General features: G+C 45.0%; 1 protein-coding gene across 1 annotated transcript; it reads left to right on the top strand.

Annotated features, from left to right (window-relative positions):
* The first annotated feature begins 41,753 nt into the window (after positions 1 to 41,753).
* On the top strand, positions 41,754 to 90,555 carry LOC138302011 (parathyroid hormone-related protein-like). Its single transcript, XM_069242433.1, has 3 exons — positions 41,754 to 41,838; positions 42,263 to 42,367; positions 89,992 to 90,555. The coding sequence occupies exons 2-3, from the start codon at positions 42,279 to 42,281 to the stop codon at positions 90,383 to 90,385; spliced, it is 483 nt and encodes a 160-aa protein (XP_069098534.1). The 5' UTR covers positions 41,754 to 41,838; positions 42,263 to 42,278; the 3' UTR covers positions 90,386 to 90,555.
* Positions 90,556 to 144,179: the final 53,624 nt, after the last annotated feature.

Genomic DNA, 144,179 nt, shown 5'->3' with positions numbered 1-144,179 from the left:
TATCTATTGTTTTGGAACACACCTAACTCAGGGGACCTTGTAGATCTGTATAAATACATCACACTTTAGACAGATAATCAGAGGGATTCTGACCAGAGGGCATCGCCACCATCGCTGTTACCGATGCTGCAGTCATCTTGACGCTGACCCAGTCTTCGTGTCCCTGCGGAGTCTGAGATAGAAACCTCATTCCAAAGTAACAAGGGTTGGGGGCTCCTCTCATGGACACGGCTTTGGCAGATTAGGTTTAGCAAACCCAGCTCTCCTTTAGGTAGGAGGTTAGGCCTATTCTCATTAGGGTATTAGGACATATTCCATCTTATATATATATATATCTCTTTCATGTATTGAAAAATGGTGGTGGTCTTCATAATAATGACTCTCTTCTTCACAATACTGTTACTTGCTATATTCATTATCCTAATCATTGCAGTTCATGCAACTTATCGCAAATTGCAGTTATGTTAAATAAAAACTATTATAACTTCACTGCATCTGTGTTATTGCCTTTGTTTGTATGAGACATAATATATCTGTGAGAAAAGGGTGATCTCCGTTTAACCACGATATTCCCTGAGATATCTTATTTTTGAGTCCATGCATAAACGACTGCCATAAATCACCTTTTACTATAGTGTTTCTGGTGAGGTACTGCTAGTGAGCCGATAAGGTTGGGATAAAAGTTGCGACTTGTTGTAGGAAAGACTCAGTTACCTACAAACAAAAGTACTGTCATCCTTAGACCAGCAGTCTTGCTCAGAGCAAGAGTCCAAACTACGACAATAATGTTTTTAATTAGTTTAATAAAAATAGATAAATATTCGTATTTTAATAATATACATTTTTAGTATTAGAATAGTGTAATAGTATAGTATGGAGCCCCTTGAATACAGATTTTGATTGTTGAGTTGTTGAGTCTCTGCTGAAAAAGAGCGCTTATAATGCACTTTTCTACTTGTGAGAAAGCTTGTTCAACAAAGCAGGACGGAGTTGGTTATGGTGACAAGCCATTGATCAGGGCTATACATATGATCTATTAATAATATTATGAAAAGTTATGAAAAACTACAGTAGGTTTTTCTTATCTGGAAAAGCATGTATTAAAGCCAATAAGCCTTAAAGGATATATTATCATTATACCATTACACTATGTTAAAGGTTCTGCACAGGAATTTTGTTACAGCGGATCTCACAAATTACCATAATAGGAACGACTTTTGGTGTTTGTTACCCCCTATGGTAAACCCTTGAGTTAGAAGATTTGCACTTTGAAAATCCATGTTATTGTGTTTTAGGAAGGGTTGCACATTGTTTTTTTGGCAACTGTAATATTGTGCAAATTTATGACTAAGAACGTAAGGGCTTTGGCTTCGTCCAAATGTTGGTTTTCATGAGGAAAGATTTTGATTGGTCAGAAGCTGTGTTTCGGTTGTATGACAAAACCATACATGTCGGAACCACACATTCCCTAACAACGCGGTCAGAACCACAACCACGTCTTTTCCACGCATGCCTTTACCATGCCTGCTTTTACAACAAATTTCATTGTAAAAGCATGCTTTGTAAAGGCATATGTGGAAATGACATGCATGGTTGTGTCATAACCCCCCTTAACCTGAAAAAGTACCCCAACCTCCCCCACCCGCCTTGAGGCTCAAAACCACTCCCACCTCTAATAAGTAAACTACCTAGACACCCCCATCCACCCTGTGCCCTAAAACCTTCCCTACTCCTAATAACTAAACTATCCTGACCCCCCACCCACCCCAAGCCCTAGAATAAACTATCCCAAACCCCCCACCCCGTCCCCAAAAATTAAACTACCCTGACATGAGCACTAAACCTTTCACCACACCTAATAACTAAACTTCAGCAACCCCACACCCACCTAAGCCCTAAAAAATGACTCCAACCCACCACCGCTGCCCCTAAAAACTAAACTACCACTCACCCGGAGCTCTAAAACTTCCCCCTGCCCCTCATAACTAAACTACTCCGACCCACTCTGAATCCTTAAGAAAAGTACCCCAACCCCCCTCCACCACCCATAAACACTAAACTACCCTGACTTCCCCCCACCTGGCCTGAGCCCTAAAACCTTCCCCCACCCCTAATAAGTTAACTACCCTGACTCCTTCACCCACCCTAAGCCCTAAACAATATACTACCCCAACACCCCCACTCCTGCCCCCAACAAATAAACTACTCTGAATGAGCCCTAAATCCACCCCACTGCTAAAAACGACCCCAAATCCTGCCCAACCCCACTCACCACGTCCTCTCCCGCTCCTTCCTCCTCTTCTCTCTCCCTCCTCCTGCCCTTCCTTAATCTTTCCCACACCCCTAAAAAAGAAACTACCCTGCCTCCCCACCCCGCCCCTAAAAAATATACTACCCAACACCCCACCCACCCTAAGCCCTAAAAAAAATATCCCAACCCTCACCCCGTCCCTAAAAAAGAAACTACCCTGACCCCCACCCACCGAAGCACTAAATCCAGTCCCACTTACCTCATCGAATCCTCTCCTGATCCTTCCTCCTCTCCTCCCGCTCTTCCTTAAACCTTCCCGACCCCTAAAAAATAATCTACCTATACCCCCTACCCACCCAAAGCCCTAAAAAATACATTTCCCCTAACCCCCACCCTGCCACAAAAAAAAACCGACCCCAAACCATCCACCCACCCTAAGCCCTTAATCGACCCTCCACCCCTAAAAACTACCCTCCGACCCTGCCCCAGCCCCACTTACCTCACCTCATCCGCTCCCGATGCACTAGGCTGCTCTCTGCCTTTTTTTCAGCCTTAACCACGCATATGCATAGTTTGGCACATGCGTGGTTAAGGCAGAGAAAAAGGCAGTTGTTGTTCTGGCAAGCAGTTTTCCACTTGCGTGTGAAACGTCTGCGTTGTTTACGACGGGTTGCTTAGGACGTTTCCCGTGTGCTTCTGCTTAAAAAAAAAAGTGCATGTTTACATAATTTTTCCTTGGAGAAATGCTTATGCTCAACACATCAGAATTAATTGGTTATGGGGACAAGCCATTGATCAAGGCTGTAAGCCTGATATCTTTATTTTGAAAAGTTATGACAAAGGCAGCAAACCTCACTTATTTAATGGGACAAGCACAAGTTAAAACCAACAGTTCCTTTGAGGGGAATTTTCATTACACTTTGCTAAAGCTTATAGAAAAGTATTTTGTGACAGGCAAACTCATAAGTTTAGCAACACAAAAGGATGACGGACGGAATGCTGAACAATGCAAACACTCGCCCCAGTCACAGATCTGGTTTAATCAATCATTCTTTTGCTCACCATGCCACCCCAGTTTGGACCCAGCCATATGCAAATCAGTCTTGATCTTGTTCCTCATGGGAACAGTCCAGCCCGAACTGCCAAGCCGGGTCCTCCCTGGACCGGAAACAAGAATCCTGGGACCGGTTTCAGGGTATCACAAGTTACCACAGTAGGCAAAGGTTTTGGTGTTGCTTACTTCCTTGACTACTCCAGCGACTAGAAGATTGGTACTGAAATACTTTTTACTAGACTCTTTTAGGAGAGCCTGGCAGGCGTTGTTGTCTTTCAACCCGTTTTAATAAAAAATAAAAAAATTAAAACCTCTATATACATAGGGGGAGTTTGGGTGAGCCTTCTTCTCTTTGTTTGGCTGTCATTTACATACTCCCTGGGCATTGGGTTAGACCATTTCTGCCATTGACTCCATTGCCCAGAAAGTAATGGCAGTTTTCCTGATTAAATGTGCACAATTGCCTGAAAATGAGCTCAAATCAGTGTTAGTGTCTGGCCCGGTGGCCTATTATAGGAAGCTGACTCTGTATCTACTATATCAAAATGAGGTATAGAGTCCAGGGGTTCCCCAAGAGGCTTGACAGAGGCAATAATGGATAATACTAATGCTCTATTTGTGGTAGTGTGGTCGAGCAGTTAGGCTTGTCAGAGGGTTGTTTTAAGCATTTGTTGTACACACTCAAGCAATAAATGAGAACACACACTCAATGACTTCACTCCAGGCCATTAAGTTTTTATATAGAAAAATATTATTTTCTTCGTTTAATTTAGAACCTCAAGATTCAAATTGCAGGTAAGTACATTAAATTTATGGTACTTGGCATGGGCATAGTTAGGACTTTGAACCAAAACAGTAATGTACACAGTTTTTCATAAAATGGCAATAAGCTATTTTAAAAGTGGACACGTCAAACTTCAACAGTTCTGGGGGAGGTAAGTACAGTTTGGTTAAAGTGGTAAGTAAAGCACTTACAAGTTCAGTCTCTGGGGCATAGGTAGCCCACCGTTGGGAGTTCAAGTCAACCCCAAACACCCAGCACCAGCAACACAGGGCCGGTCAGGTGCAGAGGTCAAAGAGGAGCCAAAATAACATGGGCACCTACGGAGACAGGGGGTACTCCGGTTCCAGTCTGCTGGCAGGTAAGTACCCGCGTCCTCAGAGAACAGACCAGGTGTGTTTAGTAGAGCACTGGGGGGTCCCAAGTAGGCACACAAAACACCCTCAGTGGCACAGGGGCGGCCAGGTGCAGTGGGCAAACAGGGCGTCGGGTTTGCAACAGATTTCAATGGAGGGCCCCGGGGGTCACTCAGATGTTGCAGGCAGGGCACAGGGGAGCTTTTCAGGCCAACCACCGACTGGGCAAGGGTGAGGGCCACCTGTTGGTCACTGCTGCACTGGTGGTTGGTTTCTCACAGGCCTGGGGGCTGCGTGTACAGTGCTCCTTCAGGCATCGGATATCTTCATCCCGGGCAGTCGCGGTCAGGGGCGTCCTTGGGATTCCCTCTTCCCTCTGCAGGCGTCATTGTGGGGGTGTAGAGAGGTTAGCCCAGGGTGGACACATCATCAAAGTCGCCTGGGGATCCTCTCTAGGTCATTGGTTTCTCCGGACACCAGCCAAGGGCATCGGGTGCAGAGTGGTGGGGACTCACGCTTCTGGAGTGAGGTGAGAGTCCCTTTAAAGATGGTCTTTTCTTTCTTTGGTTGGACTGGTCTGCTGTCCACGGGAGTTCTTGATCCTTTGTAGTTTCAGGGCAGTCCTCTGAGTCGGCAGAGGTTGCTGGCCCCTCAGGATGCGTCGCTGGTGCAGGTTTCCTGAAGTTGGAGACAGGCCGGTAGGGCTGGAGCCAACGCAGTTGTCGTCTTCCTTCCTCTCTGCGGGGTTTTTCAGCTAGGCATTCCTTCTTCTTTGTAGGTCATCAGGAATCTGATTTCCGGGGTTCAGGGTGACCCCTAAATACTGAATTTAGGGGTGTGTTAGAATCGCAGGGCAGTAGCCAATGGCTACTGTCCTTGAGGGTGGCTACACCCTCCTTGTACACCCTCCCTTGTGGGAGGGGAGCACATCCTTATCACTAATGGGCTAAATCCTCCAAACCAAGATGTAGGATTTTTCAAGGAGGGGGGTCACTTCAGCTCTGGCCACCTTAGAGGTGGACCTGGCTGAGGGGGTTACTCCTCCTTGTTTTTCTCATTATCTCCCAGACTTGCCACCAAAAGTGGGGGCTGTGTCCAGGGGGCAGGCATCTCCACTAGCTGGAGTGCCCTGGGGCGCTGTAACACCAGGCTTGTTACAGGTGTTACAGTTCCTGCAGGGGGAGGTATGAAGCACCTCCACCCAGGACAGGCTTTGTTCCTGGTCACAGAGTGCACAAAGGCATTCACCCCATGTGGCCAGAAACTTGTCTGGGAGTCGCAGGCTGGCATAGACCGGTCAGCCTAGCATTAGTATGTGGGCTGGTATGCAAGGGGCATCTTTACGATGCCCTCTGTGTGTATTTTTCAATAAATCCCACACTGGTATCAGTGTTGCTTTATTGTGCTGAGAGGTTTGATACCAAACGTCTCAGTATTCAGTGTAGCCATTATGGAACTTTGGAGTTTGTTTTTGTCAGACTCCCAGACCACATACTCAGTATGGCTACTCTGCACTTACAATGTCTAAGAATTGGCATTACATATACCTGTGGTTTAGTGCACCCTGCCTTAGGGCTGTAAGGCCTGCTAGAGATATGACTTACCTATGCCACAGGGGAGTGCCATGTCGACTTAGTCTTTTTTCTCCCCATCAGCACACACAAGTTGTGAGGCAGTGTGCATGTGCTGAGTGAGGGGTCTGCATGGTGGCATAATACATCTGCACTGGTAGTACAGCTTCTCCATGCACAACCCAAATATGTTAATCCTGGACTGTCTTGTGGCCTGGTATAAAATACCCATAAACAATGGACCACTCATTACCTTGTGTATCGGTGCTTCCTAGCCCTCTTGACCAGTCACAGCCACAAGCATGCATGCCATTATTTGGTCCGTGGTAAGAGCAACATAAAGCTTGTCTAACTGAGGTGTTCATTTTATTATAATGCAGTTCCCCAAAATTATTTGCATTACTGCCGGCGGTGTGCATTTTACCACAAATGGTATGCGTTTTATTGCTAAAGTTAGATCGCTGAGCAGTATTTACTTGAAACATATTTATGGCACTAGCTGTGTAAGAATCTACCAACTTACTCTGCGGGGGGCCTGAGCCACCACCTTTAGTAACTCTGGTGTACAGTAGGTGGCAAGGGCGTAGCTGTCAATGGTGCAGCAGGTACAGTGGAAGTGTAGGAAAGCACCCTCTTTCTTGGCATGCTACTCCCATTTTTATCTGTATGTCAGTATGTTTTTGCCTGTCTCACTGGGATACTGCTGGTCAGGACCCCAGTGCTCATAGTTTATGGCCTAATGTTTGTGTGTGTATAGTGCTTAACTGTGTCACTGAGACTCTGCTAATCAGAACCTCAGTGCTTACGCTCTCTCTGCTTTTAAATTTGTCACTATAGGCTAGTGAATTCATTTACCAATTTCAATTGGCACACTGGACCCCCTCTTTAAGTCCCTAATATATGGTACCTAGGTACCTAGGGCATTGGGGTTCCAGGAGATTCTTATGGGCTGCAACATTTCTTTTGCCACCCTTCAGATTCTACTTGCAAGTTTCCAGCAGGACTCCTCTGCAACTACTACTTCATCCTCTGACCTCGGATCAACCGCAGACTGCTCTAGGAACCGCTGTAACAACAAAAAAGTATCCAGAAGGGCTACTCTTCCTCTGCAACTTGAGCTCCAGCCAGCAACTGCAACAGTTTCCATGGTGTACACGCTCTGAGGACTCCCTGTCTTCACCCTGCACCAGAAGGACTGAATAAATCTCCTGTGGAGTGATGGAGTCACTCCCCTGCTAAAGCAGGCACCTTCTAAGTCGACAACCAGTTCTCTTGGACTCCTCTCCTGGTGACGAGCGTGCTCCTTGGAACACAGAAAGTGGACCCCATCGATACAGACTGTCCTGAGGTCCTGCTGTCCCAATTTAGAAGAAGTAAGACCTTGCCTTCCCCAAGAACGACAGTACCGCTGTGCACCACGTCTTCTTCTCCTCCTGAGGCCTCTGTGCACTGTTTGCAAAATTCCTTTGTGCACACCCTGGCCCAGGTCCCCAGCATTCTATCCTGTGATGCTCAACTTGCTGAGTTGTTCTCCGGCGGCATGGGGCCTTCCTTTGTAGTGCTGCACCAATTGCATTTTGCAACTCTTTTGTCCCCGTGTCCTGGGACTCCCGTGGGTGCTATCTGTATCCTGAGGGGTCTGTAAAGTGCCGAGGGCCCCCTCTTCCTCTTCACTCAGAGTTGAGGCCCCCAGGTCCCTCCTGGGTCCAGATAGGGCCAACTTCACGCAAAACGCGACTTTGCCGGAACCAAGGCTTCTTGGAGGAATCCAGCGCCAAAACTCACCTGCATCCAACTTCTCTTTGTGGGACATCCAGTTCATCATGCAGGAACCCGCTGACATCTTCCTTGGGTGCATTTCTGCAGTCTCGTCCAACTGGGGACTCTTCTTTTGCACCCTCTTCTAGGTTGGCAGGGGCTCCTGTCCTTCCTGGAACTTCTTTCAACTTCTGGACTTTGTCTCCTCCTTTTGCAGGTCTTCAGGTCCAGGAATTCACCATTTGTTGTTTGCAGTCTTGCTTGGTTCTTGCAATTACTAATCACAAATTGTAGTGTGTCCTAAGGAAACTTGCAGTACCTTACTCCTGCTTTTCTGGGCTCTGGGGAGGGGTAATTTACTTACCTTTACTGAATTCTTTCTCTCCAGCGATTCTCTACACACTACACTTGTCTGGGGGAACTTGTGGTTCGCATTCCACCTTCTTAGTATGTGGTTTGTGTTGCCCCAGACCTATTTTCTCCCATTGCATTCTATAGCATTTCCTATTGTTTGAACTATCCTATGTAAATTACTTACCTTATTTTGGTGTCTAGTGTATATAATGTGTATAATACTTACCTCCAGAAGGAGTATTGCCTCTAAGATATTTTTGGCCTCGTGTCACCCAAATAAACTACCTTTATTTTTGGTAACACTGAGTATTGTCTTTACTTGTGTGTAAGTACTGTGTAACTATAAGTGGCATTGCAGGAGCTTTGCATGTCTCCTAGTTCAGCCTAAGCTGCTCTGCTATAGCTACAGTCATAAAATAGTGAAAATAGTGAAAATCACCATAGGCTATAATGGGCCTAGGGGCAACACAAACCACATACTAAAATAGTGGAATGCGAAAGATGGCTTCAGCCCTAGGCAAGAGTAGTGTGTAGAGGGGCGCTGGGAGTGTAAGAAACCACCAAAGGTAAGTAAAGTACCAGGAAAACAGGAGCAAAGTACAGCAAGTTTCCTCAGAACACACTAGAAGACGTCATAGAGAATTATGCAAAAACCAAGCAAGACTGCAAGACACCAACAATGGATTCCTGGACCTGAAGACATGTAGAGCGAGGAGACTAAGCGGGGCCAGGGTTGGCGGGAGCACCGCCAACAGGCTGGCGGTGCCCCGCAGGACATTCTGACCGCGGCGGTTTGCCCGTGGTCAGAAAAGGAAAACCGACGGTCTCCCGCCGGTTTTCCGCTGCCCTGGGAATCCCCCGCGCCGCCATGGGGGATTCCGACCCCCTCACCGCCATCCTGTTCCTGGCGGTTCCGCCCGCCAGGAACAGGATGGCGGTGAGGGGTGTCGTGTGGCCCCTGGGGGCCCCTGCAGTGCCCATGCCAATGGCATGGGCACTGCAGGGGCCCCCGTAAGAGGGCCCCACTTTGTATTTCAGTGTCTGCTTTGCAGACACTGAAATATGCGACGGGTGCCACTGCACCCGTCGCACATCCTCCACTCCGCTGGCTCCATTCGGAGCCGGCATCCTCATGGAGGGGTGTTTCCCACTGGGCTGGCGGGCGGCCTTTTGGCGGTCGCCCGCCAGCCCAGTGGGAAACCCAGAATACTCGCGGCGGTCTTTTGACCGCGCAGCGGTATTCTGGCGGTTCCCTCCAGGCGGGCGGCTCCCGCCGCCCGCCGGGGTCAGAATGACCCCCTAAGGCCCTCATTACAACATTGGCGGTATTGACCGCCTACCGCCATGGCGACGGCAGCCAACAACCGTCACCATGGCTACCAGCTGCCCACTAGCATTATGACCATAGATGGAATTCCACCAGAAGGCTGGTGGAATACCGTTGACGGTCATGGCAGTGGATGGCAGTAAGGTGGTGCTGCTGTCAGCAACAGCACCACACCAGACCCCTATCAGTGCCAGGGAAGGAATTCCCTGGCATTGATAGTCCCTACCGCCATGGTTTTCGTGGCAGTACGTTAGCCACGAAAACCATGGCGGTAGGTGGGGTCATAATCCCGAAGGTGAGATTGTGACGCCTGCTGGGCTGGAGACCGAAGTCTCCAGCCTGGCGGCTGTTATTACCCTGGCGGATGGAGTGGTACATTGGCGGTTTGACTTGAGCCAAACCGCCAATGTCATAATTTGGGAAAAGGTACCGCCAGCCTGTTGGCAGTACCTTTATCCAAATTACCGCAGACCGCCAGGGTCGTAATGAGGGCTTAAGTCTAAGAACAGCTGAAGAGTCCAGGAGTAACAGGAGCCCCTTCTAACACGGATAAAGGTGCAAAAATGGATTCTCCGGTTAGAAGAAAAAGTTAGAAATGCACCAAAGATGACAGCTGCGGGTTCCTGCTTGGTGCAAGAGATATCCCACATTGAGTAGAAGAATGCAGGCTGGTTTTCGTCGTTGGATTCTGCCAACAAGCCTTGGCTCACGCAAAAGACGCGTTTGGTGGGAAAAGGCACTGCCTGGACCCAGGAGGGCCCTGGGGGTCTCAACTTGGACTGAGGAGACAGAGGGGGCTCTCAGCACTTCAGAGAGCCCTCAGAAGACCAGGCAGCACCCACAGCAGTCCCAGGACACGGGGACAAAGGAGTTGCAAATTTTAGTCATCGCAGCACTACACAAAGAGATCTCAATGCCGCCGGAGAACAACTCAGGGAGCTGAGCATCACAGGATAGAGTGCTGGGGACCTGGGCTACACTGTGCATGAAGGATTCCTGGGAGGAGCGCACAGAAGCTCCAGGAGCTGCAAAACACACTGTGCACAGGGGAACTGTCTAGTTCGGGGAGGCAAGCTCTTACCTCCACCAAATTTGGACAGTTGGACCTGTGGACAGTCTGGGTCACTTCGGTCCACCACCTGTGTTCCAGGATCCACGCTCGTCGTCAAGAGAGGGGACCCAGAGTACCGATCATCACTGCAGAGAGGTGCCTGCTGAAGCAGGGAAGTGACTCTGTCACTCCACAGGAGATTCCTTCGGTCCTTCTGGTGCAGGATGAAGACAGGCAGTCCTCAGAGTGTGCACAACCTGGAAACTGTTGCAGTTGCTGGAAGGAGCAGAGGTTGCAGAGGATTACTGCTGGAGTCTTGCAAAACCGAATCTGAGGAAACATCCCGAGGAGAGACCCTAAATAGCCCTGAGAAGGGGATTGGTCACCTAACCAGGTAAGCACCTATCAGTAGGGGTCTCTGACGTCACCTGCTGGCACTGGCTACTCAGATGCTCCCAGAGTTCCCTGACCATCCTGAAACAAGATGGCAGAACCCAGGAACACTCTGGAGGAGCTCTGGGCACCACCACTGTGGTGGTGATGGACAGGGGAGTGGTCACTCCTCTTTCCTTTGTCCAGTTTTGCACCAGAGCAGGGACTGGGGGTGTTCCTGAACCGGTGTAGACTGGATTATGCAAGTAGGGCACCGTTTGTGCCCTTCAAAGCATTTCCAGAGGCTCTGAGAGGATACCCCTCCTATGCCTAAAACACCTATTTCCAAAGGGAGAGGGTGTAACACCACTGCCCCAGAGGAAATGCTTTGTTCTGCCTTTCTGGGTTTGGGCTGCACATGCCCCAGGAGGGCAGGAGCCTGTCTGTGAAGTGGCAGCAACTGGGGCTGCAGTGAAAACCTCAGAGAGCTGGTTTGGCAGTACTAGGGGTCCATGGTGGAACCCACAGGGTGCATGGAATTGTCCCCATACAAGAATCAGATTGGGGGTACAATTCCTCAATCTTAGACAACCTTACATGGCCATATTCGGGGTTACCATTGTGAAGCTACATACTGCATTCTGCAATGGCAGTCCTGAAGAAGTGTTTTTATAAGCTCCTTATAGGTGGCAAAAGAAATGCTGCAGCCCATGAGGATCTCCTGGAACCCCAATGCCCCAGGTACTTAGGTACCATATTTTAGGGACTTATAAAGGGAGTCCAGTATGCCAATCTGGAGTGGAATAAGGGGTCACTAGACTATAGTGACAAATTTAGAAACAGAGAGAGCATGAGCACTGGAGTTCTGGTTAGCAGGACTCCAGTGACACAGCCACGCATATTGACAACACAGTAAAAGATACTGACATATTGGCCACACTCTATGAGCATGGGGTCCTGAATAGCAGGATCCCAGTGAGGCAGTAAAAACAGACTGACAAACAGGCAGAAATTGGGAACAACATGTCAAGAAAGATGGTACTTTCCTACACATTGCATCTGATATTTAACGTGTTTGATATAAAACAGAAGAAATGCTGCACATAGAAGAACCGACGGGAGTTGCTACGGAGCCACATTTGTATTCTTTTATCCATTATATTGTCAGTATAATCTACGGATTGGACCGAGAAGAAGTACACATAAGTATCATTTGTTATATGCTATTTTTATATGCTGTTTACTTTACAGTTCTGCAGCATATATTTGTGGACTCCAGTGCCACCTTTATGTCTTTCTTACAGCGTTGATAGTTTTGAGAATAGACTATTCTCTGTGTTAACACTGAAGGACCATGGTCCTACTACATTTGTGTTCACTATTTAATTTAATTTAATGTGACCATTAAAAATACGTCTGTACACAGTTATTTGTTCTTGATTTTTGGTTTGCGATCAAGATTATGCACCTAAATAGTGCATAATAATTTTATGCAATATACACGCTAGGACTGAGTCGAAAAATTAACCACATTAGATACAAGCAAGTAATGGAACAGAATGTACCTCCAACCTTCCCCCTGTGAAGACTTATAAATATGCTGATGCTGCATCTGATTGCAAGAACAATGAGGCTTTCGGGACAATTTCGACCCTGGTTGCAGGCAGCGGTCATCTCATCTCCTGCCGTGGCCCGACTGCCACCCACCAAATTAAGAAATAACCAACATAATGCCCCACCAGTGACGCAACTGGTGGGATGTTCGGGACACACCCATTGAATGAGGGGTGTGAACCCATATCCCCTGTAGTTTATTGTGGTGCAGTTCCGCACCATGTAAGTAGGGTGACCACCCGTCCGTAAATTTCACGGACTGTCTGTAATTTCGCTCTGCTGTCCGTTGTCCGTGATGAAAGTCTTCACGGACAGCATTTGTCTGTAATTTTAGCCTTTCACCTAAAGGACAAAGGAGGCAGGGCGAAATTACGGGCAGATCAGTCTCCCCAGCTGGGCTGAAAGGCTGGGAGTCTCCTGGGCTCTGAGGGAGGGGCAGACAGATAAGAATCAGACCTTCTTGACAGGGGGTCTCCTTCCCTAAAGCAATGCAAATGTGCCCAACTGGTAAATCTGCAAATACAAAGGGGCTTGAAAACCTGCACTGACTTTACTAAAAAGAGTCACTTGAAGTTTTCTGGTGGCAAAGATATTTCTTTTAGAGAGGTATTGTAATGGTGTTCCAAAGTGAGCTGTGGGGTGTGTGGTTTTAATGGAGTGTTATAAAAATTTTTAGTACTAGGCATAAACTGTATATTATTCAAATCTGTATTTGAGAAGCACTTTTTTTTTATTTAACCGAAATGTATTTGCGCATTTTGTAGCAGCCTTTATTATGATGTAATTGTATTTTTCACAGTTCTTTCAGGTACCTCGGTACCTCATAGTACTAACAAACATTGGCAAAGCCAATAGGTATCATCTACGAAAGAGTTATTGGCTTTGCTAATGTGTTTTAGCCATTAGCAATGTTGTACACCAGAGTAGCTGCTGTTCAGCATGGCTTAAAGTTAGTGGCATAGTTGTGTGGAGTGGAGTAGAGTGGCATAGGAGCAGTGGTGTAGAGCCTAGTGGTGCAAAGTACAGTGCAGTGGGGTACAGTGCAGTTGTTTAGAGTGTGTTAGCGTAGAGTGCAGTGGTTTAAAGTGCAGTGGCATGGAGTGGCGTGGGACAGACTGAAGTGGCATAGAGTGCAGTGGAGTAGAGTGGCATACAATGGAGTAGCAGAGAGAGCAGTAGTGTAGAGTGGTGCAGTGGCATAGATTGCAGAGTAGACTGACTTTGCAGGGAGGGCAGTGGCGTAGTGTAGAGTGGTGCAGAGTAGAGCAAAGGGCTGTAGAGTGGAGTGATGCAGAGTAGAGTGGCATAGAGTGCAGTGGCATAGAATGCAGTAGTACATAGTACATTGGTGTATAGTACAGTGGTGGAGAGTGGAACGCTGCAGAGTAGAGTGTCAGTGCAGTGATGTAGAGTGGAGTAGAGTGGCACAGAGAGCAGTGGCGTAGAGTACAGTGGTACAGAGTAGAGGGCAGTGGTGTACAGTGCAGTTGTTTAGAGTGCATTGGCGCAGAGTGCAGTGGCATAGAGTGGCATGGGGCAGAGTTACATAGAGTGCAGTGGAGTAGTGTGGCATACAAGAGAGTAGCAGAGAGTGCAGTAATGCAGAGTGGTGCAGTGTCAGAGTGCAGAGTAGACTCATGTGGCATAGAGTGCAGTGGTGTAGAGTGGTGCAGAGTGGAGTATTGTAGAGTGGTGTAGAGTAGAGTATAGTGCCTAGAGTGCAGTGGCATAGAGTAGAGTGGTGTAGAGTGCAGAGTTGCAAAGTAGAGTGTCAGTGCAGTGGTGTACAGGTTCTGGCAAGGCAAGAGAAAGCTGTGCATGACAACCCTGAATGGTGATCCGTAGAATGGTCAGTAGGAAACAATGAGCAGTGCATTAAGCCTTTCTTAAAAGTCTTTACTGGTAAACCCCATCTCATGCAGGGAGGTGGGCAGAAAGCCAGTGAGCCACCCATTGGACCTGTGCAGCTGACTATAGCATTCTAAGTCCAGAAGACCTAATCCACCCGCAGTCACAGTTAGCTTTAGAGTGGAAAGAGCTCCTGAAGGCGCCGCAGTGACCAAATCAGATGTGTGGCATGTCTGAAGAAGGAATGAAGAACAAGCAGGGGAAGGTTTGCAAAATAATACTATCACTGGGGTAGCACACCATCTTCACTAGTGCCACGTGGTCCACTACAGAAAGCAGAAGAGAAGACCAAAAAGCAAACTGGGCTTGGAGGGACAGTTCGCTCTGCCGAGATTTTCTTCCTGAAATCAGTGTAAGAATGGTAGATATTAATCATTAGGTATCAAAAGGTAACTGGTTCCCAGTTCAATCTGAGATCTAAATGTATATAAAGGCAAAAACAGTGCCATATGTCAAAGAAACACTAATTAACTTTTAAAATTTGTAAATTGTGTTTGTGTAATTTACATCCCAAATATTTTGAAGATTCTATGTGTACTTGACACTTAGGGATAAACCAGATCTCTAGTTTGGATTTTGCTCAATTTCAAAACCATATAAAGACATGGACAAAGCGGGCAATTGACTTGCACAACCTTGCAAGGGGTCTGGCCCCTGCTCACCCTTCAAAAGCACTAACAGAGGACCACTGCACCAGAAGAGTTTGCCAAGGTGGATGGGTGTTGCTTGTTCAACCACTTGACAGTGCCCCTTCTGTTTCGCTCCTGTGTGCAGATACAACTCCACAGGTTCCCAATACCTTTGAATAGTCTTGGTGGACCCATCTTGTCTGATTTTAGGAATTGTCCCACCTTGTACTTCTCTTCCTTATTTACCCAGTTCTTGGCAACAACCCTTTGAATTACTTGCCGTGGATCTCCCATTTGCTCTCGATTTCATCCTCCTCTTTTATTATCTTTGATTGGTAGTCCGGGCTCCCATTTCTGAGATAAATGTAGAGTCCCGAACATACACTCTAGTGCTGTGAGACCACAGACAAGTTATGGGTACATCACATCCTGACATTAGGTGTGAGACTGTCGCCCACACCATCTGCCCTGCCTCGTTAAGTTGAAAGTCCGTGAGCGGTTGGGGTAAGCCAGATGTTTTTGTTCAATTTGTTTAAACTAGCATAAGGTTAATTACCTTAATGTTTCCCAAACTGTTTGCCAGGGGTTTTAAAATGTTCAGAAACATAATCAAAATTTTGCTGTTACTTTCTCTTCAGGAAAGATCGGGTAGATTTCGGTAGGGGTGATGGCCTTGCCGCAGTACTGAAGGGCATTAATTTACTACTGAACAAGGACGTAACGTGACACCTGAATGTAGCATACCAGGAGGCAATCACAAAAAGGCCACAGTGAATAAATAGTGCTATGTTAAAAAAGAGTAAATAAATGCACTGACAACATAGTGAGGCATGGCCTCTCTTGCGTGTGTCTGTAAAACTGATGTTTGTTCTTGAATTTTTGTCCTGAATTTTGACCCTTTGTCCTGAATTGTTGTCCTGAATTTTGACCCTTTGTCCTGAATTTTTTACAGTCCTGTCCAGAATTTGCCTCAATGCCAGGTGGTCACCCTACATGTAAGCAAGTAGCAATAAACGTTCCTGGGCAGTCGAGTGTGGTCAGAGACGGCCCACCTGTACTGCTACAGATTATACACCCACTGCGACTCCCTAGTGTTCATTATTGCCGCCTATAAACACGAGTGTCCGATTTCCCTCGTGTCGGCCATGGCGATGTGCTTCTGGCGTGACCGACATCACAACTGCCAGCCATGGCGGCGACTCCTGTGAAAGCACAGATGCTGATGCATGACAGCTCGGGTCGGAGTGTCCCTATGATGGTGAAAGTCATTCCTGATTTGCGTTAGGCAGGACTTTGTCTAGAGTGCCATGGTTGGTGAAAACTATGGACTGGAAATCGGCCCACGCGATTGTCAGGGCTAAGATGAAATCAAGCATGACCAGCAAATTCCTCACGCTGAACACTATGATGATCTTCTTCTCGGCCCTCTTCACAACTTGACATCAGGGAAAAACATGCTTTGTCAAAGTCATAGGTCCCGGGTTTAATGTGCTAATCAGTGGCATAAGGAAACTTGAGGGGGCTCACTCTGCACAGTACATGGATACCCCCCTCTGGACTTCACTCTCAGGCCAGAGTACTGTGCTGAGGGCGGCCCCCTTGGAGCTCACCCCTTCCTGCGAGGGATGAAAGGCCTTTGTTACGCCATTGGTGCTAATGCATAAATCATTAGGATATTAGGACTTGATAAGGGAGGGGGCTAGCAGGAGTGGACTGGGAGAGTTGCAGTTGAAAAGCAGTCTATCATATAGTTCAATATAAGCACCCACGTGAAGGCGAAAGGATACACCCAGACAGTCATTAGCATTAGGTGAAAGATGAATACTCCATTGTGATGAGTTAAGACATGATTTAAGTCCCAAGCTAATATCAGAAAGACGCTAGGTGAAGAAAGCCAATGGTTGAGAGTACTGAACCCAAACCTCACTATATGTATATGCAATAAGTCTTTTGTGACAGCTGTGCAGAGAAAACCCAGACCTCCAACACCATTTCATAATGTTCCTTGTGCAAAGTTATTAGCACCAAACTGGTTAATTTTTCAGCATCATTTTTCGATTCTTAAGCAATCATATAATCCTCTTTGGTGGGATGTAGCAATGTTCGCTTTCCAGATCCATCATTTTCTTTAAGATAGCAGCAATTAAATCATTTCCATTTCTGGAGTTTTACAAGCCAATTAATCTAGTCTGGTGTCTCTGATATTGCATTTAAGCTCAAATTGCAGCAAAGTGATGGTGGTTAGGGCACAGTTAAAAAAATTCGTTGTATGCTCATTCACTCCTGGTCAAGTCACCTGTTTGAGGGACTGGACAGCAGTGTTGACACCTTTGATCTTTATCGACGTGTTATCTTGTCTGCCTCTAGTGCTGTAAACCTAGTTTAGACAACATACCTTTTTAGATGCAGTTTGTCCTTGGAGGCCATCCAGTATCATTTCTCTCCTAGACAGGTCCAACCCCAGTTCGTTGAAAACAGCATCACCATCCACAATCTCTCCCATGGTTGAGAGTAGGCTCAGAAGATATTTAAATTGTGCCCATACAATTTGCATAATTTTAGGAATTTTACATTACGCTTGTTATGTAAAAGTCCCAAAATTGCACCACCTTTGCATAATTCTGTGCTGTTTGTAACAAAAGATCAGTGCAAATGTTCAAATAATGTGAACGGCCAGAATGCGAGTGGCTGTTGCTCACTCTATGTATGTTTTTTGCACTACTTCTTTTTACTGTGTAATGCATCCTAGTGTCAATTTTTTATGCAAATATAAATTTCAAGCTAAAATAAAGCACTAAGGGCCATATGTACAAACACATTTTCCCATTGACACAGAATGGGAAAAACCCTTTGCTACATCTGGCCCTAAATGATAGATTTGCATTTTGCATAATTATGTGTTATTTTATGTATTTTACCTGATATTTCACATGCTTACGCGAGAGCAAAGTTCACGAACATTGCAAGGGCAAAAATAATTATTCAAAGGGCCAGTGTTTTTAAACTTTTTCACAGGATTAACTATAGTTTATGTAGCATGGCTTGTCTAGAATGTTCCTACTTGTGCTCCATCAAGTTATATAGTAATACAAATTGGGGCCTAGATTTATCAAAGGAATGCATTGACCTTCCATCACGCAGGGTGATGCAAGGGCAACACAATCCTTAAGTCAGATTTACCAAGCAATGCAAAGCCACCTTGCTTGGCCCTGCGTAGCTTAGTAAATCTGGAGTAACACAAGGTGGTGCAAGTCGCTGCTTGTGTTACTCTGAGCTCGGAAGCCATTACATGGATGGAGAGTGGGTGTTGTCATGCAACCACCCAGGTATTTTGACTCATCCCTAAATTACCAAGTCAGGTAAGCCTGGGAATGTGTCAAAATTATATGCCTACCCGATAGAGGTGAAACAAGGAGAAATATTGTTGGAGAGTGCAGAACACTTAGAAAGAGGAAAATGCCTCTAAGGTTTGTTTTTGTGCAGGAAGGTGTAGCTGCCTGCACAATAAAGATCTTGCCTGCAATGCAGGCACCCTCACACCATGGCACCATGGTGCCTGCATCGGCACTAGGCACTACATATTGCGTCAACACAGTGAGAAAGGAATGCACCATCTGTTAGTAAATATGGCACATTCCTGCCTTCTCCATTTGATGCAGCACAGTGCAGAGCAGAGAAGAAATTTGTGTTGCTAAGTTGTACTTTGTCAAAATCTTGATAAATCTGGCCTTGGGAGTTTAAACCACCACTGAACAGCCCCACGCAATGAGTACCTTGTAGCTTTCTGGCTCGTTTAGTCCCCACCAGATATTTAAGCTGCACAGTGGAACACTCCCTTCCCTGTCATTGTCATAGAGGCTTAAAAGGCTGCACCAGTTAATCACAGCATCTACTGCAAATAGTATACCTGTTTCACATGTATGAGGAAGCATACACCACTGCCAGTAATCTTGTAACTGACTTTGTGTTTGATGAAGCTTGTGCTCTGGAGGCCCATGCTGTAGATGTGTTATATGTAATCAAAGTTTGGTGAAATCTTTTTTACTTTACAAAATTCAAAATGATTGTCCCTATGAAGGAATGAGTGCAGGGTGTAAAGAGGAAAGAGATCAAGGTGCAAGAGGGAGTGTAGGTTGAATGTAGGCAATGCAGATTACACGATTCTTTTGCACACACCAAACATATGTAAACAAGAAGCAGCAGGGCAAGCAAACATACACTCAAAGGCAGAACAACTTGGATGTGAACATCAAGAATACCAGCTTCCCTTGCACACGCAGGAGGTTTACTGCTTGGACACCAGCAGTGAAGCTTCCCACATGTTCATGCACACACACACGAACACACACACACACACACACACAAACACACACACATACACACATGCATGCACAAAAACAAGGAATGCATAGGCAATGTATTAGAAGTGCAAGATTCCTTGAACATATATAGAACAGGGGTAACATTATTTGTGCCTCAGACTGTATTTAAGCAGGTTGTTCTGACTCATTCCAACATTTAGGGGTGCCAACAGCTGGATCGTTGACTAACTCTGCCTCAGATTTTTCTGAACTCTCAGATGTAGATGTACCTGTTATGTGAATGACTTTGGCTTCCCCACACGTCCTTTCAAAGGCAGTCAACTATTTATATGATTGACCTTTCACCAGACCAAGTGGCCTTTAAGAAGACTAGCTCCCACAATCTTCCTTTCAAAAGACATATTGCCAGGAAATGTGTAGCCTCGGTTTTATCTTTAATGGCATTTCTGTAGCTCCTCCTTGCTGAGTAACCTATCCAATTGTACTATAGGCCAAGCACAACTCTTTGGTGAGTCTCAACTTGTGAATAATAATACTTAATATCACTCATTGGTTGAGCAGTATGGTGTAGTGTAAACTAGCCTCTGGCTCAACTTATCAAGATTTGTTTTCACACACATATGGGTCACACAAATGTACTGAGTTCAGTGCACCAAGGCCTAAATGAAAAAGACAGTTTTTGTAGTCCCGCAGAATCCCACTCGTTACATAATTGAAAAGGCGTCAATGCTTTTGGTTTACTAACAGGGAGCAGTGGTAATCCAAACAATCGTTCATTAATGATTTACACACTCAAGAGCACTAGAAATGCATTTTGCATTTCTACATATTTATATTTTAAAACACCAGTGTCTAGTGTAGGTAATATTGGTAAAATCACAGACGATAAAAAGGAGCTAAGCTTTGCAATAACAGTGAAAACAATGACAAACCATAACATCACAGTTTATAGCCCTTAACACCCTCACTGTGCTATCTTTAAGTGATACGCCTGTTCTAGCAGATAAATGAATAATAAGCCTGCGTTTCAGATGTGATGCTCATACCTGACAATATGATGTGTTGTCTCTTTGTAATAGCTTGCCAGCTATTTCGAAGACAAGGACAATTAGATTGCGTCTGTGTGAGAACACCATCTTGGCACCAGTTTGCGAAGGCAGAATGGAATGCTTCACAGAGCCTTGGGGAATCTTGCTGGAGGCTTCTTCAGTCAAGATGAAATCTGGTGCTGTGCTCAACTGAGTCTCCATCTGTGACCTGAGTGAAGTTTCTCTCCTGACAAGTGGTCAAGTGGCAGTACTTTTATACTGCATCTTATCTAAGATGGAATCTCCATTATCAACTTTGGAATGTCTGGTATAATCTTCTAAACAAATAAGGTTGAATATGGTTATTTAGACTACATTATTTTGGCTATTATTCTTATTCGACCTAGAAATTGAGATAACAAAGCATTTATAAGAGACTGATGTTGCATCAGGTGTCTTGTTAATTTCTACATCTAAATGGCTTGACACTTTCACAGTTCTTGGAATGATAAGGACAGACAACATCTGTGTGAAAGACAGAAATAGAGAAAATGAAGCTTCGGCCTACTTAAGATGGAGTCAGGCCTTATAGTCTTTATGTCATAATGGCATGCAGTATCTGGGACAAAGGTAAACACGTTGGACAGGCTAACTGAAATGGTGACCTTATCTAAAATGGAACCTGTCCTGCATATGTTTAAGAACCTAAAACTAAAAGAAGAAGCCTAAAAGCAAGTGATTAAAACAGATAAAATAATAGAATTATGGAGCGAAACAGTGATAAGATTTATAACATTCCTGGAATAATTTCCGAACTAAGTAATCACTAAATGACCACTGAATGTGTTTTTGATTGATCTTGCTAATCAAAACTAAATTGCATACTCATTGCACATTTACAGAAAAAAGCACATGCCAGAAACATGCGTTTAATGAAATAGTAATTCATTGCTTGCTACATGTTCAATAATAGATCTTCAAACTTAAAAGAAAAAGGGGTCTCTTCACTGGAAGACATGATCTTTACAACATTGGAATACTTAAGAATACTCCATTTCACACTGGGAAATTATGCTCTCACAAGAGACCATCATGCCATCAGGGACACCTTCCAATCCATGACATTTAATTGATGCCCCAATGCATTCTCAGTTGTGGATCACTTCCAATGAATTCGTTGGACTGAAAACTCAGTTGGACCTTCTTTCGAACAAGCACATATTTTTTCTCAACAAGCTTTTGAACCAGAGGAAGACAAAAAAGTCACATAAAATAAAATGAAGGGGGAAGAAAAAGATGGAAACACAGTTACAAAGTGAGAAAGCAGAAATGAAAAGTACCCGGAAGAGTGGGAAAAAGAGACTTGGAGTATCTCGTGAATGACTAAAGAGGCATAACGTGGAATGAAGTCTATGCAGCATTGGTATTGGGAACCCCAACTTTCTATAGTGCTAGCCGTAAGCTGAACAGAACGTTGGGCACTTGCACTTATTCTTTTACAAATTAAGCACTGGTTGGACCCAAATGTTTAATGGTGTGTAGAAGAAAACCTGACTTGGAATATAGTATCCTTGATGACATGGAGTCATCTGGTAAGTATAATTAATTAATGTTTCTGTAGCTCTTAAACACTGTCAAGCATTTCTACGAGGATTAGACAAATAGCAAAAAGGAAACCTAGAGCCTGTTTGACATGATCTGGGTCTGCTTGACCAATTTTGAGCTAGGTTAAATATGTGATAACAAATTACAAATCCAAGGAACTTTGAGTCTCTTTAGCATTAGTAGGTGAAGACAAATCAAACATAGCTGAAATCTTCTATGGATCCATGGAGAGGCCAGAAAAATTCAGTACAAACCATGATACTTAAGTCGTGCTAAATCTAAGCTCACATATTCTTGATTCTGCAAGAGACTTTGAAAGTACTAGAATATAATCCAGATAAAACAACACAAACACATTGAATGCATTAGAAAATATTGCATCAATACAATATGGAAAAAAACAGCAAGAGAATTGCACAACTTAATGGCATTACGCAGTATTCAAGATACCCATATGGGCCGTGGAAAGCTAGTTTCCACTTATCTTCCTTTACACAGATAATATGTACCTCAAACATTAAGTTAAGTAAAGTCTCATGCTCCATGGATGCAGTCCAAGGTGTCCCTTAAAAGAGGTAAAAGATATTTATAATTGATCGTAATCGAATTTAACCCTCTATAATTTAGAAAAAGTTAAAGTGGTCAATGAACATTTCCCAGGAGTGACTATCCAACAGTGCAGAGTAATTAATATTTTCTTCTTCTGTTCTCACAGCAAATGGTAAAAGGAACAAATGATTATCACTTTGATTCACAAGCGATCCAATAAAAGGAAGCCAATGCACTCCTTTTATTAGTCTTTTTCAGGGGACAATTGGATTGTGCATACATTTTTCTGAGGCCGTATAGAACAGTCTTGAGGCATGTGTCCAGCATCATGACAATACAGTCACAGCTCAGCCATCGCTCCTTTTCATTTTCTGGCAAATTCCCTTAACTGCCACTTCTTGCATAGGCTGTTCTTGAGGCAACAGGACCTTTAAAATCTTTGTGTGACTAGACGAAAAAACTCAGGAAATGTTACAATAGTTTTTTTTTGGACGTTCTTCATTCCTCTCGCCTTCCTTGTAATCTGTGTTCAATCAAGAGCCCCGAATTGACACTGTACTGCAAATGAAGTAGGATGTTGCAAAAGTTTGAACGCAGCGTTAATTTATTCCTAGAAATCACAATGACAAACAGTCATCTGAATTCGTTCAACACCGATAGTTTTAGCTACCAATTGACAAAAATGAACCATCCATTCATTTTTGCTGCATAATCCTTCCTCAACATAATACTCCAGATTAGTATATTCAGCCATCTTCTTACAAGTATCATATCTTCAACAAGCAACTGAATTAGTCATTGAAGAAATTGCATAGCCCAATGCAGATTGAGTAAGTCAAACAGTCACCCTTACACTATCTTGGGTAAACTGTGCAGGGTGAAAGTTAAATTGAGGGGTAAGGAAATCAGACATCTATATTTCACTGAACCCACAGAAAGATGTTGGCCACTTGAAGGGACTACTGGGCTATCTGTAGACCTTAATACCAAGGTCTGCTCTAGCGCCAAATATTCTAGGTGTAACTGTTATAAATCATGTGTTATGTCCTGGGAAGGATCACTGACATATTCAAATGTAAGGAGTCATTGACTTGGCAATCTGTCAAGTGTTGGACGCTGAGAAATTCTGTTGTGTCTTGTTCTTGATTGCCCAAGGAAAGAAGTCCTCTTCTCAGGAGCCCTGCTGAACCTTGCTCTTGCTAGTAAATGTGAAAGGTGTCAAGTATCTGCTTAAGAGGGGCCTAATTACGAGGAAAAACACATCCTGACAATCATGTAGCTCTTGATTGAAGGCGAATATTAATGAAGAAGGTATTGTAAAGCATCAAACTCCCTCTGACATCAGGGCAGAGGAAAGAGCGAAAAAAGAATAGTAGACGTGGTAGATGATACACCAGCAAGAAGCAAAAGTCAGATACAAAAATAGCAGCAAAGGGAGAAAGAACCCGATGAAAAATATATTTGTATTATTATTATTATTATTATTATTATTATATAAGTATATCTGATTCAAACTCGAACTGGCATCCCAGGAAAAAACTTTACTTCACCTTGGATTGTGAACATTTGGCCAGACCACCTTCTCAGGAGGGGCAGTTTCCAGGTTTGAAGCTCGTGTCAGTTTGGCACACAAAGAAGAAGCCCCAGTTTAATATTGTTCACTCTGCTGCCTGCCTTCGCACTCAATGCTGCTCATGGAATGCTCTTTTGGGGGCCACAGGCACTGAAACACCAATGCAATCTAGGCACTCTAGGCACTTAACCAGATACTGAGCACATGGTTCAGCAACTTCCTAACAGATTGTGTGAGAAGCACACCATGTTCTTTTGAATGCTTGCAAATATCTGGTAATCTCTTGGCACAGATAAAACACAGCATCAGAAATAGAACAGGATCAATGAAACTTGAGTGTCTACCAGGAGGAGTACATGCCCTGAACATGAGCAAGAAAATAAATGCAATTGGGGTGGTGAGACCATCCTCGGAACTGCAAACATATTGTTATATATTGTTGAATGTTCATCTTACTACTTGTATCTGTACTTCATCAGTACCGTAGGTGGCAGCCTTAAGGATGTGATCTATCTATCTATCTATCTATCTATCTATCTATCTATCTATCTATCTATCTATATATATATATATATGTTTTCACTGAAAAAAACAAGATTAGAGGGACGTTATAGTTAGGCTCACATTTCAGACATACAAAACCATGAAAATTCAACAGTTATAGTTACCTCAAGTAACTATAACTCGTGCCCGAAGGTAACTATAACTCGCGCCCCAGCCATGCACAGTTTTTTCATCAAATTTGTGGGTTAATTAGCAGTGCATGGGGAGGGCACAATTTAAAGTTACCCTAGGGCACGAGTGTGTACATCAGTGTTTGAGTGAGTGTGTCAGTGGGTGCGCCGGTCTTAGAGTGGGTGCATGAGGGTGTCAGTGAGTCTGTGAGTTGGTGCGTGAGTGAGTGGGTGTGTGAGTGTCTGACTGGGGCTGTGAGTGGGTGCAAGGGGGTCTCAGTGGGTCTGCGAGTGGGTGCGTGGGTGTCTGAGTGGGTGTCTGAGTGGGTGCATAAGTGTCTCTGTGGTGTATGAGTGGCAGAAGGAGATTGAAAGAGAGAGAGAAAGAGAGTGAGAGGGAGACAGAAAGAGACTTTTTTAAGGCATTGAATGTATGATATATTTAGAATGACATATTTTTGTTTGATATAAAAATGAAAATGTCTTTTTTTTTTTTTTTTTAATGAAATCACCTTTAAGATTTTATTTAAACATTTGTAATAAAAAAAAAGAGGGAAACGAGTCCTGCTGGACTCAGACCCTCAGCGCTCAGTGTGAAAGTTCTTGACATTCATGCTAAGCTAACTATTTTTTTATTTATCAGGCTTCTTTCTTTTTTGCCCTTTAAGGGCTATCTGGGACCATGGAGGAGCCCTCAAGGGAAAACAATTTCAAAACAAGCCCTTTACAGGCTATCTGGGACCACAGGGGAAGCTCAAGGCCTCCCCCACATTCCCATTGCTTAAGCAAGCATGGAGCTGCTTTAAGTGGCAGCTCCCTGCTTGCTGAATCATTTTATCTCTGTCCCCTGCACGCGTGCAGGGAACAGAGATGAAACTTCTGATTTTGACAGCGGGACCTTGCTTTAAAGGTCTCGTTGTCAAAACGCAAAGTGTTTGCTGTGGCTTAGCTGCAGAACTGCAGCCAAGTCACAGCAAACAGCAATATCCCGGGGTGGGCACCCTGGGACATAGCAGGAGCCCACCCTGGGGGGTGGCAGTCCCCAGGGCCATCTGTGGCTTCATAAGGGGACCCCCCCTCTAACGTTAAGATAGCACCAGGGAGGTGGGGGTCCCCAGGGCTAGTGGAGGTCCGAAAGGGACCATCTTTCCATTGATTCCTATTCTCCCCGGAGGTGGTGGTCCCCGGGGTTTGGTGGGCCAGGGTCCCCCCATATATCTATCTAGAAGCCCCAGGGAGATGGTGGTCACCAGGACAGCCAGAGGGGGCCAGACACCCCCGTATCATTACAGGCCTGGGGAGGTGGCGGTCCCCAGGGCAGCGGGGGGCAAGCGCCCCACCCCATATGTAAAGTATAAGCCCCGGGGAGGTGGTTGTCCCCAGGGCAGAGGGAGGGGCCCACGAGACCCTCTGCATTTCAAAATAAATGCCCCGAGACTTGGGCCACCGATGAGCCTTAAGATAACGAAGCGTGAAAGGCCACTATTAATTTTCTTTTTTTTCCTTTAACGACAGATCCGACCGTAAAATTTAAAAAATGCTTTTTAGCACTTTGTGGGGGGGAGGGGGTCACTTTGGGACCCCGCCACCAGGGCTAAGGGGTCAGGGTGTTTGTACCTTGGACCTTTTTGTATTTTTATTTTTATTTTTTTCTGGGACTCGGTGTCAGCCAAGTCCCAAGATTTGCTGACAACACTTCTGTTTTGAAGTGTTATCAACCAATCAGATCTCAGAACGAGATCAGAAGGGGTTGCAAATCTCTCACCTCCCTATATATACAAATTTGGATTTTCTTAAATTTCTCAAAAACTTCTGAAGGGATTTACACCAAATAACAAAATAGGGCTCTTTTTGGACCAAGAGCTACCTTCCTGCCAAATATGGTGTAATTCCATCCAGTGATTTTTTGCGTTATCACTTCAATTTTTCCTATGTGAATTACCATTGGAAACACTCTAAATTTCATCCCCCATTTATCTTGGCCCCTGCTTGACAGATCACTCTGAAATTTTCCAGACAGCAGCCGATGTCACAGTTGAATTTTTTGGGATAATTTTGTGAAGAATCGTCAAGCGGCGCCAAAGACAAAGGCAAGCAAAAAATAGATTTTTCTATGGAAACTAGGTCCTAACTATGTCACAATCTACTCTTCGCTTACTGCCTTTGTCAGCTGGGGCTGAAGTGCGACCTCTATTCTTGCAGGTCTTGCTCTGGCCGAGGTAGGGGCGACCCTTTCCGGTAGCCACGGTGCTGCTGATAACGGTAAGTCACAACAGTCCGTGCCCTCCAGAAGGAGTCCCAGAGGTAAAACTGCTAAGGGAAAAAACCTCTTTGACAGGAACTCCCTGGAACAGAAGAAAAAAGGACAAGTAAAAAATCCGAATTCTAACACCAAGAAAAAGAATAACTGTAAAAGCTGGAAGAAACAGGAACAAAAACTGGAATCAGAGAAAAAACAGCCAGAGCGTGATCACCACCAAAAGAAGTGTTGCAACGCAAGGAGAACCTTATATATCCCTTAGCAGGAAGCGACATGCAGGAAGAAGCAAGAACGCCATTTTGGATTGGGAAGAAGACTATAGAACAAGGTAGAAGAAGGCACCATATTAGAAAGAGAACCAGATGCATGCAGGGAAAAGACAAGAAGAAAGGGCATGCTGGGAAGAAGAGAATATGGCCCCACTAGGAACAAGAAAAGAAGAAAAAAGGGAAGAAAGAAATAGCCCTAGAACAGGGCACCAGGTAAGTGAAGGGCCGGGGTGGGGACGCAGATACCCCGTGGCGAAAACTCACACCGCGAATTGAACGTGGTGAGGCCTGACGCCCAACCGCGGGCCTCCGACCTCGCCACAGGCAACAACGCGAGTCGCAGCCGAGTAAAAAGGCCACGCAAGCCCCACGGCCGGGAAAACGGACCGTGGCTCCCACCGCGGCCCGAACAGAGGACGCCGCGGAAGCCCGCAGCATGAAAAACTATAACTAGCTACTGGCGACCGCCAGTAGGTAATATATGTAAATATATATTCACTGAAAAAAACAAAGGTTACTGGGACATTATAATTAGGTTCTGAATTTACTTTTACAAAACCATAGAAATTCAGCAGTTGTACTTAGAGTTCTTTCAAGTAACTATAACTTGCGTCCTTCCCATGCACAGTTTTCTTAGCAGTAATGTTATTGCAAAAATTGCAGTGATATCAAAGATGCCATACAAGACCTCATCAATGACATAATATGTGGAGTAATTAGCTGTGCACGGCAAAGGCGCGAGTTCTAATTACCTTAGGGTGCGAGTTATCATTATTTAAAAGAACTCTAAGTATAATTGATGAATTTCTATGGGTTTTTGTCGAGTGAATTCTGAACCTAACTATAACGTCCCTGTAATCTTTGTTTTTTTCTGTGAATTTCGATGTTTTTTTAATGTAAAGTAATTTTAAGTACTATACTTTATTCCAACCCTCGCTGCGCATGGCCTTTGGCTGTGCATGGCGGGGGTTGGTTACAAGGCCTGGCCTTGCAGCCAGACCTTTCAGCCAAGCCCTTTTAACCTCACAGCCAGCATGGCCTTTGGCAATGCGCCAAGCAGGTTGGCCACAGGGTCTGTCACTGTCAGTGGATGTGTTTGTGGGTATGTGAGTCTATGAGTGGATCTGAGTGCATGCGTGAGTGTCTGAGTGGGTGTCTGGCTGGGCGCCTGAACCTCTAAGTGTGTGTATGAGTGAATGAATTAGTGTATGAATGAGTCTGTGGGTTTTCTTTCAAATTTTCCATAATCGCGAATATTTTGCAAATAATTTGTGAAAATTATATTTACTTGTAATTTATCTCTAAAACACACCTGTATCAAACTCCTGGGTTGAGGGTACCTTCAACCTGAGCCCTTATGCCACTTTCAATTTGAATTTCCACCCCCTGGGACAGTGTCCCATGAAATCAAATGGTGGTAGCAACTATCTAGTCAGGTTGCGGTCAGCCAATTGCAATGCTTCTTTTCGCATGCGTATTTCGCGAATTATCTGTGGCTAGAGATATACAAATTTATTTGCCCTTAAATATCTCCTCAACTACTGCATGGATTTGCGTACCGGCAGCTAGCTTTCTGCCATTTTTGGTGTAATTCCATCCAGTGGTTCGGGCTATATATGTGTTGACAGGTCCTATGGGAATTAACATGGAAAATGTTACTTTTTTTAGCTCCTTTTTTCTCGGCCCACGCTTGACGAATCACCCTGAAACTTCCCCTGCACAACAAGAATCACTAGGTCACTTTTTTTCAGAAAATTTCATGAAGATTCATCAAACGGTGCCAAATACATAGGCATGTCAAAAAATGCTTTTTCTATGGAAACATGGTCCCTATATATACAAGGGTTACAGGGATATTACAGTTGAGTCTGAATTTACTCGCACAAAACCATAGATATTCAGCAATTATAGTTAGAGTTATTTCAAGTAACTATAGCTCGTGGCCTAAGGTAACTATAACTCCTACCCCAGCCATGCAAATTTGTTTTCTTCAATAATTTGGCTGTGAATGTGTCATTGATATTTTTATTGATGTAATAAAAGTTGTCATGAGTGCTGTAATATCTGGGGTAATTAGCAGTGCATGGTGAGGGCAGAAGTTATATTTGCCTTAGGCCGTGAGTTATGGTTATTTTAAATGACTCTAACTATAATTGCTGAATTTCTATGTTTTTGTGCGAGTAAATTCAGAACCTAACTATAACGTCCCTGTAACCTTTGTTTTTTAAGTGAATTTCTAAGTTTTTTTTAATTCTATTTCCTAACTACAACGTGCCAGTAACCTTTGTTTTCTTCTGTGAATTTTGATGTATTTTTAACGTAAAGTAATTTTCATTACTATAAGTTAATCCAACCAACGCCGTGCTCTGCCTTTTGCCAGGCCATGAGACGGGAGGCAGGCCGTGTGGCCATCCTCCTATAACACCCCAACCCAGTGTCCCATATGGCCTGTGACCAGTCCCTGCTTCCATCCCCCCTATATCCACCCAATCCAGTGCCGCGCACGGGCTGCGGCCAGCCTCTCTGGCCAACCTGTCTAACCACCCAACCCCAGCTGTCGAGCCTGTCTCTCTGGGTGTGAGAATAGGTGTGAGGGTGTGTCTTTTGATGTGACAGTGGCTGTCAGAGTGTCTCTCTGGGTATGAGAGGATCTACGTGGGTGTGACAGTGTCTGATTGTGCTCCAATAGATGAAGGATGCATTCACCTCCACAAAGGATTTCAGATCATTTTACAAAATGGAATAGGTAAGTAAACACACTTGCTTTCCTTTGCCAAGCCCAGGAGTTAGGATAATTTGTCCTTTCGCAACTGACCCCCTTCATTCTTTCATTGCAGCCTAAGGGAAGTGGAACTTCAGCTGGGGCACCTGCTACCTTTATATTTGTAAGTGCTTCCTGTTGATGTTTAATTTCTATGAAATGAGCAGCATAGCCACACTGGCCCAGTCTTCTAATATTTTTTGAGGGTGAGAGGGGTCAAGTGTTCCCCCACCCCAGGTGGACTTTGGCCCCGGGGACCCCAACCCCTGAGGTCCCAGTCGGCTCCCCACCTCCTTCAGGAGCCGACATTGCTGTCATAGACAAACATGCAGCTCCCTCTCTGTGAGAGCAGTTGCTTCCTCTGTTTCCCTGTCCACAGGTAGGGAAACAGAGGAAACCTTCGCTTGCAGCAAGTGAGAGCTGTCAAACAGCTCTCACTTGCTGCAAGTGGAATGTTTGCTGTAACTTTGCAGGAACTGTCAAAGTTCCCACCAAGTCACAGCAAACAGCTGTGTCCCGGGGGAGGGTGTAGTGTGGTTAGTTTTACGTATACTTTGCGCATTAGCTTCAGGCTTTAGGCCTTTGTGCACTTTGCACTGAATGTATTTTATTCATTTGCTGACAGCTTAGAGCCTCTGTGCACTTTGCTCTAAATGCTTTTTATTAGGCTTCGTACTGTTATTTTTCAAATAGCCAGTTCTACGGTGTTGTTTTTTATTCATATCACACTGTTTTGCCTACTTCAGCACTGGAGTTCTTCATAACATATTCACTCTGTGCTTCAGTTAAGGATACAGTCTGGTACATTGCTGATAGACGTGGTAGGAGTTTAGATTTGGCATTCCTGCGTAGGGACATTTTGTGATCACGATGACATGTTAGTTATAAAATCACTTCCTTGTCCCAATACATGCAAGAGGGAGATTCCGACCAGAGACCCACAGCTAGACGCTGACTGCCTCGTTGCAGATGCTGAACCAGATCACAGGCCTTTGCTCAGGTATGAGGGCTTATGTCTCCCCAGTGATTCAGAAAGGCAAGCTAGAAGCTTAACATGCTGTGCTCTAATATAGAACAAGCAGAGGGAGAGTAGAAACTGTTAGGCAATATGATAGCTTTGTTCTTATGTTTTACTCTCCTGGTAACTATTTCAATCCTACTATGTTATATTGTTCTGGTTATTGCGGCTCACGCCTTATTATCTAAAATACAGTTGTTTTATTAAAACATTATATAAAACTTATACAGTCTTTGTCATTTGTAAATGAGACCATATTGTAAATGAGAGAGTTGGTTTGGATCTGAGTGACCACGACTTCCCTGAGAAGTTCCAAAGATGTCATGCGCTCGGCTGCCTAATCATTTCTTCCCCCTGGGAGAAATGAGGCACTGCTAGTTAGCCGGAGCAAACACCGGATTTAGGGTGACAGAGTTCTTTACAAGTGGGTCAGACTCAGTCCCCCACACCGCTATCGATCCTGCTGCCTAGAAATCCAGTAGTCTCATTTAGGATAATGAGAGCCCACGCGACATGGTGCCGCCAACGATTGGTCTGGCTCTAATGTTTAGGTCCGACTGACTCTCTCGGTCTCATATATATTTTGACTCCTCGGTTCCGTACGCGGAGACGTCCGTGGGGCTGAGGGTTTCCGCCACCACGGGATAGGTACGTCCTATTGCTTAGTGGTTGGTTGTTCAAGCTTGAACTTTGAAAGGAAAAACCCAGATATTAGTGTGCCTTCTCTGACCTAGTGCTATTTTTTACAAATGGCGAATCCTAATGTAGTGAATATAGCAATCAATATGCGTCACCCGCTCATAGGACATCTGATAGCACATGGACTGACAGTCCAGGGGGGTCCAGTCACTTTTGTGGTGGATGCCCATGCAGCCTATAGGACAGAACTTTTTTATTCTTGGGTCGCATTTCCAGCAGTTGGTGGGGGTACAAATACTTTTCACGAATACACTGTTGCGAATGTCCCTGGACAATACAGGGCTTACGCTTACTTAGAGATACCTCTATATTATCAAGAACACCATAATTGGCTTGATGGCTCCCTCCCACATACAGTAGCACAAGTGAGGTTAGGTCCGTTGAGTAATGATGGTCCGACCTGGCCTTTATTGGCTACTTACACACCATATCCTGCGGTTGCAAATTTGGCAGTGGCTGATGTGCGTCGTTTATATATAGACTTAGCAACAACATACAGAAGACTGGTTCAGTTTGTAATGCAGACATTAAATACTAATGCGCGCGTGCTGCTCCGGCGCACCCACAAGCAGTGGTTCCAGGAATCAATCCGGCCACTGTACACTCAGTTATGGGTAAGGTACCGGCTAAACGTGAGGAGACTCCATTTTGGCTGGCGCAAAAAATTAATACGCTGGAAGCAATATTTCCCCATACGGGACCTCAGGATAAACATAGAATTTTGACGATGTGTTTGCCATATGGGATGGCTCCTCCGGTGGACCTTTGTAATACCTGGGGCACGGTGCTTGCCGCGCTCTACACTACAGAACACGGTACGCCGACTTTAGCTAATTTACCGAAAGTGCTTAAACAAATTCAAGATGAATATGGGGCTGCCCCTGCCTTAGATTTGGGCATGCAGTTAATGGGCAATTTTGCTGCGGTTTCTTCTATTATTTTGAGTAATTTCAAGGGAGAGGCAGTAGCACTAGCAGTGCGAATGCGTCTTCGGGATGTTCCGCAGATTGATCAAGAGCAGGAACTTCCGAGAATAATAACTGAGACATATTCAAGTATTGGTCGCGATAGCCTAGGGGCTAGACCGCAGAAACCCCAATTGCAGGGTAAAAATAATAAAGATAATGCTAAGCAACAGCTACCTGAGGGTACAAAAAAGCGCTGGGAAAAGAAACAGCAAACACCTAAAAAAGATGGGGGACAGTCTCCGCAAATGGAGACCCCCCCAGAATAGGTATAATCTCAGGAATAGGGATAATTTGAAGACGCCTGATAGATATCAATATACTGATACACGCCAATCTCGTTCCTTTCAGGACTCCTCAGAGAAGATAAGTGAGAGAGGTGGGCGGTCAGAGCGGAGGACGGAGTACGTGAAACCGAGACAGGATTCACAACGCTCAGCGGAGGTTTCTGTTAAACAAGAAGAGAAACCGCTGCAACAAAAACAGCAATTTAAAAAGAAGAAAGTGGCAGCAGTCTCAGTTAGACATGCTGCTCAAGAAGAGAGTTCTCTTGACGAACAAGACATGGGCGTTAGCACTGTTAGACAGCGCGGCAGAGGTCACAATAGTTCGCCGGAGTCTTCTAGAGCATCTGGAGGTGAAAGCAACTGATGACTTCATACAAGTCGAAACGGCGGATATGCGAGTCTCTGATCCTGATAGAGTATATCAAGTGACTCTACGATTAGAAGGGGACATTGACCGCATTGTACACGCCATCTTTTGGGACCATGTGGTAAAATCATATGATGTTCTGTTGGCCGAACAGGATTGGCCACCTGACTTTGTTCGCGACTGTCCGGTTGGGGAGGATGTTATAGTACCTTCCTTCTCACCACTTGTTCCGAGAGAGCTAGCGGAGTCCTATGGTAAAACATGGGCTCTAGCACAGGCTCCCGCCCTATAAAGAAATAATGTGGGGTGGGATAGACAATCACCTTATCATGTAATTCCAATAAAGGGCACACCTCAGCCACAGCCGCAGTATCCTATTAAATTTGAGGCAAGGGCATCGGTTCGGAAAATTCTTACACAATTGGAGTACCAGGGTGTAATTGAGCCCTGTGTCTCGCCGATGAATAATCCCTTATTTCCGGTTGCTAAACCGGACCATTCATATAGGATACTGGTGGATTACAGACATTTGAATAGTCACACACGCACATATGCAATACAGAATTCACATAGCGCAGTGCTTATGAACAATATAGTGCGTAAGAAATACAAAACAACGTTGGATATCTCTAATGGATTTTTCTGCCAAAATATAGCGCCCGAAAGTCGGGACTATACCAGTTTCAGTGCGTTTGGCTCTCAGAAAAAATTTTGTTGTTTGCCTCTGGGGTATAAGAACAGCCCAGGACTGTTTTCGGCTCGTGTGACTGAAATGCTGCACGAGTTGGACCCTGAAGCGTTATCATATGTTGATGACATATATCTGACAGACGATGAGATTCTGCAACATATAAGGCACGTATCGCGCATTGTTGTGGGATTTGCTGATATTGGCTATAAGTTTAATTTTAAGAAATCAAAGATTGCCTTCCTCAGCGTCATTTTACTGGGATATGAGTTATCGAGTGAGGGCAAGAGCCTAGCACCACATTTTTTGGAGAAATGTGCTTTATTGCAGCCTCCTAATACGGTTCGGAAGCTCCAGTCATTGTTGGGGTATCTGAATTTTGGCAGAACTTACATTCCTGACTATGCTACGCGTATAAAACCCTTATACGAACTGATTCGCCCGAATTTTTCGAGTAGATTTTGGAGGATTGAGCATACACACATACTGCGAGAGTTACAGACTGATCTCTTAGCAGTTAAACATTTACACACACGGGACAATAAGACACATTTAGTCATCAGGGTGATACCTGGGGCTGTTGGGTTTACGTATGTCACCTTTAATGAGGGTGAGACAGTCCCGATTGCATACAAGTCCCACTTGTATTCTGCTGCAGAACAGCGATTTGCACAGACTGAGAAAATACTCACTGCAGTACAGATGGCTGTGATTAAAGAGAGACCGCTTGCCCAGGGCCAACGCATCATTGTCGTTTCCCCGATTCCGGCCTTAGAGGCTGTTACAAAAGCGAGTGTTCCTAATTCGAAAGCTTTACACCCGCGATGGATACAAAGGGCTACGTCTTTGACAGCCACTGATGTAGATTACATATTTGACCCTACACTGCAGACTCAAGAATTTCTTCAATATGAAATAGAGTACCCAGTTCCTGCTGGCACATTGCCTATTGACCAATATCAAGTGGTCATGTATACCGATGGCTCTGCGCAACCAGCGGTTGGGACTAAACAACAGTATTCTGCTGCATGTGTGGTGGTGAGCGGCACTATGGAGGAACATAGCGGGAGCTGGCCCCCGGGGTGGCGGTCCCCAGGGCAATCTGTGGCTCGACAAGGGGGGACAGCGCAGCCCCCTCCAACGTTCAGTTTGCCCCAGGGAGGTGGTGGTCCCCAGGGGTTGTAACTGACCCCCTTCATTCTTTTATTGCAGCCTCAGGAAAGTGGCTGTCCCTGGGGTTAGGGGGGTGCGAGCCCCCCTCAATTTAAATAAATTTCCCTGGGGAGATGCCGGTCCCTAGGGCTGCGGTGGGCTGTGGTGCCTCCCTGCACAAACTTCTTAGTTAGGTGGGTGCCGGTCCCTGGGGCTCTGATAGAGGCCATAGGCCCTCCCCCATATTAAAACATAATTTTGCCCTGGGGAAGTGGGTGTCCCCAGGGCTTTGGGGGGTCCTGCAACCCCCCTTCTATTTTCTTTCTGATCAGCCCAGGGAGGTGACAGTCCCCAGGCTAGTAGGAGCCCTAAATGGGAGGACCTGGCCCACTTGGGGTCTAATTATAGATTCCTGCCCTTTTTTTAAAAAAAAGGTTAGAAAAATCATCAGTTTGTATCGCCTTTGGCTGCGGAGTGGGTGGAGCACCTCAGCAAAAACACCGGAGTCGACGGGCAAGAAGCTGTTTTTTGTTCTGGTTGTTCTGAGTCAGCTGCATCCTGCTGTTGCGTCTCCTACCTTGTTCTGGGTCCTTCTTGTGTGTTCGGTGGTCTCTGAAGACTTTTCGTGTCAGGCTCCTTGTGTTGTGCTTCGTTGCTTCTGGACTGCCTTTCTTTATTCTGTGGAAGCTCCTTCACAATGCACCTGCAAAGAAAAGAAGGTAAAAGAAAGAACTTTAAAGAACCATGTAAATGGGAACTTAATTGGGTAACACACTTTCCGTGCAAGGCATTCTACGTTTAAACACTGTTCATACTTATCTGATTGTGGACTCCTCTGTTATTTCGGTACTGGAAGGTGGTGCCCAATATTTTTCTCTGCAAGAGAAAATAAAACATATTAACTGTATCAATGAGATTTGTTAACCAGTAACCACATTAATATTTCTGCACACTTACATATTTCAGGCAAATTTTCATTTTCAAATATTTTTTTATTTTCTTAATTGACTGTTTTATAAGTGCATGAAGCAATGCACTGAGTATGTTTATGATGGTCTTGTCACGTTGTTTGCAGCCATATGAGTCTAACATAGGAGGAATGGACTAGCATTCAAGGTATGCTGTGCATATTGTTAACCCATAGCTTAGGAGGGATAGAGATATTGTATCATAACTACTTTAGATATTTTCTTTTCTTTTTTCATAGTTCTAGAAATTTGGTTTTCCAGTTGTTCATGTTGCCTGTACCCTAGTCGGAAGAGGGAAACACTGCAGGTATTAGAACATACATTGTTTAGCAGATGTTTTTCAAAAAAGAAACTGTCTGAGCATCATTGTTTAACAACTGTTTTGGTTATTTGCACAGGAAGAATCTAGACGGGTTCCGAAAGGCACATGTCCCTCAGAATCGACATCGGTGGCCATATTCTTTTTTTTACCTCCTGTCTCCTCTTTCCCTTTGGTCAAGGTAGACTTTGACCTTTGTTAGGTCATCTCAATTGATAGGGACGTTGGGTTCTAACATTGTTACCTCCTCTACCTCCTGCAGAAAATCCAGGTGAGATTTCCGACAGATTCCCCCAAACATTTTGCCAATTTCCTTTCACTTCTTGCGGAATTCATTTTTTGGGCTTTAGAAACTCTGGGCACTTTACTGCTGCTAAAGAGTTCTAAAGTGCATGTGCTCTCTCATTAAACATGGTTGCGATTGGCATATACCCAATTGGCATAAATAATTTACTTATACATCCCTAGTAAAGTACACTACAGGCACTCAGAGGCTGTAAATGAAATGCTAGTAGTGGGCCTGCAGCACTAATTGTGCCACCCTCTTAAGTAGCCCTTTAAACATATTCCAGGCCTGCCACTGCAGCCTAATTGAAGTGTCACATTGCTGTGTCTACTTGGCATTTAAAACCCCTTGCCAAGCCTTAAACTCCCTTTTCATTTCATTGAAGTCACCCATAAGGTATGTCCTAGACAGCCCTTAGGGCAGGGTGCTATGTAATGAAAAGGACTGACATGCTTTTAAGTAGTACATGTCCTGATACAGAAAAACTCCCAAATTCATTTTTTACTACTGTGTGGCCTACCTCTCTCATAGTATTACATTGGGCATTCCTTATTACATTTAATAAACTATAATTCCTGATTGAGAGGGGACAGATCAGTCATGTTTGAAACCTATGGAATTGTAATGATAAATCCTCTGAATGTCAAAGTCGAACTTATCATTACAATTTTGAAAATGCCACTTTTAGAAAGTTAGCATTTTCCTGCCTGTAGTCCTGTGTGCCTGCAGCCTGCCTCTGATTACTGGTCTTTGTGTATTCCCTCTAGACAGCCACACACATTGGGATCTTAGGTGTGACTTGATGGGCCTCAATGGGCCATTACCTGGCTTGATGGGGGGGTGGAGCTGAGCACTTTCTCACTTATACCTGAATAGGCTGTGCCCTGACCCCAAACAAATGGGTGCATACCCCCCTATAGTGAGTCTGGGACCAGGGCAAGAAGGAAGGACCTCTTTGCACTTCAAAGACTTCTTTGAAGTCTCTCCCACTTCAGAGGCACCACTGGATGTAAGAAATGGACCTCAAAACTCACCAACTCAGTAAACTAATGGACCTGTGAAGAACTCAGCCAGGAGGAAAGACTAATGTGCTGTAACAAGGACTGCCACTCTGGACTGCTGCTCTGAAAGAACTGATTTTCTCCTGTTCTGCCCTGCTGCCTGCTACCCTTTGCCCTGCTATGGTAGGACTGGGCCATCCCACTTAAAACCAGAGTGACACCAAGGGCATTTTGGTTTGCCTGCTTTTGTAAGTATTAGGGACATCAAAGACTTCTCATCCTCATGCAACAGCACCTGGACTTTCCTTGCTGAAAGTCTTGCCTTGTCAAGTGGTGTCACTCCAGTCCTGGGCCCTTGGAAGTTGGTATGAAGTGCTGTAAGTACCAGAGCCTGTGCATCAAAACCATTGCGCCAATCAGAACCGGTCCATCTCCCTCAAAAGCGATGCATCAGCTCTCACCTGAGGATCGCAGACACTACGAGGATCACGGACACCGCATCACCGTTTGCACGACATATCATCTCCAGTTTCCGACACATGTCCGACTTTGTGCGGCTCAGAACCGATGAAGCACCTACATCAAAAGGATCAATGATGATGCATTGCGTCCTCTGCTCCCCACATCTCAGCTTCGAAGTTGATACATTTAAGATCAAAGGCACATTTTTTCAGCCAGCCAAGGTTGGTCTGTGTTTCTGACCCACGCTCCATGGTGGTCAGCCTGACTGTTTGGATTTTCCCTGATCTAGTGTGATCAGCTAGCCCCGGGTGGCGCTTTAAGCTTGTGAGCATTCCAATTTCATTTAGTGCTTAAAAATTAATATCACCTTTCCTACTAATTGGATTTTTGTCATTTTGGTCTTGTTTATTAAATTAAGCTCTATTTTTCTAACCAGGTGTGGTATCGTTTTGTGTGGTGTTTTCACTGTTTTACTGTTTGAAGTGTTACATAAATTTGTTACATATTTCCCCTTAGGTTAGGCCTGCTTGCTCTGTGCAAGCTACCAGGGGGTGAGCACAGGTTAATTTAGGGTTTGTTGGTGGCTTACCCTTACTAGGATTGTGTTTCCTGCTTGAATAGGGTGCATACCTCTGTCAACCAGAAACCCAATTTCTAACAAAAGTTCTACGGAGAGTTAACAGTGAACACGTGTTTCCCCCCTTCCTGGTGCACAGGCCTTGGGCTTTCTCAAGGCAGTGAGTATGTGGGCCTATTCAAAGTCGGAATTCTAGAAGGTCGAATCTGTGTATTAGTCGTGAAAAGTTCAATGCGTTCTTAAATGGCTACAAGTCCCTTGTTGTCAAGTTGACTTCGCCAATCAGAACCACAGTGAACTTGTAGCCATTTGAGACTGCATTGAACTTTCCATGGCCTATACACACAATTGCTGCCTTGAGAATGCCCCTAGTCTGCATGCCAGGATGGGGCGAAACACATTTTAGCTCTTAGCTCTCTGTACAACTTTGTTCACTGTTTGGAACCAGAGGCTAAACTGTCATGCTGGTGTCCACAGCATACTGGAAGGTAATACACACCTTCCTATGTAACTTGGGATGTAGCAGGGCGTATATATTAGGCGTATATATTAGGGTTGTTGGCATGTGCTGTTTTAACACATTGTCTCATTCACCCACTGGAAAAAGATGCTTGTGAAGATTTCGGTTTTATTTAGTTCTAGATCCCAAGGCACTCCAAATTTCATCAAAAGCAAGTCCTTCGTCAGTTTGAAACAATTACATTGACTGAGGTCGCTATGATGATCCCTTGATGATATTGCACACAGCATATCAGAGTTTACCCTCTCAAACATGACACCGCATTCATATCATGTGTTCACTTAGACACAGGTGTTTAAATACATACAGATACATACGTGTAACGCCATCATTTACACTATCACTTGGATTTATAATTTGCGAAAAAGTGCATTTGGTACGCGGACACACGAAAATGAAGGAAGAGCACTTTTATTTTGTATTTCTTCTAAAAGTACAATTCACGAATGGAATAGGTGTACATATTACTGCATTAATAGATCTGAATGTGGTGATACCGCAGGTGTTGAGCATATAGCTATCATACTATACACACATATAACGGATTGAGACAAGCATGATGTTGTGATCACTTATCACTAACACATTAATTACATGGTTTTTAAGTTATTGCAGTGTATTTCACTTATTTCATGGACTCAGGCTGCACTTGTAACCAGACACACGTTGAAAAAGGCGTTTATTTTGTTGGTGAACAAACAATATTGTGAACCCACTTGGATAAAGGAACAAGGGAACATTCATCACATTGTCATGATTCTTTTGTTCCACTTTACTCGGTTAAGGGACATGTATTTTCACTGCTAACATATATCAAGCTTCCTCACGTTAAAATCAGTTATATTTTGCATTGCAGCATTGAGAGAAAAATGTCCCTTGACGAAGGACAGTTTATTTGAAATACATCTGGTGATCAACAATAATAGAAGATTTTAAGTTGCCAGGTTTTAGTTGAGAAAAAGAAACATGTCTTGACAGCGGATTGTTTAAATGAATTGTTGAACTAACGAAATGTAAATAAATGAAGCATTGAACAAGCTAACATCGACTCAGTGAAGAATAATTGAAGATAACGTCCAACTCACTGTGCGGCCTTTGATTACAATTGCTCGTCTTTTGTATCTCTTTGTGCAGATTGCATAATACTCAGACAATAAGGAAGTAATTAGCAATGAGTCATCGGATGGAAGTGGACAACATGATGCATGCATGCAGCATATGCAGTGACGTGCAGCACATACATTGGTATGAGTTACAAGCAACACTCAGTTCTGAGCAGACATCGGGCCTTAGTAGACTTCATAAACTCCAGGAGATTAATGGTAATCCTAGCAGATATGTAACTACAAGTGGTGCATTTTATTAAGTTATCTTTAATCAATAATTATTCCACAAACTATCACAATCCTGGTTTCTTAGATGTGGTCGTAACCTCCTTCGAGTAAACATGTTGCTGATGATCTGGAAAACAGAGTTTCTTCTGTCTTGTGACCGAAAGCCCCACACCATCCACCATCATCCATCCACTGCCACGGCTAAGATGGCCTCTGAACTAGAACATTTCGAAATGCTCAATATCTGGGACCATAACAATCCTGGGCAAATTAATACTTATTCATCTTACAGCACAGTACAGCACCTTCAGAATTGACTATAACCTTGCCTGCAACACTGAGCATGCAGTTTTTAAGAATGCATGCTAGCCCACATACTCCTACAGACCCATCACCCATATTGCTCAACATTAAATGGACGGTGAGTTGCAAATCAAACTTATCAACAGATTTAAGAGAAGTGCGATCATGGACATAACACTCCTCTACCTTCAGGGTGAGATCCCGGACACCTTTAAGCATGACGCTGGATTTCAGAGCCTCAGAATGGGAGGCCTTCAACGTACACATCTGAGGTGAGTCTATATCCAAGAAGACCGTGCCACTGTGCTGCTTGAGAAATGATGTGATTAAAGGCAAGGTACAACCTGAGTTTCATCTGTGAGTTGGTTAGCAATAGCACTTATTATGTATTTACAATCCACCTAATTGTGTACTATGCATGTGATCAATAGTATTGGAATTTCCGTCAGTATAAAAAGAGTGCTGGCTAATATCCACGGTGGCGGCAGTGTAAATCACATTTAGCAACTAACCCAGTCATTTCCTTTTTAATTGCTCCCGATTGACTTTAAATAGACGTCTGCTGTACAGTACGTGCAAGCCTTTTTATACAGAGTACCAACCCTATTTTAAGAGACTTCTTGCTGCCAGGCTTGCCATCAGACGTAGGAATCCTATAGAATACGCGGGCCCTGGCTGGTCACTAAGTGCCTTAGTCACAGCAGTCATTGTCTTCTGATTTCCTGGCAGGTATAAAAGATGCTGAGGCTTCATTAGATCGCTCTTGTCAACCGCAGCATCACCGGGGGACAGACTACTCTGTTGTCAGTTGCTCTAGGTTCATCTGTGAGTATTTGATACTTTTATGCCTATTTCTTTTGTCATTTTTCTTGAATTAAATACATTTTAAAATACATTGATACATATTCTTTTAACTTCGAATCTATGTGTGTATTTGTATGTCTGTTTCATTGTGCACTGATTTACTAATCCCATTTCACTGTAACGTTTGGGAAAAGGTTTCTTGTCGTGTTAAACTCTCTGCCTGAATTCATAGGGAGCTGCCTAGTTTTAAGCCGGCTGTTGAGCAGAATTGACAAGCACGCAGAACAAAATGATCATAGCTCTTGGGAAATGAGTCGGACAACACGGCTTCCACTTTTTAATTTATTTATTTTGAAATACTGAAAATGAAATGCACCTTAATCCAAGTCCGCGGTGAAACGGTCATTCAGTTATAAAAGACGGGCTCTCTTTCCCTTCGCATCAGAGTTTGACAGCAGAAGATGCCTGTATCCCACACAGCGCTGCAGATTGTGACATTCCTGTGGGTCGTCGTCCTTGCCTGTTACTCGACTTCACAAGAAACTGAAAAGTGAGTAGAACATCCAATTTACATCAAACGTCGAGCAATGCAGACGGTTCTAAATTCGCTTTAGACTGTGTTATGATTTATGAAGCCTGTGAGAGCAGCAGGCACGTGTGGTAGGTACCACTACTGTTCTTCATGCTGTTACTGGTAAAGCTGAGCGCGGTGATGCCTGACACACACCACGGCCCTGCATGAAGGGCAATTCACCAACCTGCCAGGGGTAGTACAGGTGGCATCACACGCCATGTCACCTTTACTTTTACTTACACATGCATGCTTGCACTTACACATTTACACGTACAAACACTCACACTCAATTAATCACATTCTCCCCACTAAGCAGGCACACAACATATATTTAAAATCTTTTCCTACTTACCTCAGCTGCCAGTGAGAGTCATATTCCAGCAAATTGTAATTAATTCTGTATTACACTAATAGTGAATAATGAAATATTATTCACTATTAGTGTGGCATAACATTGACAAAAAAACAAAGAAAGTGGAGCTGCCATTTTGTTCCTGGCACTGATTTTGCCCCTCTGAGGCCAGGAGTCGCAAAAGCAGTACCAGGGGTCACAAGGGGCAAGCCAGGGGTCGCAACTGAGCCCCTGGGTCGGTGCAGCGTTTCCTTTGTAGTGGAACTGATCCACATTATTGCTTGTTCCTGTTATTACCAGGACATTACATAATTTGTGCGCGCGTGTGTGTGTGTTTATACAGATATCACTTTAAGTTATATCTTATTTTTCTCATACATGTGCAGTATATATATATGTAGATGAGTTTATACTTACCGATTAGTTGAGATTTGTTTTTCCAAATGGTTTTTGATTCTATAATGAACACATGTAAGTGCTTAACTACTTATCTACATAGAGAATTCTTTAAAAAAATATATTTCAACTAAAATGTGAATGCCTCAGTTTGTAAAAAAAACAATTCATGCATGTACATATTGGTATTTATAATGGACAACTATCTTCAATAGTGCATGAAATTAAATAAGTAAATGTTTGTTTTAAGGTGACTAATTATATATAAATTTTGCCATATATCTTATAATGTGGTCTTGTAACTATATTTTTAAACTTACTGCAGGAAAAAAGAAAAAAACATTAAAATAGGATATATTTTATGTATATATTTAAAACAGTATCCTTATATCCATTATTAATTGAACAATATATCAATAAAATATAAGGTGATGAGCATATACATATGGAATTAGTTTTGTATAATAACACGTTAAACACAATGCGTAAATATGATAATAGGAAATGTGTCTATAAGTGATTCTCTAGTAAAAATTGGGTGCAACAATAATAAAAAATGTAAACTTTATTCATCAACCGCAAAACATGGAATGCCTGTGTTTGTGAATATTTATCCATGCATGTACATATGGGTCTTTATGTAGTCTGCATGTGTGGAATATGTTAACATCTTAAAGTTTGTATCATTTTAATGTGTAAGTATTTATTTATTTATACATTTTTCACCTAATGTGGAGGTTAAAAAACTTTTACAACTCTTTCCAAGCCACTACTCTGTAACTCATTCTAAACCTCCTTTAAACTCTCCCTCTACCTCCGCACTCCGATTTAACCCAAACCTCTCATACTAGTATGGACCCCAGGTATCCCTTTCAAAACTCTTCTCTCCATTATCCCTCTTTCACCCTACTAACAGACGCACATGTCCATAACTCTCAATAACAATGTATACTTCCCTTTGTTAATCCACCTTGGGCTCCAGAGTAGCGTGCTCCTGTAATCTCATCAAAAGCACTGCAGTGTTTTGTCAGGGTTAGTAAGCAGTATATAAATACAATTTACAATTATAATTACAATCACTGTACACTGACAGATCCAGGGCATTGATTTGTAACCCTAAACTGTGGTTTATCTACGGTGTTACTGAAAGGCCACAGTGCATTGACATGTACCTGAATGATCTGATGTTTTTATGCAGTTACCAGCACATCCCATTATATGCATTTCTTCTTACTTCTTTGACACCTAATGAGGATTTTTCAACAGGTATCATCCATCTCAGCTCAAGGGCGATCCCCGGAATTTAGGGGCTTCTGTGACGATGGGGAGATACACACAAATGATAACTTGAGGTAGAAGTTCTCCTTATCCAGTGGGGATACATACAAGGTTGGACAGGCACTGCATTGGGTTGACATCCTGCCTCTCGCTGGACTATGCAACAGGAGGAGACACCCATAGAAACCCTGTACCTTTCTAATGTCAGATGTAAGGGCACAGCCCTGCCGTATCGTTATGTGCCTAATCTAGCGGCCCAAGAAAAATCCCTATATGAAGCAATGGGAAAGTGAACTAAATATTTACAATACAAATGCCACCTGGGGAGTCATCTGGCAAGGGGCTTCCATATTCTCTAGATGTATGGGTTATAAGGAAAACCCCCTCACTCTGTGGTATTTGACATCTGTGCGCCTTCACAAAATGCATGGAAGCCAGATCTATGCTGGAAGGGGAGCGGGGAAAGTAGAACCTTCTTACACACATGGTGGATTTGCCCGCATATGCAGACATTTTGGGATAGGTCCTGTTCATGAGTCACACTATCACCGTTGTTACTTTGCCCGGTGACCCCCTGAAGATCCTTCTGGGTGACCTACGGGAACATAGAACCCTCCCCTCATCCACTTCCCAATAGTGATTCTTTTCCCACCTGTTACCAGCACCAAAGCCTTGTATAGTGCAGGTGTGGAAGCAGGCTCAGGCCCCAGTGTTAAATTTGTGGTGGGGAAAAGTGTAGAACCTTTCCGCCCTTCTCCGATATTACTGAAAACAAAGCAAAGTGTGTCTTGTTTCTCTTTCAATAAAATGCTAAATAAAGGTATTAGAAAAAGAGTAGGGCAGGCGATGTATAGACTGAATAGAAACTGGATGGCTTTACCTGCCATCAAATTCTATTTTTTCCAGCTTTCTGCAATATTGTTACATATAGTCCCCAGCAATGCTCCAGAGAGTCGTGTTGCACTGCCCCATTTTGGTTCCCTGGAGTTTCTCTCTCCCTGTCCCCCGCCCATATGCTGAAAATCATACAAGCTATCTGAGGATTATCCCTGTTTACTGACGTGAGACCTCAGAGCTGTGTTCTGGGAAAAGGGGACAACCAAAATGCACCCATCTTTCATAGAGTGGCTATTGCCTTCTCCGAACTGACTCTGTGACACTGGTGGATGTTGGCAGCACCACAAACAGTGAAGCAACAGGTCTTTTTACCTGTACTCTTCCGGGCAAAAATGTACTGGCCTTCTCCTTAACCAGGGTCCTTTACTTCGATATCATGTGAAACCTGTGAAAATCTGTGTATTTTGGTTTCTGAGTGTGAGTGCTTACCTGCAGGGTCAGGCTGGCCTATAGGGCAATCAGGCAGTGCTTGACGGACTAGTCTTACACGTTAGTGAGTGGGACAGTTTTTATAGCTGTTTGTGGGCCAGTTTTATGGTCTGCTGGGCTGATTTTTAGGTCGAGCACGCAAGCACTTTGACTTGTAAGAATTGTGCGCTTTTAACCACGCCCACCTCTCACCCAGCACTTTCACTAGATCGTTGGCTTGGCTTTCAAAAATCACTTGTTATCATTGGTAAATGCTTTACGCTTGTCCCACCTTGTGGAAGTTTTGTTACCACCTTGCAGACAAACCCTGTTACATGGATAATTGCACGATTGCTGATACGTTTGACTGTGAGTGAACTTTTTTTTCCTTTCGTGTCTTTCCTTTGTGCTCTTGGCAGCCATGGCCCTTTAAATTGGTTCGCTAGTGTCAACTAATGTTTTACACTTCATTTTCAATTTATGTGGCAAGAAGAGTCCAGTTAGGAATTTACAGTGCCAATAGCTCTAACTCGAGCAAATGCAAGACTCATTGCATTGTAAATGCTTGTTACTCCTGAGTTCCCTGATGGGACACTTTATTAGCTATATAATTAATTAATATGAGCCAGTTTTATTTTGATGCCCAGGTCTATTTTCTGTCCCTGTTTATCTGACCGAATGCCCTGTGGAGCCTATTGGATTCCACATGTTTGCGGCAACCAAACATGGTAGCCGGCTTTCTGCAAGTTTGCATAGGTCTCAGCTGACCTGAGAGCTTGGATGTTTACATTTCTTTCCCTCCGACCCCTTGTAAGTTATTTATTTGAGTGGGAGTAAAAGGACACTCCTTTTGAGTTACTGCAGTGTCTATAACAGAAACCTCGCTTCTCCTTCCCCTCTTATTGCCTCATTCTGTATCCCTGTGATGTGTGGCCTACTTCCTGGGGCTAAGAAACACTTAACATTTTTTAGTTGAGCTGGTTAGAGATAGAAGAGGATGTGTGGCTGCTGTTAACCATGCAGTCGTCACGCCCCCGGTGGTTGAAGGTGCCCTTCAGAATTCAAAGATATTAGGGTAGCTGGTTGTATAGCTCTGACCTTATGTACCTGCCATTTTGACCAGGACTGTGTTCCAGGATATAAATCAACTTTCCATTCGGAGCTGCACACAAGTACTTCTGAGGAAACTGTGATCCAGAGGTAGCATTCTGCTGATGACTACCTTCTTTCATGCTGGGGTCAAGCTTGTGTGCCAAAATCATGTTAAAGAGCTCATTCGCTCATCCTGTGCAAGGAAACACTGGTGACTGAGGATAAAACGTTGAACTATGCATTTTAGAAAAAGTGTCTGCTTGCCAGGTGTTCTAGAACCATGCAGCTACACAGGAGCTACACAGGAGGTGGGACTGCGACAGCCGCCTGGCATGAGGTCTCTTCCATCTGGCTCTTTGATTTTTTCTTTGTATAACAATCTGCATCGGCTGGGTTCTAGAAAGAAGTGGTCACCTTCTGCACCTGTTGGTCAGCCTCCTCTCACCTTGCCTACGTTTTAGTAAAGCTAAGTGTTTGCATTCCGGTTGCTTCCAAAGGCCTCAAGGATTTCCTCGGCTTCACCCCATGGCCTGGGGACTTTGGAGAGTTAGCTGGCAGAGGTCACCCGGAGGCTAGATCACTTCTCAACATCGTTCTAGCCTCCGCAGAAACTCACTTTATGACCGCCCAGTCATTGTCTTTAGCATCCGGGCACAGTCCATGCCATCAGACCAATGGGCATGACTGGCACCGGATTTTCTCAGCTACGACAGTGGTTTCCAACATAAAGGGCCTTGAACTACGTTGAACGTTAGTGCGGGGATTCTGGTGTACCGGTATCAGAGCTAATTAGCATACACAATGGATATCCCGTGCGCTAGTGGAACCCAGTTGATGGTACTCGGGGAGTGGGCCTAGCCATTGCCCTAACATCCTTAACAGTGGCATACATGGGTGGGGACTTCATTTATTTTTCACAGGTTTCATAGCCATCGCCTTGGGCCTGTGAATCTCATGACAGGTATATTGCAACCTAATAAGGATATCAGAAGCTGCAACTGAAAAAACATATTTTTAAAACGCTACTAGAGAGATACATTCCGAATCTGAGGTGTAGCAACCTGAACTTCTAAAACCCGAATGGTAGCTGACGAAGAATTGCATTGCTGTTTTTTTTTAGCTGTTACTGTTCCGAATTTGACACCTAATGAGGACCACAACAAAATGAATTTCTTTATTAAATATACATTAAAAGTGACTAATACCATCTGCCCGATCCAGTCTTACAGCTTTTGGGGCAAGGCATAGTCTGCATTGTTACACTTGTACAAGTGTAATGGTCCGTAGTTGTGGTGGTTTGACACCGGCAGTGCTGGCAGGGACAACGGGTGGTGCACGCTGCAGTGGCATCCTGATGAGAGCCGTGAAATTTACTGTTTTTTTTAACAAATTAAGCACTGTCATCAAGTTAAATCATACAGCACTTGCCACTAAAATACCATAATAGCGTTTTGGGTCCTGTCTTTGGCCAGCAGAAAAATAGGGAATTCTTTTTTTCTTTTTCTACCATTATTTCATGTACAGTATTTTCTTGAATGTGTATTAAAGTAGTTTCTATTTTATAAAGTAAAGCAGTGACTGAAGGATTGCCTTATTTATTATTACTGTTAACTGTGTTTCACTTTCTTGGATACGGTTTTGACTGCTCTGCCTCGTTACTCATGAGAGTTAAGCGCTAAAGAGGGGAGTGTTTCTGCACTTCAATAGTACAGAACACCAAAGTTAAATAACTACAGTTGTTACAGTTGAACCCCAGAAATCAGGTCTCACATGCTAAAATGTAAAAACATTTGAAATATAGTTTGAAATTATAAATGCCTCTCAAAAATATCTTCTAATAAAAATGTCAACTGTTAGAAATACCCACATTTAAACATCAGTACTAGCCTATTCGGTTGCACTGTAAAACTATACTATTCCTGCTCGATTCACGTAATATCTGGGAGAAAATTCTTGATGGAGGTAATTTTTTTCAAGCAGGAGACATTTGTGTACAGTCTTTGCAGTCAACATTTCGGATAATTTATGTTTGCAGGCTATATCCCACGAAAAAGGGCAAAAACACAATCTTTTTCTGGCTTGTTGGCGAGTGTGAAAATAGAAATGATGCAAGTCTCCAAAGGGATTTCATGTTCACTAGAGTCCTTGTTTCTCCTATGATCAGATGTTAGACAGAAGCCAGAGACTGAGTAAAACCTCCTTCTCACAGGTTGGTTGAGTCCCTTGAGCTGCCTCTGCACAGCAACAGCTGTCATCAAAATACCCGCCTGCTCCATCCTCACACATTATACATGTGTTAGCATTTAGACTGCTCCCTGCGAACAAGCAGCACAGTCATGTACGCAAGACTGGGGTGGTGGGCGAAATAAAAACTGAAAATAAAAACAAGCACGCAGTGATAGCAGTGATCTCTGTGACCTGGCGAAGAGATGGGAATAGAGCATCACACCGAGGAGCTATTTGTAAATACAGATGTGTTCCCATACCACATTAGTTCACATCAATATTTTATTATAACTTCATTGTGCAGCAGAACATCGAGAGCTAAGTAGGAGTGACCTAAGCACAAAGTTTTTACACTTCATCTCTCTTCGTCAATTCACAATGAAAATGTTAAACCACATTTTCTCCTCTTGTTTGACAATTTATTTAAAGAGCTACATTTGTACCTTGCTTATTTTACACTTTGACTTTTTTTGGCTGTCCTGCTAACACTGGAGAAGATGCTGCTGTCTCTCGCTGTCCCGGTTTGGAGGTATGGGGTTACAGCCAGGGAAGATGGGTGTCCCTAATGGTTAGGTACTCCAGCTGCTGAAAATAGCAACGGGGTCTCGGTTTACCTGCTGATCTGAGGAGTGGCGGAACGCAAACTGATGGGAGATCCCTGCAGAATGTGATGAGGGGCCCCTGAGTCTTGCATATCTTAGCAATATACATTGGCATTGGGCTGAATGTGGGCCCCTTAAAGGTTTCAGGCACTTTGAAGGTGTGCCCCCCCCAGCGCAAGGACTGCGGCCTGCGTTATGTCCCTTGGTCTGAGGATAGTTGTCCCAGATACTTAATGGAATTTTGAACGTTTTGAGGTCTCGATGATGAGTGTGAGTTGCATGGGGACACGTGGTAAAGGCTGCAAGACACATTTTACCATTCCTTTTCGCTATGGCAATGAAATGCATTTTAGCTTTAAGGGCGTTTCGGCAAACCCTGTGTGTTTGCATAGCCATTACAAAAAAACAATAGTGTGAGTGGCTTTAAAGGTGACGCAGTGAGTTGGTGATAGCTCTGATATTCACAGCAAGGGTGCTCCAAACTTGGCGTGCTGATAACCCGATTAACCAGTTTCTAGGTTAAATATACTTGTGCTTTTAGACTGTGAACATCAAAGTTTTGCAGGCCCTGTACGGTCGTCCCAATTTATGAGGGAATGTGTGCCTGCAAGATAAGTGGATTTGTGTTTTTTTTAACTGTTTTATGTGTGATACAAGATTCCTAAATTAGATCCATGAGGAGTCAGAAATGCGGTTAACATATGGTACACTGGCCTTAATTTAGGAGACCAGAGTCGTGGACTAGCTTCAAGACATAAGGGTGTAATTTCTCTGGTCTAAGATCAGGGAATTTCTGTGAACAATCTCTACATGATTAGTACTGGGTGGCCAATTTTGAAATAGCTAATGGAGTGGATTCAACTGTTTGTCTGTTTTGTAATTTCCTATGTGAATAATAGTTTGAAGCAACATACGGCTTCAAAGAGATATCTTGTAAACTCATGAAGCCTGTTTCTGGCTGGACTAAGCTCCTCTTGGACTCGAGCTAAAACCAGACCAGTGTCTTGTGGTGTCTGCCCTGCACTCTTACCTCAGACTCCAACTCCCATCGTTGCTGGAACAATTTTCAAACTGGGGGTGCGGCCATCAAGTTTACATCACTGAACTCATAGGGATTGTGAAAAATCCAAGCATTACACAAAGAGCAATTTTAGCAAATGAGCCATGTCCTTTTGGCAAGAGAGCTATAAAAGTGCTGTGTAGTTTATAACTGGTGATGCATTTTGGAGCACATTGTCACAAATACATTTCTACAGCATGATGCGGGTGCACACTGTCATTTACAGCCAGCATATTCTCACAACTAAATCTGCAAAGACATACAGTTTTACTGATAAAGCTATATAGTGCACGAACATTAATGTGTGGCATTTGGGTGTTGGTCAATATCTGTCATTTGACGATTACCAATGTCTCTTGATTTGGTTTGTTCCTATTAAAAGCTTTGTTTCTATCACACTTCAGAATTACAAAAAAGTGATTCATTTCTGCTTTCTTAACTGATGATATATTTTGACATATTTGTACCGTCCCTTTATAGATATTAACATTTTATTGTGTATTAGAAAAACAGGACATCCTGCAGCCTTTCCTTTCACAGCACCAAGATTGCACCAAGATTATCATATAGTTCATTTTACAAAATCCTGTCACTTTGCAATCAGAGAAAGAAAAGTAAACACACATTTCAACAGAATAAGCAGCAATTTGTCACAAAACATAATTTGAACTCTGTCTTTCGATGCACAGCAAATGTAACAAGATAAAAACTAAATTTAAAGACATCTTTATTGCTCATTCACCTTTGGAACTCCAGCATGGTGATTTCGGAGTGATGTAGCAACCCCCACACCGCCACTTCTGGTACCAATGCCAGGGCTCACTATGCCCATCCCCACTGTAGTAGAGGAGGTGCTGATCAGTTCTGTGAGATGGTTTATTTGCATTTTTTATTACCCCTGTGGTTGGAGAGGTTTCAGACGGGTTGAAAGTGAAGATGCAGTAGATGCTATGAAAGTTCTCAGACAAGAATGCTATGATAGTGATTTTTCAAACAGTATGTTGTGTGAGCGGATGATTTAAAAAAATCCCTACCAGCATGTCCCTCTCTGACTACTTTCACAGCACAGCAATCACAAAAATGATGATGGACAGAGTGCTTAAACTTTTCAAACACTCACCCCCAGTCAAGTGATCTGGGTTAAATCCATCGTTCTTTTGCTCACCATGCCAGCCCAGTTTGGATATGCAAATCAGCATTGACCCTGCTCTCCATGGGAACAGTCTAGCCCAAATTGCCAGGCCAGGTCCTTCCTGGACCAGAAACAAGCATCCTGGGACTGGTGTGGGGTATCAACCCTCATCAGCCAGGTAGCTTGTATTCAGTGGCAAAGAGAGGAAGGGACCCATGTCTGGGATGCCCTTGGCCACCTAGAGTAAACATAGCAAATACAACAAGATGAGGGATGGAGTGCTGAATCGTTTCAAACATTCACCCTCATTCCGTAGATCTGGGTTAAATCCATCTTTCTTTTGCTCACCATGCCACTCCAGTTTGAACCCAGCCACATTCAGATCAGTCTTGACCCTGATCCCCATGGGAATAGTCCAGCCTGAACTGCCAGGCAAGGTCCTCCCTGGACCGGAAACAAGCATCCTGGGACCGGTTTCGGGTATAACCCCTCATCAGCCAGGCTAGGTTGAATCCAGTGGGACAGCAAGCAAGGAACCCACATCTGGGCATAACCTTGGCCATTTAGAGCGACCATAGCAAACACAACAAGATGATGGATGGAGTGCTGAAACGTTTCAAACACTCACCCCTAGTCAAGGGATCTGGATTAAATCCCCTGTCCTTTTCTCACCATGCGATCCCAGTTTGAACCCAGTCATATGCCAATCAGTCTTGACCCTGCTCTTCTTGGGAGCTGTCCAGCCCAAACTGCCAGGCCAGGCACTCCCTGGACCGGAAACAAGCAGGGTCAAGACTGATTTGTATATAGCTGAGTCCAAACTGCGGTGGCGTGGTGGGCAAAACAACAGATTAAACCCAGATCTTTGTGATTTAGGGTGAATGTTTGCATTGTTCAGCATTCAGTCCATCAGGTCTTTTTACTTTCACAGCACTCCACATCAGTGCTGGAAATGGAAAAAGTGTACACCGGGAACCTATAAATTGGGGGTCAAGTTGGGGAAGGGGAAAGAGGGTGGAGTCACAAGGGGCAGTCATGGAAAGCAGAGTCTGGCAGCCAACATCTACATTTATTTTTTAAAATATGCCACAAAAAATTGGCAACAAGGACAAATGTGAGAGTAAATGTGTTTTAGGCTACTTAACTGGTTACAAAGAGGATGCATTTAAAATATCTTACGGGGTTCATACACCTGCTGGACAAAGGTTGTAATGGAAATATAGAAGTGCAGGTATTCCTTGTCCCAGATTATCTGTTTGCTGCTGAGAAGAACTGGTACTCCCCCACAAAATACATTGGAGCACTGCTAAAATGTCCCGTTAATATCTCTTTAAAAATTAATAACTGCTGTTTCTGAGTGCCTGATAGTGCCAGCCCATTTAGAGCACTACTGCTGCAGAGATCTTTGTGTGTCCAGATTTTTCATGTTAAGATAACTCGGGTGGTTAATGCATCTGCACGAGAGTTCATTGTTTTGTCCAGTCACAGCTTTATCTCATAAAATAGTGTAAGGGTTACTGTGCCTACTGTAAAGCACATCGTATAACATGCAGATTACAGATATGTATTTTATGTAGAAAGGTAAGAAGGTTACTGTTTTTGACAGAGATCCATTTGTTACTTACAGTATATAATTTACAGTCCTAACATTCGCAAAGATGTAATTGACATAGTAGTTCACGATTCCTGTGGCCATGAAGAAGTTTCTGGTGCACCTGAATCATCACTTTCTAAGGGTAGATGGCATAGGTCTCCTTTCTGGTCCTCGTGTGCTTCTTCTTGCCCTTCTTGTGCGGCTTCTACAGTGCTTTCTTGGAGCCCTTCTTGGGAGATGGGCAGACTTAGTTGGTTCAAGTATGATCGATCCACGGGGTGAGAGAAAGATTCCATTCCAGTGGTGGAATAACACGTGCATCCTATAAACCCAGCTTCCACAGGCAATTGTACTTCACTGTGCATTCTTTTCCTTGATCTTCACATTTGAAACACCTTGGAATACATCAGTTCAGGATGTGACCTGTATAAACGCCCCTCTTTTAAATGGCTTAATACAGCCCCCTACAGTGGACAGATGACAAATCACGCCTCGGATCACTAATTACATCGTTGTCAGGGTGGGATGGGTACTAAAGAGAAATCTACATTGAAGAAGTACACTTTTTGGAATTTTGGAGAGACTTCATCATGTTTTTATAGGGCATTTGTTGCAGCATCTACGTGCCAAATATTTGATGGGTTATATCATGGTCTGGCTCTTCGGGCCAAGCCAGACCCTTGGCCCGACTGTGGCTTGGCTCTCCCCCACTGCTGTCTTGCCTACCTCTAGGGCTAAATAGGTCTATCAGAGTAAGTACCTGGTAGATATGATTGCTGATTTATTATAAAATGCATCAATTATCAAATGTTTTTTTGTTTTTGTTTTTAACGAGCGTTTTCTCAAAAAAGGAAATTCAAATACCTTTGCATGACAATGGAAAAAATGATTGGTCATGTCTAGGCACAGACATGGTGGGCCACGGTGACAAGTGTCACAGATGTGCTTTGGTATTTCCTGTGCAACAAATTGCTAATGATTATGCTGTAATTAGAGCCTAGAGATGCCATCAGTCCCTCATGCCCTGCTACTTAGGAAACAGAGGTATGGTTGCTAAGAAGCCTTCCCATTTCTGCTGCTTCCCTCGCTATTCCACCTCGTTTATCAGTGCAGCATTTTGGGGCCTTACAAATGAAAACAAAGGAGATCACGGAAATGATGAAACATCCTGGTGTACAAGTCTCGCGGTGAGCAACTTTCTTATAGCAATTGAATGCGAATAGTACAGAATACTAGTTATAAAACCAAAACAAGCATTGACAAACCCAATAATTTTGGTATTTGGGCAGGCAAGAGTCTGAGGTGTTTTATTGGGAACACCTGGTGTCAGAGACTAGCAGGCAGTATGCTGTGTGGTTACTTTTGTTTAGCATGGATGTATCCTGGACACCAATATTATTACATTACAATTTGAAAATAAAGTGCGTGATGTAGGGTTTGGCAGGTGGCCTTTCATCTGTGAAGGTGGTGCAGGGGAGTTTGTCTCTCACCTGATGGTCTGCTGCTCATCAAAGCTCCTTGAGTGGCCGTATGCTTTTGAAAAACAAATAACTAATGACCCACACACCCAGAGATTTTTTTCTGGGTGTAGGGGTCATTATTTGAATTTTTCTGTTCATCACCGTTAAGTTTTCTGGAGGTGATGGGCCGAAAAAAGGACATCAGACCATCAGCCCTAAATTGTGCAAGTGGTATAATACTTTTAGTCTGGTGGCCAGCAGTCCGCCAGGCCATCGGAATATCCTTTCCACTGACAGAGCCAAAGGGGGCACTGCAGATGGAAAGTTGATGGCCCATCCAACTCTGAATAGGGCGGGCAGACTGAGAGTTTGACAGGCAGGGTACTCCATCACGTTTGTGATGGAGTACCTTGTTTCCATAACATTATATCAGGCCCTATGCTGCTCCCTAAGGCTCTTGGATATCTTGGGGGAGCAAAGTTGGGCAGTCAAGGCTTATACAAGGATGTAGGAGAGATTAAAAACACATAAACAACAGGACACAGTAAGTAACCCTTAACTGCTTCAATGTCCAACCTGAACTATAATTCCAAATGCGCTGTTGAAATATATATGGAAAAAAACATAAGGTTGGCCAAGTTACAACATCAAATCTTTTTCCACCACTTACATGGTGGGCACCAGAGTTTCTATAACAGTTGCTGATAAGTCGACTTGGAGAACTTCTAGTCTCAGCAAATCTTTTTCTGCAATGTTCACAATGTTTTCATGATTCCCATTCTCCATTCAGTGGTGCTGAGTTGCCGGACAAAAATATACAATGTAGCAGAGCAGCCTTACTGGAATATGTCTAGTTCTCTGTCTCTGGATGCAAGTTTCACAACTCAGTATTATGAAGTTCCAGCTACTCATTTCCAGGCAAAAAAAGGTACAAGCATTGGCAAATCTAATAGGTCTCACCTATGGGTGACCTATTGGCTCTGGCACTCAGGTGGGGAAGGTAACAGGCGAAGAGGGGACTGAGCGGTTAACAGGATGACTAAAACAAAGTGCTATGAAGCAGCCAGTGTTGGCCACTGCATAGTGTTTTTTAGGATCAAGCCTGTAATAGCATGCTCAAGCGTATGCTTCTCGCTTGCAGGACACTCTTGTAAACAGTAAAGAGCTTGGAGCCCGCCCGTTGCTTACCATTTGTTGGCTTGCGTGGCACTTTCTTTACAGGCTCACAATTGATCACTGCAGGCATTATTTCCGTTCATGTCTGTGGAGCAGGTACCAAACAATGACTGACTCAATTTAATCAGTGCCTGTCCACTGCTCCCAACGTAATTGAGGTACTATTTTGTTCTTTTTAACTTCTAGAGTCCTGCAAACAGAAGGCGTGTGACTGGCAAAAACATGCCTAGCAGGATAAAACAAAATTGTAGAGTTTTATTTTCTATAGTTAACTATTTTCTTATAGTTTATTTTCTATAGTTAACTCTTTTCTTATAGTTTCCCAAGTCTTTTGCCACTTTGCACTCATGTTTTCTTTTGTATTTGATTGTGGGCGCTGTTCTCAAAAGATGATGATTATCTTATTCTAAATTTTGCAAAGAGACACTGTTTCTTATGTATACCAGAATTATGCTTTAACACATAATCGTGGAAAACCACCCCACTCCAATCCAAACCACTCACCCCAATCAAGTCCACCACACTCCAATCCTCCCAACCCACCCAACTCTGGTTGGGCCCACTCCAACCCAAAACAATCCGACCCACTCCAACCCAAAACAAAAACAGTCCACCCCACTCCATTCTCCACTCCAATCCAAAGAAATCTACCCCACTCCAATCCAAATCAATCTGTCCCACGCCTATCCAAACCAATCTGCATCATTCCAATCCAAAACAGTCTGCACTACTTAAATCTTTCCCACTCCAATCAAAAACAATCTGTCCCACTCCTATCTGTTCCTCTCCAATCCAAACCAATCTGCCCCACTCCAAACCAGAACAATCTGCCACACTTCCATCTGCCCTACTCTAATCCAAAACACTCTGCACCACTCTAATCAGCCCCATTCCAGTCTTCCCCACTCCTATCCAAAATATTCTGCCCCACTTCAATCTGCTCCACTCGAATCCAAAACTGTCCGTTTCACTCCAATCCGCTTTACTCTAATACAATCCACCTCTCCTCAATCTAATCCACCCCAGTCCGTCCCAATTCACCTCACTCCAGTAAACTACAATCCACCCCACTCCAATCCAAACCACTCACCCCAATCCAGTCCACCACATTCCAATGCTCCCAACCCAGCCCACTCCAATTAGGCCCACTCCAGTTCAAATCAATCTGCCCCCCCTCCAATCCATAGAACCTGCCCAACTTCACAACAATTTGCCCCACTTCAATCCAAAGCAATCTGCCCCACTCCAATCCAAATCAATCTGTCCCACTCTAATCCAAACCAATATGCCACACTCCAATCCAAAACAGTGTGCCCCACTCCAGTCTGTTTCACTCCAATCCCAAACAATCTGCCCCACTCCAATCTGCCCCCTCCAGTCTAAAACAAATTGCCCCACTCCAACCCAACCCACCCTACCCCAATCCAACACAATCTGCCCCACTCTAATTAACCCTACTCCAATCCAAAGCAATCTGCACTACTCTAAGCAGCCCCACTCCAGTGTGCCCCACTCTTATCCAAAACTTTCTGCCCCACTCAAATCCAAAACTGTCTGTTTCACTCCAATCCGCTTTACTCCAATACAATCTGCCTCACCCCAATCCAATCCATCCAACTCCTTTCCAATTCACCTCACTACAATCCACCACAATCCACCCCACTCCAATCCAGCCCACACCAATTCAATCCACCCCAATCCAATCTACCCTACTCCAATCCAATCCACCTCACCCCAATCCAGTCCACGACACTCAAATCTAATCCACTCCCATTCCAATCAAAAACAATCTGTCATTCTCAAGTCTGCCCCATATCAGTCGGCCCACTCTATCTGCCCAACTCCAATCCAGAACAAACTACCCCACTCCAATCCAAAACAATCTGCCCTATTCCAATACACAACAATTTGCCCCACTCCAATACACAAACATCTACCCCACGACAATCCAAAACAATCTTCCCCACTCCAATCCAAAGCAATCTTCCCCACTCCAATACACAACAATCTGCACCAGTCCACTCCAAAACAATCTGTCCCACTCCAATCCAAAACAATATGTCCCACCCCGATCTAATCCACCCCATTCCATCCGAAGTTCACCCCATGACAGTCCAACACAATCCACTCCATTCCAATCCACTTCACCCCAATCCAATCCACCCTACGAACCCAATCCCCCCACTCCAATGCAATCCACTCCCATTCCAATTAAAAACAATCTGCCATGCTCCAATCTGCACCACACCAATTGGCCCACTCCAATCTGCCCCACTCCAATCCAAAACAATCAGCACCACTACAATCCACAACAATCTGCCCCACTCCAATACATAACAATCTGCCCTCTCATTCCACCACAATGTGCCCCACTCCAATCCACAACAATCTGCCCTACTTAATTCTAAAACAATCTGTCCCACTCCAATCCATGCCCCACTCCAATCTGCCCCATTCCAATCCAAAGCAATCTGCCCCACTTGAATCAGCCCCATTCCAATCTAAAGAAATCTGCCCCACTCCAATCTTCCTCACTCTAATCCATTCCAATCTGCCCCCACTCCAATCTGCCCCACTCCAATCCCAAACAAACTTTGCCACTCCAAACCGCCCCACTTCAGTCCAAAACAATCTGCCCCACTCCAGTCTGCCCCACTCCAATCCAAAATAACCTGTCCCACTCCAATCCAAAACAGTCTACCCTACTCCAATCTGCCCCTCTGCAATCCAAACCAATCTGCCCCAATCCAATCCAAAACAATCTGCCCCAATCCAAAACAATATGCCCACTCCAATCAGCCCCACTCCAGTCTGCCCCACTCTTATCTAAATTGTTCTGCTCCACTTCAGTCTGCCCCACTTGAATCCAAAACTGTCTGCTCCGCTCCATTCCGCCCTACTCCAATACAATCCACCTCACCCCAAATCTAATCCACCCTTCTCCATCCCAATTCACCCCACTACATTCCACAACAATCTGCCCATCTCTAATTCACCCCAATCTGACCCACTCCAATACAAACAATCTGCCTTACTTCAATCCAAAGCAATCTGTCCCACTCCAATCCAAAGCAACCTGCCCCACTCCTATCCACAACAATCTGCCCCACTTCAATCCAAAAAGACCTGCCCCATTCCAATCCAAAGTAATCTGCCCCACTCCAATCTGCCCCTTTCCAATCCAAAGCGATCTGCCCCACTCCAATCTCCATCACTACAATCCATTCCAATCTGCCCCACGCAAATCTGCCCCACTCCAATCCAAAACAAACTTTCCTACTCCAAACTGCCCCACTTCAATCCAAAACATTCTACCCCACTCCGATCCAAAATAACATGTCCCTCTTCAATCCAAAACAATCTATCACACTCCTATCTGCCCCTCTGCAATCCAAACCAATCTGCCCTACTCCAATCCAAAACAATCTGATCCAGTCCAAAACAATCTGCCCACTCCAATCAGCCCACTTCAGTCTACCCCACTCCTAACCAAAACTGTCTACCCCACTTCAGTCTGCCCCATTCGAATCCAAAACTGTCTGCTCCACTCTAATCCGCCCTACTTCAATACAATCCACCTCACCCCAATCTAATCCACCCTACTCCATCCCAATCCACCACAATCCACCCCACTCCAATCCAGCCCTATTCAATCTACCCCACCCCAACCCGCCAAATCTAATCCAATCCAGTCCACATCACCTAATCCAATCCATCCTAGACACCCCAAACCACCACACACCAATCCAATCTACCCCCATTTCAATTCAGAACAATCTGCATCACTATAATCTGTCCCACACCAATTGGCCCACTCCAATTTGCCCACTCCAATCCAAAACAATCTGCCCACTCCAATTCACAACAATCTGCCCCATTCCAATCTAAAAACAATCTGCCCCTCTCCAATCCATGCCCCACTCCAATCTGCCCCATTCCAATCGAAATAAATCTGTTGCATTTAAATCCAAAGCAATTTGCCCCACTCCAATCTTCCTCACTCCAGTCCATCCCCATCTGTCACAACCCAATCCAAAACAAACTGTCCCACTCCAATCTGCCCTACTCCAATCCAAAACAATCTGATCCAGTCCAAAACAATCTGCCCACTCCAATTAGCCCACTTTAGTCTACCCCATTCCTAACCAAAACTGTCTACCCCACTTCAGTCTGCCCCACTCGAATCCAAAACTGTCTGCTCCACTCTAATCTGCCCTACTTCAATACAATCCACCTCACCCCAATCTAATCCACCCTACTCCATCCCAATCCACCACAATCCATTCCACTCCAATCCAGCCCTATTCAATCTACCCCACCCCAACCCCGCCAATCTAATCCAATCCAGTCCACATCACCTAATCCAATCCATCCTACACACCCCAAGCCACCCCACACCAATCCAATCTACCCCCATTTCATTTCAGAACAATCTGCATCACTATAATCTGTCCCACACCAATTGGCCCACTCCAATTTGCCCACTCCAATCCAAAACAATCTGCCCACTCCAATTCACGACAATCTGCCTCATTCCAATCTAAAAACAATCTGCCCCTCTCCAATCCATGCCCCACTCCAATCTGCCCCATTCCAATTGAAAGAAATCTGTTGCATTTAAATCCAAAGCAATTTGCCCCACTCCAATCTTCCTCACTCCAGTCCATTCCCATCTGTCACAACCCAATCCAAAACAAACTGTCCCACTCCAATCTGCCCCACTTCAATCCAAAACAATCTACCCCACTCAAATATGTCCATCTGCAATCCAAACCACTCTGCCCACTCCAATCCAAAACAATCTGCTCAAATCCCAAACTATTTTCCCACTCCAATCTGCTTCACTCCAATCTGTCTCACTCCAATCCGTCCCACTCCAATCCAAAACAGTATGCCCCACTCCAATCCAATCCACCTCACCGAAATCCACTCCACTTCAATCCGTCACCATCCATCCCACTGCAATTCAGTGCACCCAATTACAGTCCATTCCACCCCACTCCAGTCCAATCCAACCCACTCTAGTCTAATCCACCACATTCCAGTCCAATCCACCCCAGACCAGTCAAATCCACCCCACTTCAATCTAACCCAGCCCACTCCAATCCAACCCATTCCAATCCAACCCAGAAAACTCCAATCCAATTCACCCACCCCACTCCAATCCATCCCACGCCTAAAATTAATCCACCCTGATCTAGTCCAATCCATTCCACCTTAATCCACCCCACTCAAATCAAATCTATTCCAATAATCTCCAGTCCAATTCACCCCACTCCGATCCAATCCACATCACACCACACCACTCCAATCCAATCTACCCCACCCCAGTCCAATCCAGTCCACCCACATCACTCCAATTCACCTACTACAGTGCAATCCACCCCACTCCAATCCACCCCACACAATCCACCCACTCAAATCCAGTCCACTCAAAACCAATCCAATTCCACCCCAATCCCATTCCACTCCAATTCAATCCCACCCCAATCCAATCCACCCCACTCCACCTCACCCCACCCCACTCCACAAAATCCACCACACTCCAAGAAAACCACCCCATTTCAATCGAACCCACCCAACTCCAAACCACCCCATCTCAATCCAATCCATCTCACCCCGAAACAGTCCACTTCAATTGAACCCACCTCAATCCAATCAAATCCACCTCAATCCAATCCACCCCACTCCACTCCACCCCAGTCTAATCCACCCCACTCCACTCCAGCCCATCCCACCCCAATCAATCCACTCCACTCAAATCAATCCACCTAACTCCATTCCAATCCACCCGACTGCACTCCAGTCCACCCCACTCCTGTCCACTCCACCCCCTCCCACCCCCACTCCAATTCAATCCACCCCACTCCATTCCATCCCAATCCATTCCACCCCACTCCAGTCACCCACCTTGCCTCAGTCAACTCTACTCCTGTCCACCCCACTCCACTCAATTCAAATCACTCCACTCAATCCAATCCACCCCAGTCAATCCACCCCACCCACCCCAATCCAATCTACCCCACCCCAAACAAATCCAATCCACTCCACCTCAGTCCAATAAAATCCACCTCACTCCAGTCCATCTCATCCTATTTTAATCCAACCCGCTCCAATCCACCCCACTCCACTCTAATCCAATCTACTCCGATCAATCCAACTCTTTCCCTTCTGTTGGGAGAATAAATAGATATGAGGGTGGGTGGGAGTTGCAGGTGAAACAGGGATGAGAGGGTGGTCGAAGAAACCGGGATGGGACAGTGGGTTGCAGAAGAAACAGGGATGGGATGGCAGGTGGTACAGAAAGAAGAAACAGAGTCAGAAAGGCGGGTGGGATGGGAAGAAGGAACAGGGACTGGTGAGAAGGTTAAAAAAAACGCTATAACACGGCCAGCATTGGCCACGTCATTTTTTTCCTGATGAAACAGTACCTGAATCACAGCTCGGGCAGCTGATGGCCAGCGGAAGGACAGTAATCAAACATAATTAATCTATGCTTGGTCTGTGCAGCATGGAAAGAAAAGGAAGTGATGCATTGCAAGCTCTGCCCGGCTTCAATGTAGCAAAGAAGCGCAACAATTATTCCAACGAATGGTAAGCAATGGGCGGATCCCAAAAGTCCATCACCACTTCAGCAACAGTCCCACCGGTTGTAGTCAATGGTGCAGTTCAGATTTCCTTCAGGGTCCTAGTGTGTAATGGTGCTGTTTGGGCAGGACACAGTTTCAAATTTTCAAACATAAACTAAAACCAAAACTAGCTTTCTGCTTTCAAGTGGGGTAGGTGTAATAGTGGATTACCATCAGCTGTAAAGCCACTAGAGGTACCTAGCTGTAGATGCTACTTTAATAAAGCATTCAGTTCATGAAGGCAGTGTTTTACAGATTATGCATGCTTCCATTTCACTGAATAAACATCATGTTATTGTGAATAATAAAAACTGTACTTTCAGAGGACAGTATTGCATTGTGTGTGCATCTCTCCCTCAGTACCAGTTCATCTTGCTTCAGAAAATCTCTTTCTCATCTTTCAATGAATAGATCAATGAGTATCTGGGTCATGGTTAATCACAGCTACTCTGCTTGTACAGAACAATGGACTGAAATTGGATTTGAACATTTTTGGCATGAAGAAGGGATGAATATGTGTAAGGCGGTGGGTACCTAGGCAGATTTGGAGATACATTGGTCTGGTTGGATAGATAAGCCATTTATCCATCCAGCCATAAAGTCAATCCGCTACCTAGGTCCTCTCTCGCTCATTCATTCATGCCTACAATCTCATCCATTTATCATACCATTGACTCATTCGCATAGTAACCCACTCATCCATCCACACAACCACAGACTCAAACTCACCAATTAAGAAGCATGTTCTCTCATACAAAACCCAAATCTGTTGGCTTTACCAGTGAACGTTTCACGTGTTGTTTCGCTTCAGAGTTTTGTTTTTTAATTGTGTAGACTGTGCTTCATCTACTGCAGCCGAATTTGGAGTATTTGCTGTTGAGAGAAGAGGTGCATTTAACAATTGCTTAAGTCGGGTCTAAGACACATTTGGGGGAAAGCTCAAGGAAGGAACAAGTATGGCATGGACAGGCTTAGCTGGAGTCTGAAGAGTATGAATGCTGTTATAAAGAGACAGAGAATTTGGTTGTACATCCAGGGTAGAGGAATCAATGAGGCCATGGCGCAGGAAATACAACTAATCATTGAAGAGCTTGCTAAGTTGGCATGGAAATGGGGTGAGTATACTCATTGTTCTCCTCGTCTGCAAGAATGTTTAGGCTCAACTTTTCGGGTGCAGACCATTAAGGGCCTGAGGAAACAAATTACAGACATCTTCCAGAAATTGGCATATGTCCAATCGGCCTTCATCGTAGTATGCCACCTTCATTTACAGGGTCGGGGAATGTAGTTTCCTGGTGGCTCAGCTACCACTGACTCTGAAATTTGCGTTGGCCTGGAGCAAGTTGAGAAGCTCATGGAGGGAAGAAGGGTACTGCATATCGGTGCTGACATGGCGGAGACATAGGAGGCCTAGGTGCCTGAGGTGGCAGGGGTTTGTTTAGCTATAGGATAATTTGAGTAGGGAGCAATATACCACAAGGGTAAGGGTTGAGCAGAGAGTTCTACATTATTTAGAGACAGACATAAGCTAAATAGTGGGTTACAATAAGATATTGGCAGTAGATGAGCTCCCCCAATCTACTTGTTTACTACTCAAGGTGTTAAAGAACCGAGTGTGGCGCATACCAACTCATACCAACTCAGATGATAAATGCTAACAACTTAATGCTCGAGAATATACTGATGTGAAGAGTAGCAGACGGGTTTATTTCGATCCTGGGGGAGAAAGTGATGGATAGGTTAACAGAGGTATTTACTGCAGTTATCAATAATGACTACTTGAGGTTTATCAGGCGCAGATAGGCTTTCAGTGGTCATTACAGGTTAATTATATTGTTGGGGCAATCAAACATATGCTGTGGCAATTCTGTATGTGGTTCTCAATGTGAGACACCCTTTGGGAACTTGATGTAGGTGGCACTCTTCTGCAGTAGATATCCTTGCTGTGAACACCTGTTTAGTGCAAGATCAAGATAAAGTATGTGATTTGTAAACATTGACCTGTATGGATACAGAGCTGACAGGTTTTCCTTATGTCCCCTCTGATATTTGCTTTAGCGGTGGCACTTCTGTTTTGTCTGTTCAGAAAATGATTCAGTGGGAAAGGGACCATGTAGCACGTATCTAAAAACTTACACTGATGATATATATTTTTGTATCTAACTGATAATTTGCAGAGTTGAATGCTGCAGCACTCTGTTCACAGGCCTCCCTAAGATCCAGCATGCACTTTGAAAGCAGTCCTCCACTCTGCTGCATATTTCGTTTACAAAACAAGACAGTTTGACTACTATGGTATCCACTTAATTTCAGTTTCCATTTTGTGACACTCAATAGGACCATCCTGCAGAAGGTGCACAGGCTGCAGACCTATGTAGGTTCAACAGCTCCTTAATGTTACTGGTCATACGCATATCTCTAACAGCATTGTCCCTCAAATGTAACACTTCCCATTCCGCCGGGCGATCCTTCAACAACAGTGTCTGTTTAAGATTACTTAACTGCAATAATTCAAAGATACCACTCATAGGAAGTGCTAACTCACCCTTTTTTGTGACCGGATGCTATTTTGGCATCCATAAGCAAGTATTTATGTTTATATGGCCAACACTCTAGTATTTACATCTTTGAAATGGTTGTAACTAGAGGCTCGTTGTACATACAAGACAGTAGATGTGGTGTGCATCACATAAAAAAACACTCCTAACTACTTTGCTAAAAACCTTACCTTATTTGAATAAAGCAAAACCTTAAGAGTAAACATTTCACCATGTCTTACCTCACCCAAATCTAAAAAAAATCACCATCATAAAATACACCAGGTCAGGCAATGCCCTTGAGCTCTGGCACTCACTTCCAACTAAGGGTCTGATTTAGATTTCGGTGGACAGATTACTCCATCATAAGTGTGATGGGTATCCCCTCCGCCGCAATATGAATCACATTTTTTCCTATGGGATTTATATTTCAGTGGACGGGATATCTGTCACAGTTGTGATGGAGTTACCCTTCAGCCGAAATCTAAATAGCATTCATATGGTCCCCTCCTATCAAATGTTTAAAACCAGCCTGAAAAAACAAATAATGTATAAAAGTTTACATTACACTCAGGCTTTATGTGTGTAACACCCTATAGAGTAATCAAAGCTAGATCACAATCACTATCTATGGATTTCTCTATTATGTACAATTTGTCCAAAAGGAGGAAACACTGTATGCTTTCCCCATTTTAAAAAATTGAATGAGGCTTGACTGGTACAGCCAAAGGCTCATGTGATTTTTCCAGGCTTTTTTACCAGTCAAAAAAAATCTAGTTATATGGTCCACATCCATAAAAACCAGGTGTGGAGAAACCTAATAACTAATAATCAGTTCGAACGAAGCTTACACATTAAATAATGCCTCATACTTGGGCCCCTAGTCTTTACACGCATACTCCATTTTGTTTCTAGTTATACTTAACCTTTTCTGCATTAGAGCTCTCTTTTGTTCTTTCTCAGTAAACATCACCTATCCTTCCACCTTTTAGCACTATTGTTCCCATGGCTGTCTCAGTTACACAACCATCCCCCTTGCTCTTGCAGTGATACTGTCCCATTGTGTCTATCTCCGGTAAGCACCCATTTCCTCTTGATGTTTCAGTAATATTCTCCCTGTGCCTGTCTCAGTTGCACACTCCATACCATTTTCCTTTTCAGTACTGTTGTTCCCAGGGGTCTTTGGGGTGTTACACCCCCCTAGTAAATATATTATCCAGTAAGCAGTTGGGTACAGGTGCTTTTAGTCAGGTATGGTGAGGTACCTGTCAGATTTCACCTGGGATTTTTACAAACAAACACAGACAAAAACACACACAGATTTCTGTTTTAAAGGTCTTAAAAAATATTGATAATTTTGCAAAGTATTGTGTTTTGAATACCCCTAACAATCTACACTCATCCCCCTGCCTCTTAAGTCCCCCTCATTCCATGCATCTACTATAATATATTTTAATTTGATATGCCAACATAATAGTTGGAAAATCTGATGCTCACATCCCCCCAATCTCACTGACTAAGCTACACCTGTGATTAGTCCCCTATCTGCAGGGGGGGTTCCTCACTTAGGACAGAGGAGCGTAGCCGCCCTGCTGACAATGGAGCAAGCATAAAAAATGAAATGGTCATTGTTAGACCTGACAGCCTTAGGGTGGTCACCCCTAACTTTTTGCCTGCCTCCCTCCACTTTTTAGATACTGTTTTTGCTAGTTTTTTGACTCTGCGCACTTTACCACTGCTAACCAGTGCTAAAGTGCATATGCTCTCTCCGTTTAAACATGGTAACATTGGATCATACCCAATTGGACTATTTAATTTACTTATAAGTCCCTAGTCGAATGCACTATATGTGCCAAGGGCCTGTGGATTAAATGCTACTAGTGGGCCTGCAGCACTGATTGTGCCACTCACTTAAGTAGCCCCTTACCTTGTCTCAGGCTTGCCATTGCAAGGCCTGTGTGTGCAGTTTCACTGACAATTCGACTTGGCATTTAAAAGTACTTGCCAAGCCTAAAACTCCCCTTTTTCTACATATAAGACACCCCTAAGGTATGCCCTAGGTAACCCATAGGGGAGGGTGCTGTGTAGCCAAAAGGCAGGACATGTACCTGTGTAGTTTACATGTCTTGGTAGTGTAAAACTCCTACATTCGTTTTTACACTGCTGTGAGGCCTGCTCCCTTCATAGGCTAACATTAGGACTGCCCTCATACATTGTTTGAGGGGTAGCTGCTGATCTGAAAGGAGTAGGAAGGTCATATTTAGTATGGCCAGAATGGTGACCACTTCAAAGACACATTTGGGTATTTAAACAGGGCCTCTGCCCCTACCAACTCAGACACTTCCTGGAGAAGAAACCTGAACCAGAACCTGCATCCTGCCAAGAAGACGTGCCTGGCTGCTCAAAGGACTCTCCTGTCTGCTTTCTGTGAAGGACTGCTGCCTTGCTGTTGCCCTGCTGCCTTGCTGCTCTCTGGCTGTGGTGAAGAAGTGCTCTCCAAGGGCTTGGATAGAGCTTGCCTCGTGTTCCCTGAAGTCTCAGGACCAAAAAGACTTCATCTCTACAAGAAGGACTCCTTGTGCGTGAAATTCGACGCACAGCCTGCACTGCAGTGAAAATTTCACCCCATCCCGAACCGGAACGTCGCAGCCCAACTTCGCAATGAGAAGATCGATGCAGCACCAGTGTAGCAACCGGAAATTCGACGCATGGCCCACCGAATCAACACACAGCCGAGACGGAACAACGCAGCCTGGCTTCCAGAGAGGAATCGATACAGCGCCTGCCGTGCATTAGAAACTTCTAGGCAACGCCCACCAAAGCGACGCAGCTCTTGTGACTTCGTCCTGCCAGTGCAGAAAATCCACGCATAGTGCCTGGGGTGTCTGAAAACCCAGCAACAGAAAGAGGACCCATGACCGAGCGCCAGAAATCGACGCACAGCCGTCCCTTCATAAAAACTAAATGACACATCGCCGTGTACGGCCCAAGAAATCGAAGCACACTCCTTTGTTTCCACGCATCCCCTCCTCTGCGGTTCTTTGCAGAGATTTTGCACGCGAACCAAGTACTTTGTGCTTGAAAGAGACTTTGTTTGCTTTTAAAAGACTTAACACACTTTATATCACTTGTGATATCTCAACACATACTTATTGCATTTTTATCATTTTGACCTACATCTTATCAGATAAATATTCTATATTTTTCTAAACACTGTGTGGTATATTTTTGTGGTTCTATATTGTGTTATTGTATGATTTATTGCACAAATACTTTACACATTGCCTTCTAAGTTAAGCCTAACTGCTCAGTGCTAAGCTACCTGAGGGTGGGCACCGGATAATTTGGATTGTGTGTGACTTACCCAGACTAGAGTGAGGGTCCTTGCTTGGACAGGGGGTAACCTGACTGACAACCAAAGACCTCATTTCTAACAGTCATGAAAAGATTTAATTACCATTTTATTTTTATTTTCAGCCGAGCTGAGTGACAGCGCCGGGCAGGCCACAGCTGCTGATTGACAGCAGGGAGCAATGTTGCTGACTGCTCCAATTTAAAGTGTGCAAGTCACTTTTGCCATCTGTCTTGCGATGGCCAGCCTGACATGCTCATTTTAAACCTCTCCACTCAGCTGTCTCAGACAGCTTTGTGGAGAGCAGGCATAGGCCACCAGTGCCTGATGAAGCATCAAGGCAGCCCGCTCCAACCTATCTTGGTGCTTCTCTCATGCTGCTAACATTAGCAGCAGATGAGAGCAGCGTTGGCATTCGTGGAGGGGAGTTGGCTGAGACTCCAGGAGGACTTGCGCTGACTGCATTCTAGAAGAAACACGAAGCGCAGGACGAGGAGTGTTTTTATTTATTTTTATTATTTCAGAGCGGGCACTGTAACAAATATTGTACTACTCTGTGATGAGTTCAAAGGGTTAGGATAGGTGTTTCGGTCTCCCTTTTTCTGTATAACAGGGACATGCAGAGAGGTAGAAGTCTGATTATCCTGGAGGATTGAGGGGCAAGAGGCCTGTGGCTGGATGTAGCCCTATATAAATGATTCATGACATCACACCTGGACAGTAGGATACAGCTGGTGAACTGACTGCAGTCTATAGCACAGTGTGAGCAAGTCAAAGAGCAAGTAAAAAGAAAAGTGAATTCTGAATGCTATGGTGTTTAAGAGGGCATATGACAATGGCAGCAGTCCAGATACGATATAAGCCTGGCAATACAATACATAATTCACTCAAAATGCCTTCTAGTATTATTTATTCTGGAGTTGACCATGTGCGTTCTTATTCTGATGAGTTAAAAAGTGTCAATAATTTCATAAAGAAGAGTAGGGCATGTTTTAGATTTTCTGCTAATGGAAACAATGGCACACATGCTAATCAGACAGGAGAACTTGCTAGCTGCTTGGCAACCTTTAAACTATATTGTCTTTATGTTTGTTTTATTCCTTGTAGGGTATACAAAGCTCGTACAACACTAATAAGTTAGTTCTTGCTTTTAATATAGAACTCATGGGCTTGTTTTTAATTTTAAGTAACATTTGTTTCTCTGTTTTGCACATATTTTACTTAGCTATTTTTACCAAGTAGTTTTGATGAGCTTGGAAACTGGGGCTCTGATTTTGCTTACTTCTTCTCTCTACTACAACGTGGATGAAACAGAGCGTTATCTGTTGCTCAGCTTCACCAGAACCTCATGCGCATCATGCATCCCACGCAGCAGTCTGTGGCCTCCTGCGAGTGGCGTCACTTCATTTGGTATGGGAGGGGAACCTGCTAGTTGTTCAACAGCTTTATATCTTTACTTCGGACATATTTATATTGAATCTCTCATTGGACAGCCTGGCCTACCACAACTCTACTTACAGTATTATCTACGTTTATTAAACGAGGAGCACTAATTGCACTTATTTTCATTTTAATTAATTCTTACTTCTCTGATTTCTGTCATATTTCAGTTAGCTATTTCTTGCTTTCCAATAGCTTTGACGAGTGCAGAGGTTCTGTTTTTTTTTTATTATTATTTCTTTCATCTGTCGCCATAAAAAGTACTTCTGCTGCACAGAGCCTTAGCCATGTGCACATCACCCAGATCGGGGCTTCTTAAGGCCTCCTATATAGAACACAAATGGTCCTGAAGAGGGAATTACAACCCTAAACTTCCACTGTAGTGTTTACATATAGAGCCACATAGGATAGGTTACATTTTAACACATTTATGAACACCAATCATCTTCAAAACAAATGCTCAGTTTGGTTTTAAAATAATATATTAAACAATAGGTTCTTGGCCTTTGCAGCACACAGGCCAACGCATCTGGTTTAACAAGGGTGACGTAAGGCTCTGCCACAACATGACTTTGCGTTGTTGGGCATTACTGTCATACTTTATAGCCACGGAGCCTTATGGGCGTACTCTACGTGGTAACAGACGGTTGGCGTCCTGTTGGCTGGTAGAGATAAGGTGTAAATGATTACTACATCACTCAGGGAATGTTTTCACGCCATTTTGTAAGGGCCACATGGATATTTGGCCACTGTGAGCTACTCTCCTTGCCTGGTGGCTCCTGCGAAGTCTTTTGTTCTGATGACGACCCTGATCTAAGTCATTTTGAGGGTCAAAACGTCGACCGTTTCATAGTGCAATTGTTGTTGTTCAAAACTAAGGATTCCAGTATTCATTTTCCTGGATGTTGGTGGTTCTTTTTATATGCTGTTAACTGTCATGTAGATATTTCACATAGAACTTGAGCAATATTTCACTTGATCACTTGCACTGCGCCATTGCACCTTTTGAAACTCCTATTGTTTAATATATTGTTTTAAAACCAAACAGCATTTGTTTTGAAGATGATTGGTGTTAATAATTCTGTTTAAAATGTAACCTATGTTATGTGGCTCTATATATAAACACTACAGTGGAAGTCTAGGGTTATACTTTCCCCTTCAGGACCGTTTGTGTTTTATATAGTATTTATCTTACCCAGGTCCTAGGATTACTGGGTTGCCAATGTATTCCTTGCAATTCTTAAGGCTGCCACCAGCACCGCATGTTTGAACTATCAGCAGGCGAATCTGGCAGCTGCTTGAGCGTCTTTTAACTTCACTTTTCCGCGCTTATTTTGTTCTTTGTACAGTCTAGAAGCCTAGCCAAGCACAACACTATTTATTGTGATAGCTCCATGTTTTATTAGTCACCCATTTTTTATTTATGTTTTTCGCCAGCTCTGATGAGTACTGTAGACACGTGGCGCCGCGCTGCATGTAAAGACCACGCACAGACCTCGTCGTGTTGCAGCCACACTCGGAACTGCGTCACCGCAGTTCCGTCCTTTATTTATACACTCGTGCTCCGTGCCCCTCCCGGACACGTTGAGCACGTTAACATAATGCAGAGAGCCCGTATGGCTCTCTGCTCCTCTTTACATCTCCCCCATGTTTCACTCCACATGGAGAGGGCTTAATCAAAGGAACCTAAACGAACACTAACCTTTGTAGTACTACACACTTTTAACTGAAAAGATTAAACTAACTCGTTCTCGTTAATAACACATTTTTGACAATACCCCCATTATGTTTCTAGGCACCCAGATCGTTAATGTCACTCACAGAGTCCTTTTTACATGGCCGGGGTTGTGGTACACTGTTCCCAACATTTATTTTCTTCATGCAGGGCATTTACGCTTGAGCAAAATGTTCACCAAACAAAATCTTTTAGATGACTACTCGGCACTGGATTAGGGCGTAAGTTATATCTTCCCCTTCTGGTGTTACCGCTTCCATGTTCCCGAGCCGAACCAGGTTCCACCTGGTCAGTCCCGTTAGGCTCCGGGTCATTCTTCCTCTCTTCACCCAGACTAGGTGACTCCTCAAAGATGTCCTCCATCTCCTCACTTCCACTGGTCAACTCTCGTAGACCAGCCCTTTTGAAGTGTGACACATTTCTCGTGACTCTTTGTCTCCCTCGGGCGGCTGTTATCATGGATCCCTTAATGCCGATCACTTCCCACACCTCAGGCTCAAAAGGCGTTCGGAACTTCCCTCCTCCGCGCCTACATCTCACCACCACTCGATCTCCTTCTTGGAAACCCCTATACCTGGATCGTCGTTGGCTACTCGCCCTTTGGTTGGTAGCTCTTCGCTTGTTTTGAGTAGCTTTTATATCGAATGCTGGAGGTTTCCATTTAGGGTAGGCAGGAATGCAGTCGCGTGGAGACACTTTGAACATTAATGATGAGGGAGCACAACCAGTCGTACTATGTGGAGTTTGACGGTAAGCACTTAGAAATTGATAAAGACACTGTCCACTGTTCTCATGTTTCTCGACTCCAATCCTAAGAGCCCTATTCAGAGTTCGCATGAACCTTTCTACATCTCCATTGGCTTGAGGCCAATAAGGCATTATCTTACGATGACGAACCGCCAGTCCCTTGAGATAGGACTGAAACTCTTGTCCATGAAAAGGGGGACCATTATCCGTTCGGATTTCATCAGGCAGACCAAACAAAGCAAAAGTCTTTTGTAGAACGGGCCTTATATTTTCAAACGACGTCGACGCCACCACATCCACCACTGGGAATTTGGTATAAGAGTCAATTAACACTACCGTCAGTCTTCCATCTGGGAAACTCCCAAAGTCCATGCTTACTTTAGCCCACGGTTTCAGAGTAGCCGGTTCGGTTATTACTGGGCAAGTCGGAGGTTCTATAGACGTGATGACACACGAATGGCATTTTCCTACCATCTCATCCACCTGCGTATCCATTCCTGGAAACCAGACTTTAGCTCATAACCTCGCTTTTGTTTTGGCAGCCCCTTGATGCCCTTGATGAGCCAACTCGATGACCCTTGACCAGAGACACTGTGGAAGCACAATTCGCCGTCCTCTTAGAATTAACCCATCACCATCCATAGACAGCTCCTCCCGCACCCTCCAGATGCTCTGCATAGCCACCTTTTGCACAGGGCATGACACCTGGGTCTTCTCTAGAAAGTTCTTCCATTGCTTGCGACCTAAAGCCTCTTTGACGGCATTCAACAGCACATCGTCCTGTGTGGCACTCACAATATCAGTCACGAGAAGAGCATTTGGACATGCCGACTGCACCACCATGCTCACAAAAACTTCCGTATTTTCTTCTTTTTGTGTCTGGCGGCCATCAACACTATCGGGAGACGGATGTCGAGACAGATAATCCGCCGGATTATTAGCACCCGGCCGATACACTACTGTGAATCGATACGGCTGAAGCAAAACTGTCCACCGCTCTATTCTCGGAGGTGCAAGACGCGGACTACCCATAAACAACGGGACAAGAGGCTTGTGATCGGTTACTACTGTAAACTCGTGTCCATACAAATACAGATGAAAATGGCGGCATGCCCAACGAATTGCTAGCGCCTCCCTCTCAATCTGAGCATATCGGGTTTCCACCGCCGACAACGCCCGGCTGGCGTATGCAACGGGAATCCACTCCTGATGTCGCTGTTCCTGTAAGAGCACAGCTCCCAGCCCAACGGGACTCGCGTCAACTACCACTTCCGTTTTCCTACTCGGGTCAAAATATGCCATTGTTGCTTTATCTAGTAAGGCATTTTTAATCTCTATAAAGGCCTGCTGAGCACTGGAAGTCCATTCCCACCGGTGTTGCCCTTTCGTGAGCTGTCTCAGCGGTTCAGACATGGTGGCAAGTTGGGGTATGAACCTTCCACAATAAGTAGCCATTCCCAGAAAGCTACGAACTTCTGTTGGGTTCAGCGGAACAGGGGCTTGACGGATAGCTTCAGCCTTCCTGGGATCCACTTGCAAACCATCTTTAGAAAACACGTACCCAAAGAACTCTACTGAGTTTTGAAAGAACGCACATTTCTTCCTATGAAGTGTTAGTCCTGCCCCAGCCAATCTTTTCAATGTCGCTCTCAGATGACGATGGTGTTCTTCCCTAGTTTTAGAGTATATCAGAATGTCATCACTCAAGTTAATCACTCCTGGTAGTCCGGACAGCGTTTCTCGAATTGCATTCTGAAACACTTCAGCGGCTGACGACACTCCAAAACTTAATCGTTTGTACCTTCGCAACCCTACATGCGTCGAGAAAGTAGTAATGTTCCGACTTTCCGGCTCTAGCTCTAGCTGATGGTAACCGGCATTCAGATCTAGTTTGGAGAACCATTGGGCTCCGTTCAAATCGGCAATAATATCGTCCATAGTAGGGGTTATATGTCGCTCTCTCTTGATAGCCTTATTAGGCAAGCGCATGTCTACACACAGACGGATCGCCCCCGGCTGTTTGGGTTTCGGCGCTATCACCAACGGTGACACCCATGGTGTCGGCCCGTCCACCTTTTCAATGACTCCTTGTTCCTCCAAGGACAACAGCTCTTTCTCAACACTCGGGCGAAGATGAAACGGCACTCGACGATGTCGCAGAGCCACAGGGACTACATTGGGATCTATGTGCAACTTGATGCACCTTCCTTTCAAACGACCCAGACCTTCAAACAACTGCGGAAACTCCTGGAGAAGGCACTCCACTTGATTATCATATACCTGACGCGCAAAGAACACCAACTCCAAAACTTCGGCCGTGTGACATCCAAGCAACGTGCCACGATCTCCAGCTACCACATAAAATTTCGCCTCAGTCGATTTGTTTCCACTACTCACAGCCACTTCTACCGTGCCTTTAAGGGGGAGCGGATCTTTACCCCCATAATTGTATATTTTAGTTGCTGTCATGGTAAGTGGCGGGGCAGGTACCAGCTTTTTGAAGAGGGTTTCATCCATGACATTGACGGACGCTCCCGTATCAATGAGTACCGACACCAGCGTGCCATTGACATGTACCTCACTCATGGGTGGGGGTCTCCTTTTCCCCGGCTTTCCCCCCGTAAAAGATATTACAAAAATGTCTTCTTCGTCGTCCTCTTCACCAACTGGACCACTCGCCATCGTTAGATCCCTTGCATCCTCCACACTTTTCGATACAGCCCGGACATTCGTGTCCCTTCCTTTTGGTTCTCCGGGCTTGTTCCTCCTGGATCTGCACACCTTCGCAAAATGATTAGCTTTCCCGCAGCGATTACACGACTGACCTTTGGCTGGACACCCCGCATTCTGTCGATGTTCATAGCCACAACTCTCACAAACTCTCTCACCGGGTCTGTTGGGGTTCAACTTGCGAGGTGTGGCCGGACGTGTCTGGATAGCCTCTACTTGTTCCTCCTTGACTTGAACAGCACGAGTCGAAGAAGCAGCAGCCAACGACTGGCCTCTCACCGCCGCCATCGCATCAGCTCGCACTGCCGACAACTCATGTGACCTCGCTAAAATCAGAATATCGTCAAGGGACATGCCCTGTTGCCGAAGGATAAGCTTCCTTAACGCATTGGACCGACATCCTTGAATCATCTGCGCTCGGATTTCTTCTTGCTGGTTCAGTCCTGTGCACGAACTCGCTAGTTTCCTCAATCGAGCGTAAAACATATCCATAGACTCTACTTCAGTCTGTTGCGCCTGTCTCAGTTTGAACCTTTCATAATCCGAGTTAAGTTGAGGATCAAAATATCTATTCAACGCCGTCACTGCTGCAGGAAAATCCGACCTGTCACCTGTATCCGGCAACGAATCAAACAACTCTTGTAACTCGTCTCCCCCCATCAACAGCATCACCGACCTGCGTACTTCACCATCCGTTTCTCGGGTAGCAGAAAAATAGTTTTCTAGGCGATTAATCCACAGACGCCACCTTGGCGCAGCAGTGGCGGGGTCAATCAGTTGGCTAAACGGTGGTAAAGAAGTAATTGAGGAGTGAACGCTATTGTGTAGTGGAGCTGGCAGACGGGGATTCCCTGGTGGTGGAGGGGGATTGGCATTATTTGCATTGTCTGGCGGTGGCGCACTCATTTTTACACCCCTTCAATGTAGGGTTTTACACGAGTCACTAATGTTCCTTACTTATTTTTCTGTTGTACAAGTCCTTTGTTTATTTGTTGCCTTTTTTTTTCAAAACACACAAAAAAACCTTCTCTCTCTTTTTTTTTTTTTTTTTTTTTTTTTTATATTCTTTTTTTTTTTTTTGCAGCCACACTCGGAACTGCGTCACCACAGTTCCGTCCTTTATTTATACACTCGTGCTCCGTGCCCCTCCCGGACACGTTGAGCACGTTAACATAATGCAGAGAGCCCGTATGGCTCTCTGCTCCTCTTTACAAGTACAAGGATCAAGCCTCTGGCACTATTTATTTCTTCTCTCTCTATCACTATAAGGAAGAGGCGTTGCCCTGTTATCCAGCAACGCCCCTGCTTCTGGCGCATTATGCCCGTGAAGCCTCTTTCAGACTTCATGTAGCATATCTGCGCATAGGCAGCAGGGGTTCCTCTTTTGTATCATCCATGCCCGGAAGGGGTCAATATTTGAGCTCTGCCCACTTTAGAATGCAACTTTCGTCCTATAAAATGTACTACAAAAGATTTAAGCGATTCATCCTCTGCCCGGTTAAGCATGTCAGTACTAAATACATTTTAGGGAGAGGTTTAGGTCATTTCACATGCTGCTTCTACCAATAATAATTTCAGTAAACATTGTGTAACGATATTCCTATAAAAGTCCAGTCTTTACTGAAAAACTAATGACCAATTGGTGATCCCATGACAGATGCAGAACGAAAAGCATGCTGCTGTAGACTGTCACTGAAAGCGTATTATTTAGGCTGGACTTCGTGCCAGTGAAACTCGAGACTGCATTTAGTTACGTTTCGCAAGGGAAAGAAGGCCTAATAAACGCATCTGTAAGGCCGCATGCTAGCATCACTCATGGTTCCCTTCACAAACACCGACCTTTGGTTGCGCCGTGATTCCTATGCTTTGAGCTGGTTCTTCCATCCTGCTCCTCGGGGAAAGCTCACATTTATTTGTTGTGAATGTGAGTTTGGCTCACGTTTTAACTTGTTTTAAAATATGTTTAAATAACTTGTGCTATGATCGGTGAGGTGTTTGGTGCCATATACTTGTGTTTGTTTGGGTACTTGCTAAATAAACTACTTCTGAAAAATATCAAGACCAGGAAAGAAAACACCAGCGAGATATATTGTTTTCCACAACACTGCATTTTGTGAGCTGCCTGAAATTTTATACTGTTGCATGGCCTACAAAATCAAAAGGAATGTGGTAACCAGGCTTTTAAATGCGCAGAACAGGCTAGACCAGCTTCTGTGTAGATAGAACAAGGCCAGCTGAGTATGCGCCCTGCCTTCATAGTCTCATTTCACCATGAAAAAGATTAACTCCTTGACCCCTCCCTTAAAGTTATAACCATGTCAATGGCACGAGCAGAAGTTGTCAGCAAGAATGTGGGAGTCATAAATCGGACCCAGCTCAGCAGCCTCAAGCCTCCATAGTCTAGGGTGCACGTTTTAGGAGAAAAGTTGTTGACTGCGGAACAATTGTTTCAACAATGTTTAACTTTTCAAGGGTAAAGAACACAACATTTCTTTTCATGTGAATATTTAGATACCGAGCTGTTTTTGTAAGCGGAAGTATAGCACCTCCTGTACTAGAACTAATTAGGTGCAGGGCTAATTGTGCTCCGCGAGAGTGAAGGGGCAAGTGAACAGTGGCTAATTAGGGTGGAGCCTGCCATAGCATGCGCTTGCGCATGTGTAATGCTTGCGAGATACTGTTGTAGTTAGAATAGGGCTTGGAGCCCGCCTGTTGCTCACCATTTGTTGACCTTCATATCACTCTTCTTTACAGCCTCCTAATTTGTCCACTTTAGGCTGTCATCATTTCCAGTCCTGTCCATGGAGCAGGGATCAAGCACAGATTGATTTAACTCAAGTACTATTTCTTGCCCCCTCCTGCTGCGGCACCACTACCATCATTTACAGGCTCCTTTTACTTTCAAATTTCACCCTGTCGAACCACACCCTGGTGTCGCTCATAGGGCCAGATGTACCAAAGGATTTTACCTATTCTGTGTCTATGGGAAAAAGCTTTCGTATATATGGCCCATAGTCCGGTATTTAAAGCAACCACTTTCCTCAATATTTGCTTATACCCGTTTTCTATGGCAGGCGTGAATTTCCCACTATTCGGGTGGTGACTGAAAAGTACAAGGGACAGTTTAGTGCGTGGGTTCGGATTAATACGCATAATGTCTAAATTTACATTGGTTGATCCTATACCTTTACCTCTGCTGGATCCTTGAGTTTTCAGTCCCATTGCGTCAGTTTCAAGCCTTCTCTTCAGGCTTCGGTCACAAGCCACTCATCCCTGGTTTCTGTGTGTGAGCAAAGAATATTCTTATCCCCTTGTGTCTTGTTTCTTTTGTGTTCACAACCTGTAATTCTGAATTTATGAAATGATAAACAGTACCAGAATACAAAGACTAAGGCCTGGAATGATTGAGGTGCCCGCGCATGGATTTAAGTTAATCTGTGAGAACCGCTTGCTCATTGCAATGTACTTTGCATTTTTGTGGTTCCTTCTGCTAACCTTGTATATGATGCCTCCTTTCCAGGCGCTTGCTTTCATTCTTTTTACTATACTATCTCGTTTAAACATTACATCATGTGTTTTAACTATGTTTTATTTGTACCCTTCACTAAGGGGCTTCGCGCTGCTCATCAAACCCTACCAAGAAGGTGCACACTTTCTGTGCCGCTTACAAGGCAGCTGAAATAAATCGGTGTCTGACCAAGGTGGTGGGCTTGCTATGCTGTTCTTCTCTCTCCAAACAGCAGTTTCCACATCACTTCCCTGGATAGAAAGTTTTGGCATAAGAAAGGAGTGTGGTATTGTGCAGCTGGGTTGGTGGTTGTGCAGCTGCAGTGCAGCGGTCCGGCCTTGTTTTGTGTGAAAGTTATTCAAGATCAGGCAATTTCTTAAAGAACTCAGCAGTCCTGGTTTGATCTCAACCCCTTCATTTCTCTCTCTTATTCAGAGAAATAACACCCTATCCCGCTCAGACTTTTCTACTGGGCTTCAAATCCTTGCCACCTCAAACAATATCAATGGCATGATGAGTTTAAATGCAAAAGGCGAAAGCCTGTTTCTGTGGATTAGCGGCTAATTCTCTTTGAGTGTGTTTTTTTTTCTTTGGAGGGTGATTGTGACATCAGCAGTAGTCCAGTGCTGTCTAGGAGGGCCTTTCCGTATCTATTATTTCAGGATATTTTCCTAAGGCAATTTTACATACTATTATTCCAGTACTTGCTACTGTCTTGACCCTTACTGAATTATTTGTCACAGGATCGATGTGTCAATAAATGTAAGATTTGGTTTTCCCTTATACCTTTATTTGGGGGGTTTCTTCAACAGGGCAATTGCCACTGAACAGACAGCTCCTCTTTCCTACATATGACGTACACCAGCAGTCCGCACTAGACGCAAATTTGGCACCATGGAACACTTAAAACATCTTCAAACTTTTGCCACCTTAGCGCCATAACCATATGTCAATGTCAAACGTCCGGAAGAAGTTAACTTAAAATTACCACAGCCACATCATGCACACAGCACCACAAGGAAACCATAAAATGGCCAAAGATGCCTCAGAACCAAAGCTGAGCAATGGGCATCCGTCCACCGTGGCAGAATACAGCAAACATCAACATCCCTTTGTATACATTCTCTGAACATAACACTCCGCACAGATCCATAATGCGATGTAGGTGGCCTTTAGCCAACACAATCCATTGCTAAACAGTACACTAGTCTGTCGTAGCTGTGCAAGTCACCATCTGTCAACCACTGAACAGTATAAAACACAGTGAAATCTAGTGTGCATTACAACCATAAAGCGTGCCCAGAAGATGAAAGCACTAGGAATGCATACATACTGTAGAAGAGCATTATGCAACTGCACATAGCCTAACATTAATCTAAATCTGCTCATTTACGTGGACTATGGTTGTCCCGAGACCGCCCCCATCCAAATGAGAATTTGCATACTCGGTTCTACTTCAAAATCTCGTTGATGATCTCTGTAGGATGGCTCTATCATATGTACACTGTCATGAGAGATGCATGTTTTCTACCACCTACAGCTATGTAAATGGAATCCATGTTTGTGTGTTCTAATACTATTATAGAAATGTCTGCACTATTATCTACTTGTGCTGCACATTCAATCTTCCAGATGACCAGAGAGCAGAGCATAAGCCCTGTATTAGGACATGGAGGCGGAGAATGAAGGTACTGTCTTGGTCCTAATACCTTGACACATCATACATGTGTTCATTCTCTGTGAACACGCAGCTGGACATATTTATCTGTGCAGTGGAAAATGTTGTTTTTAGAGTTCAAGGAGAACTTAAGCCATTGCATGTGGCCATGGCAACGTGCACCCCCGGCTTCTTGGGCCCTTGACAGTGACTGAAAAAAACAAAGCTGGTACAGTAATATTAAACTAATGAGAGCAAGACATTGCAGTGCATAGGTGGCTGGCCTTAAGTGTAATCGAATTAATCAGATAAACTCTTGCACAATACTCCAAGCCTCATTTGTGTGTTAAAACAGTGTGAGCAGTTTGTCCTGCAACTTCCCTTCCTCATAGGTACAAAATACCTTTTCATTGGGGCTCATTTATGGACCTGCTTTGTGTATGAAGAAGCTTATATGACAGTTGCACATTCTGTACCTCTTCTCTACGTTTAACTGAGTTCATGTGAATATAAATATGAGGAAGTGTCTGCTATGATGTCGTTTTTAGGTCGAGCGTGCAAACGCTTTGACCTGTTGTAAGTATTGTGGGATTTTAACCACGTCCAACTCACGGCCATCACTTTCACTTGTTCGTGGCCTTGCATTTAAAAAATCCTTTGATATCATTGTTAAATGCTTTAAGTTTGTCCCGCCTTGGGGAGGTTTTGTTACCGCCTCGCAGACTCACCCTGTTACATGAATAATTGCACGATTGCTGTTATGTTTGACTGTGAGCGAACTTCTTTTTCCTTTTCTGTCTCTCCTTCACGCTCATGCTCCTGGCAGCCATGGCGCATTGAGTCCACTTGCTTATGTCAACTAATGTTTTACTTTTCATTTTCTGGTTGAGAAAGCTATGCAAGCGTTATTTCCAAAATATGCCTCACCAGTGCAGTACTCGGCAGAAAGCACACTTGCCATGTCTTCTACTGATTCTTACAACAAAAAAAGCTCATATTGCTATTTTTGGGTGTGTTGCTTACTGGTAACATTCCCTCCTTTCTTATGTGTTTTTCATCTGCCTAGACACTGCTGTGTTCAATTTATGTGGCAAGAAAAGTAAAGTTAGGAATTTACAACGTCAATAGCTCTAACTCGAGCAAATGCCAGACCCATTGCATTGCAAATATTTGTTTTTGTGATGTCATTAGCTATGACATCCACATATGGGATAGTCTAGAGGAAGCTGGCACGGATTTAAAAAATCTGCTGAAAGACAGCATGGATCCAAAAGCATGGTTTTAATATTTGTTTATGTATTTACTAATTTGTCTGCACGTTTGTTTTGGACTTTTGTAAAGCAATAGTGCCTCTTTAAAATTACTTAACAGAAATCAGTCATGTACTAAAGAGCATTTTGTGTTCAAGTGCATGACTTGCTTAGCTTTTCCTCTCAGGGAACTCAGCAGAAATGACACTTGCAAAGTTCAGATTTTCAATTCTAGTGAAACTTCACTCACTTTAATTATTTTTTAGGGGGAATACCAGAACTTTGCTAGCAAAAGGTTTGCCACATTTCACACCCCTCCTATACACTGCCTCCCCTCTCTCCCGCCTCCCCGGCTTTCACATCTTAATTAACCTTCACTCTGGAAAAGTTTCCTAGCTCGCCTCTCTTGAGCACCCTTCCTTCAGGGGATCAAGAGATGATTACCAAGTGAACAAGCACAGACACTGATGCGGCACAGCACACCCCTCTCTTGTTCCTCGCCATGGCAGCAGTGCCACATAATTTAAATGTTATTCACCTGTACTTATCCCTGTGTGCTTCCTCCAAAGGAACATGGTGTGAAACAGCTCTTCAGTGTGCTGCGAGGATAGAGACAGGCTTTCAAAGCCAGCGCAGCAGGTGTGAACATGTGCTGTTCTGCACTTATGCCCATTCTCTCTCTAAGCAAGAGGGAGTGTGAGGCAGAGACTGTGCCTTTTAAATAGCCGCTGAAGGTGCTCTTCTTGTTTGATTCACTGGATTCTGGCTGTATTTCCAATAACTCAGAAACACTAGTGAAGATCTTAAATTGCCTCATCTCATTGGCTTTGTATCTTCTCGACAGTAAACCATTTGTTTCAGAGTCAGTCATTTCCCCTGTTAAATATGAGTTTTAGTAATATTTTCCTGTGTGAAGTGATTTATGCTCAACATTGGGTGGCACTCTTTTGCGAACTCTGGTGGACTGTGCAGTGCACGCTGTGAATCAGACTAAATACAGCAGGATCATCAGTAACACAGTACTGGCAGGAGGAACAATAAAAACATATCTCTCAAAATTGCAAACCTTCAACAGCAATCAGATAATCAGATCCATGTGCAAAGCTCCTGCTGTATCGGAGATGCTTAAGGAACTGTGAAATCACGAGGAAGTTGCAAGCAGACGCTCCCAGCGCAATGATATGATGATTTCCTGCGAAGCCCAAGCACTGTGTGCTCTTTTGTATATTAATGTTACTTCCCACTGAGTTAGTCTCCGCTGTGTGGGGGAGTACTCACTTTATCCTGACAGCAGAGGGCTGTTTGTGCACTAATTTAGCATAGTTATCTCAAAGTATGTTATGAAGTTCTATGGTTATACTAAATAAGCAGCTACCTACGTCTTTATCATATGAAATCTCTTTATTGATGACATGACTACACTTTCACAATTGCTTTATTAACCTTGGTGCTTTCTCAAATTTGCTTGAAAATGCACCATTTGCATACTCTTTTTTCAAAATGTTGTCGGAAAAACCGCCCAAACCCCTCTTATGACAGGCGGGCTACCTTGCTACGCTCACTCCACACCAGGCTCTAATCCCAAACCTTTACACCCACCACTTTCAAATGTCACCAGCCCCACTGCCTATCTGTGTCAGTTACACACTCATTCCTTCTTTCTTCGGAAGTACACATTCCTGAGCCTTTTCTCGTTGGCTTGTGGTTTAAATAATTTACAATTCAGTAGTCTATCAGTAGAAAATCTCTAATCTGTCTCCATACTTCTGGAGATCGGGCTTCTAGAACAGGACACAGTTCTCCGGATTAGGCCTTACTATAGATAGGTGCAATGGAAATACAACATTATTATTTTTCATTTTCACTGTCGTGCAAGAATATACTTGCAGAGGTGCATTACCTTTTCTTTCTCATTCCATATTTACATGCCTTTGCCTTCTGGTTTTTATAACAAAACTGTAACATTTCTCTCCTGGCTCTAAATTTCAAAACTACATTACTTATATTTTTGTAGTACTTGTCGACATTCAGTGATAGGAGCCTTGTATACAACAGAATGGTCTGGTTTCTTGTGTTTGCGATGACTTCTCCAGACAACGCAGCTCCCATTTACCAGGTGTTGATTGCAACTGTTAACGTAATCCCCCCAGTTTCCACCACTATTAGATATGTTTAATCACAAAGTTGCAAGGCCTTAAGTGTCGGTGGTGTGAAGCATCTGTTTTTTTAATGTGGTCGAGTATTGCACCAGGGTCCTACTGCTTGGAGAATTTCCGTCCTGTTTGATTGATAATGCTCATAATTACTCCTTCGTTAGTACATGTCGGAGTCTGACAAACTAGTGTGCTTTGTGCGTGGCTTTACTCTTCTTACAATATAAAGCTAGTGATCGCCAGGCTGCCCCTAAAGTGAGAAACTCATGCCCATTGGGGAGCGGTATTTCTCCAATAGTATTAGCTCTCAGCCCCAGTATAGTCACAGATGCCCTGACTGACTAGGGTATCCTACTGCTCGTTCGATGTACCTAAGTATTTCTTTCCAGAAAGTTTGTACTTGAGCATTCGTTCACCAGATGTGCAGGAAGGTGCCAAACCTCCCTGCACCTCCAGCGGATATCACAGGTTGTGGCAAACATATAATGCAGTCATTTCAGGGTCATGTGACATTTGTACATTATTTTATTAACTGTTTTCTCTATGAAATATCATTTTATGTCTTGGGCATGTACAACCAAAAAGTCACTTGTCATCAAATAACTCTCTTTTCACATCCCTGTCCCACCCCTCCTGATGCGCCAACGTTTGATTTATTTGACTCATTGGCTTTGTAAGTATTTGAGACAAAATTTTTAGTACCTGCATTTCCCTCTTTTTTCTAATTGCTTGAGCTCTCAGGTAGCTGCAGCTACATGTGTTAGATAAAGAGCCCGGTGCCTAATGCAGTAGGATTGGTGCTGCTCTTTTTTCGAGATCCGGTGTCATAACTTGCAGTTTTGGAGGGACCTAATCTTACCCTGAATCTGCATGAGTTCTGTACTCTCATTCCTCCCATCTTTAAAATGCAGTGTCTCATTGCTATGGTAGGGTACAGGTTTCAGAAATTGGCCCCTGTTTAACGGCTACTTGTTGCCACACATCAAGGGTGGATTTGACGGGGTAGGCCACATTACTGTACCTGGGGTGAAGTGATCATCTAACCAGAAGGCCCTGCTATGACCTTATACATGACTATCCATTTCTTTTTGCATTTTTCGGCGGCCCCCCCACTATATTACTTGTAAATTGGATACCCTTTAATATTTTACAGGGTCAGGACAAGTCAAGCTCACCCATCCCTGTTGTGATACCAGTATTTTCTTTGGATGTTGAGCTTTGCTTCTGGCTCACACAAATACTAGAAAACAGCTTTGAAAAGCACAGATGTGTGCCATTAGGATAGTTACTGGCAGGGATTGGAATAGGTACAGCACCCATGGCGGGCTATTAATTTTAAGCACATTTATGTGCCCCAGTCAAAATATATGCAGAGGACTTCAGCTATGAGGATCATCTTGGATTTGTTTATTAAGTTTTGGCCAGTGAGTTCTTCTCTACCTCTCCCCCTTCTGGTTCTATGGAAGCCCAGGTGTTGGATAGAGGGGGTTTCCCAACTAAGAGATGCCACCAGCTGCAGCTTTGCTACTTCACTCTGCAGCAGTATGATTTTTGCATATTGACCTTGAAACCTAAAACCTTTTCGAACCCCATAAGTTGCTAGGAGCTAGCATGATGATTTGTATGGGTAAGTAACGAGTCATTTGTGACCAGGTAGAGCTTATGCTTTTCTTCTGTGAATGGCATTCTTTTGATAGCGGCCTGGCCTCTGAATATTATGGCCAATTGTTCTGCCTGGTCCCTCTGTGGATGTGGAATTTCCAGGACTTCTCTCCATTGACTTTGATGGTAAATGTAAAAAATGTAAATGTAAATCAGCACTTGTATAGCGCACTACTCACCCGTTAGGGTCTCAAGGCGCTGTACTCATACCGCTATGGAACCCCTCCTGGCTTTTCCCTGTGAGGCACCCACTCCTGAGCACCCCCAGGGTGAAGCCAGGCATCCAAGCACTGTTGGGGCTGTTGTGGAGATTAAGCAAGCTATTGCCCAGAGTTGCAGAGTGGGACCCATGAATTAGATTAGGCACCGAGGCGAGAATTATCTGGTCAAGGGGAATTGAGCCCAAGACCTGCCGAAGCAGGACTTGAACCCTGGTCTTGAGCCAGATCTCTGCTTCAGGGTCTGCCGCTTTAACCATTGAGCCACACTTCTCCACTGTCATGGTCATTATTGGAGCTGTATAACTAGATAGGGTCCAGTGCTTCATTTTGTTTCTAAGCCCAGTTTTTATCCAGGCCAGCATATGGGAACCCTAGCATACCCAGTCAAAGACTCATTCCTCATCTAGCCATGCCAGGATCACAGGGAGGTTTCTTCTTAGGGCAGTCTCAACCAGGTGGAACATCCACTTGATATTATCTTTTCCTTGTTTAGTTTAGCAAAAAACCCACCTAATCAAGGTCCTCATACTCTGCAGTATAGCTTTAAATCTCTGATGGCTTTCACGAGTAACTGGATATCTCTGTTTAGTAACACATTGGTTTCCTAATTTAGGGACGATGGGTATATCTGATTCTGGCATGATGGGGTTTGCCTCTTTGTCTATGCAAAGGAGTTATATATTTAAGTCAGATATTTGTCAACTTATGAGAAAAATATGTTATAGAAAGTTAGAGGAATTCCATCCAGGCCAGCAGCCTTCTTTGTGTACATGTTTTTCAAAGCACTTTCTATTTCCAAGGTATCAGAGGGTGTCACCAGATGATTCTCTAAATTCCTCTGGGGTAGTTGCATTTTTGCAGTCTTGAATATACGCCTCAATGTCTTTTGGGTCTACTTGGCTACTATCTTATTAGGCAAAATAGTGATTCTAGAACATCCCTTACTTCACTCCTAGATTTTCCAGGTTCCCTCTGGGCTCCTCCCTTATTATGTATGATTTGGCTTGTTGGAGTCTGAGTTCCCTAGCCAGCAGTGCACCTAACTTATTGCCCCATCACAAAATGTGTGGCCCGTGTGCAATATAGTATTTTTTGCCTTATTTGCCCTGTTGAGCCACAATTAACTGCTGACAATGGTCGATTGTCTTTTAGTTTTTTTCTGTGTGTTTCATTTTATGTTGTGCTTCCAGCTCTTTCACTTCAGTTGTGTTTTTTCCTCGAAAAGTTTTAATTTGTTATTCTTCCAGCCATCATTCCCATTGCCACCCCCTCATTACTGACTTGAATGTATCTTATTCTGTGACATAGCATCTCAATGTGTGTGTGTTCTGATATGGAGATATGAAAGATTATCACTTATGTAATTAAATCTAGAATTGGCAGGTATGAAAACCAGCAATTAATTTGGGAGTATGTGGCATTTACATGCACGAAAAAGGAGAATGCCCCATCCCCCACCCCCACCACCAACTGGGTGGTAATGTCTTCACACAGGCAATCCAAGATGTCTTTTTTAAAGGGATTTAGATATTGCTACTCACCAGGGGTCCCCTTTTGTGTTCTGTCTATGTTTGGGGCCCACACCAGATCACAATGACTGCCAAACAATACCCTTCTGTGTTGTTGAGAAGGTCCCCTATTAGGTCTAGCAACAATGAATCCTGATCGGGCTGAGTGTGTACAGGGTGATAAGACCAATTAGAACATTGGAATGGTGGGGGCTCCATTGCAGACAATGGAGTGCTCCAGGCTTTTACTCGCTGATAAAAGCCCGGAGTGTCAACATTCTAATGTTCTCTTTGTTCACAGCACAAGCTGTGAACAAAGCCTCACCGAGCCTGAGGGGATTTTAATCCCCTTGGGCTCTGTGAGGAATATGTTTTATTTGATCGAACATTCTGCAGTCTAGTGGCAGAATGTTCTAATAGCCTTAGAACCTGCTGTAGTGGGCTCTACCGGCCATTAAAGGCCCCTTCCCTTGTTAAAGGCCCTCGCCGAATGTGGGAGCAGGCCTTTCATGGCTGGTAGAGCCCGCTACGGTGGTTTCTTAGGCTATAATGGTTGATTGTGCCATATGATTTGTAGTTTAATCACCACTCCTTATCTCTTTTAACCTTAAATGTATATGTGCTCTTTCGTGAGGTTTACTATATCAACGACCATCCGTTCACATGAAGCTCATTTACAATGTAGATATAATTAAACAGAAAGTCCTGCATAGAATCAATCAGTACTAAAAAATGGCCATTAAGACAGTATGCATGCTGTCAGACATAAATCCATATTAGAACATTAGAATGTTGGGAGCTCCATTGGAGACAATGGAGTGCTCTGGGCTTTTACTGGCTGGTAAAAGCCCAGAGCGTCAACATTCCAACGTTCTTTGTTCACAGCATAAGCTGTGAACAAAGCCTCTCATGGAGCCTGATGGGATTTTAATCCCCTAGGGCTTTGTGAGGAATTTGTTTTGTTTGATAGAACATTCTGCCCTATAGTGGCAGAATGTTCTAATAGCCTTAGAACCCACCGTAGCGGGCTCTACCAGCCAATAAAGGCCCTTTCCCTTTAAAGGCCCTCGCCTTGGGCTCAGGGCTTTAATGTGAGAGCGGGCTTTTAATGGCCGGTAGAGCCCGCCACGGCGGGTTCTAAGGCTATATTAGAGTATTAGAATGTTGGGAGCTCCATTGGAGACAATGGAGTGCTCTGGGCTTTTACTGGCTGGTAAAAGCCTGAGCTTCAACATTCCAATGTTCTTTGTTCACAGCAAGAGCTGTGAACAAAGGCCTCGTAGAGCCCAAGGGGATTTTAATCCCCTCGGGCTCCATGAAGACTTTGTTTTCTTTATTAGAACATTCTGCCCTTTAGTGGCAGAATGTTCTAAAAGCCTTATAGTCCTTCGTAGGTGGGTTATACTGGCAATTAAAGTCCTGCTCCCTTGTTAAAGTCTCTCGCCTTTGGTGGAGCTTTAATGGCAGGTATAGCATGCTACGGCAGGCTCTAAGGCTATAATAAACAAAGCAACCAGTATATATAGTCAGTAAAAACTGTAAAAAAATGTACCCAAAAAAAAGTGTTGAATATTGTGAAACATATTGGTGTATTGGTACGGAAAATTCAGACAGCCATGAGTGTTTGAATACAAATAGTCACACAGGGTAATTTTCCAGTGCAGAATGATCAACGCAAATATTGAGGATACCATGGTCTCATCAGGACATATAATAACCTGGGGCGGGCTAATACAGAAGTAAATTAATATAAAAATCCAATACAATAAAAGTCAAAAGGAGAATGGAGTAAATTACTGGAGTATGTACCGGTTGCCATAAGAATTGGGCTAGGGGTCATGTTGACTCAGCCTAGAATTGAAAGTCGCTTAAAGGGGTCTCAGGAGGTGACCTTCTAGGGAGGGGGGCGGCATAATGAGAAGGGAGGCACTCTCATTGTTAATGTGGTACTGACAAACGTATATGAATATATGCTGCTTACCCAAGAGTAATAAGGAACACCCAAACCACCGTTGTGTGTGATAGTGGTGAAGATAAAAAGGATACTCACAGAGTAACTGTGGCAATTGGGAGGCCAAAATGTTTAAAAAATAACAAAAGGTAGAGGTCAGGCGAAAGAGGGACAATGCCAAGGTACTAAAAAACATTTTTGCAAGAGAGCGTTAGAAAACGCTGTGACTTACCCGTGAATATAATTGAATAGTGGCTGCAAGCCTCCAAAGGGGCCTGTAAGCTGACAATGCAGCATATATAATGATGGACTCATCCGATGGGAGAGACACTGAGACAGAGCAAGAGGATTTCGCTTGCTCATCTCCCTAATAAGGGAAGTTAATTGAGGATTTATGCCTGACAGATTGCGTACTGTCTTAATGGACATTTTCTATAGTGATTGAGTCTACGCAAGACTTTCTGCATTACTATATCTACACTGTACATTTTTCATGTGAACAGATGTTCGCTAGTATCGTTTTATTACCCGGGTTCACGTGGACATTTGGACTGCTCTTGTTTCTCAGAAGCTTTAGTGAGGTTTGTCACCCCTGCCATCTTTGCATTGGTTGATGCGCAGAATTGTTGGGGGTGGAGTTTATGACGTGACGTTATGGGTAGAACAGCTTTAAAGTGATGGTGCAGTAGAGCATATAAAAGGTGGTGGGAACCATTCTCCCAAAACAGATTAAAAAACACGGCTGCTGTTATGTGCAGTATAAGAACAAAATGTGCCAATGTTGAAATAAACCAGCAAAGCAGATGAGGTATTAAAAATGTTCTGCATTTTCTCTATTTTTTTTCAGCAGAAGAGCGGTGACAGAACATCAGTTCATGCATGACAAAGGGAAAGCCATTCAGGGACTGAAGCGGCTCATATGGCTGCACAGTGCCATGGGTGGCGTGCATACAGCTAGTGGACGAGACCTCTCGGGTGCCAGCAGGTGGGACGTCAATATGGTCAAGGACATCCCATCACTTGACTCGAATGGCGGTGCCAATCCCGAGCAGACCGAATATTTGATGACACATCCGATGGCCAGACAGGCCCAGGAAGAACTTCGTCAGAGGCTGGAGAGTAACAAATCACCGCTGCAGTATGAGTACCCACAGTCTCGGTGGAGCCTGCAGGAGTTCTCCGACAAGCTTCAGGGCAAAGAGAACAACAGGAAAAATCCCATCATAAGCCAGGCACTCTAGGGGCCTCCTCCAGACTGTACATACATGGGTGTTTATTTGGCGGCTTGATGTTCTCGTGACGAAACTCAGGATCATGTTATGATTTTGCTGACAACACACATCTGTTTTAATAAGACGGTGAAGTAATCATGGACAGTGAGCCACTCTGCAACAGCATTAGTGACATCAACAAATAAAGATGCATACCTTTAATTCTGACACGTAGGTGCCTGCATCCTAGGAAATATGTCATTAGCTTACGCCTCATAATCACATTTTATTGAGTTACTGTAATATCAAATGCGGAGGGAAAATAGAGGTGAACGTAGACTTTGATAGAACATATAATTGAAGTGAGGTTAATCAGTTTTGATACTAAAGAGTTCACTACATGGCGTAATGCTAGCACTTACTCGGGGGGCTGAGGCGAGAGTGGGGCCTAACCCTTCAGGGGGCACCAATTCAACGCAAGACCAATTAATATCAGTGCGAAATGGGGGACACAGGGGCCCCTCTTCACATTCTGCAGAGGATCACATAATTTTACGTTACTTGTTCAACCACGGTTAAGTTGTTTACCTAAAGTGTGCACTTTTGTAGTCTCTTGGTGGACTTCTAAAAAGGTCCGACTGTTTATGTCATTATTTTCTTTTGGTAAATGGTATCAAAACACTGCTTTTTAAGGAATTGACTTCAATGGTAACTGTATTAAGTACTAGATTTGACTTAAATATCTCTTAAGCAGAGCACTGTTACACAGACATAAAAGGGAAATACTGAGGAAACAAAAAGTAACTTCTGACCTGTCACTCAGTTTAGAAAGGAAGGCAAACTAGGACTTGACTAAATTCCTAGGAGGCCCTAGAGAAGAACTGCTGCTAGATGGCACAGTGCATGATGCTCTGTTAAACCGTGCTTTAGCCCTCTGTTAGAAATGGGGTCTCTAGTTGTCAGAGGTATTCACCTTTGTCCAAATAGGGATCACAATCCTAGTCAGGGTAAGTCACACACAACCCAAATTATCCTGTGCCCACCCTCTGGTAGCTTGGCACTGAGCAGTCAGGCTTAACTTAGAAGGCAATGTGTAAAGTATTTGTGCAACAAATCATTCAGTAACACAGTGACAACCCCACAAAAATACACCACACAGGTTTAGAAAAATATAGGATATCTATCTGGTTAAATTAAGGTCAAAACAATAAAAATTCAATAAGCACAAGTTGAGATATCACTTTTGCGAGCTTAAGATGAGTGCTAATTCTTAGAAATCAACAGTTGTCTCTTGGTTTCACAAAGTACTTGGTTTGTGTCAAAAATTACATGCACGGAGACCGCAAAGGAGGAGATCCGTGGAAAAATAGGGAGGGCATCGGAATTTCCGGCGTGGCACAGGCAATGCGTTGTTTCTTTCCACGCTACAAGGGGCTTTGCATCGATTTTCAACACACAGTCGTAGTTCCTCACTGCGATGCAGGTTTCTCTTTGACGCCCAGGGATGATGTGTGGAAATGTCGGGCATGTGGGGCGAAGTCACAGGCGTTGCGTCAATCCGGTAGGCAATGAGTCAAATTTTCTGTCGCATGGCAGGTGCTGCGTCGATTCTTTACTCAGGAACTCAGGCTGCGTCATTCCGGTTCGGCTGTGCATCGTTCTAGTAGGGTGGTACGTAGAAGTTCCGGTCGCAAGGCAGGCACTGCATCGATTCTTCACTCGGAAGTCGGGTTGGTCGTTCCAGTTCGGCTGTGTGGCAATTGTTTAATCGCAGGGCAGGCTGTGTGTGTCATTTTCGGTAGCCTGTGCATTGGTTTTCAACACACAAGGAATTCCTTGAAGAGATTAAGTATTTTTGGCCCTGAGACTTAAGAAAACAGGAGGCAAGCTCAATCCAAATCCTTGGAGAGCACTTCTCAGCAAAGTCAGAGGACAGCAGGGCAACAGCAGGGCAGCAGTACTTTTCAGCAAAGTAGTCCAGATAAGTCCTTTGGGAGGCCAGGCAGCTCCTCTTGGCAGGTTGCAGGTTCAGGTCCTGAAGGGTCCGAGTTGGTGGGGTCAGAGACCCAGTTTACATACCCAAAAATGCCTTTGAATTGGGGGATAATTCAAAGAGTGGTTTTGGAGTGCACAAGGACCACTTTTAGTATAGGTCTGTCTGCCAGGGTCCCAGTAGGGGGTTAGGCAGTCCATTGTGTGAGGGGAGGCCACTAGCCTTTGAAATCTAAGTGTCAGGCCCTCCACCCTCCCAGCCCAGAAAGACCCACTCAATATGCAGATGAGTGCAGTTGTGACTGAGTATCCTGTGTTTGTGGTTGTCTGGGTGAAATGCACAAGGAAGCTGTCAACTAGCACAGTCCAGACATTGGTTGGAAACAGACGGGAAGACACAGATGGATTTTAAGTGCATAGAATTGCTCACGTTCTAAAAGTGGCATTTCTAAAATAGTAATATAAAATCCAACCTCACCAATAGGCAGGATTTTGTAGTACCATTCTGGCCATACTAAATATGACCTGGTTACCCCTTTCTGATCAGAATCTATGACTCAAACAGTATATGAGGGTAGCCCTAATGTTATCCTATGAAAGGAGCAGGCCTCACAGTAGTGGAAAACCAATTTGGGAGTTTTCCATTACCAGGACATATAAACCACACACGTACATGTCCTGCTTTTTTACTACATAGCACTCTGCCCTATGGGTTACCCGGGGCCTAACTTAGGGGTTGACTGTTTTGTAGAAATAGGAGAGTTTGGGGCTTGGCAAGTACTTTTAAATGCCAAGTCGAAGTGGCAGTGAAACTATATGCACAGGCCTTGCAATGGCACACCTTAGACATGGCTTAGGGGCTACTTATGTGGGTGGAACAACCAGAGCTACAGTCCCACTAGCAGCATTCAACTTACAGGCCCTGAGCACATGAGGTGCACTTTCTTAGGGACTTACAAGTAAATCAAATATGCCAATTGGGAATGAACCAATGTTACCATGTTTAAGGGAGGGAGCATATGCACTTGAGCACTGGTTAGCAGTGGTAAAGTACGTAGAGTCCTAACACCAGGAAAAACAGTGCCAGAAAAGTGGAGGGAGGCAAGCAAAAAGTTGGGGGATGACCACACTAAGGCTGTCAGGTCTAACATGTGCTCCCCCAGCTGAAAGTGGGGAGAGCTACATAACCCTTTGGGAGCTCTTATTGCTAAGGCAGAAGTATCTGGAGAGACCATCAGCATTGGCGTGGTCAGTCCCTGGGTGATGCTCCACCGTAAAGTCCATCCCCTGTAGTGAAATGGACCACCTCAAGAGGTTAGGATTTTCACTCCTCATCTGCATGAGCCATTTTAGGGGCCTGTGGTCTGCTGAGCCCAGAAGTGAGTTCCAAACAGGTAGGGTCTCAGCTTCTTCATTGCCCAGACCACAGCAAATGCTTCTCTTTCCATGGCACTCCACCTCTGTTCCCGTGTTAATAGTCTTCTGCTAATTAAGACTACTGGTTGGTCTAGGCCCTCATCATTCAGCTGTGCTAGAACCGCCGCTATGCCATGCTCTGAAGTGTCTGTCTGCACAATGAACTCTTTGGAGTAGTCAGGGGCCATGAACACGGGTGCTGTGCACATGGCTTCCTTCAGGGAGTCAAAGGCTTTCCAACAAGCCTCTGTCCAGTTCACCAACCTAGGTTGTCTCTTAGATATGAGTTCTGTTAAGGGGGCTACTATTATGCCATAGCCCTGAAAAAATCTGCGGTAGTACCCGGTGAGACCCAGGAAGGCCCTCACCTCAGTTTGGGTTCTAAGTTGTTGCCAGGCCTTGATTATCTCAGTCTTGGTCTGGAGGGGCTGCACTTTGCCACCACCTACTAGGTGTCCCACGTACACCATGGAACCCTGCTGAATCTGGCACTTTCCGGCCTTGATGGTCAGGCCTGCCTGTTGCAGAGCCGGAAGCACCTCCTTGAGGTAGAGCAGGTGTTCCTCCCAGCTGGAACTGGAGACTGTGATGGTGGCTAGGTAGGCTGCACAGAACACATCCTTCCCAGCTAGGACTCCATTAACCAACCATTTGAAGGTAGCGGGGGCATTCTGTAACCCAAGGGGCATCACTTTGAGCTGGTAATGTCCCTCAGGAGTCAAAAAAGCAGATCTCTCTTTAGTCCCCTCGGTCAAGGTGATCTTCCAGTACCCAGATTTGAGATCAAAGGTACTGAGGAATTTGGCAGTGCCTAACCGGTCTATGAGGTCATAAGCTAAGGGGATGGGGTGAGCTTCTGTCTTCATGACAGAGTTGAGACCCCAGTAGTCCACGCAGAACCTAAGTTCTGGCTTGGCACCAGTTGCGGCAGCCTTGGGAACCAGCACCACAGTGCTGTCCCCGGCACTGCTGGAGCTCTCAATCACCCCAAGAGCCAGCATCTTGGCAACTTCCTCCTTGATGCTGGCCTTCACCCTGTCTGACAACCTGTAAATGTTGTTCTTTACAGGGGGATTGTCTCCTGTGTCAGTGTCATGGACACATAAGTGTGTGAGTCCAGGTATGAGGGAAAACAGAGAGTAGCACTGTTCCAGTAACTGGTAGCAGTCCCTTCTCTGATCCAGAGTCAGGGAGTCAGAGAGATTGACGCCCTCCACTGACCCATCACCTTCCTTGGGAGAGAGGAGGTCGGCGGGAGAGGTTCATTCTTCTCTTCCATACCCTCATTTGTCACCAGAAGCATGTTGACCTCAGACCATTCAAAATGAGGCTTCAGTCGGTTCTGATGGGGCACCCTTAGGGGGTTTCTAGGGGATTTGAGGTCCACTAAGTAAGTGGCCTGCGCTTTACACTCCTTGATTTCAAATGGGCCAGTCCAGCAGTCCTGAAGGGCTCTAGGCCCGACTGGCTCCATCTCCTATACCTTGTCACCAGGTTGAAACTCTTCCAGGGTGGCCTTCTGGTCATACCTTTGTTTCATAACCTCTTGACTGGCCTCAAGGTTGATCTTGGCCTTTTTCCAGAAGCATTGCTCTTTGACTATGCTTTGGAGTCCCCTGACAGGGTACCCATAGATAAGTTCAAAGGGGATAAACCCCACCCCTTTCTGGGGCACCTGTCTATAAGCAAAGAGAAGGCATGGCAAGAGGAAATCCCACTTATGCCTAATGGAGGTCTGTGATCATGCCTTTCAAGGGCTTGTTGAACCTCTCTACAAGACCATTGGATTGAGGATGGTAAGGGGTGGTGAACCGGTAGGTCACCCCACATGCATCCCACATAGAATTCATGTATGCAGACATGAAGTTTGTGCCTCTGTCAGACACAATCTCTTTGGGGAATCCCACATGGGTAAATATCCTGTCAGAGCTCTGGTCACCACCAGTGCAGTCACTGTCCTCAGAGGGATTGCCTCTGGGTAACGGATGGCATGGTCCACCAAAACCAGGATAAGCCTGTTGCCTAGAGCAGTCTTGAGGTCCAATGGACCAATGGCGTTGATGCCCACCCTTTCAAAGGGGGTGCCAATCACAGGGCGTGGGATCAGGGGGGCCTCAAGTTTTTTCCCTCTCTTCCCACTAGCCTGGCAGGTTGGGCATGACCTACAGAATGCATCTGAGGCCACCCATATTTGGGGCCAATAAAAAGTGGGTGACAAGCAGGGTGAAGGTCTTGTCTTGCCCAAAATGTCCCGCTAGGGGGATGTCGTGAGCCAGACCCAGTAGGAAGGCCCGGTAGCACTGGGGGACCACCAGCACACGTTCTGCCCCAGCCTCTGGCATCTTAGGCTCACTGTAGAGGAGATTATTCTCCCAATATATATGGTGACCACCAGAGGCTTCACCTGCTGCTTGAGCTGAGGCCTGTTGCCTCAGACCCTCAAGAGTGGGGCATTCCTCCTGCACTTGGTAGAATTCCTCCCTGGTTGGCCCACCCTGAACTTGCCAGCCAGCAAGCTCAGGCAGGTTACCCAGGGCAGCAATGTCCTCCCCAGTTGGCTCAGGGGCCTCCTCCTCAGGGACCCTGGCAACCACTGTGGGAACCTCTGGGATTGGTTTCCCACGCCCCTTGCCCCTCTTCTTGGCAGATGTCAGGGCCATTGATCCAGGCTCCAGATGCCCTTGACTCCCTTTCCGGGCAGCCATGGATGTTATGGTCATGCAGACCCACTCAGGCAAACCTTACATCTCCAGGTAAGACCTTAGCTCTGCCTCCTTCCCGCTAGTATACTCAAGATCATTGCCTAACAGACAATCTACAGGTATGGCAGAACTCACAGCTACTTTCAGAATACCAGAGACTGCCCCCCCACTGAATGGGAACCAGAGCTACCAGTAGGTGGCTCTTGCGATTGTCAGCGACTATGACCTGGTGGAATGTATTAGGGATGACCTGCTCTGCTGACAACAGCTAACCCCTGTCAGTAGTCGTACTGGCTTCTGTGTCACACAGAGCCTCCACCTTTTGCCCATTAATGGTGACCCACTGCCTATACTGGGATGCATTAGCAGGCATGTGGGCCTTTGGCACCATTTCATCCTCTCTCAGGGACACTAGGGTCACTTCTAATTGTTCCTCAAAGCTAACTGGGAATACCTCCTTCCCGAGTGCTACACTAGCCAACCCAGGTGTCTGCCCTCAAGTGGTGGGCTGTGCCCTCTTGGGACACTTGGAGTCCTCCTTAGAGTGACCATACCTAGTGCACTCTATACATTGGGGTACAAACCTCCCTTTCTTATGGTCAAAGAATCCTGGTTTCTTTGCAGAATCAGGTTGGGAATGGGTACCACTATCCCCTTGGGAATTATTTTGGGGGCCTTTTGAGAACTCCTTGTACTTAAGCTTTTTTCCCCCCTCTTTCTTCTGGTGGGAAACCTGACCACCTTTGTGGGTGCCCCCCAGATACCTTCTTGGACACTCTGGTGGTAGCCCAGAGGTCCACCTCCTCAGCAAGCTTCCTGGGATCAGTCAGCTTACTGTCAATCAGGTGCTGGTGCAACTCTGTAAAGCAAATACTGAGCATATGCTCTCTCCGGATAAGATCACATAACCCCACATGATCATTTACTTTACTGCCTTGCACCCATCCATTCAGTGCCTCACTAGAAAAGTCAAAAAAGTCTACCCAAGTTTGTGTGGAGCATTTGGTACTGTCCCTGAATTTCTGGCTATACTTTTCAGGGGTCATTCCAAACTTAGCAATCAAAATGGCTTTCATAGAGGAATACTTGTTCATGGCCCCAACCTCTAGTGTGAGAAGTGTGTCCCTCCCAAGTACTGGCACATGTTTCCACAAGCCCACCCCCCATTACTCTTCAGGAACCCGATGAGCCCTTAGTGCAACTTCATAAGCGGCAAACCACTTATCAATGTCATCTCCCATCACGTAACTTGGCACCACATCAGTGGGTATACAAACCTTTTTGTCTCCAGCAGGTCCTGTATGTATGCTGCCATCATCACTGCTGGACATAGACTGCATAGACGTGAGGTCCAGCTCTTTGAGACAGAGCCAGAAGTAGTCTCCAGCTTAGATAGGTCAAACTCTCCAGCTCCTTCTTGAGACCCAGCCAGACATGTTGATTAGGATTAGATTAAAATGTCAAGCAGAAAAAGAAATCAAAGCAAAAACATTTAAAAAAAAAGTTGATCCTTTAACTGTGGACACGTAGCTATTGTATGTCACTGCACAAATACAATTCCTATCCTCAACACTGATCACCAATGTTAAAAATGGGGTCTCCAGTTGGCAGAGGTATTCACCTTTGTCCAAATAAGGATCACAGTCCTAGTCAGGGTAAGTCACACACAATCCAAATGATCTTGTGCCCACCCTCTGGTAGTTTGGCACTGAGCAGTCAGGCTTAACTTAGAAGGCAATGTGTAAAGTATTTGTGCAATAAATCATACAGTAACATAGTGAAGACCCCACAAAAATACACCACACAGGTTTAGAAAAATTTAGGATATTTATCTGGGTAAATTAAGGCCAAAACAATAAGATTCAATAAGCACAAGTTGAGATATCACTTTTGCAAGCTTAAAAAAAGTCTTAAATCTTAGAAATGAACCGTTGTCTCTTGGTTTTACAAAGTACCTGGTTTGCGTCAAAATTACATGCACGGAGGCCGCAGAAGAGGAGATGCGTGGAAAAATTGGGTGTGCTTCAGAATTTCTGACGCGGCACAGACAATGCATTGTTTTTTTCCACGCTACAAGGGGCTTTGCTCCAATTTCTGGTGCGCAGTCTTAGTTCCTCACTGCGATGTGGGTTTCTCTTTGACGCCCAGGGACCATGCGTGGAAATCCAGGGCATGCGGGGAGCAGTCACAGGCGTTGCGTCAATCGATGTGTCTAATTTTCTGTCGCACGGCAGGCGCTTTATCGATTCTTCACTCAGGAAGTCAGTCTGCGTCGTTCTGGTTCAGCTGCGCATCGATCCGGTAGGGCTGTGCGTACAAGTTCCGGCCACAAGGCAGGCGCTGCATTGACTCTTCACTAGAAGTCAGGCTGCGTTGTTCCTGTTTGGCTGTGCGTTGATTTTCTCATTGCAGGGGAGGCTGTGCATCATTTCCGGCAGGCTGTGCGTCGATTTTTGGTGCTCAAGGAGTTCCTTGAAGAGATGAAGTCTTTTTGGCCCTGAGACTTCAGAAAACAGGAGGCAAGCTCAATCCAAACCCTTGGAGAGCACTTCTCAGCAAAGTCAGAGGGCAGCAGGGAAGCCGGGCAACAGCAGGGCAGCAGTAATTCACAGCAAAGCAGTCCAGATGAGTCCTTTGGGCATCCAGGCAGTTCCTCTTGACAGGTTGCAGGTTCAGGTCCAGAAGTGTCTGAGTTGCTGGGGTAAGAGACCCAGTTCATATACCCAAAAATGCCCTTGAAGTGGAGAAGACGTCAAAGAGTGGTTTAGAAGTACACAAGGTCCCTTTTCAGTACAGGTCTGTCTGCCAGGGTCCCAGTAGGGGGTTAGGCAGACCATTGTGTGAGGGCAGGCCACTAGCCTTTGAAATGTAAGTGTGAGGCCCTCCACCCTCCCAGCCCTGGAAGACCCACTCAGTATGCAGATGAGTGCAGGTGTGACTGAGTATCCTGTGTTTGTGGTTGTCTGGGTGAAATGCACAAGGGAGCTGTCAACCGGCCCAACCCAGACATGGATTGGAGAGAGGCGGTAAGGCACAGATGGATTTTAAGTGCAGAGAAATGCTTACTTTCTAAAAGTGGCATTTCTAAAATAGTAATATAAAATCCAACTTCACCAATAAGCAGGATTTTGTATTACCGTTCTGGAAATACTAAATATGACCTAGTTACCCCTTTCTGATCAGAATCTACCACTCATACAGTAGGGTAGCCCTAATGTTACCCTATGAAAGGAGCAGGTCTCACAGTTGTGGAAAACCAATTTAGAAGTTTTCTACTACCAGGACATGTAAACCACACATGCACATGTCCTGCCTTTTACCTACATAGCATCCTGCCCTATGGGTTACCTAGGGCCTACATTACGGGTGACTTATATGTAGAAAAAGGGGGGTTTGGGGCTTGTCAAGTACTTTTAAATGCCGAGTCGAAGTGGCAGTGAAACTGCACACACAGGCCTTGCAATGGCAGACCTGAGACACAGTTATGGGGCTACTTATGTGGGTGGCACAACCAGTGCTACAGGCCCACTAGTAATTCAATTTACAGGCCCTGGACACATGTAGTGCACTTTATTAGGGACTTACAAGTAAATCAAATATGTCAATTGCAAATTAACCAATGTTACCATGTTTAAGGGAGAGAGCATATGCACTTTAGCACTGGTTAGCAGTGGTAAAGTGCGTAGAGACCTAAAACAATGTCAGAAGGTGGAGGAAGGCAGGCAAAAAGTTGGGGGATGACCACCCTAACACTGTCAGGTCTAACACCCTCCATTACAGTTACAAACTGACTAGGCCTAAGTCCTATTAAGAGGCAGTTCTACATTTTAGTAGAAGCCAAGACTTGCTCAGTTTGGAACATATTCCGATTTCTTTTGACCTCCTTTTCAACCTCTTCCTCATGCTCATTTCCCCTTATGATATGTGTTTTGCTCCCTTAAACACAGTAGTTAAATCTCTTATTCACAAGAATGTTCTTGCACTTACAGCAATCCAATAAGTTCTGCACTGTCAGCCCTTCAGTATATTATATATCAATGGTTCTAATCTTAGCCTATTGATCGTACAGTCGGGCCTTGCGTTTTTAAACTAATGCGGTATTTCCTCATCTTAGAGGAAACCTTTGAGAACAAGATCGATAATAATAATTTTACAAGTTACTATTGCTTTAAAATCTGCTTTTCTTCATATGTGGATGACAGGGAGAAATGTACCCTTTTTGGATTACAGGAAAGAGTGATTGAGGTGGGGGTTATTTAAGTCTGCCACTTGGATTGGTTGTACCTGGGAATGCCTTCCTCTGAGGCCTTCAAAGACAGCAGAAAACCTTCTTGCGCATTTGCCTCAGAAGATCGTGTCTTCTGTGCAAATATCTTTGCACATAGTTTTTACCAAAAACGCTCACCGTGCTTAATTTACAGATTTCCAAATCATTATTCAAAACGATCTCTTAGGTTCGCCTGTGTTCAGATCCTGAATCAATAAAGTCGACTCAGGATGCTGTCATTATAGGCCTGGGCAGTTTATATGTGGAAGGTCCATCCTCTCTCATAAGAACATGAACAGAAAATTCTAATGTCTGCCTAGTTTAATTACTTGCAAGCACAGCAATACTTTCAAGGAACAGAGCATATCTGTCCCAGGTAGCACTATATGCCCATTAATAGTAAAGAAGGCCTAATGTGGAATTCAGAACAAAGTCTCAAATTAGTTTCAGAAATGTGAGCATGTTAGGAGCATATTCTAATCAGGCAATTGTGAAAGAGTGGCTCGCTGGGCGCGGAAGGGGTGGGGCAGCATGCGGGGGTGAGGTAAATAAAAAATTAAATTACAAATTTAAAAAACATTACACTTACCTCCCTCGCCGCGCAGCACCGCTCCATCTGCTCCTCTGCTGGCTGCAGGCAATGGCTCCCAGCCTGCCCTGCAGCCAATCCTGATGTTGCTCAGAGCAGCATCAGGATTGGCTCGGAGCACCCAGCCAGGGCGCTCCCAGGCAGACTGGGAGCGTGTGCAGGCTCTCTCCAGCCGGCAACTGCGTTGCTGGGCTGGAGAAAGCCTACTGCGAATGTGTGTTTGGCTGGCCAAGACGGCCGGCCAAACACACATGCACTCTGAGGGGGGAGTGCTTTGCATTCCCACTCACTGCTCGTCACCCTCCATGGCCGGCCCTTTAAAAGAAAATATTAATAAACAAAAGTTGCTGCTAGCGGGGGGATGCTCCTCTGCCCTAATAGGGGAGCCAACCCTGCAATTGTGTTGTGGGTTTTAGGTGCGCTCTGCAGTTTGGTAATGTATGGTTACTGGTATTGAAGTTGGATGTGCACTTTTCACTGTTTAGTTGGGGTTCTACTCCAGAGTGTAATAACAGCTTTAGAGCAAGACATTATGAATGCCTTCACGTTCTAGGGTTTCTTAGTGGGTTTTGAGGGAGAGGTGTGACATTTTGGCCATGTCCATTTTTATCACTTCTACATTTTCCCACTGGGGTAATAATGATGGGAAACAGTAAAAACGGTGAGCAAAAGAGAGGAGAAATGAAGAGGATGGAATTTATCAATGTAGCAGAATAATAATAAAAGGAGGAGCTGGGAGCACATGCATTTCCCCAAATAATGCATCCTGAAATTATACTTCCGGAAATTGAAAATCATTCCACTGGCTTTCCAGTGAGCCCAAAAAGAGAGACTAAGAGCCTGATTACGACTTTGGCGGAGGGGATTACTCCGTCCCAAATGTGATGAGTATCCTGTCCGCCGAATTACAAGTCCATTATATCCTATGGAACTCGTAATACGGCAGGTGGGATATCCATCACACTTGGGACGGAGTAATGCTCTCCGCCAAAGTCGTAATCAGGCCCTAAATTATGGCTTAAGAGACTGAGGGGGTTATTCTAACTTTGGAGGAGGTGTTAATCCGTCCCAAAAGTGACGGAAAAGTGACGAATTTACCACCAGCCGTATTACAAGTCCATTATATCCTATGGAACTCGTAATACGGCTGGTGGTATATCAATTACTTTACCGTCACTTTTGGGACGGATTAACACTCCTCCAAAGTTAGAATAACCCCCTGAATCATAAATATATGTCTGCCTGGTCAAGCCCCAGTTTATTTAACAGAGAAGCACATATTGTATAGAACCAGCCAAGAAAACTTCTATTAAGATTGAGAGAGGCTCACTTTCTCTGTAAGTCTTGTAGTGTGGGGGTATTCGAGCCACCCTATGCTATAAAACATTCAACCACAATTTAAAACAATGTTATAGATTTTTCTCACTAGTTTGTGGCTCAAAGTCCGGAGAAGAGATTTAGTTTATTGAACCTCAGTACGAGCTCTTCATTTTCCTCAGGGAAAAAAATTAATAAAACTTAATGAAATGGCATCGACAAGAGACATAACCGACTAGAAGCCAATTTCACTGCCAACTAAATTAATGAAAAGAAAAACCTGCAGAATGCATGGCAACATTTTGAATCCCAGGAATGGATAAAAACATATATATAAAGGTCCACAAAAATGCACAAAAACCGAAATGGACAATTCCAGAAAAAAAGCTGTAAAATGTGTGGAGACATGAAGTTACATAACATATAAAACTGTAAGTGGGTTTAGAGGAGACGAAAATAAAGCTCTAAGCAGCTCATATCATGAGTCTTGCTAATGGTGGGGTTTGAAGAAGAAAACCTGGAACAGACGCTACGGACAAGGGCAGGAGGCAGATAAAACTGCTGGAAGAAGTGCTGGAGTGATGGGGTTATACACTTTCCTACAAAAGATTACCTGCAATGGTGGAGGAAGGAAGAACAGGGAATTTCAATGGGTAATCCTGCCAATAAGACATTTTTAAAAAGGACATATGTAGAGATGAGGGAGTAGATGTTGTGGGTAGAAATGTTGGGTTAGAGGAGGAAGCAGGAGCATTTGTGAGAATTCCCCAGAAAGAAAAAACACAAAGAAAGAAGGACATTATGATCCACAGAACAAAACAACTTGCAACAAATTTTCAAATATATTTATTAGGTTGCTATTGTCAACTTGGTGAACACCATTCAATATTTGTGGGAAAGGTTGCTCCAATAGAGGGTCATCAGAAAATGCATTCTCAAGTAGTTTATTTCCCTCAGGATCAGATAGAGAGCCACAAAACCACATTTTCGAGTAAATAAAATAATTTATTTGTAAAGCATAAGATTACCCTTGCCTCTAAAAAACTCCAATGATAAGAAAAATGATCAACCAGTGGATAAGTGTGTCTGGTACCTTGGAATTTGTTTACACTGTCACACCGGTTAAGCGTGAGACACTTAGCAGTCCCCACTGGTTTAGATATATTGGTGTGTAAGAGTCAACAATTGGCCAACCACAGACACAGAACGAAGAAAACGCAGCTGTTGCACTAGCACAGTTCCTTTAGAGAGGCTGCTAGTCAATATTACTTTGATGTCATATTTTGTACTTATACACCTAGGATCATTTAAATGAATTGATTTCTGTAAAATACCAGTTTTCCTCTTTACATATCAATACTTTGGTTATGAACTCAAAAGTTCATAGAAAGCACATGCTGTAAATGAACATTACCACAAGATAAGCAGAAAACAGGCTCAATCTCGGTTCCTAGGACTACACTTTAGCAACCATTATTAAACACTGTATTTCATTTACTGTAGAAATATAAATAAAATAAAGCAAGGTATCTTTTGTTAATATGTCTGAATCTTTTTTCTGAAAATACAGCCTGGTATTTATTAGGGTAACATACAATGTGCATCTTAAGGAAGATGCTTACGTGGTACCAGTGACAGACATTCCCCAATGCCTCATCTGGTACCTGGTATGGGGGTGATACATAGAAGTTGAGTCACTGAAATTGTCAGGTAATTGAAGTTACACCGCACACCTATTTAATTCATATTGACATCATGGGGTTGAACCCTTGTCCCACGCCTACTCCTCAGCATCATCCTACTTAAGGACAAAGGAACCGCGGAAAGAGCACAGGATGGAAATTACAAAGAGTAGGTGGGATCCTTCGAACGAACGTGAGTACATCCTGCCTCAATGACTGTGGAAACGAGAGGTAGTAAGAGAGGTGCTAGGGGTGACAAAGGGCAAGCTGAAGGTAGCAGCAGCAAATCCTGGCAGCCATCAGGGTCTCCTAGTGTGCAGACTGTCATTGAGAGGCTTTCTCTTTTATTTCATATTACAATAGATGTACAACCCTATATGCAACTGCAGGTCCTTTTTATTGTTTAGCATCAGCCCCTTTAAGCTTCCTTACTTTCAAACCTTTTTAGTTAACTCAGGTGAATGAAACCTACATGTAGCGGTGTGAACTTACAGATGACGATGATGACACCGACGACTCTAATCTACAAGTAATACGTTTACGAAGAACACGGACTGTGGATTGTCAGAGGACCATGTCAGAGAACAGTAACAGGAAGAATGAGGGAACAATTCTCAATTCGTTTTGTATATCTGTTAGTGACTTGAATTCATCTTCCATCAGCCGTCTATGACGTTTTAAAAGATTACACCTCTCACATCAGGTACACAAATATGTCACTCACCCTAGTAATTACTTTGTTGTTGGTCCTTCAAACATACAAATTGGATGACTTACAATATGAACAAGTAATAGTCTGAGTCAGCAAAATCACGTTTACTTCTGCGAAGAATGTGTATGGTTCCTTTGCCAACAAATACGAACCGCACTTAGGGGGTCATTCTGACCCCGGCGGTCATGGACCGCCGGGGCCAGGGTTGGCGGGAGCACCGCCAACAGGCTGGCGGTGCCCCGCAGGGCATTCTGACCGCGGCGGTTTGGCCGCGGTCAGATGCGGAAAACCGGCGGTCTCCCGCCGGTTTTCCGCTGGTTTTCCGCTGACCAAATGAATCCTCCATGGCGGCGCAGCGAGCTGCGCCGCCATGGAGGATTCTGACACCCCATACCGCCATCCTGTTCCTGGCGGTTCGCCCGGCAGGAACAGGATGGCGGTATGGGGTGTCATGGAGCCCCTGGGGGCCCCTGCAGTGCCCATGCCAATGGCATGGGCACTGCAGGGGCCCCCGTAAGAGGGCCCCACTTTGTATTTCAGTGTCTGCTTTGCAGACACTGAAATACGCGACGGGTGCCACTGCACCCGTCGCACCTTCCCACTCCGCCGGCTCAATTCTGAGCCGGCGTCCTCGTGGGAAGGGGGTTTTGCACTGGGCTGGCGGGCGGCCTTTTGGCGGTCGCCCGCCAGCCCAGTGCAAAACCCAAAATACCCTCAGCGGTCTTTCGACCGCAGAGCGGTATTTTGGAGGGGGGAACTCTGGCGGGCGGCCTCCGCCGCCCGCCAGGGTGAGAATCACCCCCTTAATCTGCGAACCAATGTTGTTTTCCAAGTAAACAACTTGACATCAGAAGTAGCCACTCTCTGAGAGAGCCGGCTGATAGGGTTTCAAATCTGCATTTGGATCAAACAGTGAGTTGGATGTTGTGCCTTGTGAGGCTAACCGTATGAGGCCCCCGAGGATTTATCTCCTGAACTTCTAAGGCTGTTACTTCTGGGGTAAGGACTGTCCCATGATACCAGAATTGGCCAAGAAAGAGACACATGACAGAATTAGATCAGTCGAAAAGATAATTTGGTTGATCTCTGTTTTTATGGGTATTCATTTTGTAAAGTGCAAAGCATTTACTCAATGCAAAATTAGCATAAAAAGTGACAACGGATATATTGCGAAACAGATTAGGCTCATCTATGTAGTCTCTGAATCAAATCGAAATGGGAAGTGGTGAAGCTTTAATGATCACTTGTTAAATAACCCCTTTAGTACAGATACCAAGAAGATAAAAATCAAGATGCTTCCATATTTCATTAATTCTCCTACCGAGTTCTCACATGGATTTGAAGCATTGCGTTCTGCAGGGTACAGTGTGGTTCCAATTCTGTCCACGAAATCCTCAGTATCAAGTGTTATGCAATACTGGTTGAAAACAACAGAAAGGTACTACAAACTACCAAATGTGATTGACCAGCTAAGCATCTTAATGCTTTCCCACAGCAGCTAACCCCACACCATTATAACAAAATCTATGTTTGAGAGCTACCCAGAAAAAAAGTAAGACAAAGGCATATCTGAGGCATGGGCATAAACCCCTTCTAATTAAAGAGGGCAACCTTAGTTTATAATTGGCCACATATTGCCATGCACACTGTCATACACTATAATCTGCACCTTAATACATGTTTCAACCTAAAACAAATGAGTAAGAACTTGACTGACTTCTTTCACCCAAAAAGCCTGTCAATGGAAACCACCATCTCTTCCGCCCAGCTGTCATCAGTGCTTCTTTCTTTGGTGGAAGCAGCATCTAGTAATCATGAATTCAAAATAACTATATGCCACATGGAATAAGTTAATTTTTGGAAAACACTTAATGCAGGTCAGAGGGCAAGCTCTTTTGTCCAGCTTCTTTACTGTCAAAAGCTAAGGAGATAGCATCCTGACTTTAGTCTCACCTGGTCTTCTCTTTACCATGCTTAACTAAGGAATCAGCAGTAAAGAACTATGCAAGGAGCCAAGCAAATGTCAATGGAACGTCAAAACCTCAATGGATTCCCATTGTGTCACTTAGTAGTATATTTTTCAAGCAAAATAAAAAAATTGAAAACAGTCCCTGAACACTATGTTGAAGATAAAATGTGTTTCTGTTCTAACAATAAAGTATACAAAAAAAGTGATAGATGGAATGCTTGAATTAATCTCAGCCACTCATAATTACTTGGGCTGCATCCCAATCCATCGTTATTTTGCACGCCATGTCACTTCAGTTTGGACCCATTGTAGGAAGTTGGCTCTGTATGTGCTATTTCAAAGTAAGGAATAGCATGCACAGAGTCCAAGGGTTCCCCTTAGAGGTAAAATAGTGGTAAAAATAGATAATACTAATGCTCTATTTTGTGGTAGTGTGGTCGAGCAGTAGGCTTATCCAAGGAGTAGTGTTAAGCATTTGTTGTACATACACATAGACAATAAATGAGGTACACACACTCAGAGACAAATCCAGCCAATAGGTTTTTGTATAGAAAAATATCTTTTCTTAGTTTATTTTAAGAACCACAGGTTCAAATTCTACATGTAATATCTCATTCGAAAGGTATTGCAGGTAAGTACTTTAGGAACTTCAAATCATCAAAATTGCATGTATACTTTTCAAGTTATTCACAAATAGCTGTTTTAAAAGTGGACACAGTGCAATTTTCACAGTTCCTAGGGGAGGTAAGTATTTGTTAGGTTAACCAGGTAAGTAAGACACTTACAGGGCTTAGTTCTTGGTCCAAGGTAGCCCACCGTTGGGGGTTCAGAGCAACCCCAAAGTCACCACACCAGCAGCTCAGGGCCGGTCAGGTGCAGAGTTCAAAGTGGTGCCCAAACACATAGGCTAGAATGGAGAGAAGGGGGTGCCCCGGTTCCGGTCTGCTTGCAGGTAAGTACCCGCGTCTTCGGAGGGCAGACCAGGGGGGTTTTGTAGGGCACCGGGGGGGACACAAGCCCACACAGAAATTTCACCCTCAGCGGCGCGGGGGCGGCCGGGTGCAGTGTAGAAACAAGCGTCGGGTTTGTAATGGAAGTCAATGGGAGATCTCGGGATCTCTTCAGCGCTGCAGGCAGGCAAGGGGGGGGTTCCTCGGGGAAACCTCCACTTGGTCAAGGGAGAGGGACTCCTGGGGGTCACTCCTCCAGTGAAAGTCCGGTCCTTCAGGTCCTGGGGGCTGCGGGTGCAGGGTCTCTCCCAGGTGTCGGGACTTAGGATTCATAGAGTCGCGGTCAGGGGAAGCCTCGGGATTCCCTCTGCAGGCGGCGCTGTGGGGGCTCAGGGGGGACAGGTTTTTGTACTCACAGTCTTAGAGTAGTCCTGGGGTCCCTCCTGAGGTGTTGGATCGCCACCAGCCGAGTCGGGGTCGCCGGGTGCAGTGTTGCAAGTCTCACGCTTCTTGCGGGGAGCTTGCAGGGTTCTTTAAAGCTGCTGGAAACAAAGTTGCAGCTTTTCTTGGAGCAGGTCCGCTGTCCTCGGGAGTTTCTTGTCTTTTCGAAGCAGGGGCAGTCCTCAGAGGATGTCGAGGTCGCTGGTCCCTTTGGAAGGCGTCGCTGGAGCAGGATCTTTGGAAGGCAGGAGACAGGCCGGTGAGTTTCTGGAGCCAAGGCAGTTGTCGTCTTCTGGTCTTCCTCTGCAGGGGTTTTCAGCTAGGCAGTCCTTCTTCTTGTAGTTGCAGGAATCTAATTTTCTAGGGTTCAGGGTAGCCCTTAAATACTAAATTTAAGGGCGTGTTTAGGTCTGGGGGGTTAGTAGCCAATGGCTACTAGCCCTGAGGGTGGGTACACCCTCTTTGTGCCTCCTCCCAAGGGGAGGGGGTCACAATCCTAACCCTATTGGGGGAATCCTCCATCTGCAAGATGGAGGATTTCTAAAAGTTAGAGTCACTTCAGCTCAGGACACCTTAGGGGCTGTCCTGCCTGGCCAGTGACTCCTCCTTGTTGCTTTCTTTGTTCCCTCCAGCCTTGCCGCCAAAAGTGGGGGCCGTGGCCGGAGGGGGCGGGCAACTCCACTAAGCTGGAGTGCCCTGCTGGGCTGTGACAAAGGGGTGAGCCTTTGAGGCTCACCGCCAGGTGTTACAGCTCCTGCCTGGGGGAGGTGTTAGCATCTCCACCCAGTGCAGGCTTTGTTACTGGCCTCAGAGTGACAAAGGCACTCTCCCCATGGGGCCAGCAACATGTCTCTGGTGTGGCAGGCTGCTGGAACTAGTCAGCCTACACAGACAGTCGGTTAAGTTTCAGGGGGCACCTCTAAGGTGCCCTCTGTGGTGTATTTTACAATAAAATGTACACTGGCATCAGTGTGCATTTATTGTGCTGAGAAGTTTGATACCAAACTTCCCAGTTTTCAGTGTAGCCATTATGGTGCTGTGGAGTTCGTGTTTGACAGACTCCCAGACCATATACTCTTATGGCTACCCTGCACTTACAATGTCTAAGGTTTTGTTTAGACACTGTAGGGGTACCATGCTCATGCACTGGTACCCTCACCTATGGTATAGTGCACCCTGCCTTAGGGCTGTAAGGCCTGCTAGAGGGGTGGCTTACCTATACTGCATAGGCAGTGAGAGGCTGGCATGGCACCCTGAGGGGAGTGCCATGTCGACTTACTCGTTTTGTCCTCACTAGCACACACAAGCTGGCAAGCAGTGTGTCTGTGCTGAGTGAGAGGTCTCCAGGGTGGCATAAGACATGCTGCAGCCCTTAGAGACCTTCCTTGGCATCAGGGCCCTTGGTACTAGAAGTACCAGTTACAAGGGACTTATCTGGATGCCAGGGTCTGCCAATTGTGGATACAAAAGTACAGGTTAGGGAAAGACACTGGTGCTGGGGCCTGGTTAGCAGGCCTCAGCACACTTTCAATTGTAAACATAGCATCAGCAAAGGCAAAAAGTCAGGGGGCAACCATGCCAAGGAGGCATTTCCTTACACCCATCCATACGCAAATCAGTCTTGACCCTGCTCCAACTAGAAAGGCCCAGCCTGAACTGCCAAGCCATTTCCTCCCTGATCTGGAACACAAGCAACCCGGTTTTGCCCTAGTTATGGGCTCATCAGCCAGGTGCAGCCACTGGTAATTACTGGGAACCGCAAGCTATATCATTTAGCTCCTTTATTGTCACAAACTAAGAAGATAATATTCTGACTTTCACCCCACCTGATCTCCTGTTTATGGAATCGGCAGTAAAGCAGTATGCCAGCAGCCAAGGAAATTTTGTTGCAACTTCAAAACTTTAATGGATTCACACTGTGTCTCCTAGTAGCATCTTTTTCAAGCAAAACGTTGCAAACTTTATATGTTGGAGCTTTTTTGGCTTGATAAACTGATAAATCCTCTAGCTATAATACTGGAAATGTCTGCCCACTGGACTATTTGGTCAAATTTCAACGAGTCATTACTGAAACCACAGATCTGGTGAAAGTAGAGGGTTCTACTGAATTTGAAATACATGATATTACACTCAGAAGAGCAGTCTTCATCATTTTAAAAGCAATAAGTATGGTCCACGGAGTCGTTTTCAAGCTCTAAGACGCAAGTTATTTGAGGAAACAATTCAATTTTCAAGATAACAGACATCTCATGAGATGCTATATTTCACCAGAGGGGAGGTGGCTCAGATTGAGACAGGGGGTAGGGTCTTACTGGCCTGGGGGCCAGAGAGACAGAGCGTTGGTGGTGCTAGACAGTAATTTGGCACATTGCTAACACAGAGACAGTAAATAGTGTGGCCTGGCGAAAAATGTGTGCTATAACACTAGTCATATGAATAAAGGAAAAGTGTGTTCCCTGTTCAATGTATGGTATACAGAGTTGCAGGGTGTATCCATTTGAATACGCAACATGGCCAAACCTCCTTGAACACATCGATTGGTGATTGGTGTGGCTGAGACACAAGTACACCGCTGTTGGGATTAGATCTACAGCTAGAGGTGAGCAAGTAGGTGTGCAGTCAGCAAGTCTAAAACTGCGAAGATAAACTGCAATATATACACATTGATTCGATTGTGCAGAGCACAATTAGAAAGGGTTTTTAAATGTTAAAGAGTACCAATGACATTCGTTTTGCAACATGGAAGGCACATTGTGTTAAGCTGGTCCTATCATTGGTGTCCTGCTGGAATTTTCACGTTGTGGTTTTGCTGGACAGTGTAATGTACAAATGTGAGAAATTCTGGTTCAGAAAGCTAAAGGTATTGCTGCTTCTGTAGGGCAAGCTGAGGGCGTTTGACGGGTGACTGCCAGTTACTCCGGACAAGCAGAGCCATCAGGTTCAAGCTATTTCCTTGGAACAATTAACTAAATACATTTTGTTGGTCGTAGCACATGATTTGAGTCATTAATGATGTGTTACGATTCAGTTTAGTATCGCTATATTTTCATACTGGGAGAATCACTTTAAAATCAAAGCCTTCCTCTGCGTCTGGCTATTGTATGCACCAAGCCTCGAAAAATCTCAACATTTTTGTTTGACCTTCAGGTCTAGTGGCAAGAATTATGTACTCGAACCATAAGTGGCACAAAACATCTTGTTACACAACTTCCCTCTGGTCCTTACATCCCCTATTACTCTAACTCCTCCAAAATGGGCGATAAGCCTTCACTTACTGCCCCCACTTCTTACCAACCTTCCTCCTTTCAAACAACACTTTGGAGGCATTGTTGGCTATAAACGGCTGCAGTACTTTATTTAACACAAAAAGTTAATGCTTAAATACACATGACATGACGGTCTATCACAAGCCCCGTGCAAATTGTCCTTTTCACTATTATCTGTTCAGCTCCTTGGGGTCTCGGCATGTGCCGGGGGCTAGGCTTCCCTTGATGCCAAGTACCTGTGGGCCGTCCTGATTTGTGCTCGGGCCGCAAGTGCCGTGCCCACCTGCAGTTGCCCCTCTTTTCTACCAACACTTGTCTGCCCATTGCCGGCCCTGCTGTCAGGCATCCCAGAGGTGCTATGGGGTACTTTCTCCACTTTAGAACACTCAGGGCCTCATTACAACATTGGCGCTGTAACCGCCGTGCGGCCGCCAATGCAGCCGCACTCCCGGGTGCCCATTTGGACATCCCCGCTGGGCCGGCGGGCGGAAACCAAGTTTCCGCCCGCCGGCCCAGTGGGGATGTGGGCCGCAACATGGGAGCCAGCTCCAAATGGAGCCGGCGGTGTTGCGGTCGTGCAACGGGTGCAGGTGCACCCGTCGCGCTTTTCACTGTCTGCATAGCAGACAGTGAAAAGCTGCACGGGGCCCTGTTAGGGGGCCCCTGCACTGCCCATGCCTGTGGCATGGGCAGTGCAGGGGCCCCCGGTGCAAACCGCCAGAAACAGGCTGGCGGTAGGGAAGTCATAATCCCCAGGGCAGCGCTGCTTGCAGCCCCGGCGGATTATCACCGCCGGGGCTAAAACGGCGGGAAACCGCCGGCCCCGGTAGTGCCGCGGTCGAAATATGGGTCTCCGTACCACCAGCCTGTTGGCGGTACGGATGCCACTTTAGCCCTGGCGGTCTCACTGCACCCTTCCGCCACGCTGCCAGTGGGTTCCCGACCATGGGCAGCTGCCCCTTTACTGCTTATGAGAGCCCCAGATGCTCTAGTTCCCCTACTATGTTAAGCAAGAACATGTCTGTCCCTACTCCTGACAAGTGTACTCCAATTGCCACTCGATATCCCAGGAACCGCAGATTGATCAGGCCATGTCTCACAAACCCCCATGCGTTAGCCCTGCTCAGCTAGGACATGGTGATGTTTAGTTTTCTCCTTTACCACTCCACCGGCCCAGCATCCAAGGCCCCTCGCCATGTCTCCCTGGCTATGATCTCTTACCATATTACCTCGTCTGGGCGCACTAGGCGTGCTACTTCTGTTAGCCCTTTCGTCATGTCCCCCAGCAACTCTCTTCTGCCAAAGTCCATGAGGTCATTTCCGCCCAGATGTATCATCACTGCATCTGGCCACCTTTGTTAGAGTTGGTAACAACTGTGCCCACCTCATGCCTGGCCCACATAACCACTTTACTTTCGTGTCATGCAACAATAAGCCCCTATAAGTGTTCCGCTCTTCTGCCCACTTGTGCGCTCTGTCCACAAATGAATGACCCATGGTCCAGACTGTACGGCACTCCAACTGGGTCTGTAGAAACACAGGCAGAATTAAGAGCTGGCAGGCCTCACATACACTTTAAAAGCCTTCAATTTCCAATGCCCTATGCATTTGATGCGTTGTGGTTGCTGCACCCATGCTGATGGAATGGGAGCCATAACTTCTGGGGTTGAGGCCAATCTTTTCCAGCTCCATTCTCATGACTGCCACAAATTGAAACTTGCTGAAGGAGGTACCATCCTGGTGACAGAATAGCGGCTCGTTTGGCAGGGGTCTTTGCCTACATAAGCCTTCAGCAAGCATACAGGGCAATGCCTGCTGCGCTCAAAGCAATTTAATCTTGATTTTTTTCCTTTTGCCCAGCTGATCAGTTTTTAAATGCTTCAGATGTATTACCATCCAATTTTGCCACAACGTAGCATCTTTCCCCTGCAGACACACTGACCCGGCTGCCTCCTGTGCCAGTGCTACTACTGCCCCTACTCTAAATGCTCCAAAAAAGGCCAAATTGAAGGCTACTTTGAATAGCTGCTGATCATGCTCGCCTCCACACACTTCATCTAGTGCCTCTAACAACTGTTTAAAAATCTCAAAATCTATCAGGCACCACTTGTCCTGCTGTTTGAGTTGCATCCTGCTCCACCCTTTCATGGCTGCCCCGCACAAAAATGGCATGAAGTTTGGCATAAAAGGCTACTGTGCTCAAATGAGACTGCGCCCAGCTCTTACTCTTGCCTTTCGCATATACTTCTGCAATGAACCCTTTTACCTCCAGCGCAGTTACCTCGCTTGGCTCCTTAGCCCCTGTTTCTTTGCTGAATGTCCGCCAGCACTTACGATATCTTGCACTGGTTTTTGGGGCAGACGCATGTGCCATTAACATTGACAACTCACATCCACCAACTCCCACAGGTGGCCAGGTATCTTCATCATTTCTTTGTCCACCTCCCTGGCAAGGTCTCTGAATCTCTACCATTGTGAACGAGTTTTAGTAGCCCGGTATATGCCTTGCCCTGATGCCTATATTCCACTTCAACTCCCACCCTACCAGGTGCCATGATAGGCGCATCACTGGTGGGTTCTGTGCTGTCCCTGAATTGATCGCTTGCACCACTGCGTGATTGTCTGACCATTACGTGACCTGCTAGTTTGCCAACCGCAGGCCCCATATCTTAAAGGCCACTACAATTGAGAACAGCTCCAGCAACGTAATGTTCTGAGTCAAACCCTCATGCTCCCACCTGCCTGACCACCGTGCTGCAGTCCAGGCAGACCCACACACTGAGCCAAAACCTTCTCCCCCAGCCGCATCCCTGAATAACTCTAACTAGCTGGCTGGCACTGAGGGCTCCCTCCACAACAAGCTCCCATTGAAGTTGGCAAGAAACGCTAACCACTGCGAAAAGTCCTCCTTTACCCCTTTTGTTGATCTGGCCCTGTGATGTTTCCTTGCCACCCGCTTTGTCAGCCATGATAACCACTTGGCGAATGGCCAACCTGCTGGGATCACCCTGGTGGCAAAGTTCAACCTACCCAAAAGTTGCTGAATTTCCCCAGTGTTTTTGTTTTCTTCCCACTGAGTAACTCAATCCAACCTTTGAGCTCCTCCACTTTTCCTTGTGAGAGCCAGCACACCCCCTCCCTTGTGTCCAACTCTATGCCCAGGAACACTAATTATGTCACTGGGCCTTCTGTTTTTTCTGTAGCTAATGGCACGCCTAGCTCATCCTCCACCTCCCTGAATAACTGTAGCAAGTCTTCGCAGTCTGTTGTGCCCCTTTCCCTAGTGAACAAGAAATCATCCAAATAGTGTGTATACCCCCCTCTGGGGTTGCGTGACCTCACCACCCATTCTAGGAAACTGCTGAATGCCTCAAAGTAGGCGCATGAAATGGTACAACCCACGGGTAGGCATTTGTCACAGTAAAACTGGTCATTCAATTTAAGCCCCATCAAATGATAGCTCTTCGGATCTACTGGCAAAAGCCGAACTACTGATTCAATGTCTGCCTTGGCTAAGAGTGCACCTCTGCTTGCTGCTCTGGTCGTCAACTGCATCGTCCACTGTCACGTACACCACAGAGCACTTGGCTTGCTCGAGGCAGTCATTCACTGAATCTCTCTTTGGATATGATAAATGGTGTATCAGCCTGAATTTTCCCTGCTCTTTTTTGGGAACTAGTCCCAGTGGGGAAACTATAAGATTCTCTAGAGGAGGGGTCCTGAATGGGCCTGCCATTCTCCCTAGTGGGACTTCCTTGTCTGTCTTAATTTGGGTTGCCACACCGTTGACCAGAACCGACTTTAAATTCTTACATATGTGCACCCCATGTGTGACCTATGAGGGCATGACAAGCCTGTGCTAAAACCTTCTGCTAATAACTGCTTGTCTTTATTTTTGGATAACTTGCTAATAAATGCTGTAGCCTGCTGACTAAAATTGGAGTAGGTAGTGTGGGGGTGGCTGCCGACCTCCCGCCTTCTTCATTGCTGGACGTTTGTTTGTTTCCTTGGCCCTTTTTGTTCACCTCCCCCTCTTTGTCTCCTGCATTCTGACAGCGGGTGACCTCCCCCGCAACTGTTGCAGCAGCACCTAAATTTACAGGCTTAAACTCGCCTTCGTCAAATTTTCAACAATTTGCTTGCCCACTCCAAAAACTTTTGTTGTGTGCTGCAGTTTATCTCTTGGATCTTTATGAACCTCAAATCTCCCTCTACCCCTTGTGCATGAGAAGTAAAATCCTGGTGCGCTACTCCTTCCCTAGCAGCTACCATGTGATTTGTATACCCCTCCACATCTTGCTGATCACATTCAATTGAAGGCCACTTGTATCTTTTCCCTAAAGTCCTTGTCATAGTGCAGCCATGCTTCGCCTTGATACCGCTGTTGTGCAGCGTGCACCCTCTGTTCATGTAAAAATAGCACTGCTGCACTTTCTGGGAACTTCTCGACATACATGTTTGCTAGCGTCCTAAATGCCCTGAGACAATTTTCAATGTTTTTCTCCACTTTGGGTCTGCTCTTCTCTTTCTTCTCCTCCTCTTTTTTGTCCTGTATTGTCAAATCTAGCCCTGCTTTGCACACCTCCAGTAGAGAAAAGATATTGATGAATTCCTTCCTCCATATCCTCTCCTTGACTGCCAGTGGGATAAGGCTAGCAAGGCCTGTCTCTCTCGCCATCACTGGCGGATCACCGGACGAGGGCCTAACATATGCACTCGCTGGTTTATCCTGCTTCCTTGCCAGACCAGGCTCTTTTGTCCAAACCTTGGTGAGATCATCCTTCTCTTTCTCTGCACCTAACCCTTTTTCATTGCCACCCTCCTTACTCCTTCCAGATCCCTGTGTAGGCCTCATGTCCTCTGCCTGGGGCCCCATGCCCCCTCTTGTGCCACTGTCGACCACCCTGCTACCTCCAGCAGAGCCCTGTACTATTGCCGTGGTCACCCTGTGATCTCCTGTTAGCCCTTGAGGATGCCCTGGCCCTGCTGCCATGCTACTATGGGTTATAACCCATGGGCAAATTACCCCCTGTGTCTTTTGCTCGCAGGAAATGATTGAGGCAGAAGAATAAGTGTCCGCCCTCAAAAATAAGTGCTGTTTGCCCCACACCGGAAACCACCAACTCAAAATAAGCACTGGTCCCTACCTGTCCCTCACTCTGCCCCTGTCCGTATAATTGTACCCCTGTACCACTCTCTTTGCCCTGTCCATCTGTACTTGTCCCTCTCCCCAGAACCCTCCTTCTGTCCCTGACCAATTTTCCTCAGTTTGCCCCTGTTTTTTTCGCTCTCTCCCTGTCCCTTTTGGTTTTCCCTCCCCTTTATCACTGGCCTATCTGTCCCATCTATGTCCATCACTCACTCACTGTCTTGCTTTCTCTCTGACTCAGCTTCCTTTCAGTCCCTCCCCACTCCTTCTGTACCTATCCACTGTCCCTGTCTGTTTCCTTCTCTCTGTCCCGCTTTATACCCCTTACTCTTTCTTTGTCCCTATACAGGTCCTTGACTGACTGTCCTCCCCTCTCTCTGTCCCATGCTGTTGCTACCCTCTTTCTGGCCCTATCCCTCTGGCCCTATTACTCTCTCTATCCCTTCTTCCCCTTCCCCCTCTCTGTCCCGCTCTTGCCCTGTCATCCTCTCTCCTTATCCCTCTCTTTCCCAGTTCAGCTTCTTGTAATTCTCTGCTGATCTGTTCCTATGTACCCCGTCACTATCCCTCTATTTGACCCCCCCTACCACTGTTTGCCTCTCCCCGTCCTTGTCTGTCCGTCCATAAACTCTTGTCCATCGTGTCATATAACTCCCTTTGTCCCGTCCCTACACCTCACCCCCCCCCCCGCTCATCCCTTTGTCAAGCAATGAGGTCGGTCTGTATGATATGTACAGCTATGGATTTTTGCACAAGTGTACGTAAAACACCATACCTCTTCCAGGACAAGTGGCTTGCCCTTTTTCACCTGCTCTAATACTGCCCTTACATTTTGTTTAGTTTCGTTTAGTGACAAGTTCACTTTGTTCAGATTCACCTAGGGCAGGTGGATTTAAATTAGCTCTGAATCTACTCCATAGCTCTTTTCTAAATAAACTTGTATTTAAAGTTTAGCAGGCAGGTTACTCTGAAGGAGTACCCAGTTGGTGACACTCTCATTATACCCGCTCAGTCAGCAGTTGAGCAGACCGTCATCTCCCAGATTGTGGTGCCCCCATTGGTTTCACAATCAGAAAGCTTAGTCCAATGACCCAATAGAGTAGGGGGAGTCAGAATAAGTACATCACACTGCCCATCCTATTTAGAGTGTATGGTCTGATGTACCTTTATCCTGTCACAAACAGAACAAGCATTGGCAAAGCTAATAGGTCTCGCTTTTGTGAACTATTGGCTTTGCCAACGTTTTTTTAGCCAGGCTGCAGCATGGCTAACTTTTAAAAAGACAAACAAAAAAATCTACGCCATTTACGTCAAGGTTTTTACCGTTTGCTCGAAACAACAGCTTTAACCTCAGTCCAGCAAATTGGGCTTGTAGTTTAGCTGTGCACCACTGTAACCTCATTAACTGTTAAGTACATCAATCAGCACCTGAAGGTCAGCAGTGAGCTTTCACAACGGGTCTAGATGGTGCAGATTTGCACATGTTTATAGTAGTTTTACTAACTTGTCATTCTTTTGAGACAAAAATTGTTTTTGTTAAAATCTGCAACAAAGACAGCAGATGAGGGTTTATGAAGATTGCAGCATAATATTTGTACTGTGAACTCTCAATGGTAGTTTTTAACTGGCCTTGCACTTATATGATCAGTATATAGCACCAAACCATTCAAACATCACTTTTCGTTCAATCAGTTACAGTGGTAAATGTGCGAAGCATGCACATTGCCTGTTTGTTTCACAGTATTTTCACTTTGAATCAGTTCTAAACACAATCATTTTACATTTGAACGTCATATAATGATTTACAGTAGGCACACATTCTTTTTGTAGTGTTTAGTGTAATACTATTTCGTGTATTTGATACTTTTATAGTGCAAACAAGCAGGCTGTTTCAGGGTACTAAACTAAAATAATATAAAGGGCAAAACCTATATTATAATGTATTACTGGCACAATAATATAAGAATGCATAGCTTTTTTAAAGCTTTTAGTCATTCCCTAGATTGTGTTTGGTAATTGCTTAGCAGGTTTAAGCAGGTGCATTATTGTATGTAAGCATATTAAAGTGAAATATAGAGTACGGCATGCCCATGCATGCTTATATGCATGAGTTATGGAATCATTTATCATTATAGATCCCAAGTGACCCCATGACGTTTGACATGCTGAGCCAATCCTGACTTATTAGTCAACAGGACAATTTAGGGGCATGTGTGTAATGGGAAACTGTGAACTACAATTTCCAGAAGGCACAATGATAATGACTGAAAAGCCAGGTCCGATTTGCAACTTGGAGTCCCTCATGTGCCATGAGTTCAAGTTTCATTTCACCCCTACAGTATTTTTTGTGAAAGGCAAGCATTTTCTCCTATATCATCATTAAAGGTGTGGGGTAGTAGGAACTGAGGGTGGGCCTGGGTTGATTCTCTCAGTGCACTGTGTTTGAATCGTTTTAGATTCTAAATTGGGGAAGTCATGGTAGGGAATTTACTGGTCAGGGGGTGCTATGTAGTTCTACAGGTGGAGGGGGGAGTTCCCTTACAGACTAGGTGGCCTCACACACATAATAGTGTCTTGCTTCATCATTTGACCACCTAGCCCCACCCAAGTAAGATGATACTACTTGGGCGGACTCAACCTCTTGGTTAAATGAACCAGAGGGAGTGCTGAAATTAAACTAACTGGATAATTACAGAGATCCAGATGGGGTGAGAAATAAAATTACCAAGCAAGTCACCAATTACAACTGCTAGTTTTAATGAGGGTGTATGCTGGTAAGGTTAAGAACAAGGGGGAACAGAAGGCTCGTTCGAGGATAATGTCTCTTAGAGTCTAAAAAGGAATACGTAAGACCAACACATTTCTGCCCTCACTAAGTGCTGGTAGGTCAGGGGCATTCGTCAGGGTCGGAGCACACGCGATAGGTGAGGTGCTCAAAGTGAAAAATGTATGGCCTACCTGAACAGGTAGTTCACGGTGGGGTAGGTCTAAAATAGCTAATAGATAAACAACAGATTACTAAAAGTGAAGAAGTGGCAAACCACTGCACACAACACAGCACAAGTGATGGTGTAAGGAGATAATTCACACACACATGCAAACGTGACTTACCCCGTAGTTGGGGGCGATTTGCCTCTGCTCTGGCTAGTGCAGGGGGGGGGGGGGTTCCCTTGTAGTCACACTCTGAGGAGATTGAGGGTTGAACGTAGAGGACAAGAGAGTAAAGCACCAGAAAGAAATGGAACCTAGAAGGAGAGAGGAATAAAAGAACAAAGAAAGAGGAAAGAAGGAAAAAAGAGAAGAAGAAAGAAGAAAGTAAGAGAGAAAAAAGAAGAAAGAAAGAAGAAAAAAGAAAGAAAAAAGAAGAAAGAAGAAAGAAGAAAAGAAAACAGAACACGGGGGAAGGGGGAAAAAAAATTGGGGAAGGAGGGGGGTGGGGGGCAGGAGAAGAAAAAGGGAAAGCTAAGCTTGAGAGAAGAGTAAAAAGAAGAGGAAAGAGAATAAAAGGAAAAGGAGGAAATGGAAAGGAAAAGGGGTATACCATGAAGAAGGGTTGGGAGAGGAGGAGAGGAGAAGGGTCAAAATGGGTGAAAGCTGAGCCAGGGGGGGAGGGGAAAACAGAGAGCAGTTTGCAGGAGGGAGAGAGAGATATCCAAGGGGCCCAAGGGCCCGAACTTACCACTCCAAAGGGAATACCATGGGGGGGTACCTACATGCCGGAGCCAGGCCGCTCTGGTACTGACTGGATGGCTGTCCTGGTACTTATGGTAAATGGTAGCCAATCGGTGTGAGGCAAGGGGTGGAGTCGACCCCCAATTGCAATGCGAGTCAGGTGTGCCTAGTGTCGTAAAATGTAGGCATACTGTTTCGGGTGCGGTATCCTGGCCCGCCCAAAGGTCGGCCGCACCCTCTGTGGGGTTAGCGCCAGACCGAGGACTGGGGGCGGCCCTCCAGGGCCTGGTGTGACGCGACCGACGCGGGACCCCTGGGGGGTGGAGTCCCGCGGGGTATGCCGCGCCCAGACTAAGCGTGGAGGAGAGAAGTGCTTCCTCTGAGGGGATCGCTGGTTCGTATGGTGGAGCATCAGTGATGACGCGGCGCGTGTATTGCGGCACTTCCCGCCCCGCTAACCCTTTTTTTCCCGTTTCCTGTCGTCCTTCCCGGTCATCCCCGCTGGATGACTGGGCGCCCTCCACGGGACTCCATTTCCCAGAGTCCCGTGGTGTGTGGCAACGTGCCACAATACATGCGCCGCGTCATCACTGACGCTCCACCATACGGACCAGCGACCTTTGGGCGGGCCGGGATACCGCACCCGAAACAGTATGCCTACATTTTACGACGCTAGGCACACCTGACTCGCATTGCAATTGGGGGTCGACTCCGCCCCTTGCCTCACACCGATTGGCTACCATTTACCATAAGTACCAGGACAGCCATCCAGTCAGTACCAGAGCGGCCTGGCTCCGGCATGTAGGTACCCCCCCATGGTATTCCCTTTGGAGTTGTAAGTTCGGGCCCTTGGGCCTCTTGGATATCTCTCTCTCCCTCCTGTAAACTGCTCTTTGTTTTCCCCTCCCCCCCTGGCTCAGCTTTCACCCATTTTGACCCTTCTCCTCTCCTCCTCTCCCTACCCTTCTTCATGGTATACCCCTTTTCCTTTCCATTTCCTCCTTTTCCTTTTATTCTCTTTTCTCTTCTTTTTACTCTTCTCTCAAGCTTAGCTTTCCCTTTTTCTTCTCCGCCCCCCGCCCCCCTCCTTCCCCAAATTTTTTCCCCCCTTCCCCCGTGTTCTGTTTTCTTTTCTTGTTTCTTCTTTCTTCTGCCTTTTTCTTCTTTTTTTCTTTCTTCTTTTTTCTCTCTTCCTTTCTTCTTTCTTCTTCTCTTTTTTCCTTCTTTCCTCTTTCTTTGTTCTTTTATTCCTCTCTCCTTCTAGGTTCCATTTCTTTCTGTTGCTTTACTCTCTTGTCCTCTACGTTCAACCCTCAATCTCCTCAGAGTGTGACTACAAGGGAAAACACCCCCCCCCGGCACTAGCCAGACCATAGGCAAATCGCCCCCAACTACGGGGTAAGTCACGTTTGCATGTGTGTGTGAATTATCTCCTTACACCATCACTTGTGCTGTGTTGTGTGCAGTGGTTTGCCACTTCTTCACTTTTAGTAATCTGTTGTTTATCTATTAGCTATTTTAGACCTACCCCACCGTGAACTACCTGTTCAGGTAGGCCATACATTTTTCACTTTGAGCACCTCACCTATCGCGTGTGCTCCGACCCTGACGAATGTCCCTGAACTACCAGCACTTAGTGAGGGCAGAAACATGTTGGTCTTACGTATTCCTTTTTAGACTCTAAGAGACATTATCCTCGAACGAGCCTTCTGTTCCCCCTTGTTCTTAACCTTACCAGCATACACCCTCATTAAAACTAGCAGTAGTAATTGGTGATTTGCTTGGTAATTTTATTTCTCACCCCATCTGGATCTCTGTAATTATCCAGTTAGTTTAATTTCAGCACTCCCTCTGGTTCTTTTAACCAAGAGGTTGAGTCCGCCCAAGTAGTATCATCTTACTTGGGTGGGGCTAGGTGGTCAAATGATGAAGCAAGACACTATTATGTGTGTGAGACCACCTAGTCCGTAAGGGAACTCCCCCCTCCACCTGTAGAACTACATAGCACCCTCTGACCTGTAAATTCCCTACCATGACTTCCCCAATTTAGAATCTAAAACGATTCAAACACGGTGCACTGAGGGAATCAACCCAGGCCCACCCTCAGTTCCTATTACCCCACACCTTTAGTGATGATATAGTTTCCTTTGGGAGGTGGTGTGGGTTAGCAACACTCCCAGTACTCTCCTTTTGTGTGTTATTAAGCATTTTCTCCTGTCAGTTTATATTTTTAATCAGTGCATATGCATGCCATTTTTCCACAGGTCTACCCTTGGAGAAGGGCTGATGAGCACATTACTGTCTGCGCCTAAAGCATGTTAACATGAGGGTGACATTCATCGAGTAGCTTGCAATTCTGCAACACACTTATTTTAAAAGGAGTTTTCAGTTTGTTTGTAACACACTTCAGCCCAATATAAAGTTGGAATATGATATGCGCGGCACAGAGAGACATGCACACGTATTCTTTGTTAGGTAAGTAACACAATGCTTTCTGTGTATAAGCATTGTTCACAGGACAGCCTCAGCCAATCGGGCAAGAGCAAAACCATCAATTAGCAACGATGGGGCAAGCAAAATAAAACAAGATTATCGTTATCTTTTGAGAACAGCGCCAACGAGCAAAAACAAAAGAAAACATGAGTGCAAAGTGAGAAAAGGAGAATTGGGAAAATAAAAGAAAGTTAACTATAGAAAAACAAAATCTTAGCAATTTTGTTTGTCCTGCTGGGCTAGTTTTTGCCAGTCATGTGCCTTATATTTGCAGGGCACTAGAAGTTAAAAAGAACAAAATAGTACCTCAATCATGTCAGGAGCATCGTACAGGCACTGATTAAGTTGGAATCAATCAGTGCTTGGTCTCGGCTCCACAGAGAGGACCGGAAATGATGTTAGGCCTGCAGTGACCAATTATGAGGCTGCAAAGAAGAGTGCCATGCAAGCCAACAAACTGTAAGCAGTGGGCAGGCTCCAAGCCCTTTAATGTATACAACAGTGTCTCACAAGCGATACATATGTGGTAGTGCATCCTATACCAGGCTCGATCCTCAAAAAAGTAATGATCCCCACACCCTAAAGGAGAACTCCCAGGGTGTGGGCATTACTTATTTGTTTTTCATAAACAAACTCCAGCTTAGGGAGTTTGTTTGTGAAAAACAAAAAAGATTGGCCACCTAAAAGATAGTAGCCATGCACCAAACTTTCACTGCCTTCAGAGGAGCAGCTGTGGCATATCACCGCTGGGCTGATAGTGACCTTGTAATTGTATAGGCAGCACTCTGGCCAGGGTCACGCAGCAGATGGCCACTGCCACTCTGACGGGCAGCGGATTGCCTGCAATGGTCCATGGACCGCCAGACTCGCAGTGGCGCTAGGACAGCCGCCGACAGGGGCAGTCCGACCGCCATATTATGACCGTGGCGGATCCGCCACGGTCCGACCGCCAGCACCATCAGGTGGCCGCCAGCCAATGGCCTGGTGGTGCCAGCGGTCACAATCTGCCAGGGCAGCGCTGCCCTCTGGATTACAATGCACATTTCCTTCAGCCTTTGCATGGCGGTCCTGCCGCCATGCAAAGGCTGGCAGAAAGTGGGTGGAGGGACCCCCATGGACAGCCTGGTCGCACTTTTCACTGCCCGAATTATGGGCAGTGAAAAGCACAATTGGTGCTGTCGCACCCAATGCACCGCAACATTGCCGCTGGCTCTATTACGAGCAGGTGCCAATGTTGTGGTGTGTTTCCCGCTGGGCTGGTGGGCAGAAACACTGTTTCCACCCACCAGCCCAGCATGAAACTCATAATAGGTACCGCAAAGGGACGGCTGCATATGCAGTCATCCTGAGGCAGGACTTTGGCGGGCGGCCTTTGCCGTCTGCCAAAGTCATAATGAGGGCCTGAGTCTTGATTGAGTCTTCTTCAATAGAATCCACTCAATTAGATCTTATCTGTTTTATATAGTACCTATTCTCTTTAGTTTTTGTTTGCTCGTGGTAACAATTTCGTGTACTCCTTGCTAAATTGAAAATGTTATTTTGATTATTAGGCTATCGCCTGAGAGATTTCATTTTTGACAAATATGGTGCAACGATTTTTTAGTTCAAGGGCTAGTATCAATGCTCTTTGTCTTACTTTGGATGTTGAATTCAGAAGCTCCTGTCAGCTATTCTTCTATCTTCTGTCATTTTAAACAGATTATTATCATCCCTCTCATGAAGACTTTATAAGTATGCCATATCGCAAAGATAAGGGCTGCACTTTTATCATTAAAAAACAGCTATCTGTCTGTTACATGTCCAAATAAGACTTACAGGAGACAGTGGCAAAGTGCATCTGCCTGGCATTTATCAATAGCAAGACAGCACATCTCAGATTCCTACACTCGTCTGATTCTCACACTCATTGCATGGTGAAGAGTTTACCATTGCTCTGTCCAGCAAACACCATTGTCCACAGCCACTTAGCAAGGAAATCCGTTTGAGATACGGAGGCTGAGTGAATTTAGCGACTGGCAGGACGCCGAGCATCAAACGGTACTCAACATGCGGCTCTTCATCCCACACCTGCTATTTCTTTGAAACATAATTTTAAAGGAAGAGTATTGGTGTCTAATATTATATCTACGCCTGTATAAGATGACAGGCTATTCTGTCGTTCCTATGATGTCATTTCGTCAGAAAAGGGTGCATTGCAACATATTTATTACCCTATTTGTCACTTTCATCAATCACCCTGATATTGTCTTCAATAGGATTCCTATGGAATCTTTTTTTTGGAAAGCCTTCCACTAAGCTCTTTCTCAACCCTAAACCAGGGTGTTTTTGGTGCCTTGACCCTCAAATGCCTGGAAGATAGCATTGTAGAGAAACACAATAATATTCCATGATGCTAATATAACATGTTAAGCTATTAGCTAAATCATATTCAGAGTCAACATACTTTAACTAAGTCACTCTGTGTTATTTTTAATCTCCTTATGTTTAGTCTGAGGATTTATTTCTCCCTGAAAACTCCATACCCTTGCCCTTAATGAGTCCCTGCTCCCTGTCAACTCACCGGTTTTTGACCCTCCCTTTGGTCGCTCTTTTCAATATGAGCCAGCTAAGATACTTTCGCTTCTTAGGCATAGGAACACAACAAGATTATCCAATTTGACTGAAAATCTATTTAAAAAGTAGTGAGAAAGAAAACAAGCCTTGGAAAATTCAATTGGTCTTGTGTTGGCGCAAGCATTGTGGCCTTGGCAGTTCTTGTTTAGTTCTGTCATAGTTTGTGCAAAACCTTATTGTTGGGGAAGCAGCCAGGACACCAATCTAAAAAAATCAATGGCTAATGCCAGAAGTCCCTGACCCCAAAGAGGAATACTCAGCGTATAAATGTGCTCCTTTTCAAAGCTATAACTGTATGATGAGCACTTTTCAGGGTGAAACTGGTCCTGGGTTGCTTGTGTTCTGGCCCAGGGAGGACCTGGCCTGGTAGTTTGGGCTGTTCCCATTAAAGCAGGGTCAAGACTGATTTGCATATGGCTGGGTCCAATCCGAGGTGGCATGTTTTGCAAAATAACGATGGACTGGCATGCGGCTCGAGTAATTACCAGTGGTTGAGATCAATTCAAGCATTCGGTACATAACCTTTTTGTATACTTCTTTCTGAAAATGCAGTATGCCCTAACTCAAAGTGAAATCAGCCAGTGGATGAAGTGTGCTAACCCACTGCCCACGATGCAAGCTGCAGTGGCTAGAAAAATGTGAATGGCACAACAACAGACTAAGGGCCTGATTCTAACTTTGGAGGACGGTGTTAAACCGTTCCAAAAGTGGTGGATATACCACCTACCGTATTACGAGTTCCATAGGATATAATGGACTCGTAATACGGTAGGTGGTATATCCGCCACTTTTGGGACGGTTTAACACCGTCCTCCAAAGTTAGAATCAGGCCCTAAGTGATGAACTCTGTCTGAAAACCCCTATATGCAACTATGTCACACACATAACTAGAAAAATCGAACGGTCTTAAAAGCCAACTGGCCTCTTGCCTTTGCTAATGCTATTTTGTAATATTTTTTGTAAAACATTCTTACGGACAGACAGACAGAGAGGTTTGCATAGACAGATAAAGAGGCTTGCACAGCCAGACAGAAAGCCATACACAGAAGACACACAGAGAGGCTTAGACAGGCAGGAAGAGAGGTTTGCACAGACAGAGAGGCCCACACAGACTGACAGACAGAAAGAGATACTTAGCAGACAGGCAGAAGCTTGCACTTAAAGACAGACATCCAGAGAGGCTTCCTCAGACATACAGGCTTGCACAGACAAAGAAACTTGCACAGACAGACAAACTTGTACACACAGGCTGAGAGGCTTGCACAGACTGACTTGTGCAGACAGACCTGCAGGCAGAGGAGCTTACACAGACAGACACATGTGTACAGAGTTTCTCGCCCAGACAGATAGGCCTGCACAGACAGAGAGAGAGGCTTGCACAAATGGATAGACAGAGAGGCTAGCAAAGACAGACAGGGAGGCTTGCACAGATAGACATACAGACAGAGAGGCTTGCACAGTCAGACATAACTTGCACAGACAGAGAGGATTGCACAGACAGCTAGAGAGTGTTGCACAGACAGATTAGCTTGTGCAGACAGACCGACAGACAGAAACGTTTTCACAAATAGAGAAGCTTGCACAGCCAGATAGACAGACAGGCAGACAGACAGAGGCTTGCACAGACAGACACAGACACAGGCTTGCACTGACAGACAGAGAATCTTTCACAGAGAGACATAGAGACTTGCAAAGACAGACAGAAGCTTGCACAGGTAGACAGATAGAGTTGCAAAGATAGACAGGGTTGCAAAGGTAATTGGGCAGACAGACAGATAGATACGGTTTCAAAGTTAGATGGACAGACAGCCAGATAGATGAAGTTGGAATGGCAGATGGACAGACAGAGAGATAGAGTTGCAAGGGTAGATGGACAGACAGATACACGGTTGCAAAGGTAAATAGGCAGATAGATAGATAGATAGATAGATAGATAGATAGATAGATAGATAGATAGATAGATAGATAGATAGATAGATAGATAGATAGATAGATAGATAGATAGAACAAGAAACTGGAACAAGGGTCAGAGTCAAAATAGGTAATATAATAGATAAATGTCTATATAAGCAGGAAATACAAGAGCACTGAAAGCACACTAGAAAACAGGAAAAAAACAAAGGCCACTCAAAAAGGAATTTACAATAGCAACTCAGCAATCCGTAAAACTTGTTACCTAGAACTGAAAGATGCACACCATCCTGCCGAAATGGGGACATGTCCTCCTGCACAATCTCTGAATGCCTCAGAAAGTGAAATCCCCAAGAGACCACAAAACCTCTCATTTCCCTGTTATTCTTTTTTGTCTGCATTTCCGTAGCACCGGGCTTCAGAGCCCCTCTCCATTGCCTCCTTGGAACCAATGAGTCTTTATTCTCTTGAGGTCCATTTTCATCGCCTTCAACAAACCAATGCCAGACAATGATACTGGGTCATTTTCTCCTGGATGGATAACTAAAAGATCCGGACAATATCTCCCACACAGCCTGGCTGATAGAATGCCCAACAGATTTCACTACCTCATACCACTTTTCCCATCCCACCACACAAATACTAGCTAACCCTAGCTGGTTGCCAAAAGATTGCGACACTGCTTGCTTCGCTACCCACCGCACCAAGAAATGTCCCACAATCCAAATGTTGGAGATGCCACACTGGGGTCCCACAACACAAACTACAAGAGAAAACAGAATATTAAGCCATATTAACAAATATTATTCCAACTCAACCAAACCAGCCCGCACATTGTGTTTACAAGTACCAGATTTCCATCTACCCTACTTCATTACTGTATCCTCCCAACACCCATGTTACTTTGCTTAAGTAGCCACCCAATTTCTAAAGGAATGTGTGCCATAATTCCTAGGGGACTTACCCAGATACCGTAAAACCAACCACAAAATAGTTAAAACTCGAATAGATGTCAGCCTAGAACCATCCTCGTGAACAAAAACTGAAACCACAGCGGCTCATGAAAAACATGTAAAATCACATCAGCGAGCCACTGAGCAAGCCGGCAAAAAACCCTGCTCAGCTGATCTATCTTCGTATGCCATAACAAGATCCTGATTTCCTCCTTGGACACTGTAACATCTGAATGTAACAATCCCGGTCTTCCCATCACACCAAGCAACTCTGAAATACGAAATGCCCTGTGAAACCAAACCATACAAAGGGAGAACAAAGCCACCTCCCACGCTGGACAACAAAACCTGGCCAAGTGGCTTAAAATCTCACACAACAAATCAGAGTATATTGGTCTCCAAGAATTACTGCGCACCCCCACAGCCCAACCTTCCAGTATCCTCCTACAAACTTCTTTCTCCATCGGACCATAGCCCCAACAACACTTATAGTAGAAAGAAATAACTGCATTATTACCCAATATTGTCACCGCAGAAAAACCCAGATCAATCTGCCTCATCATGTCTCCGCAACACAAAATCCCAAAAAACCTGACTCCCTCTTACATGGGTCAGACCTCAAAAACTCGAACCAAGCTTGTTTGTAACACCTGCGTATAGAGAGTGCTATTGACTTCTCAGTTAAGTCTTAAATTCTCACTCTCCCAGCGATCACATTTTCTGCGGTATTCTTGTCTTCACACAGTCTGCTCCCAGTGCCAGCCTGCAAAACCTCTGAAACTGTGAACAAAATAGTGCATCAGTTATTTCATTATCAATACCTGGAACATATTGAACCTTAAATAAAATATTGAACTTAAAACAACTCAACATATAAATCCTCAGCAATTTCAAAACTTTTTCATCACAAGCCTTTTGCAAATTCATCAGGTTCACCACTGTCTGATTGTCCATCCTTCTGTTAGCTAAAAATGTTTGCCACAGAAACAATGCCCCCAGCACTGGGAAAAATTCTAAAAAAGCATTACAATATTTTTCTCCTACCAATCTACATTTCATCTCTCTGCCGTCCAATGCCCATCCCAAAAAAGATCAAAACCATATCCACATGCAGCATCAATAAAGATTTGCACCTGCCAAAGCCAATCCTCCTTCCTGGACCACATTGTGACACCGCTGAAATCTTGAAAGAATGAAATCCACCTCCTCAAATTCTCTCTGACACTAACTCTTAATTTCACTTTGTGGTGAGGTAGCTCTGCACCCTCCACAACAAAACTTAGGCATCTATTCAGCAAGCAAAACTAAGACGCCCTAAATGGCTCTGAACCTTCCCCCAATTACAGCTTAGGATATTGCACTGCCTATTCCAATAAGGAAATCAAAGTATGTACTGTCTGACTGAGTAAACTGATTATTGAACTTAGCATCCAAGGCGGGTAGAGCCTAGCCAGGCAGCAAAATTGCTGCTCGATAGAGGAATCTACCAGCCAAACACACCATCCTCCATTTATCTGCCCCCAGCGGGCTCCCACTAGCCAGACACCATTATGGGGGACTTCAACGGGGACTGGTGGAGCCGTCAGTGTGTCTCTTGGTGCTGCCAGGCTGCTCACACACAGAGGCTCATGCCCACCTCAAGGCCTAATGCAACCTAACATTTTGGAGCTCTTCAGCGGCCTGCGGAAGGAGATCTGGCCCAGATGGCCTCCGGCTGGAGGCAGGAAGTGAGCTCCAAAGCAGGGGGGATTGTGCCCCTCACGGCAACACCTGCATTTTGTGCACTGGGGTGGATCCAGCCGAGGCGGCGGCCGATGCAGCTGGCAGGTCAGGTGCGGTTGCCAGGCTGGGTGCCCCCTAGGCCCTACACTGGACTACAGAGGCAGCGCATCTCAGCATAACAGGCAAACTGATCTCTATTACTGGTGGAGAGTGCACATCACTTGTCCCGTTCTATTACCTGGGGCTGGTGCCCCATCGACCTACAATCCAGGTGCCTCACTGCATTGGGGTTGGCTATGAAGGCCTTGCACTGACTGTCCTGTTGGCCCTCTACACGGTCCCTTGGTTAGGCCCAGTTAGACTTGTCCCATCCTGGTCTGCGATGGCTGCCTCCTGACCCCAACTGAGCAGCAGGGCACCCTCCTTTTGGGGGTGGCCATATTTGCCACATTTGCTGCTCCTTGGGCTTGCTTGTGCCTTCCGGGGGACACATTCTCACCAGGGAGAGGTGGGACCTGTGGGAGGGCACAGTTTGATCGCTTTCTCCCTGCCTTGAGCGCCTCAAAGATACACACAGGTGCAGACTGCTTGAGGTGGACGCCATCCAAAGCTACAAGAGCGCATACCTGCGAGGCATCCATCCAGGATTCTGCTGACGCACACACTTTGCCTGTCCTTGGTGAGGCCCGGAGTCCTGGGCCTGCTTGTGCCCCCATGGGGGTGACCAGCTGGGGAGAGGCAAAGCCCAGGCGTTATTGTTTGGTCTGGTACTGTTGCCCTCTTAAAAATTCCCCACTTCCAGCCACCTTGATTGGCTCCTGTCCAGGCACACAGTGCACAACATCTTCACTTTGACCTCCGCCAACACTGTTATCTGGTAGCCAGACTTCTCCCCCTTTGTCATGATGGGTAAACACAATATGCACCAACAGAAACTTACATTTGAGACTAAGCTGCACACACGCCAACCAACCAGGGCACCTCTATTTGTCAGGGGAGCAACATGCAATCGGACGCCGACCTCAGGTACCTCCTAGTTGAGATGAAGACTGGTCTCAAAGCCATAGACGTGAAGCTGGACTCTCTCACAGATTGGACCACCTAAAAAATCGGGTATCTGATGCAGATGATGCCCAGGCTGATTTCAGGGAACACCTTCTGCACATGGACAAGATGCTTGGATAGAAGATTTGAAAATGAGGTCGAGGCGCAACAACCTCAGGATCACTGGAGTTCCTGAATTCATCACGATCAATAAAATGGAGAACTTTGTTGAGTCCCTGCTCCGCGACCTCTTTGGCTCAGCCCTTTCTCATATTTTCATAGTTGAATGGGCCCACAGTTTGTGGAGACCATGACCTCCTCCTGGCACTCTTGTACGTCCCATAATCACACAACTGCTAAGCTGTGAAGATAGAGATTGCATACTGTGATTTGCCACGAACGCTAGACAATCAACCATTAAGGAAATGCCCTATCATTCTATCCTGATGTCACCCAGTTTGTCTAAGATGCCAAATGAGAATTTTTGCCAGGCAAAAAACTCCTTCGAAAAGAAGAGATTCCCTAGGCCTCCTTTATCCAGCCAAACTGCGCATCTCACATTAGGGAAAATTCCACTTCTTTACTGATACTAAATCTGTCCTGAAATTTGCCATACACATCACAGTCAAGAGGAGGTCCCGGAGGGCTCAGTAACAAAATTCCCTCAGTGACAATGATTGATGGACAGTCCCTTCCAGGCGCTCTCCCATGGGGGCTACGCACATGGTCCTGTTAAGATTGGTGGGATGGCAGAGACTCCCTGACTACCCTCACTGCAGACTACGGCTGCCGATATGCCTCCCCTTGCGATGTGGCTGAGCCCTCCACATCAGTCCTGCCGAGCCAGCTAACTGATACTGGAGCACCTGGCGCTCATTTGGCCACCCCGCCTGATCATAGCTGGGTCATTCGCCAAGGAGTCCTACACTTCCCCCTCCTTCAGCTATGCCCAGGGGGCTGCTACACTACTTCACAAGGGCCTACAGTGGCAACTGAAATGCTCACTCTCTGACGAGACTGGCCGCTCTGTCCTGCATGCTGGTTCTTTCCATAGGCAACCTGTTATCCTGGCTACAGTCTACGGGCCTAATTACAAGGATCCTGAGTTCTTCTGTGAGGAGGTGGAGCCTAATACCTTGCCTTGGCCCTGGGTTATTCTGCGAGGAGGTGACTTTAACGTGATGTTAAATGAACAGCTGGATAGATCAGGTGCACACCCAGGCACAACGATGACGCTCAACACCATCATCAAGATAACTACTTACAAGACATTTGGCAGGTTCACACACCACACACAAGGATCGTACCTGTGTCACAGTTTTCCGCAATGCGTGATCCAGGATAGACTACTGGCTGATACCATGGGACGTAAAAACTAAGGTAAAGCACCTTTCATGCACCCTCTTAGATAATATTCCTGTTCTGTTAGCGCTATCAGTCCCTCATGCCCCCCTCTTGTGCCTTCACATGGCAACTTCCACCTTGTGCACTGCAAGATGGCGCTTTCTGCGAAGAGATCCACAAGAAAATTACAGAGTATTTAGCACACAATGAGGGCTCCGTAAACTCCCCGTCCATGCTTTGGGAGGGTTTCAAAGTGGTTATGCATCACATGACAATTTGGGGTCCTGAAGGCCATACGGGAGAGACTAGCTCGATTGGAGAGGGAAATCCAAGCTCTCAAATCTGAATATTGCAGGTCCAAGGGTGCCACTACGCTGCCTGAAATTCGAGATAAACTGTCAGAATTCACAGAGGAAGCCACTCAGAAAGTTAATTAACTAGATCAGGATGCACAGGCGTGAAGCTATGGCGAGGGTGACCGACCGGGCAAAACCCTTGCAGGCCTGCTCCACAACCCATGAGCCTCCACCTATATAGTGGAACTGCTAGATGGCAATCAGGTCCTCCACTCTGCCCCTAAGGAGCTCTTGGACATGATGGCCTACTTCTACGCTAAATTATACACTGCAGCCTCAGTCCACTCCAACAGTACATTTTGCGCATACTTCGACAACCTTCATGAACACGCCCACCGTGCCTACCTTGACTCGCCCATTATGACAGAAGAGCTCATATAGGTCATCCGTAGCCTTCCAGTCAACAAAGCATCTGGCCTACATTGCCTTACTACTGCTTTCTATAAAGAATTTGTGTCCCTCTTCGCTCCTCACATGCTGTCAATATTTGAGGAATCCTAAGACAAGGGTTCCTTTCTTCCATGTCTCAGAGAGGAAATTATAGTGATGTTTGAAACCAGACAAACCTGCATCCCTCTGCAACTCTTATCACCTGCTGTCCATGATTACCATGGACAGCAAAATCTTTGATAACATTTTGGTGAACTGCCTTCTTCTGCTACTACACAAGTCAGTGAGGCCTGATCAATCTGGTTTTATCCCTGGTCGTCCCACATCCCACAACTTCTGCACCATTTTTGTCATCATACACCACCTGCACCCCCAGATCACAGCGGTGTCTGCCCCCCTGGACACCCCAAGGCATTCGATTCTCTTGAGTGGCCAAGTCTTTTCCATCTCCTAAAGCGAATGGGCCTGAGCTTGTGCTTCCTTCGCCAGATACAACTTATTTATGCACTGCCCACTGCCTATGTTAAACTCAATGGTATGATTTCAGATCCCTTCCCCATTACCAGTGGGACACAGAAATGTCCACTATCGCCCATTCTTTTCGCTATAGCTATGGAGCCTTTTACGTCTCTTCTTCGGCAGCCAGGACCATGTGCACTACGGTCTTGGTCTCAAAACTAGGGGGCTGGTTATCTCCTTATATGTGGATGACATCACGTTCTACATCTGGGAACACCAAGAAAACCTTGCCCCACTCATCAGAGAGATCATCCATTTTGGCGGCTTCTCAGGCATACAGGTCAACTGGTCTAAATCCATCCTGCTCCCTCTCACTGCTGGCACACAGCCACTCCCCATGGATCATCAATTTTAGTGGGTCTCGGAACAGGACCGCCATTTGGAAATCTGGCTCAGTCCGCACCCAGACAAGCTCTGGGTGGCCAGTTATGACCGTGCAGTCTTGTGGCTGGAGGACAGAATCCCACTTTGGCCCTGGCTCCCATTGTCCGTCTCCGGATAGATAGCGATAGAAAAAATAGTTGTCTTACCAAAATTCTTATATCTCTTTCTCAACGTGCCCCTCCCTTCTACAGCCCACTTTTTACATAATTTTCACTCCAACCTTATAGCACTGACCTGGGCTGGCGAACAGCCCAGAACTAAATGGGAACTCCTCACCCTGCCACTCTACCCGGGTGGCTTGGGCATGCCCGATATGTCACTCTATGCAACTTGTGCCCAGGCAACATATCTGCATTTCTGGTTATATCTGACTCTGTTCCAACAACATGTTGCCACAGAAGCTGAACATGCAGAGCCATGGCCCTTAGCCCCTGCTTTCTACCTGCCATATAAGTCACTAAGGAAGGAGACAGGCATGGTGAAGTGCCTATGCTGGGTATGGGACAGTATGTGGAAACTTACTGGGCTCTCCTGCCTCTATGCACCCTCCATCCCGATCCTATATAATCCCGAGCTGCCTCCTCTGCTGGATGTCGGTGCCAGGGCAAATGCCTGCAGGCGGGACCTCACAACCTCCTCTGATTTATACCTGGAAGACCATTTTATACTGTTGTTCAATGCCCCCACAGCCCCACACCCTACTTTACTTGAGACACTACTTTATCATCAACTTAACCTGCTGTGAGCTGCATGACACCTTTCCCGCTCTTCCCCAGACACTCCAGGCTCTTAAACGCACATTTACAAATCCCTTGCCGTGCAAACTTCTTACCTACTTGCATAACTCCATGCAATCCTCCACACCGATTGCAACAACAATAGCTTGCACTGGTAGGTTGTTGATCAGTGGAGGAAACATGGCGGTGAGCTAACGCCGGTCGGGCGAGCTCGGCATCTGGGATGGCTGCAATTGTGCAGAGCTTAGAATGTCAGAAGCAGTTAAATCTTAAACACTCACTTGGGGGGTGGTTCTGCAAGATAGACCAGAGATTAACTTGGAGAAGGAAATACAGCAAGTCCATAGGGACTCCTTCAAGCTCACATCAAATCATAAGTCCCCGAAGAGAATCCTTGTAAACTTCCACACATATGAGGTAAGGAACTTGTGTACAGAAAGATAAGTCCCATACATTTGAGGACTATTCATATTGAGTAAGGTCAGATATTGGCAAGATAACCTCGCAACAGCAATGCAAGCTATGTGCTAAGATTGATGAGTTGCAGAAGCTGGGGGCCAAAGTACAGATGCAGTTCCCTGAAATGTTAAGGGTTATGTGGAGGAACAAGAAGTATAATCCCAAGGACCCCGCTGGGGTAGAAGTTTTGAATGGGGAGATGAAGGAGGACAGTTGAGAGGTAGCTCAATGAGAGGGGTGTGGTATGATAGAGGTGGTAACATGTGTGACGTTAGCAGCTATTCCAGACGGGGGGTCCCTAAAGGGTAGACTTCATACCTGTGATAATGGGTGGGGGGGGTTCCTCAGGGTGAGTATTGGGGGTGCACATTGGGTAGGGAGCATTGGAGTCAAAATTTAAAAAAAGTCCTCTACACACACACTGGGAGAAGTGGATGACACTGCTATTTGGAATAAGGCTGGGTAAGCGAGCCCTTTAATTAACCCATATGGTTGGGGCAGGATCGATCTGTTGAATAAGAACATGGAATTTAGGATAATAACTTGGAATGTGAATGGGTTGAGATCTAGGAGGAAACAAGTCCTGGTGGCAGAATAATTGAAGTATAGTGGGGCTCAATTAATTATGCTCCAGGAAACCCATTTAGAGCATGGGCAATGTAGAGCTTACTTCAGCAAGCTGTGCTGGGTGGAGGAAGTGATGTGCTCAAAGCAGCTTGATAGTACAAGAGGCATGGCCATCGAGGTTAAAAAACACTCTGGGAATAAACTTTTAAAGTATGCCATTGATAGCACAGGGAGATGGTTAGTATCCACATTTTTTATAGGTGCCACTCGTGTAACACATGCATTATATTATGGCCCCAACTGCGACAAGCCCACTTCATTAGATGTTCTACAGTTGCACCTACGGGAAGCCCCCACCCATAATAGTAGGAGGTGATTTGAATGTAGTTTTCAACCCAGCACTGCTTAGATCATCAAAAGCAAAGTATCCATATGCCCCTAAAATGCTTGAAAGGCTTAACCAGGTAATGAAAGACCTCAATTTAATAGACATCTGGCGAAAGTGGGAGGGGGTGTACAAAAATGTTGCCTTTTGTAGTAAAAAATATGGGCATCACTCAAGAATGCATTTTCTCTTGGATCAGGCACTGTATAATTATCTTAATATCGTGGCTCACCTGCCAGCACTTTTATTCAACCATTCCCCTGTAAGCTTGAAGTTAAGCATCATAGATAGGCAACAATTGAGGAGGTGGACATTAAACAGGTCTCTTTTCTTAGATGAGGCCTTTTGGCTTGAATTAGTTAGAGAGACAGATGTCTCCTTTGAGCTTAACAAGGGTACTGCCACTCATGCAATAACCTCAGACACATACAAGGCCAATCTTATGGGGATAATAAGTACGTTTTCAATGAGGCGATATCAGGAAGACTGCATGGAAGAGATGGTGCTTGTGGATAAAATGGCTAGAATGGAAGGCGATCTGCAAGAGACTCGATCAAATGATCTATCTAAGCTAGGGAAACTCTGCCTGGAAATTGATGAGGCCCAAGCAGCCTATAAAGGCTATCTAGAGAGGAAAGCGCAGGACAGGTGGCGGTCAAGTAAGATGCACCATTTCGCTTATGGGGAGCATTGTAGCTCTCCCCTGGCATGAAAAACGAAGACGGATAGATTACAAAATTTTATTAGTATATTAACAGGTCCAAGCACTGGGAAAGCTCTTAGCACTAATAAGTAAATCACAGATCAAGTGTGCAATATATGAGTATGTTATAGAAGGAGGATAAGCACCCAGATGGGGAGGCAATAAAGAGCTGGCTAGCTGATATAGATCTCCCAGAACGAGCTAAGACGCAGGTTAAGAATCTTAGGGGGTCATTTTGACCTCGGCAGTCTTTTTCCAAGACCGCCGAGGGACCGCTGTGCGGAAGACCGCCAGTGGTGGCGGTTTGCCGCTCGGCCTATTATGACCGTTGGCAGCTCTCAGTCCTTTTATGGACGGAGAGCCGCCAACAGCCATACTGGCGGGCGGCGGGGAAGTGGAGGTTGCTCCACCTCCACCACCACGCCAACAGAACACCGCCCAGCAAATCACGTCCTGTGATTCGGCGTGGCGGTTTTCTGTTGGCGGTGTGGTGTCGGCGGAGGAGCCCCCATGGCTCCCGTCCCCTCCCGGAGGATCGTCGGACCAGGTAAGTCGATCGTCCGTGAGGGGAGGGGGGGGGGGTGTTGTGTGTTGTGTGCGTGCATGGGGGTATGCGTGTGTGTATGTAGAGGGGGTGTGTGAGTGCGTGTATGCTTGCGGGGGTGTTGTGTGTTTGGGAATGAGTGCGTGTATGTCTGTAGGTATGTCTGTATGGATGTGTGCGTGTATGTTTGAATGTGGGTGTGCGTGTCTGACTGTGTGTGTGGATGTTGGCATGTATGTCGGTGTGTGTGCGTGTATGTGTGTTGGTGATGCCTGCGTGCGTGTTGTGTGTGTATGAGTGATGTTAAGTTGGGGTCGGGTGGGGAGGGGGGTCCTGCCACCTTTGGGGGGTGGCAGGGGTGGTGGGGGGTAGGAGAGGGAGTCGGCGTGGGGGTGGGGGGTTGGTCAGACCCCTATCAGTGCCAGGGAAGGAATTCCCTGGCACTGATAGTGTTTACCGCCATGGATTTCATGGCGGTTTCCCACCTGCATGAAATCCATGGCTGTCAACCGGGTCCAAATACCGCCGGCTGTCGTCTCCGCCCTGGCGGGCGGAACAGAGAACCGGCGGATGACCATGGCGGTAACCGCCATGGTCATAATACAAAAAAAAGACCGCCAGCCTGTTGGCGGTCTTACCGCCGCTTCTCCGCTTTCCGCCAGGGTCATAATGACCCCCTAAGTGTTGAGATCACAGAGGAGGAAATGTGTAAGCCAAATAGGGATCTTAAGGGAGCTAAGGCAGCTGAAAAGGGTGGGCTTCCCCCACAATTATATAAGGCACTGGTGGAAGTCATGGAGCAACCATTGTGAACACTGTTTAACGCAATCTATCTAGACAGAGAAGTTGCTCCCCTTTTTGGTCTTAGGCTACAATTGTGTTGGTCTTGAAATCCACAAAGGACCCTACTAGAGTGGAATCATATAAGCCCATATCCCTGTTGAATTGTGGATTATAAGATTTTTGTGGGGATATTGGCCAGCAGGATAGCCAGTGTAATCAGGACAGTTATCCACCCTAACCAGACCGGTTTCAATCATGGGCGACGCTTAAATGAGCTAACCCATCTTTTGATTGGCATCATCGATTTTTCACATGAGGTCCCACTAACGGTTGTGGCTTTCAACACCGCTAAAGCATTCAACAGGGTAATTGGGCCTATCTATGGGCAACAGTTAAAAAGCATGTTTTTTCACATAGGCTGATTGAAGCACTGGAAAGAGTATTAGTGAATGGGGAATTATCTGAAAGCTTTGGGATAACAAGAGGTACCAGACATGGCTGCCCCCTTTCATCTCTTTTGTTTAACTTATATGTGGAGCACTTGCACATTACTGCACATTACTCCCTTTGGTGTCCCTGGGCTTGTGGATAATTAGGCCCTATATGTGGAGGACATGTTGCTCTGTACTAACAATCCAACCCTTTCAATCCATAAAGTGTTGCAGTAGACAGCAGAATTCGGTGAGATATCAATGCAGAGAAAACCAAGATCATGTCCTGGGGTGTGACTGTTGAAAGACAACATGAAAGATGAGATATTTGGGAGTTCAAATTATTCATAAATTAAGCTACATTCCTATGGTTAACCTAAAGAAAGTGAGCAAGCAGGGAAATGGATACTTTGTTGAGGAAATGGCACAACTTACCTTTAACAGTTTATGGAAGAGTAAACTTAGTTAAAATAATGATTCTTCCTCAGGTTGCTTTCCTATTTGATGCAACACCTAAGGCTTTCTAGAAGGAGTATATTTGTAAAAATCCAGGGTAGCACTAGCAGTTTTATTTGGGCATATAAGGCATTAAGCGATCATGGTAAAAGATTGGGCTAGCTCAACCTGACTTACAGCTTTACTACCTCGCCTATCAGTTTAGGAACTCCCGAATGCTACTGAATGACCCAGATAATTTAGTTAGAGGCAGTATGCAAAAGGCTATGTTAGAGGGTGTAGATAGTCATCACTCCCTCTATAAGTACGGGGATCCAAACTACTTTCAGAAAGTTAGGCTGAAAGTGCTTATTGCGCCGTTAAAGACATGGTGTTGTTTTAGAAATAGTCAATATCCCACATTATACTGCTTCTGCCCCTATCTGGGATTCACCTGGGACCCATGAATGTCTGAAGGATGCCCTCAGCCAGACCCTAAACAAGTAGGTGTGAATTTCTGGGGAGATTTGAGCAGCCGGCTGAGTTGAGGGAATGGGAGGAGCTGGTGGTACTTCCTGATGTTATGATCCAGATATTTATATATTATCAGTTAAGATCCTGGGCATTGCAGGACTGGGGTGATAAAATGGAGACTGACAAGGCGGACTAGATAGTGGGTAATGAGGCGCTGAAAAGGGAAGTTGCAATATGGTACTGGTGCCTTCTTGATGCTGAAGATAAGCATCGTCCTGAGCCTTGTACGATTTGTAAGGAGGTTCTGACCGAGGATGACGCGGATCAGATCAGGCAAGTATCGCTGAGAATATTGTCATCTGTTGTAAAACCTGCACAACCTAAAAGGAACCACCTTTTCACTATTCATAGGGCCTGCTGGTCTCCAGGTAAACTGGCTAAGGTGACAGGCAAGGCTTTTTCCTGTCTGAAGAGTGATGCTCAATGTGCGGATGATCTACATATGTTTATGACCTAACTTTCACTCTCTGCGTATTAGTACAATGAAAGTGTTAGAAATGGGGTCTCTGGTTGCCAGTCAGTTTGCACTCTGTCCAATCAGGAACCCTCGCTCTAGTCAGGATAAGGGAGTTACACTCCTCAGACAACCATTGCTCACCCCCTTGGTAGCTTTAGCACAAGTAGTCAGGCTTATCTCAGAGACAATGTGTAAAGTATTTGTACCAACACACACAGTAATTCAGTGAAAACACTACAAAAGGGGTACAACACTAGTTTAGAAAAATAGCCAACATTTATCAAAATCAAACAAGACCAAAACGACAACTATCCAACATACACAAGCAAATATATGAAGTTTTAAATTAAAAAGAGTCTAAAGCCATAAAAATCAATGGATGCGTTGTTTTTACACAAAGTACTTGGTATGGTCAAAAGTAAAGCCACACGCATGAGCCTGGTTCGGAAAAGTAACCGATGCGTTGATTCCTGGCTCACAAGTGAGGCCATGCGTTGATTTTTTCCGGTCAGGTAGGTGATGCGTCGTTTCCCTCTCCAGCAGAAGGGTGATGCGTTGATTTCTGGACGGGCCTTTTGAAGTAGGCAAATCTTCAAAGGAAAGTCTCTGTTGTTGACAAGATCCTGCCTTGCTCAGGCCTAGTCCCAGACACACACCAGGGAGTTGGAGACTGCATTGTGTGAGGACAGGCACAGCCCTTTCATGTGTGTCAGCTCCTCCCTTCCCACACTAGCCCAAGAGACTCTCAGGATATGCAGGACACTCCTCAGTTCCCTTTGTGTCACTGTCTAGAGGGAATTTACAAACAGCCCAACTGTCAGTCTGACTCAGACGTGGATTCCACAGGCAGGGAGAGGCACAGAATGGTTAAGCAAGAAAATACCCACTTTTTAAAAGTGGCATTTCCAAACTGACAATCTAAAAACCAACTTCACCAAAATATGTATTTTTAAATTATAAGTTTGGAGACCCCAAACTCCAAATCTTCATCTGCTCCCAATGGGAAACTGCACTTAAAAGATATTTAACGGCAGTCCCCTGTGAACCTATGGGATAGATATGCCTTGCAATAGTGAAAAACAAATTTGGCAATATTTCACTGTTAGGACATGTAAAATACATCAGCACATGTCCCCCCTTTAACATACACTGCTTCTGCTATTTCACTTTTCACACTATACAATTCTCTTTATGTCTTTGTTCTTCTTTTCTGTTCTACCCGTTCCTATTGCTCTTATTCAGCAGAGGTAGATGTTACTGTCTAGCCACTGAAGTGTAGGAGGAGAGAAAAAAGTGGGGCAGAAGATGTATGAGAAATATATATTTCATATGGTTAGGATACTATATGGAGAAAATCTCAGGGGCAGTACTTTCATTGGTGCAACAAGAATGCTAGATGTGAAGGCACATTTATTTTAATTAGGCATATCTAGAAACAAAAGCTCCAATGTGACACCCATTATTTATTTTGCTTATGTTAATATTATGCATGAGTCTGCTTAACATCCACCCTTCCTGTGTCTTCCCTATAATGGGAGGAACAGGCTTTTTAGACACTGAATTCCATATAACATTGTGTCACAAGACAAAAAGCTAAATCCAAGTGCAAAAGGAAATGCCTTAATAATTGTCTGATGTGGCTTTCGTTTTGGTGGACTGTAAGCAGCTTAAGTTGTTGTCTGTTTTGTGTTTTTTGAACTTTTAACATTATTCAACATTGTTTTGGAACCACAACAATCTAAATGACCTAAAGATGGGTAATATATTCAAAGTTGTTGTGAACATGGAACCCCAAAATAGGTCTTGCCCTGGACCTGGAAAATGCTTGAAATGGCACTGGTAAGGTGTGGTCTTATAAGCATCATGTGTTTCTTTTACAGAATGTCCTTCAATAGGTTTGGAGAATTGTATTCCACAATGAAATATGCCAGGATAGAACTAGCACTTTCATGGCTTTGTAGAATATTGTTTCTTTCCATCTGATGGCTCCTGCTGTCTATGCTGAATCTCAGTGCGTCAATGTATCTTTCAACTAACTGATATGTTCCTTTAAGAGTTTGATAATTGTTTTGTTTAGATTCTTATCATTCTTTGAATTCTCAGATAATCTAACTATACATTTAGTAGGGCATCTGGAGTGACTCTGAAAGCACTCCAGAGAGTATGCCAACATTTTTGACTGCTCTTATGTCCGACCTTCTGTTGCTTACCTACTGAATGGTAGATATCTTTCTCTCCTGTTGGTGACGAATATTCTGCACAACAGTGAAGTGGGAATTAGTTTCCATTTCCTCTACTTTAGGGCAGCTTTACTCTAAAGCCAACAGAATCTTGGTAATTTTCCTCAATGAGGACTCCTGTTCTTATTCATTTCGCCTTTCTTCTTTATTATTAGCTCCAGGAGTCCTCTATTCCTTATTACTCACAGAGATGACCCAATGAAGTTGGATGGAGTTATTCAGTACTACTACTGAGGCTGATTCCATGATTTCTTGTTTCTGCTGATAATGGCCAGTGTCTGGAGTGTTCACATCTTAAGCCTTGCACCAGTTGGAATACACTAATACAGGCTCCAGTGGCCCCACTCTCTACAACCAACAAATGGGAATAGCGGACCTGCCTATTTTTGACTTTGTAATTTATGTACCTTTATTGTTAGTGCATATTGTACAGGATCGTAATTAATGTACTTGTGTGTGTCACACTTATATGTCACTTATTAATATTTGTGTATTGCGTTCTTTGAGCACCAAGCATGTTTTCCTCACTCATATTCTTAATATTTCTGCTCAATTAACTATTTTTTTTATAACTCATGTGTATGATATTTCTATTATGTTAATACAACTTTAGTATACTAACATTTCTTTTGATGATTTGGACCAGGGACCACTGTTGTTTTACTATATATATTTACTCCCTTCTGATTTCAGGGTTAACCTTGTGCCAAACGTCTGGCAGATTGATCTCTATAGTAGCTCCTGGGGATTAAGGAGCGCATAGGGGACAGTCAAGTGGACTGAAACATAAGGGAAGCGTGAGTGCTTAGAAAGAAAATATATATGAACTGGCTGAGGCAAACTATGACAGTTTTTTTCTGAATCTCATCTCCCGTTCCCCAATGCGATACTTTAAAGAGCTTACTCGACTGCTTACCACTGATGCCTTTAGCCTCCAAACATCTGTCAGATATCAGTTTTTCTCTGTCTCCTTCCGCAGAAGGTATAAGTAGCTTAAATAGCCTGTAATAGCACCATGCAGTAGATGCAGGACAGGAATGGAACTGTAAATCAGCCCTGACAAAAATGTTGTAGCCAGCACCACACCACAGCATGTGGCAATCAGAATGATGGCAGGTGTCACATTAAGGTGATGGCAGCCCATCCTAATCTTAAAGTACCCCCTTCCTGTAGGAAAGATAATGCCACAGTAGCAGAATGACCAGTCCAGCCAGCTGTAGTTGAGCTTTGTAATGCTGGGTTTTGGTAGCTGGGGAGATAAGTGGGAGAATATCTTCTGAAGATCGTTGAGACAGTGTCTCTCAAGCATGGCATGATACGGCTTGGATGCCCAACATCAGTGCTGATGCCCAACATCAGTGCTGACTGCAATGCAAAACCAGGCTGGGCGGGTAGAGCCTTGCACCATAGTCACAAAGTTACTCTCTGTGGGTGGTACATGGACATATCGAATTAAAATTATCGAGACAGAAATATCTTAAATGAATTATCTTGACACAGAAATATAAGAATGCACAAATATGGTTGACAAGAATAGCACTTTTTGAGGTAAGTAATACTGATGTTTTGAAAATTGTTTTCAGTAATGTAGTGGTTAAAAATATAATTTTGTAATTAATTTAATTTCTTCTGGTTGATATATTAATTTTATATGCCATTATTGTTTATATAAATGTCATTATTTGTTTAAAATAGC

Source organism: Pleurodeles waltl, chromosome 6 (assembly GCF_031143425.1).
Source record: "Pleurodeles waltl isolate 20211129_DDA chromosome 6, aPleWal1.hap1.20221129, whole genome shotgun sequence".
In the NCBI taxonomy this organism is placed as follows: domain Eukaryota; kingdom Metazoa; phylum Chordata; class Amphibia; order Caudata; family Salamandridae; genus Pleurodeles; species Pleurodeles waltl.
Note: the sequence above shows the minus strand (reverse complement) of the source record. Positions and strands in the feature narration are given on the sequence as shown.

Bases quoted from the DNA above. Each gene is read 5' to 3' on its own strand.
- LOC138302011 (XM_069242433.1), top strand. From the start codon at position 42,279: ATGCCTGTATCCCACACAGCGCTGCAGATTGTGACATTCCTGTGGGTC. The intron at 42,368-89,991 runs GTGAGTAGAACA...ATTTTTTTTCAG, and splicing joins ACTTCACAAGAAACTGAAAA to CAGAAGAGCGGTGACAGAAC.